This window comes from Squalius cephalus (assembly GCF_949319135.1).
Source record: "Squalius cephalus genome assembly, chromosome: 8".
Lineage (NCBI taxonomy): Eukaryota > Metazoa > Chordata > Actinopteri > Cypriniformes > Leuciscidae > Squalius > Squalius cephalus.
The window spans coordinates 18483424-18627602 of NC_137129.1; the positions used below are offsets into that span (position 1 = coordinate 18483424).

General features: G+C 40.0%; 1 protein-coding gene and 1 long non-coding RNA gene across 2 annotated transcripts; both read left to right on the forward strand.

The window, feature by feature from the left end:
• Positions 1-690: 690 nt before the first annotated feature.
• On the forward strand, positions 691-34528 carry foxo6b (forkhead box O6 b). The gene is made up of 2 exons (XM_079879212.1): positions 691-1469; positions 29550-34528. The coding sequence occupies exons 1-2, from the start codon at positions 1011-1013 to the stop codon at positions 31245-31247; spliced, it is 2157 nt and encodes a 718-aa protein (XP_079735338.1). The 5' UTR covers positions 691-1010; the 3' UTR covers positions 31248-34528.
• Positions 34529-51563: 17035 nt separating this feature from the next.
• On the forward strand, positions 51564-117487 carry LOC307162641. The gene is made up of 3 exons (XR_013821956.1): positions 51564-51595; positions 116605-116732; positions 117390-117487. It is a non-coding gene; the product is annotated as an uncharacterized lncRNA (long non-coding RNA).
• The last annotated feature ends 26692 nt before the right edge of the window (positions 117488-144179 follow it).

Below are 144179 nucleotides of genomic sequence, written 5' to 3' on the forward strand. Positions count from 1 at the left end.
AGTTGAAATATGATTAGCTATAAAAAAAAAGAAAGTAGTTCGTTTTAAAGAATAGGCTAAATGTTTTGACTTCACTTGCCATAAGAGATGGACGTGCAAGGAAATTCTCCAAATGTAAATCTTTCTAAAGAGGCATGAATGTTGTATGGTTGAAGATGCGCGTCCCCCGGATAAACCTGTTCTGGAGGGAGTGACTTGATTCAAGCGCCGTCCAATTATCTGATAGCAGCATTTATCCGCCGCTACAGCCCCGTCTAGTCATCCGAAAACAGGCGTGAACCGATGTGGAAGGAATGTTCGTCTGAATGTTTTATCTAACGAAAAGGAAAGAAAAAAGAAAACGTGTGGAGAAATTTATTATCGGGAAAAGACGCGGCTGAATTGTGCCGCTCCATTCACGCGTCGCGACCCTATTTTTAGGGCGCTCTCGCCGTGTCTACTATCAGTAATAGTGACTGCGCTCGCGTGAGAGACCGCTTACAAATCTGCAGAGAGAGAAAAAAGGGGACGGGAGAGCTCCAGACAAACGGAAACTGTGGCCAGACTCCAGAGGAAGTCAATTGATTTCGCCCTTCTTGATGAGATAGATTTACAAGCCTTGCCCAGCGTGTCTGTCAGACCGTCTGTCAAAGCAATCAACAGTTGGTGCGAGCGCGCGATTAAAGGGACTTTGCATGCACGAGACGCTTCAGTGATGGGTGTGTGATTTCAGCACCTCAGTCATATGGACACCCGCTTGCGTGTGACTGAATTGTTCAGTAATATGGAAGACAGACTGTTGCATATCGTGATGCATTGGATGCTTTTGCGTGTTTAGTACATTACAGCAGACTAGAGACACAAGAATGAGCAGTCTATCCACGGCTCCCGGTGCTTTTGCTTTTATTCACGTATTGCATTTGGTGTAAAAAGACTACAGACAGAGAGATAACACACAGTCCATCTTTACTGGATTTAAGGGTATATTGTTGTTTTCCCCTTGACCTTGCCTTTTGAGGCGCAAAAGCAGCATGTTAATGATGGAGAGCAGCGGGATAGACGCGCATCAGGTTGAACTGGACGCCGACTATGAGCCGCACTGCCGCCCGAGGTCGTGCACCTGGCCGCTGCCGTGTCCGGAGGAGGAGAGCCGAGCGCTGCCTGTGAAAGTGGAGCCGCGCAACGTGCCGGCGTGCCGGAGCGGAGGGGCGCCGACGGAGTTCAAGCATCCAGCCGGCGCCCCTGCCCCTATCGCGGCCGCCCCTGCGTGCATGTCCGGCGCCGCGCTGGATGTGGCCGGCCAGCTGCGCAAATCCAAGTCGTCGCGACGGAACGCGTGGGGCAACCAGTCATACGCGGATCTGATCACGCGTGCCATTGAGAGCACCCCCGAGAAAAGGCTCACCTTATCGCAAATCTATGACTGGATGGTGCGATTTGTGCCCTATTTCAAGGATAAAGGAGACAGCAATAGCTCTGCCGGCTGGAAGGTACAGTTCCCACCTGATCATATAAGTCATATGTAAGAATTGCATGTTATGCGCTCGTTATGTAGTTATCTCGCATTATACAAAAGGCTGTTCGCTTATGTCAGATTTGACACGTTGTGGTGAAGGGGAAATCTCTGCTTCTTTTGCAATAATCATGCATTTTAAACGTTTTCAGAGCATCGAGTAGAATGGGGAGGGAGCAGACGGAGTAGAGTTCAATGAGTTCATTGCTCTTACAATATTTAAATAAAAATGTATTTCTGTTTATGACGAAACAATGGCGTTTATGACGCATTAAGTTTGATTATGACGCCGTCATCGGGATGAGCTGGAGTGCGCGGGCCGAGCTTCATTTGTAAGGCAGGTCACCTGGGGGACACGCACGGGTCCGGTCAGCTTCCCCGCGCGTCGGCCACGCATGCACGCTAGCACGCCTGTCTGTCTGCTCTGAGATCTCCAGCACGCACCCTCCTCCTCCTCCTCTTCACCCCCTCCCTCTGCTGTCTCCTCTTCAGCTCTGACATCCATCCAAAAGACTATGGGAAATAAAATAGGCGGTGTAAAATTGTAATTAAAACATTACATAATCGAAAAGGGTTATTTAGTGAAGCAAATGCAACCGCATAATTGCACCACATTGGTTGGCAAAAGAATAAACCACGCTGAATGTTTCAGCTGTTCATTTTTATTTATTTTTTTATCATATGGTTGTGTCAAAGGTTTTAATTAGATCAGATTGGATATTCTGAACTATGCGCATGCTCTCACTATGTACATGCTTCATGCAGGGACCTCTGTCTGTCTGTCTGTCTCTCTTTTCCCCTCAGCACCAACATCTAACTTTGAAAATGATAGTCAGACACAGCTGAATTTGAATTCTGTTTCTCCCTGTGGTTTGTGGCTTTCTGGCAAACATTTTAGATCACCGAGATCATATCACAAAACATCCAAAGGAAGACAATTATGAAGTGACTTATTTCAAGCAATCATTGACTATTTATTGTAGATTTTGGCCTTTGAGAACAAAACCTTATAGATCACAGAATACAAAGCCAGAAGAACATCATACTTTTTGTTCTAGGGAACAGGAATATTTTAGAATTAATATTATATATAAATATATATTAAATATTTAAAATAATACATCAAAATATTGACAAAAAAATCATTATTAATGGTTTAAGAGGATGGCGTGCTTTTGTTTGAGTTCATCTCATCTTAGAATGTTTTTGTTTTTCAAAGTGTGTGCAATAGTTGATACACACAGGCCTTTTATTACATCATCAAAACAACAGTCTTTAATATCTCTAAATGGGATATTTACCTCATGCTAGATCCTTGTTTTCTCATTGGATACAGGGGACAAAGAGATGGGCTAAACTAATCTTAAGCCTATAGTTTTTAAACTGAAATTAAATCTGGTTTAATTCCTTTACGTCTTGTTTGTGCTGCCCAGGGATGCACAGCTGAATGACGCTCATATGTTCCCATAAGGCGAGAGATTTGATTGGCCGGCAGGAGATCAAAATGGAGAAAAACAACTTGATTCAATCAAAATAAGGTTGTGGAAAACAGACCATGCTCACACATGTTGGCCCCATAACAGTTGGCGTCGGATTTTAATGTGCATTTAATTCTGACACATGCGGACCGTACGCTCACACAAACAATAAACACAAATAGGTATAAAACATGAAAACAGATATTCAGAATGTAAAGCACTCTCATACATACATACATACATACATACATATATATATATATATATATATATATATATATATATATATATATATATATATATATATATATATATATGAAGAGTTCAGATGCAAAAGCCATCTGAAATTTTCTTCTAGAATGATCATTTTTATCAAGCTTGTATATTTAAGTTCAGTAATTTCACTTAAATGACAATTAATAGGTTATTTTCATTGCCATTCAAGGGAAATTGCTGAACTTAAATATACGAGCTTGATAAAAATGATCATTCTAGAAGAAAATTTCAGATGGCTTTTGCATCTGAACTCTTCATATATATATATATATATATATATATATATATGATAGATAGATAGATAGATAGATAGATAGATAGATAGATAGATAGATAGATAGATAGATAGATAGATAGATAGATAGATAGATAGATAGATAGATAGATAGATAGATAGATTATCCACCAGTGGCCAGTTGATGATGGAACATAGAAAGGTCACATACAGTCAGTGCCATTGAAAGCATTAATAGCTGTTGTGTAATCCTGCGTGTCTACACTGTGGCAGCCAGTTTCACGTCTCTGGCTCGGACATTGAGCCTCGCCATTTTTGGCATCAATTAGCTGCTATTATTAGTTCTGGGTTTCCTGTGACGGGTTGGATTATGGCTGTTGTACGGCGGACAAGAGGGCAGAGAAGAACACGCATGGCTCATTCCAATGACCATTGCTTGTGGTTCATGGAGGGATGCCTTGTTGGAGTGTTTTGCTTTTATGTTCACATTCTTTTAAAGTGTGTCTATGTGTCTGTGGTACAACATGAGGTTTTCAGATGAGCCCGGTGATGCAAAGCATCTTGTGTAATAGTACGGTAAGAGTGTGTCACATCCTGTTACAGACTGTTGAGATGCAGAAAATCACTAATCAGATTTTCTCATCCTTCCAAGTATTTATTGCGTTTATCTGAGATTTAATGCGATGGGAGCTCGCCGTTAATGCATGTGTGTCTACAGCAGTTTATAGGTTTTTCCAGACACGGTTAATATTTTGAAGATGTTGTCTGTATCTCTGTCAATACCCAGAGTAAAATTGTATACCTCAGTAGTTGCTTTTTCAAAGGTCAGGAGACTTAACAGAGATATCAGTCATATTTCATTTAAGTATCACTTTGTCTGAGTTTTCCTATAAAATTCCCAAGGAACAATAAAACTAGACAAAAACACACAATTGTTGACATACAGTAAGAGTTCAAATGAATGTGGATAGTGGCTCAGATCATTCAGTATGGGGGGATATTGATGAGAAACTTAATAGATCAGTTTGAGCCATTATTTGAGCCTTTATTGAAAAGCAGGAGAAGCAGAAGAGTAAAAGTCAGTAAACGTCTCAATTTCATCAATCACAATCCTTTCTTGGAGAATCAATTGAAGATATTAAGGAAGTCTCGTTTGTGATTTTTGTGTCGTATAGGTATCTATCTTTCTATCCGTCCATCCATCCATCCCTCCATCCATCCATCCATCCATCCATCCATCCATCTATGTGTGTGTGCGTGCGTGAAGGGACAGAAAAAAGGGAACAGAAGTTATATTTCTAAGTTAAAAGTAAAAAAAAAAAACATTGCTTTTATCTTAACTTTTTATTATAGCTCTATATCTTGTATTGAGCATTAAAGTGAGAGGAATAGGCATGTAAACTGTAGAATAGGTAATGAGCACACACAGAAAAGAAAGAGCGAGAAAGAGACGGAGAGACGTGAGCAACAGTGACAGTAATTTTGTAATAGTTGAGTGGGCTCTGTGAGCACCCCAGCTGTGGCAGCTCTGGCCAGCCTGGCATTGATGCAGGGCAGATCTCAGTGCCAGGCTATTTGGCCAGAGCTGCGGTTTAGTTGGATGCCCTCAGTTCTGGAGAAACACTGTCATTGTTACTCCCACAAAAACTGTGTAGAAGAAGTGACTGTAACACAGTTTGCAATAGCATCCAGAGAATGATTTGAGGAGCGTGGAATAGTAAAAACTCCACATTTACTGTGTGAAAGCTGGATTTTCTTAGACCAATAATGACAAAAATGCATGCAGTATAGTTGAAACATGACGTATTGAAATGAATTATAATAGCTATTAATAGAGGCTATTATTGGAGACAAGATCAGTGTTGTCAGGTCGAAGTATCTGGAAAAAAATCACAATGACTAGTCTTATCCTTAGAAGGCACACCTGATGCATATCACACACACACACACACACACACACACACACACACACACACACACACACACACACACACACACACACACACACACACACACACATGGTGTCGCAATAGAAAAGTATTGACTATAGCCATATGTAAAAGATAAATACTTCATACTTCATTTCCGTAATACTTCACAAAAGACAGTATCGTAAATGATTAAGTTTTCACATTATTTTGCACCATTATTTGAACAGGCTGCCACTGAGTTCTGCTTCAGTCTATTGTTTTGGTTGTATGATTTCCATCAAATTCACACACTTCTGCACATTACAACCACGACTGTGGCTTGTTGTTGTCCATGTTTGTCAGTTGGTTCTTAAGTCAGCCAGTATAAGCTTAAAGTAGATCAGACTCTAGGCCAATAGTCAAAATAATCAAAAATCATTTTAGTCAGTGAAAAGATCCTTTTATCTGCAAGGACTTGACTGCACCTGGCAATATCATGCGTTGGCACGTGCATTGTGGTGGAAATTAAATTTGAAATATGACTTAGGATGTTCTAATAAGTATTGGTTGGGTGAGCCAAGGAAATAAAAACTTTTAGTTGCTCTGTTGGTTTGATGTCATGTATTTGCTAGTGTACTCTTAAAAACGGCTAGCACGTCATACATCTTTCTCTTCAAGGAAAATGGACCAAACCGTTTATGGTGTATGCAAATCTTTGTCCAGTAACATGCTCTATAGGACAAGAATATCTGTTTCTTTAACTCTTGAATGCATGAATGTTTTGCCAATAATTATTACATATTCAGGTCTTTAGCGACCCTGATCTAACATGGATGAATCTCTACCTGTTGTGATAATATAAAACTCTCCTGATATTAGAGTAACAATTACAGGAGAATAAAATAAAGCATATTTTGTTACCTTTTGGAGCTTGGAAGGATCAGCTTGAGCAGATGATTTATATCATCACTGTTCTCATCAGAGCTAATTTCCCAGTACATTCAGCATGTAGCTCATATTCTCAATCTCAAACATATTCTCAAAACTATCATTTTTAACATCTTCAAAATCAATATTTTGATCGCTGACAGCTTCTTCACCAGATCCACCATCAAGAGACATTTACACTAATATTTGATTGCGTCCAGTACTAGCTCTGCAGTAAATCTCTGATCCATTTCAAGTTTTGCTGATGATACTTCCTATTCTTTTGTTTTCTGCCTGCGGTAACTATGAGTGAAACGTCACTCTTCATCATTGTGTATCAGACATTGCCACCTTGGGGAATAAAGGTAAATTGCACTTATTCAGTTATCAAATATTCAATTATTGTTGTAGAGAAAAAAAATATACTTACACTGTTGCACACCTTGGGTCGTTTTGTACCCCTACACAATTTTTACAAAAAATGAATGGGAAAACAGGCTTTCTTGTATAATTTTATTATTTGTTTTCTTGTTATTTTGTTTATAATGAAGTGATTAAGGAATACTAAGAAGGTTGATGTCTAACTTTAATAAATTAATGAGAAGGAGGGTAGTGGATAAAGACCGGAGGTATGCGTTGACATAATAAGTGAAAAATATGACATAAAGTCGACATAAAATAAAAATTCACTGTATCTATTTTGTAAATGCATGTTATGGATCTTATTGTGAATTATTCATTAACTATAGGTTTCGTTTAATTTTTTTGACCTCATAGTTTAAACAAATTGAATCTGCCGACTTCTCTCTGATGTATGCAGGACTTCTCTAATCATTTAGTCTGCCTATATCAAGCTCACGTTTTTCTGCCTCGCCTTTTGAAAGCCATGCCCACATCTTTAAATCCAACCAATAACTGATGGAAGTCCCCGTCCTACATTTTTGTTGTTGTTGTTGTTTTCATTGTTGCAACTTTAATACCACCTCTCACTGACTTGCAATAGGGACAATACCTCTGATATGTCATGTCGAAATCTCCTGTTTCAAAAGAGAATATGTAACACAGACTGATGTAAACTTCTGACTATATTATGTTTTGGAAAATTGGTGGTGAATTCGTATGAATTCATACAATCTCATTCGTACATTTTCATATGATCTGCTTACGGGCCACTGACGGTTATATTTAGGGATGGACCTTTTGTCCTGTACCCCTTTTTTGTGAATAAAATTGTACGAATTGATACGAATTCACCACCAATTTATCAAAACTTAAAATAGTTACGTTTTTGTTGCAATACGTCCACACAGAAAAACAACTTGCACTCATCAAGGCAATTCATGGGACCTTTAAAGTGCTTGTATTGGAATGTAACAATATTGGCAATTAACTTACCTAACCACAGGACATAACAATTAAAGGGGTCATATAATGGTACATGCACTTTTACAAGTTGATTGTACTGAAATGTGTGTTAGCAGTGCCTGTACATAACCATCATAAAATGATAAAAATCCATCCAGTGTTTTTTTTTAAATCTCCTTATATGTTTTCCCCTCTCTCAAATCAAGCCGTCCGGTCGGTCGGACGCCCCTCCCACGATTGTTGATTGACAGCAGCATTTCATCACAGACCCGCCCTCGCTCATGAGCGACCTGTCAATCATAGTCCGCGCGGACCGGCACGGTCATTGTTGATACGCTGGAGCACTGTCTATGAGCAGAATGGCGTCTAAGTGATTGTGGTGTTCTGTTCTTGGGTGTAATAAGGAACACAGCAGTCATTTTGATGTTCCTAAATCCGAACCGCTGAAGACGCAGTGGCTTAGTTTTGTTTTCGAAGGGAATATTCCCCACGATCAACGTCAATGCTTTCATGTTTGCGCGAATCATTTCACACACCAGACTGCTTTACAAACGAGGGTCAGTAAAGCTGGTTTTGCTAAGAAGCTGCTCCTGAAAAAAGGATCGGTACCAACTATTCGTGTTCCTGCTGCACCTCCAGAAGAAGAAGTGAGTGTAACGTTTTATTAACCTTTATGTTAATATTTATATTAATCTTTGCAAATCGCTTGCACACTTCACGATGAATGCGACTGTTTACATTCAGGGTACATTATGGCATGTTTTCTATGTATGACGTTCTCAATATAATTCATAATCCCACGTTTAAAATGAACAGCGCGTTATAGTTATTGTGTTATTGTGTTATTTCAAACGGTGTATTCATAGAACAGAGGGGCGGGGTGAGCAAAGCTCATTATCATTTAAAGACACATGCACTTAAACGGCGTGCTGAAAACAGAGCTGTTTTTGACCTGGTAAAATGAGTGTTTTCTTACAATACTAATGAGAATTTTTAATTAAAGTATATTACAAACTTTTAATTTAGAATCATATTAGCTTGTACAAAAATGGCATTATATGACCCCTTTAATATATATATATATATATATATATATATACGGTAACACTTTTTGTGTCCTTGTTACATGTACTTACCATAGTAATAACAGTAAATTATGCATAATTACATGCAACTAACCCTCATCCAAACCCTAATTCTACCCTAACCCTATGATTCAGTACTTAAAAATCTGTAACAATGACACCTTAAAATAAAGTGTAACCAAAAAAACACACACACACACACACATATATATATATATATATATTTTTTTTTATTACGTGTCATAATTGCATAAGAAGGTTATAATCTAACTGTTTGATGGTCCATACATATTATATATGTGATGTCTTGTACTAAGACATTATTTGTGCATTATTATATGCATGTTCTGGAATTGTTTATTTGCGTGTGTGAGAGACAGTCTGACGGGATTTCACGTCCAGGGGGGTGCAGCTCTCGTTAATAATTCAGATGAGGCTCGTTATCACGGCAGCACAGATCCTGCTCTGATTCCACCTTAATTAAAGCCATGAAGCTCTGCTCACACACACACACAGACACACACACACACACACACACACACATACACACACATACACATGCCCAGCCTCCACACACTCACACACATCCTCGAGTGTCACGTGGCTGCTCGCGCCTTTTCCGTTGTAGTTTCTGTGCTTTCAGAAAGATTATACAGTAATGTTGCTGCAGACCTTATATTGTAATCAGATTCCCTTGCATGATTTTTTCGCCTGGTGTTGCTGCCCATAGTGGTTTAGCATCAGAATCAAGTAAGACAGGCGCCTTCGTGACCTCTGACCCTGACCACAGTCTATTAGATAACTTCATGGAGCCTGTACACATTAAAGACAATTGACTCTGAAGCCTGGCATGTGCTGCTATTAGCAGGTGCTTACATATTTAATCAGATCTTCATAAGATTCCCCACCCCCCCACAGGAGCGCTGGGCAAACTGAGATTGATGAGCTGTAATGGGCGAGAGGAGAGCAGCCATGATTAATGCATGCGCAGAGGAAAGCCTGCCAGTGCGGCTCACTGGTGCACTCGAGATCCAGTCAGGCACTTTCAAGTGAATGAGTGACCATAGTCTCACAGAGCAAACTTTGACTATCGACATCAAATATGGTCCACACCACAGCTAATGTCATTTAGAGATGGATACATTTGAACCAATTATACCACAATTATGAACTTTAGATGAGGTAGACATTATTGATACAAAATGAGCCCATGGGATATCTGATCAAATTAAGAAATTTGCAGAAATTTGCAGAAATGTGGGTAGACCAACCTGACCTCACAGAAAAAATAAACTATTTTACAAGGTGGCAATTTCGCATGAATTTGAACGATGTGAATTGTACGAAAACTTAAAGCAGATTGTACGAAAATGCACAAATGAGAATTAATTTCTATGAATTAGTCACCAATTTGGCTTTTTTACAACAAAAAAGAACCATCACTGAACTTTCTTAAGCTGGACTGTGACACTATTTTCTTCTAGATCTGCTGTACAGCCGAAACAAGCTTTGTTGCATTATTTTCCTGTTATCACGGTAAAGCTGCTTTGAAACAATCTGTATTGTAAAAAGCGCTATATAAATAAAGGTGACTTGACCAATTCGGCCAAATAAAATAGTTACGAATAGTTATGAATAGTTACGAATAGTTTGTAAAATAGTTACAAATTGCTATCCGAGTGTTTTGTGTAGACTTACTGGCCTTTTCCAAGTATAATATTTCTAGAAAACGTTTGGGTCCTCAATGTAAAGCCATGTTCACACCAAGACGAATGTTCTGTGCGAAAATTTTGCGCGATAAACAATTTAATTGAAATAACGTCTGTTAATGTGTCTGTTCAGACTGACTCTGACATTCACAAGCTGTCAATGCAATATAATAGCTTTTTTTACGGAGAGGTGTTCTAATATAATTCCATCCCACTGCAAAGAAAATTGGCCAACCAAAAATATTTGCACTTTGGGTCACATGTCCAGAGCCTCTGCTGTTACATAACACTACAACTTGGTGGCGGTAACAAACAAAGTATTTTGCTAAGGCATTGAATAACAGAAGATGAATTTGGAACCATAATGTCTTTGTGCTTGTCTCTGTGACAAGTGGGTGTCAGAAAGGGTTGTTTTTTTAGGCATATTTCTGCTTTTCTAAAAATGAGGGTGAATATGCATATTCATTTACTTGGTCTGCCTTTTTTTTACACATTGATCTGAACAGACAAATGCATTGCGGAAATTGGTGTGAACAGGCCTAAGGTCTATATACATTTTCTTCATCTGTGTTATCGCTTGCCAGGTGAAAACTTATACAAATATTTTTCTGAGCTAAATTACATGAAGTATCATTCATGTCTGTAACACAAACAGTGTGAGGAAAGTGATGCTAACCCTAAAGCTTGTTGTTCAAATGAACAATCATGCAATAGTTTGCTTAATCAAATGTTAGATCCTGCCAGACAAACCAAGAAGTTGGATCCGCTCTCTTTACCAGATCCTGTCAGAAGATATCCGTTTTGTCTGGTATCCAAAAGCAGTTAACATAGAGAGGGGAAGAGCAGGAAGCAGGAGACAAAGTAAAAAAAAAAAAAAAAAGAGCAGCATTTATTGAATAATCTTATTTATGTAGCCTATTTATCAATGTTCAGCTGGACTTCATTCTACAGAATTTCGCTGGTCTCATTTAGAATTGGAAAGTTTGTTTAGAGCAATGTGGTTTGAAATCAAGGCGTCTTTTCTCTTTATGTTTCTCGAAGGTATTTCTAGTCATGGAAAGAAAATGCAAACTGTTTCTCTCTCTGCAATATTCACTTTCTGGCTCGTATATTTTATGTGCATAACTAAATGGTAGATAAGCGTGTGCGTCTGTGTGCGGAGGAATATTTTTATGAAGCAGACAGTGTATTTAGTTTGTCAGTTTGATGAAAATGGGTCAGGATGCAGGCCCAAGCGTTTAATATGCTGCCCGTGTCACTGCTAACTCTCAGACACGGCACATAGCCTGGAATGAACCCTTGTAGCACCTCTCCCCGTGTCTCGCTCGCTGCTCGACAGTCTCATCTCTATCAGTGTCTCTCTGGATTTTTTGGTTTCTCTGTCTTTTACACGCTTTTAATGATCTTTCATAATTTCTCTTTCTTTCTGAAAAATGTATGTCTTTTTATTATTATTTGGAACCTTTAGTCCTAAAGGATTCTAAAAGAATCGAACAATCGAAAATTCCAGTTGTCTTATTTTCAGAATATCAGTTTATCCACACTGGCTTTTGATGCTTTAGACACATTTCTCTGTGTGTGGGATACCTAGATGACCTACACATTTTTTATCCAAACTGTGTAATATACAACAGAGCACAGTGTGTGGAATACTGTATCCCACAATGGTAAAATCCACTGTTCTTTCTCTTGTCTTTGTTGACTGTCAGACATCTTCAAAAATTAAGATTTTTTTTTATAAAATGATGACTAAATGTGGTAAATTGTGACGAACGTCTTTTGTAAACCATACAGATCTGTATACACAGTAGTCACACAGTTCACCTTGGCTTTTACCCAAGATTATATCCTTCTGATAAGAAACAATTGTAAATGACTGAAAAAATTGAACAGTTCAACCCAGTTTTAGAGGATGCTTTAGGATTAGTTTCAAATTATGATAGAAGGAAGCTTGAGCATTTCACTTAAAGGGATAGTTTACCCAAAAATGAAAATTCTGACATCATTTTATACAGTCATTCAAACCCTGAATGACCTTCTTTCTTCTGCTGAACACAGATATTTTTGAAGAATGAAACAGTTTTGGTGACCACAGACTTCCATTATATGAAAAAACAACATCAACTGACATTTCTAAAAATATCTTCTTTTATGTTTCACAGAAGAAAGAAAGTCATATAGTGTTCAAATGAAAGGAGTGTGAGTATTTTTTGATTTATTTGATTTGATTTATTGGTTTATTTAAAAGGGGACAGTGCAATTTCATAAAACACATGAACAAACATGGTTAAAAAAGCCAGAATTAGCCAAAAGGCTATTTTTCATCTGTAGTCCCCTGGCCAAGATGTAAAAAAGCATTAAAATACGAACAAGAAAATACATTTACAAGTCTATGGCAAATTGACTACCATATAACTACAATATAAATTACACGGTAAAATAACTTAAGTTACACTGTACCTGTTACAATAATAAGACAAACAAAAAACACATTTTTAGAAAGGGTTTTGGGAGTAAGTGACAGAATTTTCATTTTTGGGTGAATTAAACATTTAAGGATTTATTTTTTTTAACTTCGGAATCGAGTGTTCATTTGAGGTTGTAATTTTCTCATTCTCTATGCTATAAGTGTGCAATAAGTTTGAATGAAATCTTTCTTTATGTTTCTTTCTAGCACTGTAACATACACATTCACACACTGTTTTAATTGGTTAAGTTATCATCCCTATTGATTTATAGCTTCACCCCAAATTTTGACTGCATCAAATCCTGGATTCCATTAGGCATCTTTATTGTTTTTGATGGCTTGCCATCGGACTCCATCAGTGTGTTAATAGTGACATTAATCTGCGTATTAACTAGTGCCAAGGAAAGAAGGATGGAAGAGAAAACCATGAGGGAATTAAAACGAGGGAAAAGGCTGTTGGAAGAGGGGTGGTAGAATTGAAATGAGACAGACATATACTTGAAACAGTCCTTTTTACTGTTTGAAATGATTTAAATCTATGTCAAAACCAGACAGATTTAGGAGGCTCTTTTCTTGAGCTGTGAATACCAAACTATTTCATTTGAGAACCTCACAATATGACATTTTTTTTTGTACAAAAAGAAAGTATACTTATCAAATATTGCCATGAAACATAAACAATAGCATCTTTAGCTATATATTCACACTCTATAGCTAAACGGCAATACAAATAATACTGTACAGTGTAGTCCAATTCACAAAAATATATATTTTTTTGAATAAATGGTAGTGGTTTTGTTCTTATAAAAATAGTATTTTATTAAAAAAAATATGAGAAGTCTCGTATGCTTATACCAAGGCTGCATTTGTTTATCAAAAATACAGTAAAACAGTAATATTGTGAAACATTATTACAATTTAAAATAACAGTCTTCTATTTGAATATATTTTAAAATGTAATTTATTCCTGTGATGGTAAAGCTGAATTTTCAGCATCATTACACCAGTCTTCAGTGTCACATGATCCTTCAGAAATCATTCTAATCTGCTGATTTGGTGCTTTAGAAACATTTCTTATTATTATCAGTGTTGAAAACTTGCAAATGCTAATAATAAAACATTTTTTTTTAATTAAAGCATTTATTGAAATATATATTTTTTGTAGCAATGTTTTGTGATTCTTTACTGTTGCTTTTAATCAATTCATTGCGTCCCTGCTAAACAAAAGTATTAATATCTTATATAGAAATAAATATAGAAAATTCACATACTCTGCTCAGTGTACATATTGCATATTGCAGCAATACTAAGATGTTAGTATGCTATTCGGAATGTAGCCAGTGAGAGCTATACAGAGGAAAAGACACAGAGAAACATTAAACCCTTAAAAACTGTGATTGAGAGACACTCAAAGACATAAACTGAAATGGGTTTGAGAATTGGATGGATATGTGGAGAGACGTCTGTGTGTTTGCAGCTGTAATTGCGTGACTGTGAACAGTGAGTTGGCCAGTTTGCGTTCTTCTTCTCTCAAGACAGATAATGAGAAGCCCAAAGCCTATGTTCAGAATGACACACTATTTCCACTCCTACTACAGTATATACCCGGATGACCTACTTCATTTACCGAAATGTGCAGTATATAAATATGCAGTACAATGTTTAGATTACTGTACGTGTGACCAATGTGAGTTCAGTGAGCCAGAAGTAATACAACAGCTGTGATTTAACTTAACTGATTTATTTTTTGATCATACAACAAAAGTTAATAATTTTTACACAAAGCTAATGCTTTATGACCCTAATGATTTTTAAATGTTTATGGCTGTATAGTGTGTACCGTTTCATAGAATATATATATTTTAAATATGAAGTGTATACTATGTAGTACGCAGTATGTTAGCGTTCCATTCTGAACACAGCCAGTCTCTCTCCTCCCGTCTCTGTTAATGATCTGCTCGGCCTGCAGAGCCGAATCTGAGCGATGCCCACCGACAGCGCCACTCAGGCGGAAAGACACACACACTCACACAAAGACATATAGAAGAGAGGAATAATGCAGTCAACATTTATCCAGAATATATGAATAAACCCACACTGACACGAAATCTCTCCATCACATGTGCAAGAGCAGACCTCACCACTTCAGCACATGTAGAGTTCAGACTCTCAGTGCATGCTAATGCTGCTAACACACTTGCATAATTGTGCCAGAAAACACACACAAAAATCCACAAATAGAGTACATAAATCAGCGTGAAGCAGTATAACACACTGATAATCGACATATGCTCATGCATAGTGTTGTTCCTGAGTGTTCTCACTGAAATAAGTGGAGGAGGTCAAAAGCGAGGTCATATTTTGTGTATTATTTCATATGGTCCACACCGCTTGGTATCACCTCACAGACTGCTTGAGAAGATCAGCGGTTTGTCATTATTATCATAAGGTTTTAGAACAGCTTTAGATTTAGAAAAGAACCGTCATGTACTCACCATCCTCATCATTTCAAACGCATATGATTGTTTTCTTCTGTAAAAGACAAGAGATGTTTATGTTCTTGCAATGAATTGAATGAGTACAAATGTCATTTGCGTTTTTGCATATTCAAATTTTGGTAACACCTTATTTTACAATGTCCTCGTTACACATATTGCATGTAGTTACTATAATAATAACTATAAATAATGCATAGTTACATGCAAGTAACCCTAAACCAAACATATCATATCATAACCTAATCCCTATAGTAAGTACATGTAGTTAATTAATATTACTCAGTACTTAAATGTATAATTACTCAAACAAGGACACCTTAAAATAAAGTGTAACCCAAAATTTGAATGCTCCACAAGGTTAGTTTTTATTGAATAATGATAATGCAGTAGTGTGTTGAATATGAATTTGATGAAGCTTTGGAGCAATTGTGTTTTGCTTTCTTTCATTGTAACATATTCAAAAGAAACATCCCAGTCAATTGCAACACCCATTACATAAAAAAATAAAGATACATTTGGATGATTTCTTGAGTGTATATAGGTGACATGTGTAATGTCATAGATTTTGAATTAAATATTTAAAATTTCATCATTATACTGTATGTATGGCAATTCTGACAATAAATGGTGACAATAAATATTTCACCTATAGGTCTTTAGGAGACGTATATTAAGTGATATGCGAGTGTGTATGCATGTGAGGGTGTTGAATATTCTCAGTATGTGTGTGAGTATAGACTTCATCTTTTTAATGAAGTTCTCCGTTAAGTCTCCCAAAGACTTCACATTCCTCATACCCCCTATACACACCCCCGAGCACACACACAACCAAATGACCCCTCCCCCCCGTCGCAACACACACGCTCACGCACACAAACACTTAAAACACACATTCCAAGCATCCTCATTAGCAATTCATGAGCTGAGTCTCATTAGACACTAAGTTTTAGCGCGGGCCTCTGAAGTCGATGGCTAGAGCTGTTATTAATATTTCATATGTCTTCCCATTGAGGAGCTAAAAAAAAAGAGAAGTTGCTTCGCTTCGGCTACAAAGTCGCTCAAGCTCTCCTCTTTTACCAATCTTCCTCTATTTTCCCTCCTTTTTCCCCTTCGTTAGACTGCTTTTATGGACTGCCTCTTTCTTCGCCGCTCCATATCTCCGCCCCTCTCTTCAGTGCACAGACCCTAACTCAAACTGACTTAATTGGGCTGTCTTTGTTCGAAGAAATGTGGACCTACCTTACGTTTTCCCATAGATTCAGACCAAAGAAAGAGACTAAACCCAGAGGAAAGAAATTAGATCACTAATGAGATCTCTTTGATATCTCAAAAGTAATCTCAGATGTGTCTCCTGTAGACTTTCAGAAAAGATCTCTAAAATGTCTCAAAATTTTCTCATATTTTCCAAGATACCAAAGTCTGCAATTGAAAGTCTCAATATGAACTCATCAAATGATCTGAGCTTCTATTCAAATGCATTGTATAGCTCTATATTTGTAGTTAATGTTGAAAATATATCTCATTTGTGTCTATTAGTCTATGAGACTTGAACTTGTAAATTAAAGATATCTGAGAAATCAAAGCTGAAGTGTGTTTTTGGATGTTGTATATAAGCATTGACTAACTTTAAGCAAGCCATCCATACAGGTGGATGATTTTCCTCAAAATAGGTCAGTGGAGCATTCAAAACATTGCTCTGTGTGTTTGAGAATCCTGACCAGGGCTGCATTTCCAAGCCATAGCATTGCAAGCCAAAGTTGATCATAGAAACCATTGGTAGAGTGGTCGCTTGATGTTTTTGGGAATGCAGCCTCGACACAGCAACACCGGCTCACCTATCGTGGACTGGGCAATCTGCTGTCCAACCAATGGCAGACAGGGTAATGTATTTGAAAACAATTGCTATTTTTGCATTCGGTAGAATGATTGAAGATGGAATGATGGAAAGCTAATGGGAAGAAGTAATAAGCAGACACACAGCAGAGTGCTCTTCATGTAGAATTAGAGAGACAGCTAATATGGGAGAATCCCAAGTGAATCCTATGACCCCTATAAAGAGGTTGGGGGAACAGAGGGGATCAGGCATGGCAGACACATTGTGCTCTGGAAATAATGCATGCATGAACAAGTCAATAATGGCCGTGTCTCGAAATGTATGCATAAACAAATGAACGAATATGTGCGTGTTTGTCCATGTGGAAGGCCAGACTCCCGTTCTCGACAGACGCCACATTCCTTGTGAATGAGAAACAGACCCGGACAGAGGGATGAGAGTCAGAGAGATGTCTTTAACAGCCTGATTCGACCGTCTCTGAGTGAATTCCGAGAGCCCCCTCCTTCCGAAACCAACTTTATTCCCACTTTATCTGTGGGAGAATATGTGCCAATGCTTCTCTGTCTCTCATTTAAACAGAGCTGTTATGAGAGCCGTAATCGAACCAAAAAACCCCACAAAGGCAGACGAGCAAGGAAGTATGGAACCAATTGTGATCTAAAAGCAGTCAAAAAAAATTCAGATTCAGCTTTCTCTCCTCATTTGACCCTCTTCTCCAAAGCTTGATCAATATATCATCTCCTTTTCTCTTCGTCTTCCCACGTTTTCTGTCACTGTCTCGTTTCAGGATGTTGTCTCCACAGCAGCACCGCTGCGTTTTACAGGGGTGTTGATTTGTTGCGATGTTGTTTCTTGCGTCTCCCCTGAATATGTTGTTTAATGAATCTTTTGCGCAGTGCAGCATAATTAATTTGTATTCTTTCAAGTCTTTTATCAGACACACCTGTTATGACACGTCGCTTATATCAGGTGACTTGATAAATGGGAGCTGTGATGTGCCGTAGCGTTTAATGAGGAAACACGGAATTCAGTTTCAGAAAGTTCCCAAAAGCCAGGCGAGTTTTATGTTAGTTTAACGAGCGAGGCCAGGTCGCTTGACGACACAGTGCATGCTGGGAGGTGGCGTTCAGCACGCTGGAGTGTTCGCTTTGAACAATTAGAGGTAGTTTTGCGGCCATCTTGTGCAGTCGCTGGCGGACTAGCACAATAGGACGCGGTGCGGTAAGCCGCCGAGCCGTTTCATGGGAAAGAGCGCCTGAAAATGGTGCTCCGGAAGGCGTCCTCGCTCAGTCTCTTTACAAGCGCCCCTTTTATTTTCCCTCTTTCGAACTCTATCAATTTTCCCAGCACATTCTCTCCTCTGGTTTTGTGGTTTGTCTGCCACCCCTCCTCCATTGCTACCCTGCTTGCTGTGCTCTTTATAAAGTCTTTCTCTTTCAACATCATACCCATAACCCCTTTTACACCCCCAACACACCCTCACACGCACTCCGACTCTCCTACATTCAATTCCCTGTCTTCCTTTCTTTCTTTCTCTGCCTACTATGGTCAGGTCTCATGGGGAAAGACAGTTGGCAGGAAGCAGGCTTGCTGCCATAGCAACAGGATCACTCCCTCTCCCACAGGTCTCCTTAGCAACCGGTAGCTTGGCATTGTTGTAATGAGCGGACCCTATGTGCCAGGCTAACAGAGCACAAGTGTGTGTGTGTGTGTGTGTGTTTGTGCGTGTGTGTGTGTGCATGTGTGCACATGCATGTACGTAACCGAGCACATATTTATGTGCTATGTCCCCAAAATGTTTTTGGGGAGTTAATACTGAGCACCAAATCTGTTTTGTGTATTTTTGTCCTTTGACACGTAATTGAGTATTAAAGGATACATCTTAAATGCATTAATGTAGCAGGTTTTAATTAACAATCATGTGACCAGGTGCTTCCCAATCTGTTTGGGGTTTGATTAAAGCGATCAGCTCATTCCACGCCCTGCAACCGAAATAATCGATGCGTGACTTAATTAATGATTTACTAATTAATTGTGCATGCTCTGCCTGGAACAGAGGATGACTTTGTCAGTCATAGTTGTTCATGCTTGTGTTTTTGCTTGCGGAGAAAGCGACAACACAAAAGACTTCAAAAAATGTGAATCAGTAGCCTACTTTTTTCCCCCCTATACATTAACTCACTGTTATTTACCTTTTTAGTCGAGTCAAAAAACGAATTATTTAATTTTTGTGTTATTCTAATGTAGCTCTTTTACTTATGCACCAAGGCCAAAAATCTGCATTTTTATCTTATATTTTCAGTAAAACATTTTAAAAATCTTAAAATTAAATACAATTACTATAATCCAGATTATAATATTAATACATTTTTCAAACTTTTTTTATATTTTAAGTATAAAAAAAAATTGGTTAGATTTGTGCTTAAAACAAGAAAGAAAAAACATTGCCAACAGGGTAAGCAAAGTAAGTCTTCAAATCTTACGCAATTTTTGCTTCTCATGTGAATTTATCTTGCTTTAAGGATGTTTTGATCATTTTAATGGAAAACAAGACACAAATACTAACTAATAAAATAACTATATATAGTGTCTAAATGATTGAAAATGATTTTATGTTGTTTTTATCTCAGCAAAGCTTATACCACAACAAGAAGTGTGCATCTGTGCATAAGACCCAGGTGTAAGACGTTTCTTCTGAGTCTGTGCGATCTCCCACAGGTGTCTGTACTCTCCACCTGTTGTGTGAAAGCTTAGCTAGGGACCGTCATCATTTCAGGCTGACGCTGCTCTTAGCGCTGCCCCAGTCTGGGCTGTGTGCCACGCGACGACCGGGCAAACGTATGCCAGGGGGCGGCTGTGCTATGCCGTGCCCCTGCTACGCAATGGCGAAGAACTGGCTTTTGTGCCCCGAAGGTCTGGTCAGCTCTGGCATGCAGGGCGGATTTTCCGATCCCCTGCACCGCTCTCAGATGCTCCTTAATCTGCCTGCTCTATTTTTAAACCTCCCTCCCCTCTTTTTGCTCTATCTGTCCATCCTTCACTTCCTCCTACTCTCCCTCCCTCCCTCAGGCTCTCCCCGTTCCCAGGGAACTTGGCCCGGCTCGCCCAGCAGCTCCAATTAGAGCTCGGTCCTAGGGGATGGAGCACACTAGCTGGCTGCTCCCACCTACAGGCCCCCAGGGGCCCCGGCTCATTTTCCGTGCCCAGTCTACCTCTCTCAGGTTAGGCTAAAGCTCCAGACGCAGTCCCTCCCTCCTTCCCACCCTGGTCCCTCTGGTGAGCGGGCATTCCACAGGGAAGCAAGCGGTGAGAGAGGCCTTCTGTCGCGTTGGCTGTAATGATGACAATGCTCTGTTTTTTAGGTAATTTAGGTAATTTGTTGATTTGAAGACAAAACATTAAATGTTCAGCCAAAAAGTAAAATTCTGTTATTTACTCACACTTATGCTATCCGTTTTTCCATGGAACACCAATGAAGGATTTTTGAAGGATTGTTACAAAGCTCTTTTCCATATCAGAACATTGTGTAGAAAACAGTGATCATGTCGGAAAATCTCTACTGCAGCTTTCAAGTAGCATGCAACTTTCCACATATTTAAACTGGCTCATCACTATCAGTTTTGACATGCAAAGAACCAGTGGGGTTTTAGGAATAAAGATATATATCATATACAGGGTTTGAAATTAACACCTGCCAAATGCGGGTAAAAATCTACTGTGGCGGGTAACACTGTCAAATCATTAGCCAATTTGGTGGTTTACTTATTATGTTTACTTTCTTTGCTGGGGAAGTTCGTGAAAGCCAAATCTGCACAGATTTTTTCATCATGTTATATTAAATACAGCGTATTCCACAAAATCTGCACATATCTGGCTTACGTGAACATACACACGTCACTGCACAATAAATGACGGCACGCTTGTTCATTTTCACTGAAGCAATAGCGAAGATTAAAAAGCATTTGGTTAACAGAAAAGACATTGTTATTTTTTAACATCCTATAATTTTTTATGTTCTTTGTACTGTTTTGATCTGTCCACCTAAAATACATTTTTGGTGATGAGGATGAAAGAGGAAGGGATGAGATGGCAAAATGACAGAATTTTGTTTGAATAAGAAAGAAATGTATTAAATCCAAATTTTATAATATATATATATATATATATATATAAAAACATTTTTGCTAGTAGAAGTTCTGAATGGCCGGTAACTTAAAAATTTAGTAGCCATATTGGCCAGTGAGTGAAAAAGTTCATTTCAAACCCTGATCATATATATCAAAAGATTCTAAATGTTGCATGTCAGTCATATGGAGACCTTTAATGGTGTTTTCTAACAGCTGTTAATGGAACAACATGTGGGCACCGAAATAAAGATTCACATTTTTGGGTGAACTAAGAGAACAGCACAAGCACTCTCAAATTAAAACATAAAATACATTCTGTATTAACCAGAAATAATGTTGTTAGCATCATTTCCATATATTAGGACTGTTATTAGTCACATTACGCACACCTTTCTCTGCTCTTCACCATTTCCATTAATCGCCTGTGAGTTCTTTCTTTTCCCCCAAACAGCCGAGCACCGCCCGTGACATCACTCACAGGAAGTGCATCTTTAGCGTTGGCTAATTTCCATCGATTGCCTCCAGACAGGCTTAGCAGACGCGCCCTGTTCCCACACAGAACTCTCATTTTAAGTCTCCTCGCCTGCAGGAGTCCTCTCTCGCTCTCTCCCGCTCGCACAATGAATGCAGTCAGCGCTTTTATCTCCTACCCCACTTGTGCTTATTATCAAATAAATGCGAGGCAGAGAGATACCCATTGACAGTAGCATGCATAATGACTGCTGGCTGTGTGAAATGGATTAATAAATAATGGGTGAACGCGGCTGAAAACAGCTTTTCCAGTCCTGCGAGCGCACAAGAATGCTCGACAGAACAATCCCCCAACACACGAGCCGTGCGTTCCGAACCGCGTCGAATAGAACACTGGGCAGAATGTAAAACAGAACACTGCCTTGAATACTCGGAGGAGTCTGCTCAGTAAATTAGAACGCTTCTTAAAATGAGAAACAGATCGCTTGGCAAATGCTACATGGAATAGTTCGCTAAAACTTTGAGGAAGATAGCATCTTAAGCATTGTCTTTTCTTTTGACTGAAATGTAGGCACTACCGTAACTGTGGCCTTTTGTTCGGCTCAGAAATTGAGTGAAATCTTAGGCACTTAGTGATTTATGGGACCTTGAAAAATGAACTGTGATCCTTCTAAATCTCATTCATTGCCCATAGTGAAGTTGATCCTAGGGCCCTAATCCAAGGCATACATCAATGAATAGTGAACTGAAACACAGTATCATAGCATCATTTGATGAAAGCTCTTTTTTGGATCCACTTTGAATGGATCATACTGTGGGTATTCATCAGTGAGTGCTTTTGGGAGATTATCTGACTAGGGATCTTACTTTTTCAGATTTGTTTATATGACATCTTTGTTCACCCTCTTTTAAAACTTTTTATTTTTGGCTTTAACACTTATATTACTCTTGTATTGACTTAATTTTTTCTCTCTGGATACAAACACAATTTCTCTCAGATTTTTTCCAAGGCTTTGTGTGTAAATCCAACCACTAACAAACCACTGTGTTAATGTAAGTGTTCTCTAACCATCTCTTTCTCGCTGTATGATATTTTGTTTTTGGTGTGTCAGGGCAATTGTTAAGGCTAAACTTTCCATGTAAAAGCAGCATTTTTTTTTTATGACTTGTCGTGGGCAGATGTGCCTAACACGAAAACAAGAGGGCAGAGGCGACCAATGGCGCCAGGCGGTCAAATATGTAATGATCTCGGCTCATAAACCTCAATTTAACAAAAAACATAAAAAAAAGGATTCTTAAATTGCGAACAATGTCAAATAGTTGCCCCTTTCTAAAAATAGGGTACAAAGTAATGCTTGAAACTCTAAAAAAATGAGTCAGTTGTTTTATTTTCTGTTATAAATATTCCAGAATGAGTTACACAGTTACAAGTAACAAGTTATTTTAAGCTCAATGTTGGTTTGTTGTTATTAATGAACCAAAGTTTACCCTATCTGCGTGTAACCGGTGGCTCGTGACACTCAGTGTGATGTGCAGCCAGTGACACCAGTTATGAAACTTTGACTCTTCGTTGTGTGCTTTGTGGTTGTTGGAAATCAGACACGGGACAGCAGGCAGCAGTTTCGCTGGATCTTTTAATCCCAATAATTAACACAAATAAAAGTAGCCTCTTTTAATGAATTGCCTTTGTTCTCTCTCTTGAATGCAGTTAACAATGCAAAAGGGCAAAATAGGATCATGAAACTTAAATTGAGTATCCTACAGAAAATTACAATAAACAAGAAAATACAACAGAGAAAACATACCTGATAATTAACACAAATAAAAGCAGCCTCTTTGAGTAAATTGCCCTTGTTCTCACTATAAAAAATATATATATATTATGTATCATCACCATGTGCTTTCGCTTCCAAACTCAAAAAGGGTAAAATGACAAAAACAGGTAGTAAAATAACATTATGCACATGAATTGGAATGACAATATAGACATAAAAGCAATCATTTTAATAAAGATTAAATAAGATTATCAGAAACCTACCTCTTCAATGCAGTTAACAAAGAAAAAGGGAAGAGGAGGAGACAGAACAGGAAATTATGTTGGTTCGTGACAATTTAAGGGGAAATCACACATTTCAATCAGGCAGGTATATCAGGTATATCTAAAATAACATTTCTGTGTGAATTCTAAAAAAACAATACATGTATTTAACAGTATAGTTTTTATACATGTTACATGTGGAATGAGCCAGTTCTTTAAGGAAGCATCAATTATGTAATGAAACTTTCAATTTGATCTCAATGCCAATTATTACACCCTTCATCACTCTTTCTCTACACACCTCCTGCCCGGCCAACATATGATCCCTTCAATCCCTGTTACTTTGTTGCGTTCCAGGGGTTATAGTCAGCTAAGGGGCCGCCAGATTTAACCAGGATTAGCCCTAGATTTCTCTGGATTATGCAGGCTGGAGTGGGATTAAACCTGATTGCCAGATGTTTCCGGTTTGCCGGGCATATTTGAAAGTGTCTGTATATCATGTTATGTGTGAATGTATAGTGAGTTTGTGTTTGAACATTTCCACCACTAAATTCTGTTTGGAAGTTCAGCCTTCATTTGTGTATATGACGCTTGTGATTCGTGGAGGTCACTGTCGGCCACTAGTAGACATTACTTGACTGTATCAGGTGGCAGTGAGCTTCCCTGTCTGCATTTGTAGTTGTTGTAGTTGTTACAATTTGTTGCATTGCCAACATGCTTGTTGCTCACTTTATATTGCTAATTATCATTTACAATGAATGACTTCCGAGCTTTATTGTCACTACAAGTCTCTGTAAACTAAGTGCCTTGTTGTGACAATAAGTGTGAACCAGAATACACCTGATGTTGAGGCATCACTAACCAGCTTACACTGTTATACCTCACGTTTCGTAGAGGGGTCGTCATTTCTGCAGCATACCACTGGGACATTTTGTAAGCTTTGGTAAGAAAGTATCATCTGAGTTAATTGTTGCAGATGTGACAGTGTGCAGAATAGTTGCAGAGAGTGTGTTTGTGTGTCTCAGAGAGAAAAAGCAGGTCATAAGCAGACGGCTACTTGGCTGGCCAGCAAATGACTCAGAGGCAGAAGAGCTTGAAGGTGTCCAGGTCAAATTCCCAACCACAGATCTGCTATTTATAACGCTCACCACAGGCCACACCACCACAGTAATTGTGACTTCATGAATAATCTGCTTTCATCAAACACCCGATGCTCTACCTCTTCCCCAATTTTAATGGAGCCACTAAGGGCAAAGAGTGGATCGTTTCACAGAGTAAACGACAACGCTTGGCCTTTCAAGCCTGAGAGTTGTCATGTTTAAAAAATGCAAGCTTTCTACAACAAGCTCATGTGTAGACGGCTGTTTGGTGAGCTGATCTGTGGAGTGGCGGGGTGCTGGTAGCTACTGTGAAGTCATGCAGCTTATAGTTGACTTGCTAATCACTGTTCCTCTGAGACAGCTCAAGCGACGGTGTGACTGCTTATGATTGAAGCTCTCTTGCGAGTTGGGCGAGTCGTCTGACTGTCAGAGATGAAAGGCTGTTTGCAGTTTACCTGCAGCATCAAACGGCATCTGCCTCTCTCTTCCCTGCTTCTCGCACATAGCTCCTCTCTTCCCGTTTCCACAGTAGTCATGGTTACCCCTGCAACAGAGCGTGCTTTGCCGGAGCTGTCAGGGGCGTCGCGCTCAGATCACCTCGCACAGGTCGTTTCGGCACGCAGTTCCCACTCGTGACACCGTGCTTCAATTTGGCTTTGATTAAGTCGGCCCAGGAAGCATCTGGCTCTTTCACCAGCACGGGGGCTCGTGTAATTTGGCAGAATAACCGATGGAGAATAAAGCCCCTTCCTGGGGGGTGAGGGGACGTAAATACATCTTGCTTATCCAATTTCTCACCGCTCTGAAAGGGAGCGGCGCAAAAAGCAGCAAATCTGCCACTGGTGTTGGGAGAAGAATTAGCCCCTCAGGTGTGAGGTGACACTGAAACAGCACGCTCTCCAAGATTAGACTGCTTTACAGTCGATATCCAGCTGTAGTGTAAATTTTGCCAAGGTAATTGGCTCTTTTCAGCGACTGATATCTGACCACTCATGTGAGCGGTAATGGTTCTCAGAATCACTACGGAAAACAAGAGGCTGCTTTCCGTAAGGGGTGCGATGGGGGATTATGGAGTATAGATGGGCTGATAGACGCACTTGAAGCGTAATTATATTGTGGATGACTGAGGGACAGGAAGTAGATATATTTTGTCTTATTTGAATTTTTTTTTCTTCAGTCAGAGCAGGTGAATGAAATTAGTGGTGTGATTTGTTGCGGGATGGAGAGCGAGTGAAAAGAGAGTGATAAACAGATGCGGGACACAGGGAAAGAGATGAATGAGTGTGAGAACGAGGGAATTTGAGTGAAGTAGGGTGTGAAAAGGCTATGTTGCTTTAAGAGGGATATATGGTGTGTGTTTGTAAGGAGTGAAGCTCGCACTACATTTCTGTTGTGTGTACACATGTCAACACATTACATGGATTGCAGGTAATGTTGAGAATTTGATGGACAGATTATGGTTTTCCTGCTAAAGGAAGAGAAATTGAGAACTGAGTTCTCTGAATGATGCTTTCCAGACCCATTGTCAGGGATGGAAGATTATCCTGGGACCCATTCATTAGCCTATTTATTGCATCTGGGGAAAGGGGGTCAACCATAAATATTGTCCCAGGTCCCATGAATTTTAGGCATGGCCATGGTGTGAGCACAAGGGTGCTGTGACAAGAGCATGCAACATGGAGAAGCAGAAGAGGGATTTGGCCCTGTTGCTTTTTTCAGGGATAGGTAGGAACATGCTGTTCCAGTCTTTTCTGAGTATTGATGCTTTACTGTCTCAGAGTTGTTGGCCTCATTCTTTTTGTATGTCTTTCTTACTTTATGATGTCCTGTAAGCCTATAGTGCATCATTCTCTCCAGCTAATCAAAAAATAGCTATTTTCAAAGGAATCCATTCCAACCTCAGTAGAAACATAATCAATAAAAACGTTTGATTGCAACAGAATTTTGTAACACGTAAACATTATTTAATAAATATCTTTGAATTCTGCTATTCATGTGTAAAGGTAGTGGATAACATAGAGTGCAATCTTTACTCTGAAATAATGAAGCTTTAAGGTATGGGAGACCTTGCTATGTTGTGAATATATGAAATGCATGAATAGACATGATGCACAGCGGAATGTTTTGAGCATTTGCTGTGACTTTTTGTAAATGTGACTGACTTCGTTTACAATATTGCACAGCCTTGAGCGTCTTATTGGTTTATTAAACTGCATAATAAAATTAAGTCCACATAATTTCATTAAAATTGTATTTATTAAATCCAGAAGACATGTCATAACTGAGATTAATAAAGGGCTTCTGTAAGTTCTATGCAGTAATATACACAAAAGCTATGTGAACAAGTGTTTCATCATAGTTGCTATATTGCACTGCTGGAACAATGTATTGACCAATTCATCCGAGACAGTAACTATCATTTACATTCTTGACTCCATTGTTGTTGTACACCAAATAAAAAGATGCATTTCTCTGCTGCATCTGTATCACTAAAGTCTTTCTCTCTCTCTGGTTTTTGTTTCCTTTGTCTGGTGCTTCTCCAGGATCGCTAGTGTGCCAAAATCACGCCTCGTTCTCGCTTTCTCGTCTCACTCTCTGGCTTTCCCTCATATTTCCCCAAGACTGCAATCGATAGAGGCGTCTGTGATCAGGTTGCCACGTGTGATTCATTTGGGTAACCTTGACTACGGTTTGATGTGCGTGTGGACTTGGCTTGGCTAGCTGCAGCGTGAGTCAGAGAAAGCGTGTGCCGTGCAGGAGCTGGTCTGCTTACAGTATTGATTTGCCTGAGCAGCCAAGAGGGGTTTCACCTCTTCCTGCAATGAGTTTTTATAGGAACTTGCATAATTCTTGTGAGAATACCTGTTGATTTGAACAATGCTTTTGAATACACCTTAAAAAAAAAAAAAAAAAAAAAAAAAAAAACTTATATAGCCTAACATTAAGATTTCTTAGAATAATATTTTTAATACACCATAGTTCAGGGGTCTTCAGCAGTGGGGATGTCCAATTACTGTTTAATTTGTGCAAAAAGTGTAAATATATGCATTAAACAATGATTCTGTACATTGTCAATGATTACTTTGGCTCTGCAATGTATGTATCATAATAAATAGGGATGCACCGCTACCACTTTTTCCAGAACGAGGTAGATACCGATACTTTCATTTTTTTGCTACTCACCGATACCAATACCGATACCTGTATGTTCACAGCATTTGTGAATTTTAAATATATTAAGTAGAGAAACCAGCAAAATATGAATTATATTTGTTGATTTAATTTGTTTAGCAAAAATATATTTCCTTCAGTTATTTTCTAATTATGCATGTTAAAATGTATTGTACAAGCCTTTGTTACTTTCACTGTTCATTCTATTGCTCTATCATATTTTATCTGATAGCATAGCACATATTTAATAGCACAGCGCATATTTAGAGCTGTTTCAGCAGGGCTTAATGCTAAAAGTTTTTTTTCTACTGGTTTGGTTCTGATTGGGTAAGTGGTTCAAATGTTTAGATACCAGTGATACATCACAATTCTCTATTACAATTTTGATACTACAGAAAAAAAACAACTAATTAATGTAGAATTGTTCATTTAAAACATTATTAAAGACAAGTAAACAGTCAATGACAAAACAAGAACAAATCATCCAATTACAATTAGCACAAATAAAATAAACTGAAAACAGGTACAAATGAAATAAACAGTGCTTTTCAGGTTTTCAGGTATAGGTTTAACAGCAGTTTTCAGGTACAGATTTTTTTTAAAAGTAATCAAATGTAAAATAACACAGCATAGTCTTCACTGTATATATTAAATATAGACAAATCTTTATTAAAGTTACAAAAGTAATTTAGTCAAGAGCAGTGAGTGATTTATTTGTCCTTTGTTGTTTGATTAACATTAAAAACACTGCTGTCCCTTTATGACTGAATGCATGGATCCAATATACTGTTACGAGTTTTATATTTCTGTTTACATTCACATTCTAAGGGATGTACCCTCGGCAAGCATGCGTGTCTGTGCCGCTGCACGCTCAATCCACTCAGTGTTTCGTTTATCAGCTCGTGCACAGCAGCTATATAGGAGTACATATTTAATTTGTTTAACATTCTATTAATTCAATACATTTAATTCATAAACATCCTTCTCTGATATATCCATTCTGCTCTCTGTTTGCTTCTGCACTGCACTGTATATGCTGCATGGTATCAGGGCATTTGAATGAGTATGAGTACTAGTACACAAGCGCAGTATCGGGGTGCATTCCTATTATAAAGTATGTAAATATATGGTGCAGTATGTTATTATAGGTCAGGCCTAAAATGTAACACAACATTTCATTAGTTTATAAAATATATAACAGAGGCTCCCTGCTCAGTCTCTCTTATCTACCAGGGGGCATTAGCCTAAAAAAAGGGTGTTTAAATATCGTAATTTTCTACATAAGTTTAAGACACACAATACTAACAATCCTCAATTCAAAATCACTAATGCCTCAATCTTATTTCTTCCTGTTTTATATCTACAGAACTCCATCAGACACAACCTCTCCCTACATACTCGCTTCATCCGTGTTCAAAATGAGGGAACAGGAAAAAGTTCCTGGTGGATGCTTAACCCAGAGGGTGGAAAAATGGGTAAAGGACCCCGCAGACGAGCTGTTTCCATGGACAACGGAACTAAGTACCTGAAGAGCCGAGGCCGAGTCAGCAAGAAGAGAGCGGGAGCTATGGGAATGGGCAGAGAGCTTGGAGGACCTGGAATACAAGGATCGCCGGAACATGGAAGCCCAGCGGGTAAGGGAGTAATGGGAGTTGGGGGTGAAGAGTTTGATGCCTGGACAGACCTCCACTCCAGAACAAGTTCCTCTGCTTCAACATTAAGTGGATGCTTGTCTCCTATTCTGGCTGAGACAGAACCTGATGAACCAGAGGAAGGAGGACTATCCTGCTCTGCCTCCCCACGACTCTACCCTAGCCCCACCAGCACAAGATCTCCAGCCCTGGGAACAGGTGGACATTGTCCATCTGTCGAGCTCCCGCACCTAGCTGATCTAACTGGAGCCATCAGCTTGGAAGAGGGCTACTCTCAGCCTCTACCGCTAAAGCGCAATGGCTATCACTATGGCCCTGGACCCAAAGGAGAGACCTCCTACTGTGGAACAGTCTATGGCCAACCATCCATGGGCATGCTTAGGCATCATACGCCTATGCAGACGATTCAGGAAAACAAGCCTACCAGCTTCCAGCGTGCCCTTAGGGCATACTCAGAGAACAATGCCCTTGAAAGTCTACTCGCTGGAGGGCCACAATACTGTGGTAAGGACATGGTTGTGGGGCAAGGAGGAGCGTCCCATTCACTTATGTCACAATCTAACAGCGCTGTGCACTCTCACGGCCACAATCAGAGCCACAATCACAGCCAGAATCACAATCATAATCCAGAGCATGGCCACAATCGCAATTCCAGTCAAAGCCTACACAATGGCCATGGAGTAACTCACGAGCAAAACCCAAGCCATCATCATAATCCCAATCAAGCTCATAATAAGCATCACCCAGGTCTTGACTACAATCACCACAAACACCACCGTGGCCATGACTATGTTCAATCTCATGACCACAAACTCAATGCTAGTCCCAATCCCACCCACTTGCACAATCACCTGCAACACAGCAACTCCAGACAGCCAGACCTTTCTCCCAGGGTGAACAATGACATGTTGCAACCCTACAACCACAAATCACCCAGCCTTTATGGGTCACGAGCTCACCTCCCTTCCACTGCCCTGCCTCCTAACCCTGCCAGTGTCTTGGATGTACCCCAAGACCCCTGCCGCTTGGCTTCAGCCCCCCATCCTCGCCATCAGTCCTACCCAGGTTCCCACCTCCATCAGGGCATGACAGAACCCTGGCAGGGGTATTACCACCACACTTCACAGAATCCTAATTACCATGGCAACCACCAAGCTAACCATCACCAGGATCCTCACAACCGGTTGCAGTCTGAGCTGGAAATGGATGTGCACCAGAGCAGTCTTGATTGCGATGTTGAATCCATCCTCCTGAATGACTTCATGGACTCAACAGAAGGAATGGACTTTAACTTCGATGGGTCGCTATCACAGGGTGTTGGCATGGGAATGGGTTTGGGAATGGGGATGGGAATGGGGGTTTTTGCAGGACCTCAACAATCACACAACAGCCAGAGTTGGGTGCCTGGGTGAACTGTGGGGGCATTGAGAACCTACATATAGGCAAACATTCAACCATACAGCCTTCTGAAGGGCAGCAGGTCAAGTTGGGAACTCGAATGAACAAATTGACCAAGATTCCCTTTTGGTGATGTCAGATTCTGGAATTATCCCCTACCCATCCTCTTAAAATGCCCCCGCCCCAACTCCATTTACCCTGCTGTGGAATAATGTCATAGCACCCTAACAGTCCTTTCTGTGGTTCATGTCCTTCAGTTTGTGCTCAATTCATCACTTTGAAGCACTTTACATCGCCATCCATTCCAATGCTGTAACGGCCACCCTGCGACCTGGGAGGAATCACATTGTCCGCTGGCCTGGGTTTAATGTATGCAAACGACTTTGTTATCCTTCCTGAACAAAAAAGTAAATAAATAATTAAGCGTTGGTGTTGTTTTACTAAACATGAGTACAGGATTGAGCAGTTGCTATAGCTGTCTGAGTGTCTGTGCTGTCATTTGTGCATTTGTCAATGTTTGCGGGTGTATGAGCGTCTGAGTGTGGAGCAGCTTTTCATTGGTAAATGTACGCACCTCCTCCCAAGGAGGTCTATTGGATGTCCCTTTATTGTGGGCCAGGACAGTCATCCATCAGACACACTCTATTGATATTCAGCATATCCTTTTTAATCTCCAAAGTAATGCACCAGCTATGCATCATTGTTGCAAATAGAATGTGATGCTTGGAGTGCGCAGGGCTGTTTTTCCCCCGGACACACAACGGCTTAATGTGTTTTGGCGAAAGTGATGATTAAAGTCACTCTGAAGTAAGTGGGGGGCCGGGGGAGGGGGTATTAGAAAGAGGTAGGGAGGGCAGAGATAGAGAGATAAAGGGGGAAAAGGAGAAATGCAAATATTATCACTATGCCCCCTTCCTCTCCATTCTGTGAATTTATAAAGCTTTCCCTGTAATGAAATAAGGAACGATCCAACACTACCGCACATCCTGTGCAGAGCTCTTTCCTGGTTTACCTCGGCCTAGCTACTCTGTGGCAGCCTTTCTCTGTCTTCGGCCAATGCATTGGCTTTATTTTGGCAACAATAGCATTCTTTATTATCTGTCTGCAGTGTTGCACTTGGTAATCAATGATGATTGATCAAAATTGAATCTTTGTCAACCCTCATTAACTGTGTTAATTTAATACAGAGCTGAAATTTGGAAATTTATCCTTAATGAATTAAAGCTTGCCTAACTTGACTAAGTAACTATTTGATGGTAGTGCTACCTCAAGGTTGCAGAAAGAATCTGGTTTGAGGTCATAACTTTACAGAATGACAATTCCACCATCTTCCAGAGCTTTTGTGTCCTACACTAGTGAACTGCATGCTGATTAATTCAGTCAGCAAAGCAAAAAATGGGTGCTATCTTCTCTTTGCAGACTTCCTCTATCATATTGCCCTTATCCAGTGATCTCCAGACTCAAGTAATTAAGTGCAAGTGTGTATTTTCTCATTCTGAATGTAATGTAACACCAAGGATTCATAGGGAAAGACTCTAATTATACCATGGCTTGGTGAGGTTGAAGGAAACATATGTGGCACATTTATGCATACATTGATGATCCAAGTTCCAATATCCTATAATGGCCACTAGATAGGGGTGGACAAAGTAATGGAAACACCACATGGAATAGGACCAGTATGAATATAGCTACAAAGGAGAGTCTATTAATTTGATTGCCAATTACAAAACATGTCAGGTATAAAAGAGGTCTGCCAGTTTGCACTTTGATATGAGACATTTCGAAGCAACGTGAGACAACTAACAGGCTTTCAAAGCTGAATAGTCCGTACGTAAATTGCTGATGCATCCATGTCAAAAATTGCTAAATTATTTTGTTTTGTCAAGGGAGTCAGGATCAAAAATAATGATAGCATATGCCAAACATAGTAAAACTGCATTCGCAAAGACAAACAGAGGTCGCAAGTCAGAGCTCTCTGAGGATAGAAAACGTACAAAGTACAGCATCACAAATTGAAGGCTATATGAAACAGTACCTCTCTGACAAAGTCTCCACAATAGGCATTTTCTCGAATTAGACTAAGCACTGTTCACACTGCAGTGTTTCATAATTACAGGATTATAATTGCTCCATGCACACTACTAAACAAATTCAAAAGTGGTTTCATGGCTGCTAGGATAAAGTCCCTCTCCATGGCCAATCACCAAATCAGAACATTCTTGAATTTATAAAGTTCTGGAGCACAAAGAGTAGATTCCACCTCCTTCATTATTAAACAATTGGAGAAGTCTTTTCCTTTAGAACTCCAACAAGTACTGAAATTGTGGAAGAACTCTTATTATGTCTTCGATATTTATATTGTGTTTAGTGTTTCAGGTTATTTTGTCCACTCTTTGTCTCTTTATTTGCTTTTGTCTACCATTATTGATGTTGCGTACTGCCAGGTGCTTTCTCCACAGATACATGACTTGGATGCAGCTTTTTGTTCTGCTTAAATTTTGATGAGGAAAAACATACATGGAGAGAGAAATAGAGAGGGCGGTTAAGAAAGATAAAGGAAGCTGACAGAGAGTGAGTTGAAAAGGACGGCACTAGGTTGCTTGAAAGAAAAAGATAGAGATGGTGTGTGTGTGCATGAGAGAGAGAGCCTGTCAGAGTAGCTTCCCTCAGCAGAGCTGTTTGAATCAGGCCAAATGTCAAGTGGCTCTCTACAGTGTTTCTCACACAGCCCGATCAGATAGCCATCCGTCTTTCTCACTGTCTCTCTTTTCTGCCAAGGACAATGAGCCCTGTCTTTATCCGCTTTCATTCCCATCTTTATGTTCTTTTCGAGGTGGCCAGGAATCTGTTGTTATCCAACTGTGATTTTGATTGCTGGCCCACGTCTGCTTCAGTGCTCAGCTTCATATGTGTGTGAGAGTGTGTATGTGTGTGTGTGTGTGTGTGTGTGTGTGTGTGTGTGGAGCACAGTGACGTACCTGATATGATATGAAAATGAATTGAAATTGTGCCCTGGTATTTACAATGCCTGGCTATTCATAATATAATATGCACAGTTTATATTTATTGGATATAAAGTTGGGCTTGTGGATGACGGTATGGAGCTCCTGTATCTCATTTATCTATATTACAAGATCATGATTCTATTACAGTTCATTTCTGTTTCATGCTGTACAAAAATCTGTATTGAGAAAATTGTATAATATTTTTTGACAAGCAAATATCAGTTTTATTTCTTTTTTTAAATGATGTATCTGCTCATCTTGTGGCCTGTAAAATAAAACAAAAGAGAACTTGGAAAAACCTGAATGCCTTTTTCTGCCTGAATGTGTAAAGAATCATTAGTAAGAAAAGAAAAATCACAAATGAGAATTTTTTAATGTCTCAGTTGTTTATTTTAGACAACAATGCACTTAAGGTCTGTGAACTGGAAGTTGTGACCGACTTTTCACTAGTGTGACATTTTCGAGTGAAACTGAATGAGAATAAATAGAGGGCGGGGCTTGATTTTAGTGTACCTCCTCATCATAATCTGGTTCACAGCAGACTGACAATTGGAGAGGAGTGGTTGAGGGTGTTCTGCCCAAGCTAATTTTTAGATTTTGACTAAGGATTACAACGACAAAAGAAACTTCACCACGGGTAATCTGCTAACAAAGTAAATAGGATTTCATGTGGACATCAAATGGAGATTTTTTCCTTTCAAGTTTTAGAAGAGATCTGAACAAAGTCTCAAACTGTGCTTAGATTTGCCAAGTCTTCGAAAGTCTTCGATTTCAATATGAACCACATGGGTTTTGCACCTACATTAATTTATGTCTCTCTAATTATTATCTTTATTATCCATTTATCTCTATTTTATCCCTGTACTCTTACTCTATGTCAACAAATTTCTCATTGATAATTATTTTATTATTATTATTATTTAGGCGAAAAAAGTAATTTTAGAGAGACATCTGAGGCAAAGTAGATATTAGAGAAAACATAATTGAGAATTCAATTAAGTCTCCTGAACTATAAGAGCAATAACATTTTTCCTCTGGGATGCAGTGGAGGTCAGTGAGAATTATGCTCATTCTGCGTGTTTCCATGTGTGTCATGGGAATTGAATACGGTTACAACACAAAATGTTACATACATAAAACACAAATATTGTGGAGAAAAATACAGTTAATTACATTTAATTACACATAATTGTTTATATTGATACTTTTCAGTACAGAATAAAATATACATTTATTTAGAATTTACATTGTTCATTTACTCTGCCCTCATGAAATTTAGTTTTTGGGACACAAAGGATACATGTAATGTTGCCTTAGAATTTGGCTAAAATGACATAGGCCTAATTATGCTGCCTATACCTTTTGGAACAGCCTTCATTGGAAGCACATTTATGATGTAGGCAGTTCACTAGGTTTTGAAACAGAATGTGTATGCCATAATGTAAAAGTGCATTAATTAGTATGCGTGTGTGTGTGTGTGTGTGTGTGTGTGTGTGTGTGTGTGTGTGTGTGTGTGTGTGTGTGTGTGTGTGTGATAAGGCTCGTTAACACCCCTGATGCTATTCCACAGCTGTCCTTGTCCCTATGGAAGCATTCTCACTGAGGGAATGCCGGCATCTGCAGTGCCATACTGTTCCACATCTTTCTCTGAGATTCACACACACACACACACACACACACACACACACACATTGCTGCTCGTCTAATTGACTCCGCTCATCTCTGGCTCTGCCTCGCCTCCACAGGCGACCGTGCGTGAGCGAGAAACGGACAGCTGAGTCGTGAGAGAAACAGAGAGAAAAGAGAGACAAGAGAGAGGGAAACGGTTCTGGAAACACATGCTCTCTCTGAACATGACTCCTCCCCTCTGCCATTGGGAAAATGATAACCATAAAAACAGATTATTTTAATTTAACTTTAAAGGAATAGTTTACCTATGAAAATTCTCTCATAATGTATTTAGATCGTTAACCTCTTGTTGTTTCAAACCTGTTTGACTCAAAAGCTCCAAATCAAGCTGACTATACACTATGCACTCATACTATGCACTATGTAGGCTACTCTACCATCTTGTGTATAAATGTTGTAAGGTTATTTTGTCATTTAACATCAGCCCCTCCCTCTCTGGTTTGTAAGAAAAGCTGTGACATTTGAGTGCATGACATGTCCAACATTCCACACTTTGTTTTTCGGGTAATTAAGTGCATCATCTAGGTATTTATTATGGTGGCCGAGAGAGCTCAACGCGCTGCAACTGAAGAAAATACATGCAAATAGAGAAACACCCGCAAATTAAGAAAACATCTTCATCAGTTTCACAACACACGTGTGCTCCAAATACTCCAAATACACAACCAAATACAGAAACTCACTGCAGCAGATAGCACAGACCACAACGTAAATGTTTCCAGGGGACCACAAATAGCAAAGAACCTGGCTGGGACATGCTTATAGCTCAAAGTCTACTTTATTTTATTTTATATTGTTATTAATATTTAATTTTTTTGCTAAACATACAGAGATGACATGTTTATGACATACAACTTTGTATATAATATACAAAATGTATTAGCAATATGTTCAATGCCATCAGAAAAGAACAATGAGCTGAAAACTAAACTAAATAAATAAATAAAAAGATAGAGAAAAACAGAGGGAAAGATATGAATCTGTACATCAGTTACATTGTACAAATGTTGTCATGTTATGTTTAAATAAGTTTCATAAGAAATGTTAGGGAATACAGGGTCCAAATATGAGACGGCAAGTTTTAAAGTTGAGACACCCACACACAGATATATAAGGCAAATCTTAAAAACTTTTTTGCAACAGTTATGCTAACAGCAATAGTAAGATATTTCTGGTAATTACAGCTATTCAGCTGATGGACACCTGCTGCGTTGTCATGGGAACATCCCAGGTAAAAATAATGAGGAAATTACGTCGTCTTTTGTTGCTTCCTTCATCAAGTGCATTCCAAACGGCTACATAATGACACACAAGTGCCCTGCTCACTCCAAAGTTCCCACTTCAAGGGCTCTGCCCTTTGAAGGGAGTAGGACATAGGGTCTTCACGAGCAATAAGCACGTCCCAGCTGGGTCCGTCACTTATTGGGGTCCCCTGGAAACATTTCCGTTGTGGTCTTTGCTATTTGGAGCGCGTTTCTGTATTTGGTAGTGTTGTGAACTTTTGCAGCGAGTTTCTATTTGGTTGTGTTGTGAGTATTTGGAGCACACATGTGTTGTGAAACTGATGAAAATGGTTTCTTAATTTGTGTGTGTTTTTCTATTTGCATCTGTTTTCTTCAGTTGCCGCGCGTTGAGCTCTCTCGGCCACCGTCTGTCAAGCTTCAAAAAGGACTACAAAACCACTATCAAAAAGCTTTAGTAGGCCAGATGACTTGTCCCAAAATCATGCCATAACTTTGTGTGAAAAACAACTGGAATTTACAGTTTCTTTCAAATGATCTTCCCCTCTACTGAAGCTCTGAATGTGTGTACATTTTTAGATTCAAAACTAATTTTGATGTCATTTAAATTTGAGAATTGCTGCAGAAGGGGATGACAAACTTTCTCTTTTTTTTCCTCACATAAAGGCCTCTGAACACTCAAAATATTATTCAAGATCAGAATAAGCTACTTTTATGATGATTTATGAATTATTATGTTTTTCTGTTGTTATTTTTTTATTGGAGTTTGAAAGGCTAAAGTGAGTATGAGCTATTGTATGAAAAATGAATGTGTGTAGATTCTTCAAAAATTCTCCTTTTGTGTTCCAAAGAAGAAAAAAAAAAAAAATTCACACAGCATACGATTTTGAAACAAAATGAAGGTGAGAAAATAGCGATGGCTTTTTTCATTTTAAGTGAACTTATCCTTTAAAACCACGACCCTACATTGGACAAGCGGCTTGGAGACTGGATGGATAATTCTGTACACCATTCCAAATATCAGGTCAATTTAATATCTGAATATGTGCATGAAACCAAAAATTAGCAATGTGCCCAATCTTACATGTGTGGCACTATTACAGGCCTCTGTCTCCACGTATCAAGAGCACCCATTAACGTCAGACAATAGAAGCTTCCGGATTCACGGGTCCTTTTCATCCCTGAGAGCAGGATTTGTCAAAGCAGCATGTGTTATTGAACCTGGGTTTCTCACCATGCTCAATGCAAATGAGAACAGCCTGATTTATTCCCAGTGTTTGATGGATTTATTCTGACAGAGGAAGTGACAGCTCTGTGACAGCCAAGCCCCCCCAACCCTTTTCTATTTCAATTCTTATTCTATAATGCATTCTATTCTGAAATTCTTTCTCAGCTCTCGGGGCTTTTTCTCAGCATTGTGTTGTAGAAAGGGCTGCATTATTCATGATCATATATTCATTGTCATTTCATATACTACCTCTGATTTGCATTCAACTCCATCCTCATACTCACTGATAACTGCGGATACTTTGTAAATTCTGTGAGGAATAGGCTGATATGTATTTTCAATTACTTTATGTTCATGATGTACAGACCATGACGTTATATGGACTTGTTAAAATAGTGTTTAATATGGCATGGCACATAAGCCTAGAAATATATTTGACCGTTGTTTTAATTCTGAAGCGGCGTTCAGACCGGCAGTGTTTTGTAGAGGCAAAGCAACCAGAAGTCATTCATTTTTAATGAGAGTTGGTGATTTGGAGCAACTAGCAACAAAGTCCAGCAGTTTAACTTTATGTAAATGAGGAATGTAGGAAGCATGAAGTACAATGACACACAACAAAGCGACCGGAAATCATTCTTTTCCATTGGGAGTTGGTGATTTGACATTACAAATGACAAAGATCACTGTTGACGCAACTTTGGGCTCCAGTTCATACATATGTGAATGCGGGAGACTGGAAACGCAAGCTCATACAGAACATTTTGCATGTATGAAAGTTGTCAATTCGTATATGAGATGTCATGTGACCAAAACAAGATCTAAACATCACAGATTAGCCTCGTGGCTGAAACCAAAGAACTTGCCGGACAGGAGAGTAGATGAACAGTATACTTCCACATTTTGAATGAATTGTTATTTGTGATTATTATTTATTAAAAATCCAAAGAAGTTTTGCATTCTCGAAGACAAGAGTTGACCCGTGGTTTGAAAGGATAGTTCACCCAAAAATGACAATACTGTTATCATTTACTCACCCTCATACAGTGTCAAACCCTTCATTTTCAGAACATAAATGGAGATCATTTTAATATTCTGTCATCATTTTTTTGTCCATTCATTGAAAGTCCACAAAAACAAAATAGTCAATCTTCAAAAAGTTCATCAGACATCACCGTAATCTGTATATGATGAACTGATTTAATTTAGGCTTTTATTCATGTATAAACATGTATCAACGAACGTACATAAATTAGAGCACAAACAATAGGGTAAACAGAATCTCATGCATAACTGGCGCACAAGAAAAAATTGTGGAATCTCAAACATGCAAGAACAACCTCATTGGTTTGTTACCAAATCTGTGGAATTGTGTTTGCTTGATCACTGATTTATAAACAATGTAGAATTTCAAAGAGTCTGGCTAATGGCTATATCAGCTTTTTAATAAAATAGACCAGATGAGTAGCTGAGAGCGGTAAATGCTCAACTATACTCTTACACAGCAAATACACCTATCCTCAGGCCTGCAGAGGACATCAATGCTGAACTCCTGCTCTTCCTGTAGGCCGCTGGACTGTCTGCTATGATAATGATGGTGATGGGTTGAAGGTGATAATAACTGTTGTCTGCATGAATTCTCCTGGGTCGTGCTATGATGGATAACATCGGAGGTGTTTCGTAACATGCCGGACGTGGGTGGAGGTCATCCTTGCTGCACTGATATTGCTATGTGGGATAAAAAAAAAAATCATAATATATTCATGCGGTTGCCTTAACTAGTCCAGAACGAAAACTTTTTTTTTGGTATCAGTCTGGCGATTCAGAATAGCTGTCGTGAGGGGTGTGTGGTCCCCCGCTGGCTGGGGTCCCGGCTGTTTGAAGCACATCGGCCGCAGCGCTGGTTTTGATCAGCGCTGGATCTGCGAGATCAGAAAGTGGATCAGGAGCTCCCAGGGGACAGTCATTTACACGTGCCTCCTACTGAGGGGAGAACACGCAATTATACATTGGTTAAGATGCTAATGCTCAACGGTGCCCCTCCCAACACACACACACTCATTCACAAAGGCCATTTTTTTTGAGCCCACACTTCTCATGGCTTCAGCTTTATGCATTGAACTTAACATGATAGAGTCACTAACCAATCTTGTCTTTGCAAAGTTACTGTGAAACAGTGGGTTAATGTATGTATGTATGTATGTATGTATGTATGTATGTATGTGTGTATTTATTTATTTAAAAGATGGACATTTTTTTCATGACAATAAAATAGTGTTTGGCAGTTTTGCTATGTTCCTGGGTCCTTTGCACTTCTATAATATCAACAACAATAATAATAAATGGCCAATTATTAAAATAATATTCCAGGTGTATTCCCCCCCCCCCCCCCTCTTTTTTTTTCTTTCTCTAAATATTTCAAATGGTATAATTTTAAGGGTTTAAATGATATACAGTTTATAGGGTTTAACTTCTTTCCATTCTGTTTGTCTTTGTACTACCCTTTTAACTAACTCTAGGCAGTTCCTTAAAGTCATCATCCTCCAACAATTTACATCATTTTTGGAGGAAAAACAACAGTCCATATTAGTAATAATAAGCAATGGATTTGATGAATTCTGCGATGTTGTCTTCTCATTGTGTAAATATCCAAGCTGTAATTATAGGTCATTTCTGAAAAATATTTCTGAAAGTGTTATACCATTATATAAAACATTTGCCTTAGAAAACAATCTTGTTTTTAAATGATACAGATTTTGATTTTGACAAATTAGTTTGTTCATATTTTGTCTCCAATACCTAATGCATTTACTTTGCTCTTTATTTGGTTGTACTTTTTGAGAAAATATAGACATGAAGTTCATCCACCCTTAAAGCCCCAACTGCTCCAATTTACAGCAACAGATATTGTAACAGAATAATTCATATTTAATAATTTATTATGTGTTTTAAGAAAAAAACAAGCTTCTGCTTTTAAACCTCTGGTACAATTTATTTTTCAATGGTAATGGATAGAATACCAGTAGTGCTGCCCATAGAATTCATATACCCTTTCACTCCCATCATAAGGTTTGGAAGAGCCAGGACATTTTTTTATATTACTCCGATTGAATTCGTCTGAAAGAAGAATGTCATATACACCTAGGATGGCTTCAGGGTGAGTAAATCATGGGCTAATTTTCATTTTTGGGTGAATTATCCCTTTAAATAAAATCAGATCATTTAGATGACACCAAACAAAGCACATGTTTTAGTGTTTAGCTCCATATTTTCAGTGTTTTACCGGTGCCCCTGGATATACTGTATAACTCAGCCTCCAACAGACAGACACACATCCACTCTCAGCAGCTAATAATGAGCTGTAATGGATGCCGGAACCACTGAAGCTCACTGGATCACTGGTCCTGTTCAAGACTCATTTACTGAGATGACACAGCAGCCATAGGCTGAGCTGAGGAATGAGTCAGATGATCTGTCAATCACAGATCATGTGACTACTGACTGACTGCCCATTAGTGTCCATCACTGTGTCTGCATGCGCTCATCACATCAGAAATTGTGTGTCTTACACTGTGTATATGTGTGAATGTGTGAGCCTGCTTGAATTGATAGTGTTATTAATGATTTACATTTTAACACTCCCATCAATCACAGCGTGTGAAGCCATGTGTGAAAGTGCAAGTCACACCCTCCTTTTTTTCAGGCATGTCTGTCGGTGTACTTGAGAGAATTTCCTTGCAGGCCTCTTTTCATAACCATTGTTTATTACCTTGCAGATAATTATATGTGGGTAATTCTTAGGAATAATTTTGCCTGGTAATTATCATATTTTTTTGTATTAATAATAATAATTACTAATAAAAACATTATTGGCACTGTTATTAATAAAACAGCATCAGTGCTGTAAATTGAGGGTACCATGAATTGTTTTTATAAATACTTTTTGTTAAACTGGTTAAAACTATCTCTTCACATCCTAATAGCAATCAATAATAGAAGTGGTCTACATATTAAAACATATATTTTAGGTGGAAGTCTCAGGGCCGAATGCAATGATATAATGTCCTACCTGCCAGACAATATGTTTTTCCATACCTCCGCGCACCCTGCTCGCGCAGATATTACACATCATCAGAGCATTCCGTAAGTACAGAGTTGTGGACAGACAGTCACTGAGCGCCACAAACAAACAGAAGCCACCTTTTACATTTCCTCCTGAACCAAAACATCGAGCTTTTGCTGCATTCACGCAATGTCATAACCGTAATTCCAAGATGGCAACCTGTGACATTCAACCCATAGTTGATATACAGTTTATATATAAGCTCACATATATAAGCGCACACATTGCAGAATCTGGAAAATGTTAATTATTTTAACAAAATAAGAGTGATTGTGTAAAATGCATGTTATTTTTTATTTAGTACTGTCCTCAGATATTTTACATACAAGATTTTTTTACATAGTCCACAAAACCCCCAAAATTGCTGAATTTATAAAATTGACCCTGTTAAAAAATGTATATATTTGATTCTTAATAATGTGTGTCGTTACCTGGATGATCCACGGCTGTTTTTTGTTTTTGTTTTGATGGATGTTCATGAGTCCCTTGTTTGTGCTGAAAAGTTAAACTGCCTAATGTTCTTAAAAAAATCCTCCAGATCCTGCAAAATCTTTGGTTTTCCAGCATGTTTTACATTTTTGAACCCTTTCCAGCAGTGACTGCATGATTTTGAGATCCATCTCTCACACTGAGGACAAATGAGGGACTCATGCGCAGCTATTACAGAAGTTTCAAACATTCACTGATGCTCCAGAAAGGAAACACGATGCATTAAGAATCTGGGGTGAAAACTTTTGAACAGGATGAATGTGTAAATGTTTCTTATTTTGTTTAAAGATCATATTTTTTTCATTTAGTACTAGAAGCGATAGAAGATACTTATATGTTTCCCAGAAGACAAATTAAGCAAAGCTGAATTTTCAGCATCATTACTCCAGTGTTCAGTGCCAAAAATCATTCTTATGAGCTGATCTGCAGCTTTTTTTTATTATTATTATCAATGCAGCTGAATACTTTTGTGTTTTTTCCCCCCATAATTCTTGGATTCTTTCTTTAAAACAAAATCTTATTAACCACACACTTTTAAATTGTATATATAATATGTATTGAGTCATTACTAGTGTGTTACCATGACCTTTTCTTTAGAATACTGATCCAAATAATTACTAATTCCTTTAGAAGGATGTAGTAACACTTGAGTCATTACTATCCAATACTTCTCAAAACACTCCAAAGCTTACAATGACTCCAGTCATTAGAGAGTTATCATGCTATTCACTTTAGAATACTGTTTCAAATAATCTTCACTTTAGAATTAATTATACATTATGCATTCTTTAAATTAATAATGAACCTGTATATAGTAGGTTTTGGTAGTTACTCACAGTGCACTTACCAAAGACAGTACTGGGTAATATCAGGTAACTACATGGGTTAAGGTTAGGTTTAGGGGTAGTACAGTTATTACCCAGTTAATGCAATTACTATAATAAGTACATTATACTTAAGTACAAGTACTGTATTATACTATACCGAGGTATGAAAAAAACAGTATTGATTAGCTAATAGTGAACTACCAAACAACTGAGCACTACTTACTAATTCATTAATCAAAGTTTCTTGTTAGTTAATAGTAGTTACTAGAATGTTAATAGTGTGTTACAAATTTTTTTCCGGTGTAGTTATTCATTCACGACGGAACAGTATTCTAAAGTGTTACCAAATGAAATGATGATGAAAGGGGAAATGCAAAAAGGCTGATAATTCATTAAACAATAAGCATGAATCACTGTATAATACGGTTCAATTTTTTAATAATTTAAACATTTGGATTTTAGAATACTTTTACTGCAGGTGAATTTTTTATATCTTGTTAATTTCAAAGTTATTGTATTATGTATCAAGTTAATTTCATTAGTTACTATATTACAAACAAACATGAATTAACAATGAACAGTATATTTATAAATTAACATTAATGTAGATTAATAAATGTCGTAAGTTGTTCATTGTTAGCTCATGATACCTTATGTGTTAACTAATGTTAATGAATTGAAATTTGTAAATTGCTTCTAACAAAATTAATAAATGTGTGTTTTTACATGTTGAATTCAGTTGAACATTATGCCGTTTAGAAGACACTTGCTCGGATAGCATTATTGTTGTGTCTTACATCAAATTTGCAACTTTCTAATGTTTTGTTGTGGAGTAAAAGAGGTTTTCATAAAAAGCAATCGATCATACCATAATCAGCTGTTCACCATGTCTTTTTATATTTTCCTTTCCCCCAGTTCTCAGCATTATCATATCACTGCCAGGTTTCATTCATGGTCCAACTCACTGAGAGAGAGAGATGGAAGGAAGGAAGAGAGAGAGAGAGAGAGAGAGAGAGAGAGAGAGAGAGAGAGAGAGAGAGAGAGAGAGAGAGACGTCTAAAAAGGTGTCATAGACATCTCATTACATTTTCATGTGCCACTAACTGCCCCGTATCCAGCGGCAGGTCACGTGAGAAGAGGCGCAGTATCATCCATGATTTAGGGAACTGTTTTGCTAGAGGCAGACGCCTGTGCTCACGCTCCTGAACGTTAATTAATTTCCCACTCGTCACTTCACACTTCCTTCCCTGCAGCCATCTTCCTCTGCTCTGTTCCAGGTAGCATCTTGTGTGCCTGGGATTAATTCCGAATGCTTTTATATTGACAGGTCAGATCCAACAAAAGTCTGGGGGCTCTTAATTGCCTTGTTAGGGCTTCAGAAAGCTAGTCTAAAGATGAGGAAGTAATCCCTGGCCAGTCCATATGTTTGATGGTGCAAAACGATTTAGAGTGACTTTTCTTTATTCTTGAAAAACTGCATACATACGTGTACAGATTTTAATGTTACACAATGATGCAGAAGAAAATGTGACTTTTCTTTCACAGTTCAGGAGTTATGTTTCATTTAAGGGGTTAAGGGATTAGTTGAGTCGAAATGAAAATGTATTGAATGAAAAATCGTTTACTAACCCTTCCGATGCTGTTTAAATTCCTTTCTTTCATAGAATACAAAAGGAATGCTGACTCTGCTGTGACACAAATTATACTGATGCTGTGATTTACAAAAAACCGACAACGATAAAAGGAATCTATATGACTTGTATGCTATATAAACGTATTCAGAAGTCATATAGTATGACAGCTTTGTGTGAAGAACAGATCCAAATGTAATTGTAGCTCTAGTTTAGGATTTCTTTTTTAATGTTTCAATGTTTACAGTATATGTGGTTAAAAGCCTAAATTCAATCTGTTCATCATACAAAGCGGTCAAGTCTCTTCAGAAAATTTGGAATAAACTAAACCACTCAATTCATATGGATTAGTTTTACGATCTCTTTATGAACTTTTTGAAGAGTCAAAGTGGTAGTTGTGTGGACTGTCAATGGAGGTACAAAAATATCTCAGATCTCATTAAAATTAATTATCCTTATTTGTGTTCCGAAGATGAACAAAAGTCTTACGGGTTTTGAAAGACATGAGGGAGAGTAAATGACAGAATACAGAATACATTTTTTTGAAAGGATGTAACCTTTTAAAGTCCCCATGAAATCAAAATGTAATTTTATTTAGTTTTAGTTTGAATATGTTAGCCTTAAGGTTATATATAAGTTAGTGTGCTTCAAAACAACGACAAAATTCACATTTAGAAAATATAAGCGTTCAACACTCACAGTCTCTCACTTCCGCCAATATGGATCACGGATTAAAAAAAAAAGAATAGATGACGGAAATTTCTGTTAATGGATGGGAAAGATTTAACATGGATTTAGGACAATTATAATGCAGGATTTTACATTTACATTTACATTTATTCATTTAGCTGACGCTTTTATCCAAAGCGACTTACAATTGCTATATATGTCAGAGGTCGCACGCCTCTGGAGCAACTAGGGGTTAAGTGTCTTGCTCAGGGACACATTGGTGTCTCACAGTGGATTCGAACCCGGGTCTCTCACACCAAAGGCATGTGTCTTATCCATTGCGCCACACCACCACCAATTTTGAAATGGGCACTTCTCATCCAGCCTAACCATACCTAACTTCAGTGTGCGAAGTTAGGTATGGTTGGGTTCATATCTGGTCTTTATATGGAACACTTAAATATACATAGAAATTATTATTATTTATTATTATTTATATTATAACTATCATTATTATTGTGAAAAATTACACTAATTCCTTTTACTATATATCTGTTGATGTTTGTTTGGAAAATAAGGTAAACAATGGTTGACAACAAGTAAGACAATTATTATTATATGTATTAGTTATTCATTTTCACTTTTTTTCAAAGCGACATATGAGAGAGTTGTAAAATGAAAATGGATAGTATTTGATAAAATATTTGAATATTTACAGGTTGGCAAATCTAAGGACAGTTTGAGAGATTGCTGAGATTTTGTCTGAAACGACATGTATGAGATTACTGGGGTCTTTTTCTCAGGAGAAACCTCTGAGAAATAAAAACAGAAGTCAACATGAAATCAGAAAAATGGTGCACATCTTTATCTTGCCATTCTTTCATCAAAATGTAATAACTTGTACCACCTCCGAAACAACATTCCTGTTTGGCTTCCTAACTCCCACTTTCACAATCCAATCCTTTCTGACTAGAAAACTCAAATCAAAGGCTACATTTTTCTCATTATTGACTATTTTATTAGTAAGTAAATGCCATCTCTTTCTAAGAGAAACATTTGAGCTAATAAAGAGATAATTTGTATTTTTTCTCCTCTATGAGGAGGTGCTTATACGTATACCATTCATGATGCATTGGAAATTAAAAGCTGCCTTTCTTGTGCAAGATATCACAGAGACATGAACAGACATGCACATGCGGTGCCCTGCGGGAGGTTTGAGGAGACGGTAGAATCAGACCCCCCACTAGCTGGAGGGGTTGAGAGAGAGAGAGAGAGAGAGAGAGAGAGAGAGAGAGAGAGAGAGAGAGAGAGAGAGAGAGAGAGAGAGAGAGAGAGAGAGAGAGAGAGAGAGAGAGGGGAGGGGGGGAATGAGGGAGGTGTATCCACACCTCCACTCATCTGCCACGCTACATCAGTTACTTAGGCTTTGAGTCTACAAGGTCCCAGGACCACATCCCCACAACGTCAGCAAATTCAACTTATGGATGGACCCTACACACACATTAGAGGGCTAACACAACATACTTAAAGGGATAGTTCACCCAGAAATGAAAATTCTGTCATAATTTACTCACCCTCAAGCTGTTCTAAACCTGTTTCTGTTAAACCGTTTCTGGTCCCCATTGACCTCCATAGTATATTTTATTCATAATATGGAAGTCAGTATAGGGACCAGCAACTGTTTGGTTACCCACATTCTTCGAAATATCTAATTTTGTGTTAAACAGAACAAAGGAACTCATACAGGTTTAGAACAGCTTGAGGGTGAGTAAATGATGACAGAAATGTCATTTTTGGGTGAACTATCCCTTTAAGGTAGTGTATAGGGATTTACATATCTGTTACTTTAAAGGACAAAGTAAATTGTGACAAAGTTGATTAACAGACAAAATTGACCTAAGAGTATGACAAAACCTTTTACAACCCCCCCCCCCCCCCCAATATAATTCTTAAGTAAATGATTCATAAGTAAATTAAATAAATAAATATGTAAAGGGAAAGTATGTTTATTTATTTTTTTATGTTATATGCATTATGTAAGATGCAAATAGGTTATTCATAAATTGATTTCTAACTGAAGTAGGCTACAAATACTGTCTCTATGTAGTGTGCAGCACAACAGTTTGAGGTCGGTAAGATTTTTTCATGTTTTTGAAAGAAGTCTTTTATGCTCATCAAAGCTGCATTTGTTTGATCAAAAATAGAAATAGTATTTTTTTATTTTATTTATTTTATTACAATTTAGGATAACTGTTTTCTATTTGAATATAGTCTATGTAAAAAAAAAAAAAATTCCTGTGATGGCAAAGCTGAATTTTCAGCATCATTACTCCAGTCTTCAGTGTCACATGATCCTTCAGAAATCCTTCTAATATCCTGATTCGCTGCTCGAGAACATTTCTTATTATTACCAATGTCAGAAACAGCTGTGCTGCTTAATATTTTTATGCAAACAGTTATCCATTTTTTTCTGGCTTCTTTGATGAATGAGTATTTAACAAATATTGCATCTATTTCGCTTCATAAAGTACGCAAATAGCATGCGAGCGTCACTACGGGAAGTAGAAAGTGTCCAACGTCACGTCTCCATTTTCAAATCCTCACGAGTGGTAAATCTCCCAAACGAGTTATCTAGCTGCTGAAGTCGAACACACATTTTAAGCATCTGAACAAAGCAACATCTGCTCAATTTTGTGAGTTAGGGGCGTGACCATCTACGAACTGGCAAAGGTGAGTGAGAGGGAGTGTTTAGGAAACTTGTTTGAAAATAGTCGTTATTATTTAGTGTTGCAAAAATACTCCAATTGACCTTTCATTCCTCATAGTAGTAAAGTTAGAGCTAGTTTGTAATTGTTATTATCTCTAAATAATTGTAATAATAATAATAATATTCAAAGTCAAAAACATAGAGGGCCCTATCTTGCACCCAGCGCAATTGACTTAGTACACCGACGCATGTATCATTCCTATTTTGCACCCGCGCAAAGCGCGTTTTTTCCTCCACAGAAGCACGTCGCTAAACTAGGGAATGAACTTGCGCTCCCTGGGCGGTTCAGCGCAAAAAAGGAGGCGTGTTCCAGCGCAAACGTTCCTTCATGCTATTTTGCAGGTTTAGAAAACAGTTGCGCCACTAACCAGGAAAAAATGGTTTAAAGTCAGTGGCGCGTTGCGCATGTTATTCATATGCTATTTTAAGGGCGTATGCTTGGCCATAATCAATGTAGCGTGTGCACAACGCGCATACACTTTGATTCTCTCATCTACACAGAAGCAGCAGTTTTCATTTTTGCAAATCATACATTATTACGATAGATAGATAGATAGATAGATAGATAGATAGATAGATAGATAGATAGATAGATAGACAATTTATTATAAAAGCATACATCTAGCTTACACAGTTACCCAAATTATCATACGCCTTTTTAACCGAATGGGTGGGTTTCTCCATCCCCAACGTCCCTGACGAGAGCGTTGCTCTCCTCGGCTGTGAACCGCTCCTCGCGTGCGTCTGGCAAATCCGCCGTTATAATAGGAATCCGCTTTAGAACAAGCGCGCCTGCTCTTAAAGGGAATGTGAGATGACGCTCTGATTGGTTTATTTCACGTTACGCCCAAACCACACCTATGAATAATGAAGCTACTTCAGACCAACCCATTTTAGATTTGCGCCTGGCGCAAGAGTCATTTATCCCGCCGGGAAAATAGCAACAGCGCCAAGACCCGCCCACAAAGTTACTTGCGCTTTGCGCTTTGACACTTGCGTTTCAGATCGTTAAAATAGGGCCCTAAAAGTCTTTATCCTCAGGTTGATAATTATCTTGGGTAGCCTAAATGCGTGTTTGTGTTCTAGAAAAAAAAAGTCACATTCAGTGGTCTCGGTTCGGTTGCCATCATGCATATGAAGAAAAATAATTTTTGATTTGCTTGTGTGTGTGTGTGTGTGTGTGTGTGTTAATGAGGATTTGTGGTGTTTTGTGTGGTGAAATTTGCATGTTTGTGTGTGTTAGTGGGTGGGCGAGGAGGTGTGTAAGAGTGTGTGAAGAGAGCTGAGGTTTCAGGCCTCCTCTGAATTCACACACAGCATACAAATACATTCAATTAAAGGCAGTCTATGAATTCTGAATCTGAATGGAAGCTGACTTTTAATTATCCTGTCGTTTATCTGTATGTGTGTGATCTGTCTGTGTGTGGGACAGTGTGTGTTTTGTCTTTGTTGTGTGTACTCTCTTCTGGTGCTGTGATCGCCTCTGATGAGCCCTGGGCTGAATAATTGATTGGCGGCTCTGAAAGTTTGATGCTTTTGCCTGCAGGCGGGATTAACCTGCAGTCTGTCTGTCACACACACATAGTAGACGCCGACCCGGTGCTCATCTACAGAAGCTATATCTACACCCTGTGGCCCTCATTGAGAATGCACCTGCTGTTCACAAACTGATGTTTTATCATTTATTTAAACATTTTCATCCAGAGTCTCGACTGAATATCTTTTTCCGTTGCTTTAGTTCAGTCAAATTCATTTGACATTACTTAAGTTCGGCAACATACAGTGGGCTCAAAATTATTTAGACACTTAAGTGACAACTTAAAATGAATTTCATTGAATTGGACACAAAATACCACAGCAAGTGTCATCTGTGGTCAAATGCCATTAGAGCTAACTTCACTTTTTGCAATGACTTTTAATCAGCTGGTGTTTTGGTGATTTTTAGGTGTTTTAACAGAGCAACCACAAGTTTAGAGAATCACATTAACTATGCCATTGATAAAAATAACACTTTAGCATACAGTTCACCCAAAAATTAAAATTGTGTCATAATTTACTCGCCCTCAAGTTGTTCCAAACCTGTATGAGTTTCTTTCCTCTGTTTAACACAAAAGATGATATTTTGAAGAATGTTGGTAACCAGACAGTTGCCGGCACCCAATGACTTCCATAGTGGTGGAGGGTGGGTTGGGGGAATACTGTAAAAGTCAATGGCTGGTTACCAACATTCTACAAAATATATTTTGTGTTCAACAAGAAAGAAACTCATACAGTTTGGGAAAAATTTGAGGGTGAGTAAATGTCAGCATTTTCATTTTTGGGTGAACTATCCCTTTAATACAGAAATAATATACTTTAAAAGAATAGACTTAAGACGCAAGTTTTTTTTTTATCCAATTAAGTAGGTCTTTAGTACATCTTTATTTGTAATCTCATAATTACATTGAATATGGTTGAAGTGTACTGCCGATTGTCCTGACAAGCATTTATGGTAAATTAAAACATATTGGAATGTCATCTCTATGATACTAATATATTTGTCATTACCAGTGTTGGGGAGTAACTAGTTACATGTGAATGAAAGTCTTATCTTGTTGCAGGGAGTGAAGAGAAGTGGCTGGTGGGCTGAAGACTGGCAGACAATGACACACAGAAGACTGAAGATGACGACGACGAGACAGTTTGATGCACAGGTAAGTTTTCCACAAGTTGAGTTTATGTTTGGGCCCTACTTACGCTACAAACCATCATTATGGAGTAGCACAGATTACACAAAATTTAAATATGCTTTGAGGTTCCTAGAACAATTAATATGCAACATGCCTATAGTCAAAGTTTAGTGGTAGGCTAATATTAAATAGTCATTATAATACAATATAATGCAGGATGTGCTCTCTCAGTTGAGAGAAGGTCAAAACTCCAATAAAGTCGGAGGATATTAAGGCCCGGATATCATTTTCATTTTCATTTTCATACTTAATTTTCCGTGCTCCGCTCTGTCTTTCAAAAAAGGTATACTTCTTCAACACAAGTGTACATTCAGTACAATGAAGCACACTTCTTTTTCACAAGGGGGGAAATTAACCACTAAAGTTTCACAACTAAAATAATTACGAATAATATTATTTCAAACCAATTATTTTCAAGTGTTTTGTTGTAAAATTGTGTTTGTGATTTTTATTTATTTATTTTTAATTTTATATATATATATATATATATATATATATATATATATATATATATATATATATATATATAGTTATAAAGTGTTATAAAATATCAGTAGAAAATGAAAAGGGTACTGGTAATTTTCTTCCACTACATCAGGGGTGCCCAACCCTGCTCTTGCCGATCGACTGTCCTGCACAGTTTATCTCCAACCCTAATCAAACACACCTGAAGCAACCAATTAACATCTTCAGGATCGCTTGAAAATTAAAGGCAGTTGTGTTTGATTAGGGTTGGAGATGAACTGTGCAGGACAGTCAATCGGCAGGAGCAGGATTGGGCACCCCTGCACTACATTATTCATTAATTTTACAATTACAGTATACATTTATTTTAAAAAACAATTTCCTTCAATGCAATCCTTCATATTAACACTATTTTATACTATTTTTATGGAGTTTTCTTCATCTTAAATGATGTTGTCTCTTTAGCTGAAGCCATTTGTGTGCAGATAATTTAAAAAAATGGTAAAGCTGGGATATTGTAAAATATTTTAACAAATACATTTGTCACAAAATTATGGTTCTTATTTTGTAGTGTACATAACTAGGCTACTTTATCAAAAGTGTATTGACTGAATTGTTTAAAATTATTTGTTTGTATCTTGACAAGAGCTCTGACTGATGTGAACATTTTATTTCACATGCATACATAGTTATTGTAAACTGTCCTTGAAATATGTCTGACTTTAATTCTGCTTGCTAGTTCTCTTTCTTTTTTTTTGTTTCCTTTTCTTCTTGCCATTTATTCCGTCCCCCATCCTGACCTCATTCTGCCCATCGACCTTTCTGCTGCTTTAACTGCCCTCACTGTAACATTTGCCAATGTGTTTTGAAAAGTTTCTCTCTCCTTCTGTGTATTTGTCACTTCACTGATGTACGTCTGCTGATTTATTCATGATATGACACTTAATATTATTCACAATGAGAGGAGTCTGCATTCCAGAGTATCCTTTGGGCTGTGTGTGTGTTTGTGTGTGTATGTACTTGTTTAATCTACATTGTGAGGAAATGTCCCCATAAGGATAGTAAAACCTGAAATCACCTACATTGTGGGGACCATCCAGGGAGGGATTCCCCACGAGGGAAATGGGTTAATAAACATACTAAAATTATGCTTATTTGAAAATGTAAAAATGCAAAAAGGTTTCTGTGATGGGTAGGTTTAGGGATAGAATATACAGTTTGTACAGTATAAAAACCATTACACTTACGGAGAGTCTCCACAAAGGTAGCGAAACCAAGTATGTTTGTGTGTTGTGGTTCAGGTAAACCTCACACGATGGGGACAATATGTCCCCATAAAGATGGCAATATCTGAAATCCTTGTCCTTGTGGGGACATTTTTTGGTTATTAATTATGAGTAGTGATGTTTTTTTTTGAAAATCTAAAAATGCAAAAAATTGTCTGTGATAGTTAGGTTTTTGGGGTAAGGTTAGGTGATAAAATCATTACGCGCTTGCATATACTGGCATCAGGCTGTTGGTTTGTATCGGAAAATAGGTGAAATTTAAGTCCCCACAAATGACACATTTAAAAGTTTTTTTTCCTTGAAAAGAAAAAAATTCTTCATGCCTTAGAGGTAAACTGTGTAGGAATTTCTCTCATCTAGCAGTGAAATTGTATTTTGCATTCAAACGAATAGTGCTCTCTAGCGCCCCGCTTTTTCAAATGCGTGTTGCAGCTACGGCCGTTATGTACCAAGAAGCTATGACAACATGTCTTCCAATAGCACTTCATTGAGTTTAACTATGTTCTACTGTTATGCTGCCTATGTAATGAATTACACAACCAAGCAATGAAAAAAAGCTTGTAATTTAGACCATAACATTGACTTGCCTGTCGAGAAGAAAGCATAACATTGACTTGCCTGTCGAGAAGAAAACTGGTAACTTCAGCGTCCCTTTCAAAGTCTTTCTCCTTCATTAGCTCTTTCCACCTGGGAAAAACTATCTCGATATATTCGGCAGTCACGTTTCCTTTTAAATGATTTTTTTTTGCTTTTTTGGCGACGAGGATTCCTTCTCCTGTGTCTCGGCATAAGTATGATCCTGCATTATGAAGTACCGTGCAGTGCAGCCTTTCAAATTTGCCGGGCAGTGACAAGCGCCTCTCACTGTTTCAGCTGGTTTCAGTCACGTGATGCGTGTGTTGTGGAAACGTGTTGAGATAGGCTAGTGCTTTTTGTCCCTCTCTGCTATTATAGTTTTTCAACATGGCGGAACGACATGGAAGCCTCCTTGGACTTACCCGTCCAATGTAATAAAGATAATAAATTCTTTGCTCACGAGGATAAGTCAGATCATTGGCAGAGGTCATTTTACACCAATGAGGACATATTTTTTTAGTCTGTCTGGTTCACTGCAGTTTTAAGGAGAAAGGACTCAACAATGGTGTTGAATTATGAATTTGTATATGGTTTGTCTTAAAGCATATTAAAAACGCCACATAGACATATAAACAACATTTAAATGCTTGATTTTTACCACTGGGAGACTTTATGACATTGAATATGAATCAAGTTTAGATTGAGGTGACAATATTTCTGGAGAAAAGTCACAATTTTTAGCACTTTACAATAATTAAGGATGTCAACACAGTAGTTAACATGAAAAAACAATGTTCAGTAATGAAGATTAATAAATGCTAATATACAGTGCCCTCCACAATTAATGGCACCCCTGGTAAATATGATCAAAACTGGCTGTAAAAAATAAATCTGCATCGTTTATCCTTTTGATCTTTCATTCAAAAAATGTGCAAAATTCTAACCTTTCATTGAAGTAAAAGAATTGAAAGTGGGGGGAAATCACATTATGAAATAAATGTTTTTCTCCAAAACACGTTGGCCACAATTATTGGCACCCCTAAAATTTTTTACGAGTAAAATATCTCTGAAGTATATTCCCATTAATATTTACATTTTTTAGTACACCAGGGTGACTAGGAACATGAAACTGTTCAGCTATGACTTTGTGTTTCACAGGAGTTTAAATATGAGGAAACACAAAGGCCAAATCCCCTTAATCATCCATCACAATGAGTAAAACCCACAGAATATAGTTCTGATGCGCAGCAAAAGATTGTTGACCATCACAAAATAGAAAGTGGCTGTAAGACAATAGCTAAAGAATTGAAAATCCCCATTTTGACCATCAGGGCAATAATTAAGAAGTTCCAATCAACTAAAGATGTTACGAATCTGCCAGGAAGAGGGTGTGTGTCTATTCTGTCTTAATGCACGGCGAGGAGGAGAGTTTGAGTGGCCAAAGACTCTTCAAGGATCACAGATGGAGAATTGCAGAGATTAGTTGAGTCTTAGGGGTCAGAAAGCCAAAAAAAAAAAAACCTAAAAAAAACCCTACATCCCCACATGTTGTTTGGGAGGGTTTCAAGAAAAATCCTCCTCGCTCATCCAAAAACAAACTCCAGCATATTCAGTTGTCAGACACGACTGGAACTTCAAACGGCACAGGGTTCTGTGGTCAGATGAGACTAAAAAAAGAGCTTTTTGCCAGCAAACACGCTAGATGGGTGTAACGAGGTATGTTGTTACGGGAAGAAGGAGGCGGGAACCGGCGAACATTTAAAGACTTTTAATGACAAAAATAAAACAAATACAAAATGAAAGTAAAAGCCAGCAGCCCCTCACGGACGACTGCTGGCAACACAGAACATCAAATAAAACACAGGCCTGTTCCTCTCTCCCTCTTCACTGTCGTCGCTCCTCCTTTATGCTTCCGCCCCTCCGTGAGAGATGCGAGACCGGTGCGTCGCGCACGTGTCGCTCATTATCAATCACGCCACCGGCCTCGCGCCGTCCTCCCACGGCCCTCGACCTCGTCGTGCTCGCCACAATGGGTTTGGTGCACACAAGGATAAAAAGTACCCCATGTGTACAATTTAATATACCATTGGATCTTTAATGTTGTGGGCATATTTTTCTGCTGGAGGTCCTGGACTTCTTGTTCAGATACATGGCATTGTGGATTCTATCAAATATCAACAGATAAAAAATCAAAACCTGACGCCTTCTGCTAGAAATCTTATAATGGGCTGTGGTTGGATCTTCCATCAGGACAACGATCCAAAACAAACATCAAAATCAACACAAAAATGTATTGTGGAGCACAAAATGAAGCTTCGGCCATGACCGTCCCAGTCCCCTGACCTGATGAGTGGAGTGAACTGAAGAGAAGAAGCACAAACATGGATCTGGGAATCTGAAGGATCTGGAGAGATTCTGTATGGAGGAATGGTCTCTTATCTCTTGTCAGATGTTCTCCTAACTCATCAGGCATTATAGGAGAAGACTCAGAGCTGGTATCTTGTCAAAAGGAGATTGCAAAAAGTATTTAATAAAAGGGTGCCAATAATTGTGGCCAACGTGTTTTGGAGAAAAACATTTATTTTATAATGTGATTTCCCCCCCACATTCAATTATTTTACTTAAATGAAAGGTTAGAATTTTGCAATTTTTTTTAATGAAAGATAGATCAAAAGGATAAACAATGCAGATTTATTTTTTACAGCCAGTTTTGATCATATTTACCAGGGGTGCCATTAATTGTGGAGGGCACTGTAGATGCTAATAAAAAGTAATGTTGATGTAAAATTAAAAGGATACATTACAACAAAAGAACAATGAACATTATCCACTTTTTCTGTGACATTTTTCTCCAGCTTTACTCCTGGTTTTCCACTCATTGGTGAGGAAAAACCCCACACTGAGAGACTTGAGCAAGAAATCCACTGACACGCTGACTTAAATTATTTACCAAAATTTAAATTTTATTTTTTAAATAAATTTGAAGCAAGGTTATATTGTCATTTACTAAAGCTAAAATAAAACAAAACAAAAGCATTTTCCTACTTGAAAGAAAATAAATGTCCATTGAAATACAATAAAATATATTTTATTTCGGCTCGTTGCCTAGCAACATTTCTCACTTTTGCTTAGTTCAAGTTGAAGTACTAAAACTAAAACTAAAAAACTAATAAATTAAAACACAGATTATTTTTATTCTTGACTCACAAAATCTCACATCTGTGCATTGACTAGTAGATTTGTAGCATTTGAGGAGAAGGAGTTACAGAATGTGCACCAAGCACATGTGAACAAATATGTATGAATTGTGTCAATGAATCAGTCATGACCGTTAGCATGTTTAAAGGGAGCACTGCCACTGTGATATGAACACACACACATCAAAGTCTGGCTGAATTTAAACACCTCGCTTTCCTTTCACATGGGCATGAGTGTGTTTGTATGTGGGTTTGTGTGTTATAGTAAGAGAACCTGTGTGGGTGGATGGGTGCTTTTCTGAAGTGTTTTATGTTTAATTGAGCGGGCACTAAATGCAGCATTGATGTGCATGTGACAGCAAGTGTTAGTTTACATGTGCATATGGATGTAGCGATACTGTTTGTGTGGGAGAAACAGTTTTAAGAGTCAGTTTTAACTCTAAACAGAATTAGCGTGACCCCCATGTATCCATTTTGAGGTCAAGCTAAGACAACACACCGACCAATCAGAGTCCTCCTCCAAACGTGTCTTTCTTCATTTATGTTTCTTGTTTTAGACTTGCATCATTACTACAATTAGTCTATACTGCTTTTAGTATATTAAAAACAGAACTGACATGCTGTACAAACAGCCTTCTTATTAGAACAAAATGTGTTGCTGAGAACCTGAATACAAAAGTACAAAGCCCCACACATGCCATGGAAGAAAAATAGACATTGTTATAGATATAAAAGATGTTGTTGACACAAATTAAGAATTCACTCTCAGAACTTATTAATTCTTGACCATTTTTATTAATTCTTTCCCAGTTTTAGTTAAAGGGATACTTCAGGATTTAGCATTAAGCTTCGTGTCAGTAGAAAACCTGTAGTATTTTCGAATTACCATGCTTTCCTCCCTCATATCCCCCTGAGACGAGAGATTTATGTATTTTTTGTCTGGAAAAAATCCTCCGATGACGCAAAAATCGTCATTTTGCATCTTCGGAGGATTTTTTGGTCAGAGGCTAAAAACTACAGCCAGTAGAAGGAGCTTTTCCACATGTTTTCAACCCGCCCATAGAGGATGCGATCTCACTCACAGAATGTACAAATAGTGTAAGCCATCTTTTATTTGGAAGCTAAGCTAATGGGTTCTTATTCTGTGGAGAAAGCTGAGTAGTAGGGGTTACCATACATCCTCTTTTTCCCGGACATGTCCGGCCATCGAGATCGTCCAAAATGTCCGGGATTCAGCTTTTGCTTTCTGCAGTCGCCATTCATTGTTTACATGCACAGCTTTTGTTTCAATCTAACTGAATTAATTCCGATTGGTGAATCTGAATGTAGTGTTTACATGAACGCTAAACAAGTGATCGGTTGATGTGCGTTTTACCATTGTTAAGAAAATTCCCGCTCCTCCGTGAGAGATACGAGACCGGTGCGTCTCACAGGTGTCGCTCATCAGTAATCACTCCACCGGCCTCGCGCCGTTCTCCCGCGGTCCTCAGCCTCGTCCTGCTCGCCACAGTAAACATAATGAATGGTGACTGTAGAACGCAGTCGATTGTCGAGTTCACGCGCATAGGTTATCACGCGCGTGAACTCGACAATCGACTACTGTGGACTTCGACCGAAAACAGGAAGAAAATACAGGTATGTGCGCTGGCTGAAATAACATCACTTTTATTCATATCTTTCACATCTACTGCAGTCAGATTCACCCGTGTTAACTCTAAAGGAATCACTCACAATGGCTGGGCACTTGCAATGACACATCAAGGATGTTAAGAGGCTAAAAGCAGGTTTAAAACTTGCCCCATTGAAGTCAACAGGGTGCAAATTTTAAAAAGAGGATAACACGGTGTAGGCAACACCGATTTTTGTCGTTGTTCTCTGTACTGACAGCACTCCAAATTTACAAAAAAATGAGCTCAATGTTAAAATTGACCGGAGTTCTCCTTTAAGATAATCTTTTCTTCCCTATTATGACGCATTTCTGTATGAAACAGCTTCTCGGATGAGAATAAAAATGTATGGCAGATTGTTGTCATTTTCTGTTATTGCCCAGCCATTTCGCCAGTGCACACGTCATCAGAGAAGAGATTGTTAATGTTAACCCTTAAATGCATGAGTGTTTCGCCAATCATTATTACATATTCAATTTCTGCTGTAACTATGAGTGAAACGTCACTTCATCATTGTGTATCAGACATTGCCTCTTTGTGGAATAAAGGTGAATTTCACTTATTCAGTCATCAAAGATTCAATTATTGTTGTGCAGAAAAAAAATATATAATCGTGATAAATATAATCGTAAAAAAATAATCGTGCCTATGATCTTCATTAATGGCCATAAAATCTTGTTCTATTTCCTCGCATTTCATGTGGATGTTTTGAAAAATTTTCATGCTGCTTTTTGCAAACAATGATATGGTCTGTCACACTCCAAAAAAAAAAAAAAAAAAAGCACCAGCACCACATAAGTATTATAAAAAAAAAAAAAGTCAATGATATATGTTATATTCCAAGTCTTCTGAAGCCATACGATAGCTGTATGGGAGGAAACAGACCAAAATGTAAGTAATTATTCAATGAAACTCCCTTTGCTGTTGTATCATCATTATGATATATTGTATGAGTAAACGATGACACCATTTTCATTTTTGGGTGAACTTGGTGTGAAAATGTTCTCCTGCTATCTGAGTTAGAATTGCATGTTGACCTTGCAAAACTGTATTTGAACTCGTCTGCTACACTTACTGTCAGCAGGATTAACAGTCAGATTCAATAGAATATTTAGAGAATTTTTGGGTGCAAAATAAGAAAGATCATCTGTTATTGACTGAGACAACTGTCATGCCCTCATCATCAATCATGCCACTAAACTGGCATGTGGTAACAATTTATTCTCTACAATGTAGCCTCTAAAGTCAAATTTCCACAATCAAAACAATGGAATGGGACAAAACAGACGGACCAAAAGGACAAGAGAAAACAAGACACCCTGCCCAGAAGGAAACTAGAAGACCGTATAGGGGCAGAGGAAGCTAAAGCCAGAGACTTTGTGTGTGTGTATATGTGTGTGTACTGTATATCAGAAATAGTTTGAGAAGGACTGAGAGTGTGTGAGGAGATGCGAGGCTTCGCCCTCTGTGTGTGTTTTGATGTTGATGTTGAGCATGCACAGAGAAAGAGTGAGAGAAACGCTTGCCTTTTAATGTTATGCAACTTTGAAGACTGTGCGTTTGAAGTTATGCATGAGTTGGACTCATTTCCAGCCCTTCCTGATTTTTTCCCCCCTTTTTTGTTTTGTTTCTCATTCCTTCGATTTCTTTCGGGGGCCTTTTACTGAGCCTTATAAGTACAGCGTTTGAAGTGTAGTCGTTTTTTCAAGGATATCTGCCTATGTGCCTGTTCTCGTAATGGTCTGATTCCTGTTCATAACTTAATTGTGTCTCTATAACAATTTTTTTTTCTTCTTTCACACATCCAGCATTTCATAGCTCTCTTTTTCTTGCTTTTACCAATGCCAGCGGTTTATAAAATAATATGTTTACAATCTTTAAAGCTGGTGTGTCTAATTTTTTTTGTTAATATTAAAATATGTCCCCCTATTTCAGCTTAATTTACAGAGACAACTATATCTAAAACTTTGGTGGGTTGTGCCTCTGTGGCTCTTTCAAAACATTGCTGTGTTTGTTTGACCAGCCCTAGATCTGCTCAACATTGACTTAATGGCTCTGAATTAGCTGTGAGACTGTCTGCTTGTCCAACCAATGGAAGATGTTCATTCAAGAAACCTGTTTGAAAACGGCAATAAGTGGTAAAGCAAAGCAAATTAGCAGCAATTCGGGTGCAGCAATTGCTTGAATGGTGGGTTCATTATTATTCTTAATGAAAAACACAACAACAAAACAGTACAATGACAAATTTGCATAAATAGGCGCTTTTACATTTTGCTTAACGAAATGATTTCTGTCAGGACCACTATCGTCAAATATGATTGGCAATTGCATACATTTATGATTGGTGGTATGGTTCTGTTCTGGGCAAGAACTCCCTGTGCATCCATGCAGCCTAGCATGGATAAGAGCAGGGAGAGCAGCAATAACCCCCCCTTAGGGTAAACAGAACATAACTAACATGAATGTATTGCAGATATCATTAATTCAAGATTTTAAAGTACAACATAATTCGAGAATTAATTCTGATTCAAAGGGAGTCAGAATGCCATACTGACTGACTGATGAGAGGAGGAACTGGGGATGGAGGAGGGTAATTAGCTCCTGAGAAACGGGATAGCTGCTGATAATACTGAAGGAGCTTATATATGTATACAGTGATAGGCGTCGTTTTCTATAGGTAGACGTGGATCAGCTGAGTGTCAGCTGATGTGAGCTTGACTAACGTGACCTGCCAGAACTGACGCTACGCTTAATTTTTATTGCTAGGAAAAAATGGAAAAAGTGGGTTTGGGGGGAGGGGTGGTGGGCAAGTGATGTAACCGGTGTTGGGGCGCCGACAATCACAGCAAGCCTAATGCGATACATACAGTAATTTCACAAACAGCAAGAAAGTGATTAAGTGCTACCCCATCCTCTCTCTCAAAATGCACACATGGCTTCACATCACCACATCGTCTGTACAAGCGACCTGCATGCTGCAACACAAGACTTTCACTCTTGTTTTGGGACAGAATTTTCACTTGCCAAATCGGGCCAGAGTTGCATCGTTACTTAAGTTCATAATATGCACGACTTGTCAATTTAAACATTCAAGTGATTTTAAAGCATTCAGTAGTACTTGCTTGCTCTCTGAGAGACAATTTTTCTGTTCACTCATACCCAGAGTGCACACACATAAAGCTGCCTTTTTCATAAAGTGCTTTTTCACAGATTATTGCACAAACAGTCAGAAACGCACACAATTGTCAAATGCCCGTCTTGGCGAGTACTCACATAAACACAGTCAGTGAAGTCTTGATGTGAACGTAAAAAATCGAGAGAGAAAAAACTGAATGCGTATCAGAATTTTGGATCCATGCGCAGATCAGTAGTATGTTCCTGTACAACCGGAGGCTGCAGTTTCAGGATCTTAGTTCTAGGACCGCAGTTCCAGAACCCTAGTTTTTTTGTGACAGCGCCACCTACAGAACTGGATGATATAGCGGTGGCTGCAGTTTCAGGACCGAAGTTCTAGGGCTCAGATGGTTTAGTTTGTACATAGTATCAAGATCCACCTATTATCTTAAGTCTTGTTGGAAAGAAAAAAAAAACTATTCTTGGGGCCTTATGTGAATTCTTTTAACAAATAAGATTATGGAATAGAAAAGCTCCTGCAGCAAGTGGATTAGAGCAACACGTAGCATCAAGTTACATGACACAATTTAAAAGATTAATATTACACTTTTACTTAAAGCTCACTTTAAATTACCATCGAGTATTTGTATCATATTCCGGTCGCGGTTTAAAATGGTTTTAAGTAAAAAAAAGATGTTAAAATATGTTATATTTTGCATTTTATATGCAGATAATGGCTACACCTTGCTTAGCAATACTGTAAACACTCTTTATTCATATGAAAATACCCCAAATTGCATGAAAATCACACACAAACCACATATACTCGAAATTGTGAATTTATTAGCTTCTTGTTTCAGGTGCAGAGATGCGTCTTTAGCTGTGTTATCACGGAGGTCAGAATGAGGAAGTATACACAGGACCGCGTCATGCAGAAGGACAGGATTATGGTCACGTTGAACCATGTGAGATGATCAGGAAAATCAGGAAGAGGAGAGACAGAGCTCGCTGTGTTTGCTGTTTGAGCTCTTCAGATCGCATAATTCAGTGGGAAATGAATAGAAATGTTATTCTGTATGACGAAATATTTTACAAACAAATAAAATATGCGCACCATTGGACTAAGAGCCCTGGCGGATGCTGTATATTGCATGTATGTGAACAAATAAACCGGAGAAGATGTGAATGACTGCTTTATGAGTGATGATTTCTATTCAAAATAACGAACGTTACAGATGAATAATTTTGCACTCCTGTCATAAATTAAGAAATGAATGTAAATGCAAACCAGTTTTATGTAACGAATGGCTTTAATCAAAATGACCTAGACATCAGAAAACCTTCCCCCTCTCCCGTTGTCATCGGCCCTAAAACCAGTTCTCTTCAAAGGCTATCACCTCGGCTCCACTGAACGATCTGAGCAAGAGTCTGTGTCTGCCACCCTCAAAGACAACACCGGAGACACTAACCATTTGGTTAAAGACTATAGAGACAAACTCCAATACACAAAGGGCATTTACTCCATTCATATCCACAAACTTTCCCAAATGTTTATAGTATTTATCCTGTGTGTTATGCATGTCCCTATGTTTTATTAGCCTAGTTATGATTCTTTAGTTATGTTAGAGTAACTTCCAATGTTGATATCCAAAGATGATGCATCACTTCAAATCCCCTCTTTCTTAGTATCAAAATAATCCCCTTTTGATTTTATAATCAATGGTGTACAACATGTTTTGATAAATTGCATCATAAATATTTGTACGATACTTTTGTGTAAAGACTGCACAAATTCTCCATGCCAGCATGAACATGCAAATGGAGATAAGATGGAACAAAGACTTTCTCCAGGTCATCTTAGATTGGTCACCTCAACAAATGGGTGTGAACTGATAGGACCTTTAAGAGTATCTGATTAGTTCAGATCTTGGCTCAATCTCTTTGAGACAACATTCTCCTGTCTTCTTCCGGCAACTTCATCGTCAAGTTAACTTCTTTGGATTCAACGCAGACCACCCCAAGAACCCAAACGAACGCTTCAGTGCACTCCTGACAAAATCATCAAGAATCTCCTGCATCTGGACTTGTTCAGCAACCAAAGTCAATGCAAGTACCTGTTCGCAGCCTTTAGATGCATTTCTAAGTTATTGTGCCCCTTCAAGGTGACCCTGATTCTCTGATGTTTCTCGTAGGTTGTGGTTAACTGATTGTAATCTTGCCATTCTCTTTTCTTCTCTCTCTCTCTTTCTTCACTTTTCTTTACTTTCTTGATTTTGTATACAATCTTTGCTTAGTTTAGTTGTGTGTGTAGCCTACCCTAGTTTCGTTTATTAAACCATTATATCGACGCTTTATTGTCTTTGTTTGCCACATATCGAAGTCACTTAAACATCTTGATATAGCGATATCTATGCTATTACCCTGCTAGAACTTTATTTACATTAGTTGGAAAAGGTTATCCTTTCTTGGCCAGGAAGATAATATATTTCCTAGAATTAATAATTGATTATGCTTTCTATTCGTTGGATGAACTGATTAAATAATTGTACTATTAATTCTGCTACAGTCAATTTAAAAATAACTAAAATATTTATGATTAATTATAACCCGTTAAAATTAATTATAAATATAAATATATATTTTAAACTGTAACTTATTACATTTATCATAAACAGTGGTCAAATATCTTAAATCTTTCTAATGATGCTCAGTTTGTCCAGATCAAGTAAGAGTGTGATGTTTTAACGAGTAATGAATGTTGAACAACAATAATCTGGGGCCGTCTGTGATCTTTGCCATGAAAGGGGTTAAATTAGTGTTTTTGGTGATCCAGTTCGGTAGGTGGCGCTGTCATAAAAAACTAGGGTCCTGGAATTGCGGTCCTAGAACTGCGGTCCTGAAACTGCAGCCTCTGGTTGTGCAGGTATACCCTTCTCGTGCAGATGGGAGTTTTACTCAAAAATGTTCTGAGGGCAGAAAGGAAAATGATTGGTTTACAGCTTCAGCCAATGAAACGGAAGCAAAGGGCGGGGTCAAGACGATTGAACGTGCGTAGGGAATAGTTGGAATACAAGACAGCTATGTTCGTGGGAAAACACATTTATTGCAAGGTAAGTGGATTTACTATAATATTTTGTTAAAATTCAACATCCTCTAACGTTATTGTAACCGTAATTACCTAACATTAAAAATGCACAGAACTAATAATCATCGTCTACATATCTTATTGTATGCAGTTTGATTTGACTGTTTCATCAGTTGACCGCAGCAAAGCTGCTTATGTGGTAACTGGTGTAAAACATGCTTTTCCAATGCTACTTCGCTGTCTGTGAAATTGATGCGACAATTTTTGACTCATTCAAATCTCCGAGACATTTCAACCGTCAAAATGATACATCTCCCGCCCTAGCTCTGCTCTCAGGGCAGGAGTACTCAATAAATTCAAATCGCTGTTATTTTAGATTTTAGTGTATTACGCGCTGCTCTCAGGGCAGGAGTACTCAATAGATTCAAATCACTGTTATTTTAGTGTAGCCCATTACGCGCTGCTCTCAGGGCAGGAGTACTCAATAGATTCAAATCACTGTTATTTTTAGTGTATTTCACGCTGCTCTCAGGGCAGGAGTACTCAATAGATTAAAATCTCTGTTATTTTTTTACTGTATCACGTGCTGCTCTCAGGGCAGTAATGCTCAATATAGGTTTAAATCGCTGTAATTTTAGTGTATTATGCGCTGCTCTCAGGGCAGTTATACTCAATATAGGCTTAAATAGCCGTTTCCTTTCAGTCGCTCACATTCAACGTAGTCGTACTTTATGACTGATTGGGATCACGCTTAGGGAGCTTGCCATCTTCGAGTATTGTTAAAACGAGCCAATGCACATTGGCGTGCGTGAATTGCATGAAGTGGATCCCTCACTCCTCATTCACACCGCAACCTGTGGAGCTCCCCGAGGAACGCGCTGGTCCCCCTGTAGTTGACCGACCAGCTGTTTCGTTTGGGGCCCCTCCAGAGGACAGGATGTCCATCGCAGCATTGGAGGGAGAGCTGGGATCTGGAGATAACAACTCAGGTCCGCTGCCTCCCTCTGGAAGACCAACACTTCCCGAGCCAGACCAAGAGATGGCAGCTATGCTCAAAAGGCCCGCCGAGTTGGTAGGGCTCGTCTGGAATCCTCCATCGTGTCCCGAACCGTCTCGGTTGGATGATTGGTTTCTCGGGGTGGGCCGGGCCGCCGCCCCAGTACCTTTCTTCCCTGAAGTGCATTATGAGCTTACTAGGTCGTGGACGGCACCTTTCTCTGCCAGAAACTGCCTCAGTAGTTCCTCCTCACTACCCTAGATGGAGGAGTGGCGAAGGGTTACAAGGCCATCCCTCCAGTGGAGTGGTCTGTCGCGATGCAACCTCCTGGAAGGGATATCCTTGTCTCTCCTCTAAGACCTGTAAGTTATCGTCCGTCCTTACGGGCAAGGCTTACAAAGCCTGTGGGCAAGCCACTTCTTCTCTGCATGCCATGGCATTGCTTCAGGTTCACCAGGCCCAAGCACTCATTAATATGTACGAGGGTAGCCCAGACCGTGAGCTCCGAACTGCTACCGACCTCGCCTTCCGGGGCACGGAGGTTGCAGCTCGCGCAATCAGTCTGGCGATGTCCACCTTAGTGATCCAGGAGCGCCATCTCTGGCTCAACCTGAACCTTGGGTGCAGTTTGAGGACCTGGTCATCCCTTCTCATGCTCTCTCTGCCGCCATGTAGAGACAGGTAAGTGTTGCACTATACACTCAGACCCCATTTCAGGCCGCCTTCGGGACTTCCGAGCCAGGTCCCTGTTCTCTACCTCGCTGCCTCACTCTGAGTATGTCTGTGGTACCCGTGGTCCCCCTGCGTCGGCCCGTAGTTGCCCGTACTTCATTGTACTCAAGTATGGTGAGTTACGGCCATCTTGGATCTGTGTCTCTTGATTTGGGCCCTTTTTTCAAGCTTCCGTTCAAGTCACAAACACAGAAACGCTCCTGGGGCATGTGGCAGATGCAGCCGCATATAACCGGCTTCCTCCATATGAAGACTGCTTCAGCACTGGCTTCATGACCGAGTCCCTAGGTGGCCATGGCAGAGCAGCACGCTCCGTATGCCAAACACCTGGCCTGCCGCTAAATTCTCAGCCGTGTTTAGACCTTTTGCTTCTCTGGGCCAGACGCTCCTAGAACAAGTCTACATAACACCAACTGAGGGGCCACGTATAATGGGCATGCAGTAACGGGGGTCTGGGCGAAACTCCCACTGCATTGGCATCCATTGCCTCGAGCTGTTAGCAGTTCCCTTGCCTGATGCCGCTGCTTAGCAAGCCTGCACTGCTCAGTACAGTGACCATTGCTCATACGCTTCCCTCGCATGTCACAACTCGCCCGCCACCTTCTCCTATGGAGTCAGAAGCTTCTGAAGTCGCTTCTTCCACTTTAAATTCCAGACTGCTCAATTGTGCTGCCCACGAGGCTTCATGACAGCCTGTAGCCGAGGAGAGTGGAGACTCCATCCCTAGGCGGTTCAGTTGTTTTGGGATCACTTTGGGGCCGCAGTTACATCTGTTGCCTCTCCGAACTCGTCCCCTTGCCAGTAGTTTACTCCCTGAAACACAGAGACACTGGCATACAGCTGACCCTGGGGCCTATGCAAAATGCGTTTCCCCAGCGAACCTTCTTGCACAAAATTGTGCTAAGTCAGGAAGGAGAAGGAGCAGGTCTCTTAGCCTCCGCCTTGCGCCCCCTATACCTTCCTGGGACTTATCTCTGGTGCTACTGCTCTCAGAGACCTCCACTTGAGTCACTGCAGGCAGCTGAGTTAAAAATCCTGTTTTTAAAAAAACAGTTCTCCTGCTTACTTGCTTCTATCAAGAAGGTAGGGGACCTGCACACATTTTCGGTCAACGAATCGTGCCTGGATTTCGGGCCGGCCAACTCTCACAAAATCCTGAGACCCTGACCTGGATATCTCTCCCTTAAGACGGGACCAGGTGGTGAGCCTGCAAGCGCTGCCCCGGAGAAGGCAGACCCACCCTGGCTTTTCTCTGTTCCTTCCGCCTTGCAGTTATTCAGGACAGAATGCAAAGTCTCAGGACCTCATCCAGCTCTTGTCTGTTATGGAAACCAGCAGACGGGAAGGCTGTTTCCATGCAACAGGCTATTTCCTGTTGCCATCATCTTGGTGTGATTTTCCCAATGTGCACCGTGCCCTCCTGTGTAGTGAGCTCCTCCAAAGAGAGACTGTAGCTCCTTCCTGGGCGTTGACACAGAGTGCCTCACTGACAGATCTTTTAGAGCTGCGGGCTTGGCGACACCAGCACACAAGCTGGTTGCTTTCCGTGGGCTCCCTTCACATGAAGCCACTGTTAGCCCGGTTTGTAGTGTCGGCTTGCTGCGCCATTCCCCTCCTATGGACTGGATACGTGCGCCATTTTTCTCTAGTGGAGTTCTCCTTTAGCCGAACCCTGTTGAGTCCTCCACACCCCTTCGGCGTTGGACGTGGTGGAGCGTCCGATGCTAGGCCTACCACTCGTATGCACTGGTGGAACTTGTGCCAGGCTGGGTCCATATGTTGCGATCCCATATGTGTATTCTTCCATGGTACGGCTCCTCTGCCGAGCCCGTGTCTTCCCTTGGCATAACGTGCTCTGCCGTCACTGACCGGTTGCGTCTCCCCCTGTTATTGGCTGGAGCAACCTCAGTGATATTCCATATGTTGTACTGCCTGGTAATTCACTCAGTCCATATGTCTTGTTCTCCACATGTTACCTCCTTGCGGGCTGGATGTGGCTTCCGCAGCGTATGCCTTCCAACGAAAGGTAACGCTTTCCCAGTGGTCTTGTGGAACAGTAGTGACTAGCAGATATCACCATGAAACTTTCCCAGTTGATTACCTACATTAGGATGAGAAAAAAAATGTATGACAAGTTTTACAAGAGTATTGGATAAAGCCAGATTAAAAATTATTTTTTCATTGTGTTCACATATTAGATGGTTAAAAAATTACAGAGGGATTTATGGATATCTACCTTTGTTGTCCTGTAAATCAGAATATACTGTCAATAGCCAGCGGTGCATGTGATGACAGGGTGCCGGCAGCGATCGCGGAGCAGCATGTTGATTAAGAACGCCAACTTTTGTTGAATTTATGAGAAATCTATAGACGCAAACAGACAAAGTGTAGTAAAATAAAGACCTAAATGTGTTTTTTGGACTTTTTTTCACCACAAGTCTGAAAGAAGACATGTTGTTGAAGACAAATATCCAAAAATCTCAAAATTGACCAGTAAAAAAAAAAAACGATGTTTTTGCCTGCCGTGTCTCGCCTTAATATGCGGGAGGATCAGGAGCTTTTGTCTAGGCACTGGAAGGTGGCAGCACTAGTGCCGTTTTAATAGGGATCCCAATCAGTCGTAACGTACGATTACATCAAACGTGAGCGACTGAAAGGGAACGTCTCGGTTACTGAAGGAGGGAACAGAGACGTAGTCCCGTCGCCACTTTTAGTGGACCACCGCTGACCCTGGGCTCCGCACTGCTCATCAGCGAAAAACAACTGGTGCGTGCATCTGCTTCCATGTTTATACCCGCGCTGAGGGGCGGAGTGCGAGATGCAATTCACGCACACCAATGTGCATTGGCTCATTTTAACAATACTCGAAGATGACAGGCTCTCTAAGCATGATTCCAATCAGTCGTAACATACGACTATGTCTTAGTTCCATCCTTCAGGGAACAAGAGTTACATACGTAACCGAGGCGTTATTTTTAGTGTATTGTATAGGTTATAAAGCATTTTAGGTTTCTTCTCATCCTGTTAGTGCTTATTACTTTGAGAAAACCAATGAAAAAAAAACCCTGAGAAAATATTTACAGATTGTACAGTATACCAAATATAATGTTATATGAATCATTTGTTAAATATGGTCAGAAAAATCTAGAGAGAGGGTTGGAAATTTAAGTCTGTGTGGAAAAGAGTAAGATATTTATTAAAGATATTTGAAAATGAACACAGACATTTGCATTTACTGTTCCAACTCCTCTCTTTCCTACCCCAAGGACCTTTTGGAATTCCTAAAGGCAGAGGTGTTGATAGTGCTCAAAGCCTGCAGGTCAAAATGTGTGTACATTCTGAGGTCTATGAATTGTCACACCTTTAGTACAATGGGGGAAATTGTAATTATCTGATTGGTCTCACATCTGGGTTACAGACACATGGTCGAGGAACGGATCAAAGAAGATTGTAACAGTTGCTCTGGCCCTTTTTATTCTCTGTCTCTTTCTTTGTCTCTTACTCTCTACTCTCTCTTACCCTCTCCCTCCCTCCCTCCCATCTCTCAGGTAACATTTTACATACTGTATACAGTGAGGAAAATAAGTATTTGAACACCCTGCTATTTTGCAAGTTCTCCCACTTGGAAATCATGGAGGGGTCCGGAATTGTCATCGTAGGTGCATGTCCACTGTGAGAGACATAATCAAAAAAAAAAAAAATCCAGAAATCACAATGTATGATTTTTTAACTATTTATTTGTATGATACAGCTGCAAATAAGTATTTAAACACCTGTCTATCAGCTAGAATTCTGACCCTCAAAGATCTGTTAGTCTGCCTTTAAAATGTCCACCTCCACTCCATTTATTATCCTAAATTAGATGCACCTGTTTGAGGTCGTTAGCTGCATAAAGACACCTGTCCACCCCATACAATCAGTAAGAATCCAACTACTAACATGGCCAAGACCAAAGAGCTGTCCAAAGACACTAGAGACAAAATTGTACACCTCCACAAGGCTGGAAAGGGCTACGGGGAAATTGCCAAGCAGCTTGGTGAAAAAAGGTCCACTGTTGGAGCAATCATTAGAAAATGGAAGAAGCTAAACATGACTGTCAATCTCCCTCGGACTGGGGCTCCATGCAAGATCTCACCTCGTGGGGTCTCAATGATCCTAAGAAAGGTGAGAAATCAGCCCAGAACTACACGGGAGGAGCTGGTCAATGACCTGAAAAGAGCTGGGACCACCGTTTCCAAGGTTACTGTTGGTAATACACTAAGACGTCATGGTTTGAAATCATGCATGGCACGGAAGGTTCCCCTGCTTAAACCAGCACATGTCAAGGCCCGTCTTAAGTTTGCCAATGACCATTTGGATGATCCAGAGGAGTCATGGGAGAAAGTCATGTGGTCAGATGAGACCAAAATAGAACTTTTTGGTCATAATTCCACTAAACGTGTTTGGAGGAAGAAGAATGATGAGTACCATCCCAAGAACACCATCCCTACTGTGAAGCATGGGGGTGGTAGCATCATGCTTTGGGGGTGTTTTTCTGCACATGGGACAGGGCGACTGCACTGTATTAGGGAGAGGATGACCGGGGCCATGTATTGCGAGATTTTGGGGAACAACCTCCTTCCCTCAGTTAGAGCATTGAAGATGGGTCGAGGCTGGGTCTTCCAACATGACAATGACCCGAAGCACACAGCCAGGATAACCAAGGAGTGGCTCTGTAAGAAGCATATCAAGGTTCTGGCGTGGCCTAGCCAGTCTCCAGACCTAAACCCAATAGAGAATCTTTGGAGGGAGCTCAAACTCCGTGTTTCTCAGCGACAGCCCAGAAACCTGACTGATCTAGAGAAGATCTGTGTGGAGGAGTGGGCCAAAATCCCTCCTGCAGTGTGTGCAAACCTGGTGAAAAACTACAGGAAACGTTTGACCTCTGTAATTGCAAACAAAGGCTACTGTACCAAATATTAACATTGATTTTCTCAGGTGTTCAAATACTTATTTGCAGCTGTATCATACAAATAAATAGTTAAAAAATCATACATTGTGATTTCTGGATTTTTTTTTTTAGATTATGTCTCTCACAGTGGACATGCACCTACGATGACAATTTCAGAGCCCTCCATGATTTCTAAGTGGGAGAACTTGCAAAATAGCAGGGTGTTCAAATACTTATTTTCCTCACTGTATGATGGGTAAAATTAATGGTAGAAGTTTTTATCATCACATCTATTTTGTACCATAACCATATATTGTCATTAAACCCTTTCAATTACTGATAGCTGATAACTTTCCTACTGATAACGTTTCTTTAATAATTCAGCAGTCCTGCAGCCTGAACCCCTGTAGGAAATCCATCCTTACAAAAGTATGGAATTTTGAAATGGAAAATGCGTAGGAACCCTGTTTTTACCTTGCTGTTACTTTCCTTTCATTTAATGACTGTTGTACAGATGAAAGAAACAAAATGAACAAAATGAAAGAAACAAATGTTCATTGTAAATAATCAGTTATTATATTTTTATTGAACTGTCTTTTGGTCCAATATTAAAATAAAATGATCAATTGAAGTATAATTATGACTTTCCTTTTTTATAGTATTCCAAAACATTTCCAGTGAATTAAATTTATAAAACACAGAAACATATCACAAATGTATCATTAAAATGTATCATTAAACTGCTGTACTTTTAACTAGTTCATACCATCATTCTTAGAGGTTTTTAATTGCTCTCATTTTTTTTCTTTTAGACAGGTGTCGTTGAACTTGAATGTGCTCCCCATTAAAACAAGCCCAAGGCCATGGGTCACCTGGCTAAATGTCTGTCAGTTCCTCCTTAAATTCTCCACAAGTGTAAGTCTTCCTACAAATGAATTACATAAAGATTTTAGTTTCAATGTACACTGATAGTAATAAAAAACAAAAACATAAAATGTATTTAACCTGCAGGCTTCAGTTTTGGATATTGAACAGTGAACATCTTCATTTTCAAAACTTATTTCCTGGACTACTTTCTTTTGTGGAGTAAACTTGGTGCAATGAACATTAATTGAACCTTATTTTAAAGTGTTACCAATGTAGCAGTGTAAACAAATAGAATTACTAAAGATCCTTAAGCTAAAAGACATTTATGACGCCCTAAAAAAAGTCATACAACAATGAACCTATTGATTACTCCTGCCCTGAGAACAGTGCGTAATACCCTAAAATAACAGTGATTTTAACCTATTGAGTACTCCTGCCCTATTGAGTACTCCTGCCCTGAGAGCAGCGCGTAATACACTAAAAATAACAGTGATTTGAATCTATTGAGTACTCCTGCCCTGAGAGCAGTGCGTAATACCCTAAAATAACAGCGATTTGAATCTATTGAGTACTCTGCCCTGAGAGCAGCGTGTAATACACTAAAAATAACAGCAATTTGAATCGCTGTCGTATTACGCTGGACTACTGCCCAGTGCCCTGCGTAATACACTAAGATAACAGCGATTTGAATCTATTGAGTACTCCTGCCCTGAGAGCAGTGCGTAATACACTAAAATAACAGCGATTTGAATCTATTGAGTACTCCTGCCCTGAGAGCAGCACGTAATACCCTAAAATCTAAAATAACAGCGATTTGAATCTATTGAGTACTCCTGCCCTGAAAGCAGCGCGTAACACACTAAAAATAACAGTGATTTGACAGAGCTAGGGCGGGAGATGTATCATTTTGACCGTTGAAATGCCGCGGAGATTTGAACGAGTTCTGTTGTTGCATATATCAATTTCACAGACAGCGAGGTAGCATTGGAAAAGCATGTTTTTCACCAGTTACCCCATAAGCAGCTTTGCTGTTGTCGACTGATGAAACAGTCGAATCAAAATGCATACAATACGATATTTAGACGATGATTATTAGTTTTGTCTGGACCACTATCGTCGAATACGATTGACAATTAGCATACAGTTTGGATTGGCGGTATGGTTCTGTTCTGGGCAAGAACTCCCTGCGCATCCATGCAGCCTAGCATGGATAAGAGCAGTGAGAGCAGCAATAACAAAACAAAACCATATGCCAATATCCCCCAAACCCAAACTGACAGCGCAAATCTGGATGCCTTTTTTTTTTTTTTTTTAAGTACCTGAAAAGCTTGAATAACAGCACGTTACCAACAATACCGGAAAGCCTTAAAGATGAACTGAACTGAAAATTTGAGTAAAGGTGATATAACAGATGTATTTTATTTATTCTCATTGGTACAATTATTAAAATGGCAGAATTTGTTAAAAGGGATAAAATGGTATGTTGAAAATGTTGTTGTTGTTACACGGGCGCCGCCATGTTGGATTTCAGCATTCCGCTACGTCACTGGCATGGTAAGTTACTCTGTTGCTAACCAACACAAGCAGAGCAGCCATAGCATGTACATAGTCTGAGGCTAGCTGACATGGCTGAGGAAACAGAAACCAACAGGTCTATGGGGGGTTCATACTGTATTGCCCCTGGCTGTTATGAATTGTATAGGGCTAAGGCAGCTGGGGTTAAGATACATTTTCACAGGCTACCGTTGACAAGGAAACCAGGCTTTATAGACAAAACTGTTCAACAAAACTGAGACTGACACACTCACCATTCATTGAAATTGAGTCACAAAACCAAGCTAGATACCAAACGATCCAACCTAGGTAAAGGGCTAGCAGCTAAACACGTTGGAAGCACTTTTGTCAAACTCCACAAGCTAGCCACCACTCCGACCATACAAACTGTATAAATAAATCATGACTCCGACGATATCACAGATCGATAATAATGCGTTTACTAGCAACTAACTAAACCACAGCAGGTCTGTAACCAAAATCCAATGTCCCTCTCAACTCACCCTGAAGCTAGCTGATGTTCATCGTGTCAGGAAACATTGTTGATGCAGGGAGTTCAATTCGCAGAACTAACGTTAGCTGCTAGGTCCATAGTAAGAGGTATCTGTGCAGTAACCGGCCGTGCAGTATTTTGATTTTAACATTTTGCGTGCAGCTAACTTAACAAGCGATCCCATTGGATGAATTCGTCCAATCACATTTGCCATTTATCTGCCTCGACTTTCTAAAACGCACAGTACCTCAACCATGTTTTAGTATTTTTCTCTAAATGCACACGACATATATAAGCAGTCTCTATTTACTAAAATGCATAATGTGCTTGTATACAATAAATGAGAGTGCATGACAGGCCACAGCCCTCCAACCTCCCACCACATTTTCCTCTTATAACACCATGAACCACTATTGCTCCATTAATAATTGACTATGTACATTGCAAATACAATCTGTATCACACCTGCATTACTTTTATTTTGTGTAATTTACAACGTAACAGCGTTGCATGCTCGTAGTTTCTTTTGCACTTGATCAGTGAGGCGATTCAGCGCGCGCTGCTGCATTTGCGCGTGCAATTGAAGAGTGTGTGCTACGAGAACAGGATAACGACTGACAGGACAAGAAAGTCAGTTTTTCTGAGGTGAAAAACTTTATTTCAGTGTACACTTATGTCACTGCCTGGTAGTTCCTATTGTGCTGGGTTTTCTGAAGTAGTCATGATTCGCCTCTCATAACATAACATGCTCTAAACACGCACACAGAGTGGAAAAGGAGGAGCGGGGGCGCGGGGAGCAAGGATCAAAAATGTGAACTATATCGATATATGCGATATGGTCTAATTCCATATCGCATTTCAAAAATAAATGTTCCAGGTTGACCTCTCTGCAACAGATCGATTCCGGTGCACTATCCATGCTCCGGCAGCGCAGCACCCACACCGGTCACTTCCCCCCAAACGATCCTGTACTGTAGGTGGAGCCTGAAACTGATCGTCCTCCTTGTGGTGGTAGTCAGGTACTACTGGCCTGTCCCTCACAGGCTCAAACGCGTAACCAAAATGACTCATTTTCGTGTGTATAGGACCTACAGCTGCAGCTGCCTATATACCTTCGCAGGTCCTACTGTACCATTCCAGTGACGTCATCAGAATTGCCAGCGTTCTTATACTAACAAACGCAATTTTTTTGTTGCTTTTAAAAAAAGCTGATTTTTTTTTTTTTTTTTTTATTAGTGTAATTTACTTTTAATTGTCATAAACAACACGTTATCAATGTTGATTCTTTCAGTTCAGTTCATCTTTAAGCAACAAGTATGTTGCCCTTACATGGATGTCCTAAACGAGTATGTTGCTAATACCCGTGTGAAGAAGTGACCTTCTTCACCTCTGCAAGCGGCAGCACTGGCACACATCACACACACACACACACACATACACGCAACAACCACACACACTTTTCTCACTTGTTGATGCCGCTATTGGAGAAGCGGGTGCACACGCGATCCCGATAGCACTTAGTCATTCATCCACATTCCACACTTCCCTTCTGTTATTTCTTCCGGACATATCATGCATTTTCATTATTTATTTGTTTTATGTATTAAATCGTCTGTTATATGTAGGCGTAAAACAGTTGCTGGGAGCTGCGCCGGCAAACTCGAGCTCAGGTAGGGCGAGCGGTTATGACGTCATCGGACTATGCCGCGCCGGCGCAGTGGACCGGAACCCAGTGAAACCATGTGGTGTCTAAATGGGGGGTACCCAAGTTTTAGGATAAAAGACAAACCGTAATTTAAGTTATGGTTGTCTTGTTTATTATGTTATTATGTTTATTGAAATTAGTTGGCATAAAGTTTGTTTGTTATAAGGTGGTGTTATTTGTCAATTTGAATGTAGAAGACATTGTCACCTTATGGCAAGTACCTGTTAATGGTGGTCCCTGAAAAAAATGGGCGGAGTCTGGCCTTTAGTAGCCAGACTCCAGAACAGGACTTGTTTTACCAAGTCGAGCAACGGACTACTGCAGAGTCGTGAGCTATTATCATTTTGTATATTGTGGATACGTGGGAGTTTGAGTATATATTCGGCAAGTTTAATCTCTTTGTTTTATTTTTGTTGTTTTGTTACTTTGTTTTACGGGACGGTACACTTGTGTGTATATATATATATATATATATATATATATATATATATATATATATATATATATATATATATATATATATATATATTCACTGGATTATTCGACTTTGGGCACTTGTAAATAAATCCATCATACTCTGAAGAGTGCTACGGGTTGAGCTATCATTTTTATTTTTCCGGACTGTAACACGTCCGCAGTAGACTCGAGGTGACACAGTTGGGCCTGCCAAGGGTCTACTGCATCACATTTGGTGGCAGCGGTGGGATGGCTACCCGTAGGAGAGTGTCAAAAGGGAGAAGGCCTGGTTTGCGCTCCCAAGGAAAGGCCGCTGTTAAAGAGGATGTGGCCTGGGACACACTGGAGATGTCATCGGAGGATGAATCTCAGGAGGGGTCAGTGGAGCTCCCAAGGGCCCTCAGCAAGCCAGGTCCATCTCAGTCCAGTAGAGGTATTCCATCAGCGTCCGGTGAGGGGATGGTCATGAAAGAGTTTCTCGGCGCACAACGGCTAAGGAAGGAGAGGTATCTGTTGGAGCTCCGTGGGTTAAAATAATCCATTCTGCAGATGGTACGGCCTGTACCACTGACTCCGAGTGGCACCAGGAGCATGAGGATTGAACTCCCAACACCAGCGCCAAGGAGAGTATCCACGGACGCATCGTTACGACCTACCATCTCACCCAGAGCGCCTACTCAGCAGAGCCCGCCGATACGCCGAGCAGAGACACCGGTGCCGGTCCTACAGTCGGGGGACGACATCAAGATCTATCTGAGACGATTCGAGCGACTGGCCCGAACCTGGCAGTGGCCAAGAGAGGAGTGGAGCTGTCGGTTGGTGCCATTACTGACGGGAAAAGCGTTGGAGGCATACCTCGGTATGGATGAGGACCTCGCAGATGACTACGACCACCTGAAGGATGTGCTGCTGCAAAAATTCAACATCTCAGCCGAGACCTACCGCCAGCGGTTCCGGGCAGCAACGGTACCAGAAGGTGAATCGCCGACAGAAACATACCACCATCTGCAAATTCCACCGATGGGTGCGTCCTGATCTACATTCCAAGGAGGAGATCGGAGAGCTAGTCATATTGGAACAGCTGCTTTGAGTACTGCCTTACGACAGCCGTACCTGGGTTAAAGAGCATGAGCCGGACTCAGGACTAGCAGCCGCGAAGTTAGCCCAGCAGTACACGAATGTGCATCGCATGAGCCTGCGCCCGCAACCATTTAAAGGTAAAGCACGTTATACACACACTGATAAGCCTCAAGAGGCTCCACAGGAACATAAGACCATAATACCACAGAAACTGATCTACTTCTCATGTCAGTAGCCGGGACACAAAGCTGCTGTGTGCCCGGTGCGTAAAGCAAAGCTGACAGGGTTTTGCTTTGCTCCTAGAGAAGAGGACACTGAAATTGACTCTGTTGGGGTTGGGCAATGTAACAACATGCTTTTGGACATTACAGTGAATGGACGTTCTTTAAAAGCAATGCTGGACACTGGTAGCTCACTTTCACTAATCAAGTCATGTCATGTTTCAAATGTTGACTATGCTAATACCACTGACGTACAATGTGTTCATGGTGATGTAAAGCGGTATCCCAAAACAGAAGTGTTAGTGGGGGTACAAGAACAAATGTATCTCTTGAATGTAGCAGTGGTTGCTTCTTTGCCGGTAGACATGATTTTGGGGAGAGATCTCCCAATTTTAAGTGAATTGTTCAATGAAAAGGGAAACCAGGACATTGAGGTTGTGAATGTCGTCACCTGTTGGTTCATTTCCTGTAATGACAAGGGCCCAAGCCAAAGCAGGTCTTCAGCCTCTGCCAGACTTGCATAGTAGTCTGCTGCAGGGCGGGACCAAAGGCCCGAAAAAGACACGTCGACAACGGCGATTGTTGAAATACCTGGGTACTCCAGTCTCCAAATTCTCCACGGAGGGGCTCGAGGTTCATGGCTGGCAAGTCCCAGAAAACATTGCTGTCTTACAAATAGGGCTGAAACGATTAGTCGACAAAAAAACGTTAAAAAAGTCGAAGTTAAAAAATTGTCGACAAAATATCTTGTTGTCGAGTAGTCGTTTGATCTCACGTGACCTAATGCAAGGGCCTGCAATATTGCGATTTGACCGCTACGGCGCTGTAGCGCTAGAGTGTAATGCAGCCGTTACAAATGCTATTGCGGTAGAAGAAAACACAGCGCGAATTATGACGGAGTGCAAACGAATCCGAACTAGCAAGGTGTGTGAAAGTTTCACAAAACTTCAAACCAAGAATGCCGTCGTGTGCAATACATGCAAGGCGGAACTTGCTTTTCACGGGAGCACAACATGCATGTTAAAGCACTTAAATAAGGAAACAAGAGGAGCTGGTGAGTGGTGAATGTTCTCCAGCTGGAGCTAAATAACTAGCAGTAAATCTCTTTATTAGAGAATGCAATACTACTAATAAAAGCAATAATATAAACAATAATAATATAATTACAGTAATGTGATGATTTATTTTTGCATAGAATAAAGCTTGATCGAGCTTAGGAGTCAGAGCTGTTTTTATTATTGTAACACTATTAGGTATTACAGTCTTATCACTTGCCTGTATTTTGTTCCATATTCATGAGGACTTACAAAAGGAGATGGTATGAAGAATATCATGTCAGTTACTTTTTCATACTGTAAATTAAAAGGTGAATGAGAATGTCTCTGTCAGCTCAATTGTCATGTCAATTTTTATTTTATTTTATTCTTATAATAATTGTTTGCAGATTAAGTTTGTCTGTAATGCAGCTGATTCATTTTTTTTTTTTTTTTTTTTTTTATATTTAAAGAAAACAGAATATTGAAACAATGCTTAGAGAGCATTTGTGTGTGATTTGAGTTGGACAGAAATCTGAAAACTTAAAGAGAATGACCTGTTTACTTGGCTCAAAGTTCATTAAAACAACCATTTCAAAACCTGAAGTGATTTTCTTTTTTATATATTATAGTTAGAATATGTATAACTCAGTGTTTTAACTAATTGAAAAAGCTGAATAATCTTTCCAAACTTATTGATTAGTCGGCGAAATAATCGATGATTAGTCGATTAATCGTTCTAATAATCGTTAGATTAATCGATTATCAAAATAATTGTTTGTTGCAGCCCTACTTACAAAGGGAAGATGAAACATTAAAACCTTTGTTTGTTAAAGCTGAAGGGCAGGTGAAGTCTAAAGTGTCTGATGAAGAATATGTTATTCGTGATGGTGTATTGTATGTGCAATCTGCTGATGTTTTACGTGTGGTAGTACCTCTGGCTTGTCGACACCTTGTTTTACATTTAGCACACACAATTCCATGGGCAGGACATCTAGCACAACAGAAGACATACACACGCATTAGTTCACGCTTCTACTGGCCTACCATGTACACTGACGTTCAGACATAATGCACTACATGTTCCGCATGTCAGAAGACCAGTGGTGTGCGTCAGCGGGGTAAGGCCCCATTACACCCGTTACCCATCATATCCACCCCTTTCCGCCGAATTACCATGGATATTGTGGGACCACTAGAAAAGAGCAGTGCGGGACACAGATATATTTTAGTCATCTGCGACTATACCACACGCTACCCAGAAGCTTTCCCACTCCGCACCATCACCACACCAAAGGTTGTCCATGCTCTCATGCAGCTGTTTTCAAGGGTAGGCATCCCAGACGAGATCCTCACGGACCAGGGAACGAACTTCACTTCCTACCTGATGAGACAACTGCATCAGCAACTGGGCATCACAGCGTTGAGAACCAGTTCATATCACCCACAGACGGATGGGCTAGTTGAACCGTTTAATCAGACGCTGAAGGGCATGCTGCAGAAGTTCGTCGCAGACACTGGCCGTGACTGGGACAAATGGCTCCCCTTCGTCCTCTTCACATACAGAGAGGTACCTCAGGCTTCAACTGGGTTTTCACCCTTCGAACTCCTGTATGGCTGGCAAGTCCAAGGACCACTGGACATCTTGAAAAAGGCCTGGACGAAGTCAACAGCAGACACTGAGGAGAGAAGCATTGGAGATGAGGGAGATGAGGGACCAGCTAGAGACGTACAGAGAGCAAGCAAGGGAAAATCTTCAAGAAGCCCAGGTGGTGCAGAAACGGTGGTACGACCAACAGGCTAGACTGCATCAGTTCCAACCAGGACAGAAAGTGCTGCTGTTATTACCCACCTTGGCGACCAAGTTACTCGCCAAGTGGCAGGGGCCGTATACCATCGTGAGGAAGATGGGGCCAGTAACTTATGAGGTTCATCACCCTGACAAAAGAAGATCTCACCAGAAGTACCATGTAAATCTGTTGAAAGAATGGAAAGAGGCACCCACTGAGACACCTGGGACATGCTGATGATAAGGAAGCTGGAGGATGAAGAGGAAGATGAGCTCACTATAGAGGTGAGACCTCAGAGACATCCTGCAACAATGAAGTTGGAACATCTAGATGAATCCCAAAGGGTTGAGATACAAGACCTCCTGGATCACATCACACCATCTATCTGACAGATACAACCCCCTCACGACAGCGACCCTATCGAATACCTGAAAAACTTACCAAGCCCTTGAAAGAGGAAATCGAGATGATGAAGCAGCTGGGAGTAATAGAAGCTTCTAACAGTGAATGGAGTAGCCCTCTCGTCATTGTCTCGAAAAAAGATGGATCCTTGCGTGTCTGTGTCGACTTCCGTAAGTTAAATGCCCAATCAAAGTTTGATGCCTACCCGATGCCGAGAATTGATGATCTGCTGGAGCGGATATGACAGGCCCGGTACTTAACCACCCTGGACCTGTGTAAGGGATACTGGCAGGTGCCTCTTGATCCGAACTCCAAACCTTACACCGCATTCAGGACACCGGTAGGACTATTTCAGTTTACAGTTCTACCCTTTGGGCTGCACGGGGCACCTGCTACCTTCCAGCGACTAATGGATCAAGTTCTCCAGGGCTGTGAAGAGTGGTCTGCTGCATATTTGGACGATGTAGTGATCTACAGCAACACTTGGGCAGACCACCTGGAACATCTACGATAGACTCTGGGGAAGATCCAAGCAGCAGGCCTGTCATTGAATGTGGCGAAGTGCGAGTGGGTTAGGCAAGAGACCATTTACCTGGGATACTATCTGGGCAATGGTGAACTGCGACCTCAGGTGTGCAAAGTGGAAGCGATTCAGCGCAGTCCCCTACCTAGGACAAAAAAGGAGGTGAGATCCTTCCTGGGCCTAGTGGGCTGGTATCGCAGATTCATCCCTGACTTTGCTACGATTGCTACACCACTGACGGATTTGTTGACCAAAACAGGGAAGAACCCTGTTGTATGGACTGGGGCCTGTGAGGAGGCATTCAACACCCTTAAAGAGAGGATGTGTTCCAGCCCAGTCCTACAAAGCCCAAACTTCGATCAGCGGTTCCTGGTGCAAGTCGACGCTTCGGAGAAGGGAATTGGAGCGGTACTAGCCCAGGGTACGGCAGGAGAGGAAAAGCCAGTAGTGTTCCTGAGCAGGAAACTATTGCCCAGAGAAACCAGGTATTCCACAATTGAAAAAGAGTGTCTCGCGTTCAAGTGGTCCCTGGAAGCTCTCTGATACTACGTCCTGGGGAGAGAATTCGATTTGGAGACGGACCATCGGGCACTGACCTGGATCCACTCAATGAGGGATCACAATGCCAGAATCATGAGGTGGTACCTGTCTCTCCAGCCATACACCTTTAAGATAAGACATTGCCCCGGGAGGAAGAACCTTGTGGCTGACTACCTGTCCAGGTTCCCGGACAGTGTGCGGCTAGGAGAGGGGGAAAATAATGTGAAGAAGTGACCTTCTTCACCGCTGCAAGCGGCAGCACTGGCACACATCACACACACACATACATGCAACAACCACACACACTTTTCTCACTTGTTGATGCCGCTTTTGGAGAAGCGGGTGCACACGCGATCCCGATAGCACTTAGTCATTCTTCCACATTCCACATTCCACACTTCCCTTCTGTTATTTCTTCTGGACACTTCATGCATTTTCATAATTTATTTGTTTTATGTATTAAATCGTCTGTTATATGTTGGCGTAAAACGGTTGCCGGGAGCTGCGCCGGCAAACTCGAGCTCAGGTAGGGCAAGCGGTTATGACGTCATCGGACTATGCCGCGCCGGCGCAGTGGACTGGAACCCGGTGAAACCATGTGGTGTCTAAATGGGGGGGTACCCAAGTTTTAGGATAAAAGACACACCGTAATTTAAGTTATGGTTGTCTTGTTTATTATGTTATAATGTTTATTGAAATTAGTTGGTATAAAGTTTGTTTGTTATAAGATGGAGTTATTTGTCAATTTAAATGTGGAAGACATTGCCACCTTATGACAAGTACCTGTTAATGGTGGTCCCCGAGAAAAGGGGTGGAGTCTGGCCTTTAAAAGGTGGAGTCTGGCCTTTAAAAGCAGTAGCCAGACTCCAGAACAGGACTTGTTTTACCAAGTCGAGCAATGGACTACTGCAGATTGTGAGCTATTATCATTTTGTATATTGTGGATATGTGGGAGTTTGAGTATATATTCGGCAAGTTTAATCTCTTTTGTTTTATTTTTGTTGTTTTGTTACTTTGTTTTATGGGACGGTACACTTGTGTGTGTGTATATATATATATTCACTGGATTATTCGACTTTGGGCACTTGTAAATAAATCCATCATACTCTGAAGAGTGCTTAATAACATCATTTAATGCAACAAGTGTGACGTTGATACTTGGATATATTTAGGCACAAATATGTAGGTTTGAATAAATTCCAATCACTAGACAAGTTATTTGTTGACGTGTACTGCGTACACTGTCACCTGTCAATGTTGCCATAACCTTGTTATACTTGGTTGTAGTTTACTTCTGTAGAAACCAAGAAAATATGAGTTTTTTATTTTTTTTTTATTTTACACAATACCCCCACCACGACTGAGGCTGATAGAATGGTTACATTCTGATGTTAGCGGCATATGTTGAGCACTTACAATTTTACAATTGTATGTGATCTATTGGGGGAAGCTTACACCCCTAGCGGAAGCAAAATCTGATACAACAGACATGTTGTATAATCGCGGAACTATTGCTAAAACTAGTGTAGGGGAAGCATGACAGCATATTGCTGATACCTGATAAGCTTAGCACAGCCATGTTCCAAAAAACGACTGGGCAAAATAACCTTAAAAGTAAAACAACCATGTTTCTAACAGCAACTAACAGCTTTTAAAGCAAGCAGTTTTCAATAGCCACTAGATAGCCTTTAGAACAAGCAGTGTTTCAATAACATAGTGTTTTATATATATGTATATATATATATATATATATACACACAGCTTATATATACAATAATGTTGAATTTCAGCCTATAAAAATGCTAGCCCTTAAAAAACAATGCATTAAAATGCAAGCACGGTATACAAAACACTATAGCTTTAAGAACGCCATGTTTCCAAGAACTAGATAGACCAAGCATGTCCGATAACACTGAAGTGACTCAACTGAATAGTGACTGTTTACTATGTCTTTTTTAGAGCTGTGCCACAGCAGAAATTATTCCGTTTGCACCATGAACTGTTCATTCTTATCACCGCAAGCTGCTTGAATCTGTGCTGCATAGTGCTAAAAGCACAGCGTATATGGCAAGCCGTTTTAGCTTAAATTGTACCCAGCGTTACTCGTCGTAATTGCATTTTTACTAGTAAGAATTCAATTAGAGAGCTCTACAATTCAATTCTTACTAGTAGCAATTACAATTAGAGAGCTCTGTAATTGTAATTCTTACTAGTAATAATTGAATTAGAGAGCTCTCTAATTGTAATTGCTACTAGTAAGAATTGAATTGTAGAGCTCTCTAATTGAATTCTTACTAGTAAAAATGCAATTACGACGAGTAACGCTGGGTACAATTTAAGCTAAAATGGCTTGCCATACAGCATGTGCAATGCAATCAATTGCCAATGACAACAGATAGTAACGCACATAGCCAATATGATCGCAAAAGCATTTTAATGAAAACGACTAAGTTAGATAAGCCCAAGCCACACGTATAGCATTAGCAATAACAAAGCAGTGCGTGCTTACCGTTTTGAATATCAATCCTGCTAAACACTTTCTTTATTCCACTCCTCTCGTGTTAATATTGAAACATTGGCCAAGGAACACTCAGGTAAGATGATGTAACATTAGAACAGCCTTCTGTCTGTACCGGTTTGACTTTGCTCGCTGTTTTGCTATTCTCGTGCACTGACTCGTTCACTAAGGAACACACTGAGGAAACTTAGTCGGCCGACGCACAAAAACTGGCCGACGCACAAAAACAGTTGGCTTGGTGTGTTCCAGGCTTAATAGTCAACATAATGCTGGGGAATCTGTAAAATGAACTGCAGCAGTGCTAAAATTACATCATAAAATTACAACACTCGAATAAATGTACGAGTTAAACTCACTGAGACTGTCGACAGTATCTTTTCCATGCATAATTTTATTATATCGATGTATGTGGTTACAGTCAAATCAAATAAAACAGTGAAATCGCCCTCAAACTCTTCTGTCTTGCCTGTACTGGAGACGGTGATGTGTGCTCCACTGAAAGTCTTCTTTCCTATTGGTTGTTGCTCGCGAAAATCGCTTATTTGCATAAAGTTGAAATTTCTGAACTTTTGTCGCGTGTCATGCTTGACACGCCCACATTTTGTCGCCAATGGTCACTGTCGCTCGTGTCGCCGGAAGTCGCCAGCGCTCCATTGAAATGAATGGGATCGTGTTGCTTTGTTGCTGCGTGTCGCTGGCGGTGTGAACGGGGCTTAACGTGACCTGCCAGAACTGACGCTACGCTTGATTTATGTGCATTTTTAAGGTTCACTAATTATCTTAGTAAAAGTTAGAGGATGTTGAATTTTAACAAAATACAATAGTAAATTCACTTACCAAATGTGTTCTCCCACGAACATTGCTGTCTTGCATTACAACTATTCCCCCCTCTGCACTAGTGATGTTACATTTGACACTGAAGCTTCAAAGCGCGTATCAAGTATGCAGTGCAATTTCTCATGAAGCCCCGTGCCGGAGAGCATATTGTTTTCAGAGAAACACGTGATCAATGAAAAACAAAGCCTCAAATTCTTTCCAGTGAATGCTTCACTTTGCATGTCGGAATGTTTGAACCCAGACCGCTACTCTACAGGTTTTTGGAAGTTTATGTCCATTTAAATTTTTTTTTTTTTGTAATATATATATATATATATATATATATATATATACTGTATATATATATATATTAGTGGTGGGCCGTTATCGGCGTTAACGTGCTGCGTTAACGCGAGACTCTTATCACGCGATAAAAAGAAATATCGCCGTTAATCTATTCTCAAAGTTGGGTGGGAGCGTTGGGAGCTGGCTCTATACTACACAAGCTATGATGACGCAATCTACCCGCGGCCGCGAGGTACACCGGCTGCAACGCATCATATTTGTCGTCATCTTAAGTAAACACGGCTGAAAGTGAAAGCTGGTGAAAAAGATCGGTGCAACATCCATTATTTGGACTTGGTTTGGATTTAAGCCGTCCGACGAGCAGCAGCAAACTATATAGACAGAGTGTGTGGGGTAACAGTTCGGTAAGTTAACACACGACTAATCCGTTCTACCACCTCAAATTCAAAACGAAACATGATATCACTGAATACCAGCGCGCGCGTATTATTCCCAATATATCTTAGTGGTGTAGCACATAATCTCTATCTGCGCCCGATTTTAAGAATCGTTGTTGTGTTTCTTTTTAACTGAAAAGACATCAGTTAGACAATATTCTAATGTTAAATTTGGGGTTTCATAAGCTCCAAGCCATAATAAACATTAGACCTACTTAAGTCTCTGCAGCTAGTGTACTTAAATTGTATTTATCTGCAAAATGATGTTGTATACTTACAGTTTTGCACAATATATGTTCTCAAAACTACATACACCCTTTAAAAAAAAAAAAAAAAAAAACATTTAGCAGTTGTTTAGCAGGGTCTGTGTAACCTGTTCTGAAATGGTTTTATTATAATATATCGTTATCGCAAGAGGCTGCAATGTATATCACAATATGAATTTTAGGCCATATCGCCCATCCCTAATTGATAGCCTATAGTAGTTGATAATAACATAGGCCTACCTAATGTTGCCTACGGACGGTAACAGTACAGTAGTAACCTTTTACAGTCTATGAGTAGAACAGCTTTCTCAAGCAGTTTGTGATGCATTTTGGAAACAGGAGATGAGCCCCTGGTCTAATGCGCCACCTGGCTTGAGAAACCCGTTCTCAAAGACTTACTTTTATAGTCATTATTTGGGTAGCACACATATTCTGAATGCCTTCGTCAGAATTCAAATGAGCCATTTTAATCTAGATTAATTTCAAAATTAATCTAGATTAATCTAGATTAAAAAAAATAATCTATGCCCACCTCTAATATATATATATATATATATATATATATATATATATATATATATATATATATATATAAGCCTACAGCCTATGATACATGATCATATATTCTGACACATAAACAGCATAGAAACCATAAAATAATTAGACCATTTACTTGCATCAAGCAACTCTGTTAGTATTTTTATTTCTGTATAGTATTAATATAATTGTTACATTTATTTTATTGCCACACTTTAATATGTGAATTATATTATCAGAAAACTGAATATTTAGCGTTGCCAGGCTTTTATTTGTGCTTAATAGATAAAACAACGGCGCTGCACACTCAGCTGCTCATAAACATGGCTGCTATAAATTTGACCTGCCACAAGATGGCGCTGTATTCAACACTCTTTGTGCTTTAAATCTTTTCCCGAAACATTCAGGGGAAAGCCTCAGTGCTTCATGAGGCTTCATTTGCCCATCCCTACTCTGCACGTTCAAATGTCTTAACCCTCTGGGGACCAAAAACGCGCCCGCGCGTTTTGCTCGTTTTTTTTTTTAGCAATGAAAAATAAACACTAAATGCTCTGTTAATTTTGATCTTTCATTTTTGTGTAATACATCAATCGATCCTGTTCAGTTTCTATTTTTTTTCTGTATACTCACAATAAAAATAAAGTGTTTTGCTTTTTGACAAATAAAGAAAAATTAACATGATGCGATTTCTGCCTTCTCTCTGTCAGTAAACTCCCATTTGAAACGCGTTTGAAAATGATCTATAACTCCGCGAAAATTCAGTCAAACAGGCAAACAGACCCACGGGCATAAAGCTTGAGATCGCATCTTTTAAATGAAGTAATTTATATAAAAAACAAATATTCTCAGCTTCTGTAATCTGTATAAAAAGAGAGTGACTCCAGTCGAGCTCATTACGAGATCATTCAAAAGTAATGTGACCACTCCCCGGAGAGCGCGTGCTATTCAAACGCAAATTCTGAGAACCATTTCAGACCTGTGAAACGCCCACATCAGCTGTAAACAAAGCGCGTCGCGAGTGAGGCATAATATAGCGTACCATATAGAGAAAAGATTCCTCAGAACAGTGCTGATATGATAGGAGCAATATCTCCAGATATGAGGAGCAGATCCCGCTGAGGAGTGAGGTAGGCTGTTTTCTTTTCTCAATGTTGATGTGGAATAACGTTATGGAATAACGTTAGTGTAGGCCTATGTAAAACGCAAAAAGATGAATCGCATTTCTATAATATGACTCGCCTTTCTGTGAGATGAATGAAGGGTACATATTTGTAAAGACTGTTTAGCCTAAATAGGAATCGCGCGTCTGTGTGTGAAAGAATAAACTGCTTTGCTATAGCCTACTGAGATGAGTAAAAATCGACTGGAATATGTTGAAATAAAATGTATTTGTATAAGCAACGTATTAAACTGCAAATTAGCATTTATATGCCCTAATATTTCACAAAAACAATGTTACAGTCAGGCAAAGTATGAAAGACAACATTTTGTTGACTATTTGGGTGCAGTTTTTAGGCTACTGTAGAATATACTGCCACATCAAATAAGCTTTTGTTTAGCAATTTCTGCTCATATCTAACGTTATATATATATATATATATATATATATATATATATATATATATATATATATATAAATAAAATACTATTTTTGTCAAAAATAAAGTCATAGACTAAGATGTTAGATGTTCCAATGTTGGCTATATTCAAACTAATGAATACATATGATAAAATGTAGGCCTATAATCTTTTTTTTTTTTTTTTTACAAAGAAAGAGTACACTTGAAATATTGTTGAAATTGTAATTATTGTTGTAATTGTAACATTTTTAATAAAATAGCAAAACATATTTACAAGAGAGATGTAAGCGAAATCTTAAATGGTCAATATAAGTCTAAATACATCTTTTGTCCTTGCATTGTGGCTCAGTCAGTGTCACACCTGAATGAATGGCTCATTAGGCAGAGTCATTATGCAGAGTGGGTGGGACATTGTAATCTAAGGTGTAAACTACTCCTCCTTCACGCCCCCCCTCGCATATTGGCTTTCCAAGCAAAACCTGTTTTACACCATTTAAATCAATGTATTTTTTTTTTTGTGAACGATAAAGCAAGACTAATTTCACATCATTTTGAAGCTAGAACTCAAAGGGACAACATCCATTAGTCAAAAGTCTTGTGGACACATATTTAATATGTGTTTTGTGGTCTTAATTCAGCAACTTTCATTTTTTATTTTTTCCAATAACCACGCATAAACATTATTCTCTTAAAAATACAAACATCTACATACACGTTGCTCGCATATTATGGTAGCCCTGTTTGTGCTATATAGAGTGAATTTACACCTTAGCCATTAACATGTTTATAAATAACTGAAAAAAGCACAAATGTCAAGGCATGTTAGAACATCTCAAGGACCCCAAAAACAGCTTGGTCCCCAGAGGGTTAACCCCTTGACCCTTTGCTTCAGTTTCATTGGTTGAAGCTGTAAACCAGTCATTTTCCTTTCTGCCCTCAGAACATTTTTGAGTAAGGCCCTGTCCCAAATGGCACACTTTATATGCACTTTCGGTCTTGTGGACTTACAATGGCTGCTGCGTGCACGTGTCCGTTAAGTCCGTGAGACCGTAGGGTGTCCCATTTGTCATTTTAGGCCTCAGAGGGGTGCTCGTGAGCGCCCCCTTTGCGGTCGATATGTGCCCTCGATGCGCATTGATGCGGGCTCCGCAGCAGACTTCTTCCCGACAGTCAAAGCGGCGTTACGTCACGAAAGTGCGGATTCGTAGGAGACCACGAGTGCTTAGGGTGCCATTTGGGACAGGGCCTAAGTAAAACTCCCATCTGCGATCCATGCATTAGCTCTTAAAGTGACAGCAGCCTATTATAACTGCTACAGTTTGTATCATTAATGTTAATCAAACAACAAAAGAAAGCGAAAATAATTAATCTGTATTTAATTTAAATAAAAGCATTCAATTTCTAAAGTATTCATGTACCTGAATACTGTTAGACCTACCTGAAAATCTTAAAGCACTCTTTATTTTATTTCATTTGTATTTTTATTTTATAGTGTTTGTGCTTCTTCTTGTAATTTTTTATTTGTTCTTGTTTACTTGTCTTTTTTTGTAAATTTAATTCAAGGTTGAAATCAAGCTTCCTTGTGCTGTGTGTAAACTCTTGCACAACAAAATTACCCTAATGTAAAAACACAAATACCTAGAATGAGCAAACATTCATAGGTGAGTCACTTAAACGTACAGTATGGAATTTTTTCTCCACTAGGGGTCGCTAACCTCTTTACAATAACAAAGGCGTAGTTTGATGACGCAACATTTGCTAAGAATTATGGATCTTGTCGTCAACGTCAAGCCGACCGATCTAATAATGTTTATGGATGACTGAATACATCGATGCTTTTATCATGACTGTGATATGAAGCAGGTCGGGATTGCTAAGAGACAGCTATCAGCTCCACACGCGACGCGAGTCCCGCGGATATAAAAGGAATATGGACATTTCATTCTACCGAACTACACGCAAGTGCAGAATTACAACTCACAGGTCAGTTTATTAGACAAATTAAACTTGTGAGGTAACGCAGCGCTGTTTCACTTGGTCTAACATTTCACTATCACACTAAACTGCATTTAAATGTGTTGAAATCTATGTGTTAGTTTGTCTGTATGAGACTAGCAGTAAGCTAGATCAACATTAGAATAACATAGATCATATTCTAACATTTTATCATTGTTGAACTATATAACATTGATTAGTTTTATGTAAATGTGCTCACCTGTTTAATAAAGTACATGTAGAAGCGGTCGAAGTCTCGGACGTGGAGCTCTCGTTTATATACTGTCTATGGGAGCTCTAGGCATCTCGAAAACACCGCGCTGATATTGATTCTCGTTTTAGTTCTCCTTTTTTATCCAAAGTCTGCTTGCCATGGTCCATAATGTTTGAACGAAACAACAACAGCGTGCAAATAGACATTGCGAACTACACAGTTGTCTGCGTCTGTCACTTTGGTTACTATCAGAGGGCTCTGCTCATAGCTCTGGTTACCATGGCAGTACGAGCGGAAACCAGAGACAACGCGGATATGACGCCATTGACTGCGACAAAACGGAAATAAAGAAACGTGTTGTGTCTTCGAATTAAATAAAAATTTCTCCTGGTTTGAAAGTTGTTGGAAACAGTCGGGATAATGTAAGTACACAACTAAAAAAAATATATAACATAGATATAGTGATTTTTGCTATTTTTAAAGCAAAAAAGTTACATATTGTGCCTTTAAGGGGGGCGAAAACAAGCTTCCATACTTGTGATGGTGAATCAGTTGAGTCAGTTTGTAGAATCAATTCAGTTTGCTCAGTTTTTTTATAAGAAAAAACTGTTTGTTTATAACCACATTTTGTGTAAGTTTCTGTTAGCCAGTAAATGTTTTTGAAGTGTTTAAAATGTTAAAAAAAAATACAGCTGTTTGATTATATAAAAAAATAAATAATACAATATAATAATTTTTGGCACAAAGCTGGCATACAGTAGGCAAAATACATTTGCAATTGCACACTTAAATAACGTATCTGTGCGCTCTGATTAGTTCACTGTTAAATCCTTCATCCTCTACTTACATAGCTAAGACAAGCCTGCATGCAATATAACAAATATGTGTAAGCAAACGACCCTCATTCATTTTAGAAAACTGGTAAACGGCTATTTGAGAAGTGTGATGTAGTCCCTGAAGAAAAAGTGTTTCTACAGTTAGGCCTGGTTTGAAACAGAAATTTCCAAAGTATGAGACCGTGGATGGATAGTAAAAAATTGCTCAAACTGTGTAAGTTCATAAGGCAAGGAACAGTTTCTTTTTTTTTTTTTTTTTTGTTTGGTGCGGCTTGTGACACAGAAATTGCACTCTTCACCTTTGGTATTAGGAATTAATGCATTTAATATTTGCTCAAATATCTATATATATATATATATATGTATATATATATCTAGTTCACATGGTCTATGCTCACATTTTCTCCACTCAAGCTTCCAGACCCTGTTCATGTTCCCTTATGTTCTGGTCCTCTGAAGTTGTGTATGCATATGTGTGTGTCAAGTTGGGAGAGGCTCTGTATGTGATAGGCACTTTTAATGAGCCCTATTAAATCAAGTGGCAGTTCCCCACAAGACAAAAAAGAGGGTTGCTTAGTATTTAATAGTTCCACCACAAGCTTACATAAGCCTTTTAATTCCGCCGCGCTCTCGCACTCACTTTTCCGGGCAGCAACAGGAGAGAAGTTTCCCTCGTTTCACGGAGAGGCACGCAACAGCAATTAGCAGCTCTCTGGAGTCTTAATTAGTCGACCCAAAGACGCGGGCAATCGAGGACCATGCTCACGTTGGTCAACAGCCAAACAAAAATAGATAAAGAAAAGAGTTGCAGCTCCAATTAATGGGCAACTTCAAATGATCTATGCAGGAATGTGTCAAGGACTTCACGTGCGAACCTAATGGGTGATATCAGAGCAGTGACAAGTCAACATGATAGACAGTGAAGACAGTCACTATGACTGCTGTAGTTACAAACATTGTGCCGCTGATTGTTATGGTGATGACAATTGCGCTACAGACGGTTGCGCTAATGACAATGTGTTGTCATGGAAACAGTAATGGTACTGACTGATTGTGAGATTGCTAGTGGTGAGGATGGGCGTAACCTGATCAGTATCTCTTTTTTTTTTGGTGTAGTTGTGTCTCTTGATCTTTTGAAACGTCAGACCTTAATGGTTAGCTGATTAGCATGGTCCAGTTAGCCGCTGTAACTACACCATTATGGGGGGAAAAAGTAAATTGATTCTGAAATAGTGTGTTGTGTGTAAAGTAGCGTCTTGATGAATTATGGAAATAAGGATTTTCCATCTGATATCTTTGACGCCACAGATCAGGATCAAACCTAGTGAAGAGTTTATAATTTTGTCATAAACCAGTCAATGTTGTCATGATGGTCATTTTTATGCATCTCCAAAGTAATAGAGTATTGCAGGATTGAGTCCTAAAACCAAAATCCCTTTCAAGGAAAGACTGTTCACTCGGCGGCCATATTTGCAATGCCTTTGGCCAGCTATTTCGGTCATCCAAGACCAAGTTCTGTCTATTTGAATGGGGAAATCCTGAAATCTCAAAAACTGCTTGTCAAACTCACATTTAAATAACATTTCAAATCAGCAAAAATATCTGAGATGAACTGTCCCATAAATGTTGTTTCTTATGCTCAAATAGCATTAAAAAAAGCTTATTTCAGGCAGAATCAGCCAATGTGCATGTGTGGTCCATTGGTTTTAAAACAACTAAAGCTTCTATCGACAGCTGCAGTGACACAATGACCAATGGGCGATTGGCTCTTTTATTTAGAAGGCAGGACTTTTTCCACCATATTACACGTTGCACATTCGCGCACCCATTCAGAGTAATATGAGTGCACCATCTTGGTATATCCCATTTGCTAAAACCCAGAAACACGTTTTCCAGAACATCTTTTTCCATCGCCCCAAAATCAATGTTTTTTTTCATTAAATGCCTGAAATAATTTCTGTGGTTTATACTAGGTCAAGATATCCTCACGTTTTATACGCCATAAATACAACACTATACAATAGTATATAGTAATACTTTAAAAAAAAAAAGCTTTTACATGTTATGAAAAAGGCAGTGGCTAAGAATAGACTAAATGGGACTACAGAGGTTATCGGGGACATTAAAAGTCATGCGAACAGGTGAACTCATCTTATTATTAGCCTCCTTATAATCGTGTTCTTTAAACAGACACTCAGTGCTAATTCGGACAGGCACAAAACAATAATGAAACCACTGGGCAGGGCTCGCCAATAAGGACTGCCCGATGGCTCGGGGCCAGTGTGAAAAACACTTAGGAGAGTGACAGTTCCATCATCTGTCAGGCCAGTGCTTTCCAAAAGTTTATAATTTTTGCATGTTTTTAAGGCTTGCCAATTTAATAATTCAAGCACAAATTCACACAAAAATGATGTCAACATGCCCATCTTGGCAAGTGTCATTGTAAACATAGTCGGATACTGTATCTCCTAAATGAATGTAAACAGTCGAGAAAGACAATGCATGTGTACAGTATTGAATCTGTGCATTAGGCATATGTATTAAGTGACAGTAGCCTAATTTTCTTGCTGCTGTAAAGTAAAAAACAACAAAAGACAAAATAAATCACTCACAGCTCTTGACTGAATAACTTTTGTAACTTTAATAAGTATTAAAGGAATAGTTCACTTTAAAATGAAAATTAGCCCATGATTTAATTTTTAAATATAAATATTTTTCTTACACAAAGAAAAATATTTCTTTAGCCGCGCGTCAATATGAAGGGTACTGTGCCGGTGTTCTATCAAATAATGCTACCTATCAGATTGTACGGTTATCTGCCTTTGTTTTACTGTCCATTCAAATTAAAATTAAAATTACGGTGTATCCTGTGTACTTTGTACAGCTGCCATCAGTCCCTCTAACTTCTGATGTCCTCAGAGCTTTATCCTGCACAAACGCGGTCAGAACATTTATTATGGTCTGAAATCGCTCCATCGACAAACGTGCGATATCGATCGCGAAGGATTATGCAGAGTTGACAGAAAAATGTTACACATGCTGTAGCAGATGAATACAACAAAGAACTAAAGCCCCGCCTCACCCAGTTCGGGTACCGGACCTGGTTGAAACACTCATGCATCTAGCTGGCAGAGTGCCAAAACTTCGCTGCGGTCGAGCCAATGCTGGACTAATATATCTATGGAGGTATTTTGTCATGTCAAATGTATTAATAATGCCATCAGAATGCAACCAAAGCACAGGATAGCAATAGGTAGATGGCTATAAATAATTGTAAATCATTCAAAATAAATGCCATGATCACTAGATTTTATATATGTTACTATAATGATTTTGTTAATGGTGATCAGTAACCAAATATTGATAATGTGGAAGTTACTGCCTTTTGCCTTGGCATAACTTCTCACTTTTTGCTGACAATACAAAGGCAGAGTACAGTAACTTTAAAATAGTGGTCAAAAGTCAAGTTTGAGCTCAAGATTTTTTATGTATATCATTTTCATTACTAAAACATCTATTTACCAGATTTCCAGTGTCCTACCTATAATTAATTTGGCAGGACAACTAAAAATCTTTAAAGTCATTTTTCTCAGTTCCACACTCTAGCGAGTTAAGGTCTTTTGCCTTTATAGGGAAGTGCTCCTTTAATCTTTATTTAATTTATACAGTGAAGATTATATGCAGAGTTATTTTACATTTGAAAACTACTGTTATGTATTACTGTTAGATTACTGTTATAATAAATAAATATATAAATTGGAAAAAATTGGGTCACACTGGTGTTGTATACTGGCAACCTCTACATTTCAGCTCAGCAGACAAGCCATGCTTCAACCTCTTGTTGGAGTTGTTGCATTAAAAAGATTATTATTACAGTTTTTCCCTTTTATGAAAATGTGTTTGTGTGTATTTATTTTGCATGTGTGTTTATACTTTGTCCTTGATTTCCTAGACCTTGGCGGACACAAGTAATATGTGTGCGCGCATGTGTGTGCGTAGCCACCATTCTCGGCTCTAAGTGACAGCACCCTCCCTTGTTGGTGCATCTCTGTCTCAAAGACTAATGGCATGAGGAGAATCAATTACCACCCCACGCTGGTGCGATGGCAGTCGGGGGGAGTGAGAGGAGGTGGGGGTCTGTGATGGGTGTAACATACTACACTGTCCTTACCACCTGCACACATACACCACTGCTAGTTTCATTTCAGACGTACTGGCCTAGAAGTCACACCTCACTGGAAGTTTGGCAATTAAGAGCCAAAGAAATGTCTGGCAGTTCCACCCAGGTGTATTTTGAAGGGGTATTTCTGGAATGTTTGCCCTTGAGAGGAAGAAAGAGCGTACGCTTACAAATACACTTACATACCTGACATATAAACATGCCCCTCCTCGTTCCGATGCAGTTCCGTCATCAGGCCTTGTGGGATGCTGCTCGCCTCAAAGGGCATTCCAAACCAACCACAGATACAGAAGGCACACCCTTGCATTACAAAGAGAGGCTTAAGTTTGCAATTAAAACCAAGAAAAACATAAGTAATTAGATTCAGTTGTTCATATATTTCCAAAAACATTTTTAACAATACAAAGCATTCTGAAGCTGTACAAACCCAAAGGTGACAATGACAAGGAAAGCATCCTAGATGTTACAATCTTAAGAGGAGCTAAGACGCCTCTTGGAAAGCCCATCGTCATGCTGTGACAAAATATGTGCACATGGGTGAGAAGACTTGGAGTGAGTCAAGTCCTGTCACCTGAGACCCTCAATTTGCACACCAAGCCAAACCAGTTTAAACATTTATCATTATCTGAAAATTATATGAACATGCAAACTTGTGAAATGCTAGCTACAAAATTAGCCTTAGCAGGTAGAAGGAGCGGAACATTTTTATGATGCATTGTTTCGGACTGCAAGAAGTTGCATATTATCACACAAAGGTGTGACATGTTAATACTGCATTAATGTATTTACACTGGAACACTGGCAACTAAGTATCATATGCTTGAATGCTGATTGCTGATTCGTATGCACAGCCATAAAAAAAAACAAAAAACAAAAAAAAACCAGGATGTTCACTGACTGCCATGACAAGAGGAAGGGTTGACTTGTGACTTGAGACTGAAATGCGAGAGCAAAGCAGTTTACATATTTGAATTTTCTAAAATGATTAGTACTAAACGCCAACTTTGATTTAATTATACATTCTGGAAACATTATGAAAATATTTACAAGAAAAAAATGGAGTAGATTTTACTTATAAAACGCTGAGAAACAAGAAATTACTAGTAAATGGAGAACATAGTTTTAAGTACAGGCTAAACACAATTCTTAGTGAGTAGAAATTCTCAAACAAAGTCTCCTTACTCTGTTTCAAAGAAATTGTACTTGTTTTGTAAAATTTGCTCAAATAATGCTTATATAAATAGGATATTTTTAAGGCTTATCTTTTTTGATGTCACAGACACACCAGGGCCGTTTCTCAATATGCGTTCTTGTCTGTACTTGTGGACTTGTGAAACTTCATCATTCGCTGCCCAAGTACTGTTCCAATTCAAAGTTCTAGCCAAGTCCAGTTCAAATCCCCAGCTCTGTTCTTGATCTGCCCCTTTTTTATCGAGGATGCATCAAGAGGTGACTTGTGCAGACTTGAGACAGCCAGGTATTCCAGAATTTATCCCACACCAATCAACAAGAGTCAATAGCGGAGGAGAAAACCTGGTTATTTAAAAAATAATACTGTTATTGTGTCAAGAAATGTGGTTTCAGGCAAGAATGTAGTTGTTTAAAGCTCAAATATTTATAAAGACAGCGCCTACTTGAAAATTTGATCTGCCATTTTCGGAGTTGTGCGATCCAGGCGCTCAGCGGTCATTAACCCCGTCTGGAACAGCCTTTCCTCGGCTAGTCTTCTGACGTTTGCCGCTGGCTCTGATAGTCTCTGTAGTGGTTAAACATGATATATAATTTGTCTTGTGTATATCTAACAGTTGATCTTTGGTCTCATGAATCTATAATTTGTTCCCTGGCAAATTGTTTTGGCTGAGTGAAGTTTCATAACTTATATCATAACTATTTTCTCATAACTATATTTTGGCTATTTAACTTTACCGTTGTAGCCTACTAGAGCGCTGACTTTGTATGTTTGACTGAATTGTTTGCTTTATTTCTTATCGTATAGTTTCTTATACCTTTTACTTATACTTTTATAATGGCTATTATTGATCATTAAAACTGACATTTTACAAAAAGAGACAGGGTTGTGTTTTATGACACATTTAATTTTATATCAGTAAAGATAATCAGAGTACATATATGCACACATTGCCTGAACCACTTATTAATATGTTTATTATTTTTAAAATGTAAACAAAAATAGGCACTGAAGCAGGGTTGTTTTTTATATTATTTTTTGTTATAAATATACATGCAGTGAAGATAATCTTGTGTGGCTATTATGTTTAAGATTTTTTAAATGAAAATGATAAGATGCAGAGTGGTGTTTTATAACATATTTCATTTTATTGTAGCCAAAATATACATGCAGTGATAACCGAAGTAGCCAGAGCAAGTGACACAATCAATTACGCTGCTGTACATGTGCAGATTTACGGACTAGCTCCATAAATTTACTCCGGATTTACTCCCTTCCTCGGGAGTTTGTTCTCCTGAGTTAAACTTGGCAGTCCGAACTACCAGGGACGCAGTTCGGAGACAATTTTTAAACTTTAAACTTCGGACTTGCGTAAGTCCGAACTTTGCATACTTGGTATTGAGAAACATCCCAGGCTTCTCCGTCCCACACACAGCGTACTTTCTCACCCAATTTCTGAATCACCTGCACCTGTTGCATCAGCACTGCAATTACCACTCACCATGGTTGTGTCCGGAAACGAATAAATGCTGCCTTCGGAGGACACATTCAAAGGTATGAAGCCAGGCATCAAGGCACATCCGAATCCAAAGTTAGTTTCACTTCCTGTCTCCTGAGATACCTTCATCTGATTTTTGAAGGCAGCTTCGCTGTCTTTGATATCCCACAATCCTGCGCTTTCTATTATGTGACAGTTGAGCTAGAAAAATAAAGATGGTGTCTAAAAGTTGCAGTTAGTGGTCAGTTTGTGTAAATGTATGTTTTTGACAAATGTTTTCTACTTTTGATGCCATTTCTAGCGAGAAATTACTATTGTAAAAATTAAATATTCGCTCAGTTTTCTCTAAAGCTCTCTCTATTTTGCAGTAGATCATTAAACCGTTACGCTGCCTCAAAAGTCTGTCTGAAATCATTTTGTAAGGTGCCTTAATGTGCAAACGCTGCCTGCAAAGTCATTGCCTGATACGGCAGCGAGGAAGTTTTCGGATGCAGCCTATATAAGCACACACATTCAGGAAACAGACTTCTTACCAGCTCTGCTCACCTTGGTGGTTGGCTCCAGCGATCTCCTTCGTTTGGAATACTCGCCTGTATACTCACCAATGGTCCTCCCTGCTTGTCTACGTCTCACCTGCTCCCCTGTGTGTTTGTATCCTCCGTTGTACTGGTAAAGGAAAGATAAACATGTTAATCATCCATCAACTAATCATAGAACTGTTTCACTTTTAATTTACTCATCTGCTTTGCTTATACCTGCACCTACCATTTCTGTCATTAAACACCTGCTGTTTGGTTCAACTAACTTCTCTGTTTCTGAGTCTGGTATCCTGACATTTGGATTTATGAATAATGTTTACTTGAAGTATTTAACATTTATTTGTGAAGTAATACAGTTTTTTTAATTGCTTACACACTTAAACTGGTACTTGAGGCACACAAAGCGAAACCATTCACTCATATATGTAATCTTCAGACCAAATCTGCTAAACTGCAAGCACATTACACTCATACAAAACAAACTTTTTGCAAAATGCTAAACACAGTTCTGTACATTAGACACATCATTCAAAAACTAAGTTAGTGTGTTTCATTTAGAAATCACTACCATTTAAATGCCACATTCATTTCCCGATTACCTACACCCAATGATCATGTGTGAACACACTTATAGATAAATTGATCACTTAGAAATCAAAAGTCAATGTTTTGAGAAACAAATACATTTTGACCCTTGCATTTATGTTTATTTTGTAAATATGGACTGGATATGCATACAAATCAAGTCACCTTTATTTCTGTGCACTTTACACAATACAGATTGTTTCAAAGCAGCTTCACAATAGTTACAAATTAAAATTCTGCTGTAAAGCAGCTCTAACTAGCCAATAGTGTCATCATACAGCTAAAACTTCAATTCAGTGTTAATTCAGTTCTGTTCAATTAAATTGTGCATACATATGTACAGTGTATCTGTGCACATACAATACATGTACCTGTGAGTGCAATGACAGACTCCTGTAAACTCCACTGCACACTGAACAAGCAAAAGACACAAGAGAAGAGTGGTGTAACGCTTTGCAGTTCTTTGTTCAATTTGAAATTTAATAATCAGAAATGAGAAAACGGCCCCTTTATTCGTTTTTTCGTTTTTTCAAAAAAACGAAAAAACGAGATTTCGGCTTGATTTTTCGTTTTTTGGTTCACAGGCAAAAAACGAATAAATGACTTCATAATTCGTTTTCCACATCTGGGCGGCCTGACACGCCCCCTTCCGCCGATTGGTCAAGCAAATCTGAGCATGTGACGTCATCAGTTGTCGCTCAGGTCAGGTCTGTTCAACAAAATAATAGTCCTCTACTATGGCTACAGATTCTTAAACTGTACAGGGCAGGTCCTATTGGGCTTTCTTCTGTGCAACTTTACACGTTTCACAGAAATCATTACATCAGAAATATTAATTATTAGTCTGCCACCAGCCTGTTTTATTTAGCTGTGTGTGGTGAAGCTGCGCTTGACAGCGCCGAGCGGGAGAGGCTCACTGACCAATGTCCAGTCAGCAGTCAGAACTTTTCTTTTAGACGCTCCGTTTTGCCACGGGATGGTGATTGCAAATACTGTAATGCCAATCGGCTGATGGTGAAATACATTTTTACTGAAACTGTAGGCTAATCGCCGCGACCCGTGAGAATGAGACAGATGATTGACAGGACGATAGCGGAGGCAATTAAAGGCGCAAGATAACTTCTGTTAACAAAAACATAAATAAAAAAAGTGTTTAACCATTTCATGCATGAATTATGATAACCTAAGTCAGGATTTTTTTCCTATGTGTTTTATTGCTCTTAGGGCATGGAAAACAAGATTTTATTTTTTATTTTTCATTTTACAAATTTTTCAAAGAGATTTTCAGATGTCCACTTGAATGGAGAGCATGCGTTTATGGTTTAAACTGAAGAGATATTGTATTAAATATAATACAATAATCAAACAGATAAAGTATGTGTATTTAACAAACTAATCAATTAAATTATATCAAATCATCTGAAAACTATAAAATATAGCCTATACAAAAATATATAAATGCAAAATATTGCAAAGGCAATTGAACTCCATACGTTTTCTATGCAGTATCCTGACATTTCATCTCTTTTTGAACGTGCTGTCAATTTCCACCAAGAAGAGTTCCAAAATGCTTTGAAAATGTTAATTGATCCTGTTCATCGAGTTCATGCTTAATAGTTTGCCTTACTGTCCTCTGAATTAACACAAAGTAGTTATTAGTAAAAATGGGGGAAACTGGATCAAGTTCCTGTGGAATCAATAAATGTTCTTGATGGCATGCATTGTTTCTCGTTTTTATTGTTTGATTATACAGCCAGAACTGGACTTCTGTTTGGGTTCCACCAGTAAGTGACATACTTTACACACATACACACACACACACACACACACACACACACACACACACACACACACACACACACACACACATATATATAGCCTATTTTTTTTTTTTCATGGTATAATTATGTAATCTGCTTATTGTGAGCCTAAATGAGTAAATTGGTATTCAATCATTATCAGGCTGACTTGCTTTTTTATATAGGCCTATTGAAAGTAGTGTTTCATGTTGTCACTTCACATTTAATGGCCGCTTAGAATGAAATTGCTATGCAAATTCACAGTGCCTCCTTTGAGCTGCATTAGACAGTGTGTAATGTACATCTAAAAATGCAGGGTCAGATGCTGCTTCTGTGCCACGTATACTGCAAAGCTGTGTGTTTGTTCATACAGAGTTCATCAGACAGCCTAAAGCCTCTTATGTTGTTGATTTATATTTTAAACAACAATTCGACATTTGCTCGCAATGTTTTTCTTACAAAAAACCTCATCATTCTGCAGGACAATTGTCTATTACAGTATACAACACGCTTTAAGAAAAGTTTATTTCCATCACACTGTAAAGTGTTTTTAAATATTACATATAGATATACCAAAGATTTTACGTTAATTACAGTTAGTAGGCCTACCATGGGAAGTAGGGGTGCTGAGCGTGGAGCATGAAGAAATTTGGTTGGGGATGAAAGTTCACACAAACAAAACCAAAAAACTGTGGTGTTTTGCCTATAGGCATACATATTACGTGTGTTTGTTTTTATTTATGCTGTATTATAAAATACCCATATTATAACAAATAAATAAAATATATTTGGAAATTGCCCTTTAAAACGAAGGGGTGCGTTTCCCGAAAGCATCGTTGGCCAACTATGGTCGCAAGTTCATCGCAATGTCCATTGAACTCTATTGGTAACGACGGAACTTGCGACCATAGTTGGCCAACGATGCTTTCGGGAAACGCACCACTGAGCGACAACTGATGACGTCACATGCTCAGATTTGCTTGACCAATCGGCGGAAGGGGGCGTGTCAGGCCGCCCAGATGTGGAAAACGAATTTTGAAGTCATTTATTCGTTTTTTGCCTGTGAACCAAAAAACGAAAAATCAAGCCGAAATCTTTTTTCAAAAAAACGAAAAAACGAATAAAGGGGCCGTTTTCTCATTTCTGATTATTAAATTTCAAATTGAACAAAGAACTGCAAAGCGTTACACGGACCGTGTGTGTGTGGCTAATCATTTAATTGTCTGTGTGTAGAGTTACTAAGCATTTTTAGAAGATTTAAAGTAGTTTTGTTAGTTAAATGATGTTTGCTTTTGCTAGAGATGTGTGACGTTTTGCAACTTGTGTGCGTGTTTTGTGTGTAGAGTTTTGAGAAATGGAGACAAATTGTGTAAGCAATTTAAAAAAAAATTGATAGTGTTAAAATATCTGATCATAAGCCATTGACACAACATTTATTATCAAATTGTACTTGTATGTCAGTTTTGTTTTTACATCAATTGATTAGATAACAAATTACATTTAACTTTGCCATTTTCATTCAAATTTGCAAATGTATTTGAGCAAAAAAACAAAACAAAACAAAAACTAGTTGAACTAAAGTAACGTCTCGGTTACGTATGTAACCCTCGTTCCCTGAGTAGGGAACGGAGACGTTACGTCGGATGACGACGAATGGGGTTTCGCTTAGAAATCCTATCATCTTCGAGTATATAAAACGAGCCAATGGCAAATAAATGCCATGGGTCTGCGGAATTTGCATAGCGTAACTCCGCCCCACGCAGGGGGTATATAAGGAAGTGCGCGAGCAACATGCAGATATGTCTTCGCTGAGGAGCCGAGACTGAACTCAGGCGTTCCAGCGGTACAGCGGAAGTGGCAGGGAGACGTAACGTCTCCGTTCCCTACTCAGGGAACGAGGGCTACATACGTAACCGAGACGTTCCCTTTCGTTGTCACTCCGAGTTACGTCGGATGACGACGAATGGGGTTCCCAGTGTAATCACGCCACCTCTCGACTGTCTTCCAGTGCCCTGCGTAAGTCTGAGCTCCCTGTCGTGAGACTAGCACGGACGAAGGAGTCCTACTTAACACAGGAATACCAAGGTACACTGGGAAGCATATCCAGTGGAAATATGCAATCATGCCCAACCCGAAGGGGGGGACTTAGAATACACATATGACCCCGAAGGGCTGCATACGGAGTAACACTGGGGTGTCCAGCCGCAGGTAGAATATTTCAACCCCAGGGGTGGCAAGGTGGCTTGCCAAGGGAAAGACACATGCTCAAGAGGCTTACAGTGGAATACACATGTGGGGGTCGCCCAGAGGGGGAACCATGCACATGGAGGCACCTAGCCAAGCGCGAAAGCTGCTCAGTTGCAAACTCTGGCGTTGACGTCGTCAGTGCTGGAGGAGACTCAGGGCTTACTAGGCTCACCTGAGGAAAATATCGCACGCATCCCGACCGTGGAGAGGAATGGCGAGCAAGCGAAGACACCTGAGCAGAATCTCTTACCGGCTAGTTGAAGCGAGTACATGAGAAGAAACTGGCTCCACTCGGAGATTGTAAAATCTCGCGAATGTGTTAGGTGTCGCCCAGCCTGCAGCTCTGCAGATGTCTGTTGTCTAGAGCCCAAGAGGATGCCACACTCCGGGTGGAGTGGGCCGTCACACCAAGGGGGCACGGTCGACCTTGCTGCTGGTATGCCAAAGCAATGGCGTCCACTATCCAGTGAGACAACCTTTGCTTGGAGAGAGCCTTTCCCTTCAGCTTCCCACCATGACAGACAAAGAGCTGGTCTGAGGTCCTGAAACACTGCGTTCTGTCAACGTAAGCACGGAGTGCGCGTACTGGACAGAGCAGTGCCAAGGCTGGGTCTGCCTCCTCCAAAGGCAGTGCTTGCAGGTTCACCACCTGGTCTCGAAAGGGTGTGGTGGGAACCTTGGGCACATATCCAGGCCGGGGTCTCAGGATCACGTGAGAGTTAGCCGGTCCGAATTCCAGGAACGCTTCGTCAACCGAAAATGCCTGCAGGTGCCCTACCCTCTTGATGGAGGCCAATGCAACCAGGAGCGCTGTCTTCATTGACAGGAACTTAAGCTCCACTGATTGCAGAGGCTCAAATGGAGCACTCTGCAGGGCAGTTAAAACCACTGAGAGGTCCCAAGAGGGTACGAGGGGAGGACGAGGAGGATTCAGTCTCCTGGCTCCCCTCAGGAACCTGACGATCAGGTCGTGCTTTCCTAAGGACTTACCATCAACTGCGTCGTGATGTGCGGCAATGGCGGCAACATACACTTTCAGGGTGGAGGGAGACAGCCTTCGCTCCAACCCTTCTTGCAGGAAGGAAAGCACGACACTGATGGGGCATTTCGTGGGTTCTAGATTTTTAGAAGAACACCAGTTGACGAAGAGGTTCCACTTCAACGCATAGGCATGTCTCGTGGACGATGCTCTAGCGGAAGTGATGGTAGCCACCACCGCTGGTGGTAGGATACTCAAACCTGCCTCATCCCGTCCAGGAGCCACACGAGGAGGTTCCAAAGATCGGGACGAGGGTGCCATAAGGTGCCCCGTCCCTGAGAAAGCAGGTCCTTCCTCAGAGGAATTGGCCAGGGAGGTGCTGTCGCAAGGAGTACTAGTTCTGAGAACCAGGTGCGGTTGGGCCAATACGGGGCAACCAAAATTACCTGCTCCTCGTCCTCCCTGATCTTGCGCAAGGTCTGCGCAAGAAGGCTCACTGGGGGAAACGCATACTTGCGGAGGCCCCGTGGCCAGCTGTGCGCCAGTGCATCCGTGCCGAGCGTGCCCTCGGTCAGGGAATAATACAGGTCGCAGTGGGACGAGTCGTGGGAGGCAAACAGGTCTACCTGTGCGTCCCCGAAATGATCCCAAATCAGCTGAACCGTCTGGGGATGGAGTCGCCAATCTCCAGCGAGAGGCCGAAGCCGAGACAGCTCATCGGCCGCCTGGTTCAGGTCTCCCGGGATATAAATGGCACGAAGCGACCTCAGATGCTTCTGACTCCATATGAGGAGGTGGCGGGCGAGTTGTGACATACGGCGGGAGCGCAGACCACCTTGACGGTTGATGTACGCTACAGTCGCGGTATTGTCCGATCGGACTAGTACGTGTTGACCCCTGAGCAACGCATGGAAGCGGTGCAGAGCAAGACGTACCGCCAACAACTCGAGGCAATTGACATGCCAGAGGCGCTGGGGTCCTGTCCAGGAGCCCGCGGCAGCATGTCCATTGCACATGGCGCCCCAGCCCGTGGTGGAGGCATCTGTTGATACAACAACATGCCTGGAAACTCGTTCCAAGGGCACTCCGGCCCGAAGAAAACTGAGGTTCGACCACGGGGTGAAGGTCTGACGGCAGGTCGGAGTCACTGGGACTCGGAGCGTGCCGTGATGCCATGCCCACCTCGGGACTCGATCGCGAAGCCAAAGCTGAAGTGGTCTCATATGAAGCAACCCGAGCGGCGTGACTGCGGCTGCGGATGCCATATGCCCCAGGAGCCTCTGAAATAGTTTCAGTGGAACCACACTCTTGCCCTCGAACTGACGAAGGCAAGTCAGCAGTGACTGCGCGCGCTCGCTCGTAAGCTGCGCGCACATGGCGACCGAGTCGATCTCCATACCGAGAAAAGAGATCCTCTGCACTGGGCAGAGTTTGCTCTTCTCCCAGTTGACCCGAAGGCCCAGACGAGCTAGGTGCCGGAGCACTAGGTCCCTGTGTTCGCAAACCTGATCTCGAGAGTGAGCTAGAATCAGCCAGTCGTCGAGATAGTTCAGGATGCGAACCCTGTGTTCCCGGAGGGGAACAAGGGCTGCCTCGACGACCTTCGTGAAGACGCGAGGAGACAGGGCTAGCCCGAAAGGGAGAACCGCGTACTGGTATGCCTGCCCCTCGAAAGCAAACCGTAGAAACGGTCTGTGTCGAGGAAGAATGGAGACATGGAAGTAGGCATCCTTCAGGTCGATCGCTGCAAACCAATCCTGCGGCCGTATGCACTCCGAAAATGCGTTTGGCCGTGAGCATCTTGAACGGCATCCTGTGAAGGGAGCGGTTCAAAACTCGCAAGTCGAGGATTGGTCGTAACCCACCGGATTTCTTCGGTACAATGAAGTAGGGGCTGTAAAAGCATTTCGGCTGGAGGGACAGTCTCGATCGCACCCTTCGCTAGTAAGGTAGTGACCTCCGCTCTCATAACCGGGGCATTGCCACCGACCATAGTGAAGCGGACTCCCCTGAAGCGGGGAGGAGACCACGCGAACTGAATCGCGTAGCCGAGCCTGATGGTCCTCTCGACCCAGCGGGACAGCCTGGGAAGCTCTAACCAGGCTTCCAGGAACTGTACCAGCGGGGTCATACGGACCACAGACGTACCCTCGGTGGTGCAGCGAGGCGGAATGACCGGCCCAGGCGTGGGTGGCATAGCGGCCCGGTGCGGGGGCACGGTCATTAGCCTGGCCGATGTGGTTAAAGAAATGTGGCCACTCTCATCCTCGCCACTCTCGTCCTCCTCTGTCGCCAGTTCCCTCCTCTGGCAGGACGCGTCCTGCCAGAGGAGGCCAGGGGAGGACCAGCGTCCCACTGGGGCGTGCTCTGGCAGGGAACTGGCGACAGAGGAGGACGAGAGTGGCGAGGACGAGAGTGGCGAGGCTCGTGAGCGGCGCGCACTGTCATCCGGACACTCTGTGTGCTCAGAGATGGGGGAGTGAGTTCTTTCTTTAACCACATTAGGGTGCTGCCCGTCGTGGGACGAGCAGCGGGGTGGGGAAAACCAAGGATTCTCCCCCGGCCCTCCACCGGGGGAAGGAGCGGCCCTGCTACCGTCTCCTGGGAAGAACTCAACGCCATCTCTGAGCAGCCCGTCTCAGGAGCGCCGCTTGGCCTGGCGTTTAGCGGGGCACGGGGCGGGAGAGGGCTGTGGCGCCTTCCTACGGCGTCCTCCACGACGCGACCCGGATGGAGGCTGCTGCTGGGGCCGTGCGGGAGGGGCGGGAGCCGTAGAAGGGCGCCCTTGGCGGCGAGCAGACTGAGGCACCTGTGCCGACGGCTGGGTGGAGGCAGCAGCTGGCCGTCGGGGCAGGACGTGTTTGAGAGCCTCAGTCTGCTTCTGGGCGGTCGAGAACTGCTGGGCAAAGTCCTCAACCACCCCGCCGAAGAGGCCAGCCTGGGATATGGGAGTGTCGAGGAAACGGGTTCGCTCGGCCTCACGCATATCGGCCAGGTTGAGCCACAGATGTCTCTCCTGGACCACGCAAGTGGACATCACCTGACCCAGGGAGCGTGCGGTCACCTTCGTCGCTCGGAGAGCAAGGTCGGTGGCGGCACGCAGCTCATCAAAGAGCCCTGGGTCAGTCCTCCCCTCGTGCAAGTCACGCAACATCTGGGCCTGGTAGACCTGGAGTGTCGCCATGGCATGCAGTGAGGAGGCCGCCAGCCCCGCAGCTCTATAGGCCTTCGCCACAAGGGTGGAGGAGAACCTACAGGCTTTGGAGGGGTGCTTTGGGTCACCGCGGGAAGAAGCACTCTGAGGACACAGTTGCATCGCAACAGATCGTTCAACCTGGGGAACCCCAGTGTACCCTTTGGCGGCCGCCTGATCGAGAGGAGGCAGGGCGGAGGAGGTCGCCGAGCGATCACGAGAAGACAATGGTGCCTTCCAGGACCTCGTGACCTCCTCATGCACATCCGGGAAGAAAGGCATTGGGGTCGCACGCTGACGAGGATCAGCGGCGGCACCCAAAAACCAATCGTCCAGCCGCGAGCGCACCGGACCAGGTGGCGGGGACCACTCAAGCCCAATGGCCGCGGCTGCCCGGGAAAGCATGACAGTCATCTCGGGATCAGACTCGGGCAATGCTGGCACACCCGAAGGTGGCAGCACAGCCGAATCCTCACTTCCCAAGGACTCTTGCCCACCCTGTGATGCAGCGATCGACATCGAATCTTCCTCTGGAGCGCCAAATGAGACCCGCGGCAAGTCAGAGGACTGTACTGTGGGCTCATTTGAAACACTCGCGGGTTGCACGGCGCTAGAGGACGGTGTGGAGCGTGGAATAGTCGGCGCTTTGTCCCACACCGTAATCCTCAGGTCACCCTGGCCACCAGCCGAAGTACTAGCTCTCGCGGAGCCCGTAGATCGGGGTGCGGATGAGGGGACTCTACCATGAAGGTCATTGAGTCTCGACCGTAACCGTGCGATGGGCATGTTCCCGCAATGGGAACATGACTCATCCACAAACGTTGCCTTAGCGTGCTCTAAGCCCAGACACACAAGACAGCGATTGTGCCCATCAGAGTCAGAAATGAATAGACCGCAACCAGAAGTGCACGGGCGAGGCATCTTTAAAAAGACGTGCCGCGTGCAAGCTCTTTTAGAAAGGAGATTTCTCCACAAATGCTGAAGCGACCAGGGAGAGAACACACAAACACTGGCAAATCACTGCACAGATAAGCAGGGAATGTGCACTCGCTGGAACTCGCTGTCACACCAACACTTGGAGAGAGGCTCGTCTCGAAGAGAATGAAGAGATGAACTCAGGATTGGCTGTGGAGTGAAGTACATCAACTTGGCTCCGAAGCGAAAACATATCTGCATGTTGCTCGCGCACTTCCTTATATACCCCCTGCGTGGGGCGGAGTTACGCTATGCAAATTCCGCAGACCCATGGCATTTCTTTGCCATTGGCTCGTTTTATATACTCGAAGATGATAGGATTTCTAAGCGAAACCCCATTCGTCGTCATCCGACATAACTCGGAGTGACAACGAAAGGGAACTAATTAATATTCGAATTTGTATTATGCCAGTTTGTCAGATTTATATGAATAATGTATGACGTCTGAATTCAAAAAGCACATTACACATAAAACCTAAAGTGTGATATTTGATTTTCATTACTCATTCTGTCTTTCAGTGCACATTTGTGGATCTAGGCTGGATGTGGTGATGAGGTTTATATAATATTGCAAAGAGACATGCTAACAATGTCATAATGTTATCAATAACAAAAGTAAGTAAAAACACCCAACATTTATATGTTAAAAATATCACATTAAGTATGTAGGATAAAAACATTATCACAATCTTTTCACAACTTTAAAATTTTGACAATGTAATTGTGCTAGCTGTGTACAGTATTTGTTGGACCTGTAAGCCGAATGCTGCTTTAACACTTGAGAGTGTGTGTTTTTGTGTGTTTGCGCGTGTGCGTGTGTGTGTGTGTGGTATTTTGGTTATGGGGACAAAATGAGGAAATGAGGAAAACAGCTTATAATAAGTGATGATAGTTTTTTTTTTTTTTTTTTTTTTTTAAATGCAGAAAACATTCTGTGATGGGGAGGTTTAGGGGTAGGGTATAGAATATATATTTTGTAAAGTCCCCATAAAACATGGAAACCCAATGCGTGTGTGTGTGTTTATGTGTGTGAGAAAGAGACTAGGAAAAACTCAGCTGAAAGATTTTCCTGTTTGAGAACTTCAAATGTTTTGGCTTTTGATGTGAAGCATAAAGCCTGTGGGTTTCAAATGTCTTTGCCACGCACACACACATACTCAGGAACACAGAAATCAAGTCTAAGAGGCTGAGCAAGGTGTCTCTCCCGTGATCTTAAAATGCAACTTTCAAAATATCCATCAAACAGATCAGAATCTTTCTCACACCCACCACATCAAAAAACACCTGATGAGAGGAAAGTGTGAGAAACACATGTAATGGGCAAGAGTTAAAGGGATAGTTCACCCTAAAATTATGTTTTATTAGCAAAGTTCTGGAGGAGCATATTCAGATAATCTACCCAATCAGTGCGAGAGGAGGCTTATAGAGCCGACTTACATATGTTCCACGACAGTTTTTCCAGAATCTCTCTTCCACCCCAACTGCTCACTCTCCATTATTCCTATCCCAGCCAAGGGTGGGGGTGATGGGTGCTCTGGGTTCTGGCCAAATCCCGAGCTCGGGGCCCTCTCCTAGACAGCATGCCAAATGAGCATATTTTATACTATACCTGATTATATGTAAGTGAGAATTTGTGAAATGAAAACGAAGTCGTAATTTACTCACCCTGGTGTTGTTCTAATGCTGTATGCCCTTCTTTCTTTTATGGACCACAAAATGAGAATAAAAAGTAAAAAAATGTCCCACTCGCACTCATTTTTCATTTTAGGATGAACTCACTTTAAGGTGGCCAGTTTTCTGCACTGAAAACCAGGCAGATTTCTAGTTCAGTAATCAATATATCTAATTGAAATTTCCAAAGATATTACCCCCTTTTTTTTTTACCATAGTAGGAATGAAATCATGTTCTGTCATAATACTAAATTACATTTAGTAGGCTGTTTAGAGTAATGTGCGGCCCTTTCGTTCCACTCAAATAGTGCTAATCAAAAGTAATGCTCATGTAATGGACTGAAATGTGTTTACAAAAAGTACAATTTTAGTTACATTATACAGATATTTTGAGCCTCTAATTATGTACGTTATGTACAGTTATAGAGAACAACCGTAACACTTTAGAATACAATCGAATGTGGTAGTTCATTGTAACAATATTAGCTCAAAGGGGAAATATTAATAATAATCCATAATTACCAATTATGATTAATTATTAATATTTGGGTCAGTTAATTAGATTAACTTTGAGGTAAGCTAAATTAATATTACAATCAATTAATCAGTTCCAACGAACTCTTTGATTATTCATTTATTCTAAGAAAAGTGTATCTTTCATGGTCACCGAAAAATAATTATTTCTTAGCATGTACTGTACAGCACTTAGAGCATGTAACAAGATCAAGATTGTAAAAGGGACTTTGTATGCAAGCAGAGAATCAGAAACCAAATCCATATTGTGCACAAGTTTTATTAATTGTTGAGCTATTACCTAACAAAAGCAGTTTATTCAGCATCATGGAGCCTCTCCTCCATTGACATAAAAAAAGTCCTCTTGTCTCCTTCCCTTTTTTCAGGTAAGGTTGTAGGCTTGCATTAAAGTAGCTTTGATTTGACATTGGCGGTCACTGCTGAGAATGGAGATGAAGATCGCAGAATAAAGTCTAGAATTTGGGTCTATTCCTTTGGATTACAGTGCACAAATAAAATTGATTACTTTTGTAAATTTACAATTTGTCTTGTTTAACATTATGTCATCCTTCAAAACGAATTTGCAGCAGAAGTCACAGAACAGTGAAATGTTATAATTTTATATCAAGTAGATGATAAACAAGGTCATTGATATGACAATTAAATACAATAGAATCAAGATATCAATGTCATGATTTTAATATTTATAAATAATGATTTGTACACATTTGTATGTCTGTAAAGTTGTTCATAAGTAAATAATTATGTTTTAGTGCTATCAACATATTGTACGTTTTAGTGTCTATGGAAATGTAAATGTGGTACATGTGGTACGCAAAATGCAGAGGAATACTTCTCATGAGGTCACGTTGGACAATCAGTACCCATACAGCCAAAGAAGCAGAAAAAGTCAAAGGACAGACAAAGACAAATAAATTAATGTAAACATCGGTATGGCATATACAAGGTGGAAAGATTGGATGATGGAGAAAATCCTGTGCAGTGATGGCCAAGTTGCTGCTGCTGCTTCTTTTTTTTCTCTTTTTTTTTTTGTACAGATACGTGAAGTAATTATTGTGTAGACTGTTCTCTAAAACTGACTAATATCAGTAATTAGCATAAAACTCAGAGCTGATGGTGCTGATCCACATATATAGTTGGCAATGCAGCGTCTAACACCATTGTGGTATCAGTATGAACTTAAAGTACACAAAGAACAGTGATGCTAACACTTAAGAACTATCAGAATCAGAATGAGCTTTATTCGCCAAGTGTGTGCAAACACGCAATGAATTTGTTGTGGTTTTTCAGGAGCTCTGGGTACATACTTGCATACATATATGCATTATATAAACTACTGAATACATCTTTAAAAAGCTTTACTAAAGCAGTGCTTGAAGTGCAACATAGGGTCTGAGGGTCCTGGCACATTATGAGAGCTGACGGTACACAATAATACTTCCTCGTACTGTGAATGGAATTCCAAGTTTTACGCACTGACTGGTTTTTAAAACTTCTACCTTATGGAAAATATATCCGCCTAAAGGTTTAGAATGACATTAAGGTGAGCAAATGATGACATAATGTTTCGGTGAACTATCTTGTTAAGCTGTCTTTAACCTAGAACATTCCTTAACCAAACAAATAAGCACCCAAAACACAAGAAGAGTAAAACCTTCAAAGTGTTTTCACTAAAAATAGTTGAAACACAGTTCATACACACACACACACACACACACACACACACACACACACACACACACATTGATTATGTGATGGACCTGTGTCTTTAGCATTGCTTGTGTTGACAGCGCTTGAAATACAAATGTTTTTGGTCATAATGTTTCTGCTTCTGAGGTTTGACAGACTTTCGGGAAGAGATAAGTGCCTTCTGACTGTCATGGCTCTGAGGTCAGTGTTTGAGACGCTGGTTTGAACCACAGTGCTTTACAAGATTTCAACTATGTGAGATGCTCCATACTCATCTCTGTGGAAGCCACCACAGTCTGGGTGGATCACTTCACACTTCACACACACACACACGTTGGGTTTTATGTTTTATGAGGACTTTTCAATGACATGATTTTTATACTGTACAAACTGTATATTCTATCCCCTAACCCTCCCCCTAAATCTACCCTTCACAGAAAACTTTATAGGCATTTTTTACATTTCCAAAAAAGTATGATTTATAAGCTGTTTTCATCATGGGGACCAAAAAATGTCTCCACAAGGACAAGGATTTTGGGCATTGCCATCTTTGTGGGATTTATCTGAACGCAACACATGACATGACACTGATACACTCATATTTAAAGTCATATAAAGTTTTTATAATTAATTTTTTTCAAAACTTATGTTAGTTGCTTTTTTTGTGCCAAAACATTAAACATTTTTTTTCATGTCCATTTTCCATCTCTCAGGATTAAACTGTCCGTAAGCTCTTAAATTGGAATGTAAAGTCATCACTAAAAGCTTAGTAACTACTAGCTAGTTTGTAACTAAATTTGTTCTTAATTTGGTTGCAGCTCTTTTTTAAGTGATCCATTGTCACATAATATGGCATTTACTTTCAATCCAATAATAGCATTCAAATTCATAAGCAGAGGTTGTGTTGAAACACTGCATTTTAGTTTATCCTGTTCAGGTTCATTCAAACTTATTTTTGCCTCACGTAACTAGCGGCAAAAATATATTTTTAAATTTAAATATGATACTTTAGCATGAAATAACATAAAAATGTGTTTTTATATGTAAATAACATTCAGAAACCATATTTAAATGAATGAAATTTTCATTTCTGAAGTCATTTGTTCATTTAATGTTCTCTGTCTTAAAATGTAAACAAATGTAAATGTAAAAGTTATGTGTTTCTAAGCCATTGAAATTTGTCAGGTAAAAGAGGAGCTGATTAATGCAATTCAGTCAATCTGCTGTTTTATTCCAACAGCATGTTTTATAGAATTTGTAGAGTTATGTTTCAACTAAGTTTAATGGTACAAATCAAACATGTTTTGTAGTAAGAAAATTTTAATTTAGTGCTCCTTTACGTCTCAAGACTCACAAATTAGGGTTGGGTATTGGTTAGGTTTTATCCGATACCAGTACCTACTCGGTATTTTTCAAACGGTTCCGGTGCTTAAACGGTTCTTGAAACGGTACTTAAGAAACCTAAACCGCACACACTTTATCAAAAAAATAATACCTCTGTGTGTGTGTGTGTGTGTGTGTGTGTGTGTGTGTGTGTGTGATTTTCTGAAAAAGATTTTCTGATTTCTGATTAAATGAAAAATTGTGCCCTTTAAAAGGCTACTGATGTAGCCGAAAACACTTGAGTTAAGATCAAAATTTTGTCTTCTCATATTATGACTTTTACAAAACAGAGAAATATCTGACACTGAGCAGAAATATTTAACACACACATAGCCATATAAATATACTTGATATTGATATACTTCATACTTGATATTCAAGATTTGCAGTTGGCATTAAAATACTAGACTTACCAGAAGAGGAACACTGGCAGCTGAACTTGAACTTTAGTCAAGCGTGTCAGAGGGTTTGGGTTCTAATCCGCATTCGTAGTTTTTTATTTATTTATTTATTTTTTAAACCGATTATGCTCATCAGTGGTTGTATATCAAGCAGGGACACTTTGTGTCCATTATATTTTGAGATTTCACCAGAACGAATAGATATGAGGCGCCGTCTAGGGCTTAAATCAAACTACATTCACGCACATATGAAACCCTTGCATACACATGTACTAGGTAGTCACACATACATGTATACTGCTGAATGCTCAAACTAATACATATGAAATGCGCAACTTCTAAAGTCGCTCACGCACACACACGCAAACTCTACACACACGAGACGCGCGGAACTCTCCGCGCACATACTCATCTGAGACGCGAGCACACACACACACACACACACACAAACTCTCCGCGCACATACTCATCTGAGACGCGAGCACGCACACACAAACTCTCCGCGCACATAATCATATAGACGGCGCCTCATAAATAAATCGATCTCCGCAACGTATTGAAGCGCGCGTCCGAGTGAAGTGCGGTGTGCGCGAGCCACGAGAAAACACTGTATCCGCGCCACTGATCGCAGCGGCAACGAGCACTTTGATCACTTGATTTAAAAAAACACATTTCAGCGCTAGATCTCTTATTTAACAAACGAACTAAATGAACGCTCTGCTGGTTAACTGATGTTTTATTATTGGATCATTCGTGCCGCGAGATGTTTTATAGGGGGCGGTAAAAAACGTCAGGCACCGAAATCAGGCACCGAAAGTTTCGTTCTTATTCGGTCTGGTTACTACCGTTTACGTCGGAACCGGTTCCCTATTGGAACCGAGTTTCGGTACCCAACCCTATCACAAATACATTAAGGTTCCCTTTGTAAAGGGTTTATAAAGGTGTTTGTTAATGACCGATAAGTCATATACAAATACATTATAAATTGTTGATAAGCAGTTACAACTGCATGAATAAAAATGGTGACTTTAATGCAATACCTGCCAAATAGTGAGTAATTTTTGACTGACATGTTAAAATGCTTAAGATATAACTCACACACAGCTGGTTTAACTGGCCCCTAGTGTTTAGAAATAATTAGTATCTATCCTACTTTCTCATTATAACCTCACCATGACTGCACGGGTTAAATTTCTGACCACTGCATCGGCATCATTGATGTGTAAATGTTTCAGGGTTTTGTCATCAGAAATCCAAGGATTTCAGAAGTCATTTTTGGCATTTAGTTTAATGGTCTTTTTGGACTGTGAAGGAAGTTTTAAGTTCTAAAAAAATTGTTTCATAGCACATCAATCTCTTTATTTCAAATGATCAAGCTATATGAGATCTCTCACAATTTAAGATATATAATCTAGAGACTATTGCCCAGAGTCAGAGAAGGAATCTCACCTTGTCGGAACACATCATTGAGCGTGTTTACATGCAAGTTCCTAACCCTATTATGCTTAATAAGCAGACAATGCATGTGGTCAAAACGTGTTTACATGGTTTCCTTTATCTCAGTTAGGTCATAGACAGCTTAGGCATACACTGATCAACACAGCTAGATTTTTGCTCCTCACCCCGATTTCGCCCGGAGTGTAAACACATAAATCTGCTTTCTGTTGGCTTTTTTTTTATTGTGCATGTGTGATGCATAACAGGGAAATTGATTTAAGAGCATCTTGTAAAAAAAAAAGTCTTGTAAATTTGCATTGCATTGCCGGGTTATTGGTTTGCATGTAAACCGGGACACCAGGTTAATTCATTAAACTAATTTTTGGGAGTTATCAGCATATCAGTGTGTATATAAACATGCTCAATCTCACTTTCTTTTTTCCTCTTTCTCCCAGCCTTTCCTGACAGCCAGCACTACACAAAACCACACTGGATGGCAGACAGAACCATGGTGGCCAGAGAACCAGCCAAACCTCTCTGCCGGAGTTTCCCGGGGTTAGGGAAACTTTTTTTCTTCAGAACTGTGCGTAAGATCTAACCCACGTTTGTGAATTCCAAATCGAGTGTATTCTGTTTTGTCTTAATGATAAGGATTGAGAAATTACACCCAGTTTACTTATGGGCTACACTTCTGATTGTACAAGCTCTCTGTGGCATTGCTTAATGCGTCTACGCATGTGGTTGAAGTAAGACTAATCACTAAGTTTCTGTCTACGCGTGTGCATGTGTGTTTGCAAGCGAGCGGTCGGACCCCGCCCTGAGGGACAGACATTGCACTGCACTGCATCCATCATAAAGTTTTTTTCAAGATTTTTAAAGAAGCAATTTTAATATGCATGTGCTGTATGTGAGAGTTTATTGGGAATGCATGTGTCTTTGTGCGTGTCGGAGTGTGCTGTAGGACCCACCCAGGGGACAACAAAGCAGCACCTCGTTTCACATGAAAAGCTGGAGGCTCACAGGGAAGTGTGTGTGTGTGTGTGTGTGTGCGTGCGTGTACTGTCTCCCTCTATCTTTCTCCTCTCTCTACCCCCTACACCAACAACCCTTCCAAATAAATAAGAATTTTTGATTACAGTAACAAGCCCATAAATTATGCAGGCCAGCAGCCGATGAAGAGCGTTTGAAAGACGGCCTGTTTTAACCTTTTCCTTCCACACTCGGTCTGTCTCTCTCTCAGGGCCGGGAAAAGATGCAAGTATGAGCCGGGGGGAAGCGTGTATGGAAGCAGAGGAAGCGATGGTGAGAACAAATTAAAGAAGGCCACTCAGGATAGATAAAGAGAGAAGATGTTATATTTCAGGAATGGGTCAAGTAGTAAGTCTATTAGTAAGGCTGACTATTATATCTTGATTTTTTTATTCAAATTTTGTGCAAGAAAATTTGTCCAACTGGATGATGTTCTTAAAATCAGCTCTAATTCAAAGCCTGAATCAGTGCTTACTTAAAGGACGTTCTCATATTTCTGTAAATATTTAGTTTTATAGAATTTGTAGAGTTATGTTTCAACTAAGTTTAATGGTACAACTCAAACATGTTTAGTAGTAAGATAATTAAGATAATTTTAATTTAGTGCTCCTTTACGTCGCAAGACTCACAAATACATTAAGGTTCCCTTTGTAAAGGGTTTATAAAGGTGTTTGTTAATGACCAATAAGTCATGTACAAATACATTATAAATCGTTGATAAGCAGTTACAACTGCATGAATAAAAATGGCGACTTTAATGCAATACCTGCCAAATAGTGAGTCATTTTTGACTGACATGTTAAAATGCTTAAGATATAACTCACACACAGCTGGTTTAACCAAAGTCTTTCCAAAGTCTTTCTTCTGCAAAGAATATTTTGAAAAATGTTGGTAACCAAACATGTCATTGTAAACTTTCAAAAAACACTGAGGTATTTCTCAAAATACCTCAATTTTATGTTTCACAAAAGAAAGTCAGTTTAGATAGATTAGGAATGAGCTTGAATAAATGATTGCATCATTTTCATTTAAGGGCGAACTATCCCTTCAAAACAGTCATTCTGACAAACCCACCCAGTAAAATATGAATGTCTGTAGTATTGCGTATCCCTTGTTCATTCACATCATAGCATTAAACCTTGTGTAAGTGTGCTTGAGGACAGTGTGTCCTTTATGTGACAGTAGCTGTCAAGAATTTCAGCTTTAATCGTAAGATGTAGATATGTTGTAGATATTAAAGCTGTATTCAGTAGATATGGTGCTAATTCAAAATGTTTTACATGTAAAGAAATAGCCTATATTGTGTTTTTGTCAGGGATGTGTTGGAGCCTTCAGTATTTTCCAACCTGAAACGTATGTCCCACGTGAATTGCGTAAATCTGAGAAAAAAATGGTTAGGGGTGTATCCTTATGACGGGTCACTAGCATGTTAGCCAATAGGGTTCAAAGCACCAAATGCGAGTTCTGAAGGTATATGCTATTTTTTGTGATAGCTTTCTAAGAAACAGACTGAAATTTAAGTCATTATTCACCTAAAATCTTCCATTTTCCTGTAGCTCCCAAATCTCATCCGTGCTTATTCGTGCAGTGAAAATTAAAAATTCGAAACAACATCATAAATATTGACCAAATGTTCATATTTTGGGTGAACTATTCCTATAACTGTAATCACAATTTATGTATGTGAACATAAATGCCTCTCATACAGTATACAAAGAAACTTAAATCACAGACACTGCTGGGAGAATCAGACTCTAAGCACGGCAGTATCATAACCCCGCTTGCTAATTCATGTCTGTGTAACATGATATACATCTTACCACCCCTCCCCCTTTACAGAAACACACAAATGAAGACACCACACACCCAAGCATTTTCACACACACTAAGACACTTGAGGCAATTTGGCGCCTTCTCGAACCCCATTTGCCAGTACAAAGAGGCATTGTTAGTTAGTAATGTTAATGAGCTCAATATGCCCTCAACTGGAATGTGTGAAAGCAGAGGCCCAGGCTCTCTGTGTGTGTGCCCTCATTCCCACATTTTTAAAGGAGTTGCCACCCCCTCACTCACTCTCTGAACATGACTGGCATACAGACAGTCGGCGGAGGGGGCTGTCAGTGGAACGCAGGCTATAGCATGTGTTTGTGATGGTCATGCACATGGGCATACATACATCAAGTACACCACCTCCAATCACTGATGTTCCATGGAACTTAAACACACTTAAGTACTGTATATGGTCAGTTCATCAGATACTTTAAGTCTACTTTTTATGTACTTCTCAGAAATACACTGGATGGCCCGTTTTCACTGTTGCTCTGCGGTTTCCCATCTGCCTGAGTGAACTGCATTTGTAGCTCTGTATAGCTTTGTTTTTAAACTCTGTTTTCTATCTTTCCTGCCATTTATATTGCTTAAATGGTTGTAATTAAAGAATGCTTTGGAGTATAGACGTAAAATTGGTCTTGTTTTAAAGAAGACATTTGGCAGATTTTTGTTGAAGTGAAATAAATTAAGAAAGTGAAACAAAAAAAAAGTTATATAAGTTTGTGTTTATGAAAATGTACAATTTAAAAAATTTAATTATTCATATTTTATATAAAATATATATTTTTAAAACCTGGCCGACTCTAAAACTGCTAGAAAATCAAAGCCAAAAATCTGAATAAGTTGTGTTTCAAATTTTAGGTTGATATCTCAAAAAATGAGCTTTCAGTGAGATTTTGTTTGGGCGCAGTACCAAACATTTTCACTAGGTGACAACCAGACTCCATTACTGCCCATATAAGGGCGCCTTCATTTCCATATGCGTTATTAAAAACATATTAATATATTTTTTTCTAAAATAATTGAATGGATGATATCTTTTGAACTCTTGGCATGAAAACAAACTGAGGTTTCATCCATTCTTTCATGATTTTTCATGTTCATTGCTATTTCAAAATAAAGGTCTGAACACGCCTTATAAATATGAAAATATTCTTGTTGCAAATTGATAAATTACAGCTCCTCTCTAATTTATTTTGGAAATCATTCACCAAATATGAAAACTAGAGTTTGTAAGCTTTCAAATGATATATAGTTTGTCAAGATTAGTTTATGTTTATTATAGGATATTACTGTTTTAAATATGTAATGATTTTGGGCCCACCGGTGGGCCGGTGACACTTAAGAGGTTAATCTAATTTAATCATTACTATCTGATATTATCTAATATTGACTTTCACATTGATCTGACATCGCTGGCTTTAATCTAAAAAGCCATCGCTAGCATTTCGCTAGCCTGTTAACCTGCCATCCGTGCTTGTCGACTTTGGCTTTTGGCTTGCTTAGTTGGGGACACTTAATATTCAACAAAAATATTGATCTTCCTGCATTGACACCATTATATGAGAACTGAACTGAGCTGGACGATGACATCACTGTTTTCTCCAGAGCGGCTGTATAGATAAATGAACAAAATGAATAACTTTTTTACACCAGAAATTAACCTTCACTGAATTACTTAAGCTGGACTGTGACACTAATTTCTTCTAGATCTGCTGAACAGCAGAAACAGACTGTGTTGCATTATATTCCTGTTATCACTTTAAAGAGGCTTTGAAACAATCTGTATTGTAAAAAGCGCTATATACATAAAGGCGACTTGACTTGACTTTATATACCTTTCAATTGCACTTAAGTATACTTGATTTATACTGGCAGAAAAATTCTATATTTGGCCGATACTTGTACTCAATATTTTGATAAAAAAATATTTTTAAAAGTATAATTATGTATTTTAAGTATTCTTGGCTTGTAGTTGTGTTTACTCTTTTGATTCAGTATTTTTTTCACTTAGTTTTGCATACTTATAACATCTTATAAACTTTATGAACATTGTTTGAAAATATTGATAGGCTATATAAAGAAAACAGATGTTGCTAATTCTTAGTGTCTGAATTTTTGTGTAGGCTGGTAGTATACATAATTTACTTCAAATTTACTTTACTCTTTCCCCGCCATTGACTGAATTTTCCGACTATCCATGTTTTTGCTGTTATACGGTATATTACACATCTTCTGAAACAAAAAAATGTGGTAACATATTTCATTCCTTAATATTTATTATGCCACCAACAAAACGCATAATGTGTATCTTAACTGAACGTTATTGCATGAACAACCAGTCAGCAACATACAGTCACAGGTGTAAGTCTAACGTACATAACTATAAACCTGTTTTATGAGGTGCCATTTTCGAACTGATTTCGAATTGTGATCTTTACAAAGATTCATTTATTTAGATTCAGGTTTATTTTTATAATAATAATAATAATAATAATAAATCATAAAGGTCCACCCCTAAACATCAGTGGAGCGTTAGCAGGTCACATGAAAACATTAACAAATTCATACAAATTAGCTACCAATTAGTCAAATGTAAAATAGTTACTAATTGCCAGAGTGTGTTAGTTAGGAACCAACTCATTTGAGCAATTTATTCAGGAATCCGACTTTACTGGTTGCACTGTAAATTTTTGATTCACTAAACCAGCTCATAAGAGTCATTCATAAGTATTACATGAATGCACTGTCAGAATATTTTAGTACAGTATTCTGTCAGCAACAATATACAAATGCATGTGCGAGTGTAACGTTCTGTAACGTATAGTCCACTGAAGGCAAGCAGAGTTGAAGTGAACCCAAATGCAGTTTTATTTAAAAATGGTGACGGAGCAACCAGAATCAAATGATGACTTCACTTGAACTTAACATGACTTGACTAGAACAGACTTGGATATGAACCATAAACAAACTTGACAAACTCATCGACAGAGGGGTTACAAGAAACAAAGCTAGACCCAGAACAAAGGAATATGAGGGCTATAAATACACATGGGCTGAATCCGAAATCGCCCCATACCCTCAAATAGGGCATTATTTGAGGGGACAGCCATTTGTAGTGGTATCCGATACCATAGTTGACGTTATCGAGTGCACTCATTCTATCCCACATTGCACCGCAATAATAAGTTGATGTGCACCTGATGTACACTCAACGGCTGTCAGAATTCACTCACTCGTTTTCATTCTCTCCTTCAAGTGAACTGTATTTGTGGACTAATGTAGAGGATAGGGATTGAGGGTTTAGGGGGCGATTTCGGATTCAGCCATGGAGTAAACACATAACGCATGAGAGGAATCAAACAACAAGCCAATGACGATCAGAATAGAGAAACACATGACTAGAATAAATCTATAAGATTTATCATTTATGTTTATGTTTTACTTGAAGAAGCGCTGCACAGACAGATTGGTGTATGACATCAAAGTACCACGAGAGTGATTAGAGAGCAGACTCTTCATAATTTTTGCATCGCTCTAGCGGTACTTTGATTTCATACACCAATCGGTATGTGCAGCGCCGCTTTAAGTCGAACAAGCCTAATAACAAAACACATTGAGCAAAGATGCACATGACATGATCACATGAGGCATGGGAAACACGACATAACCAGGAACATGACATAACTAGGAACATACATATGACAATTACAAAATAAAATTAAACCTAAATGTGACATTTAGGTCACACAGCAAAAATGTCATTTCAAGTCCAGTATTTTTTTCTAAATAAGATCCAGATTTTGCTTCCAAATGTCAAACAACAACAACAACAACAAACACAATTAATGTACAATCAATTTACAAACCTTTTGAAGCGTGGTGTATTCTTCTGGTGTATTAGATTTTCAATGGAGGGAAAGGAATCTCTTAGCTTTCAATAAAAATGTATCCATGTGTTTCAAAGATTAATGAAAGTCTTATGGTTTTGAAGCGATGGGTGAGTAAATGATGACAGGCTTTTCTTTTTTTTTTTTTTGGGTGAACTAACCCTTAAAGCAGTTAATCAGATGAAGGTGTCATGAAAGCCAACATTGCTGTTACCAATTTAGTTTGGCTCTGTAGTGGCTAAACAAGTGACAAACATGGGCTGCGTCCGAAAACGGATAAATGCTGCCTTGGCAGGATGCATTCCAAGGTTGGAAGGCATCAAGGCACGTCCGAATGCAATGTTAGTTTCACTTCCTGTCTCCTGAGATAACTTAATCTGATCGATTTTCGAAGGCAGCATTGATGTATCCTTCGCTGTCTTTGATATCCCACAATCCTGTGCTTTCTATTGTGACAGTTGAGCTAGACAAATAAAGATGGCGTCTGAAAGATTGCGGCTGGTCATCAGTTTGTGTGTAAATGTACATTTCTGATCAACGTTTTCCACTTATGATGTCATTTAGCGAGAAATATATAGCATATATATAAAATATTCACTTAGTTTCCACCAAAGCTCTCTCTATTTTGAAGTAGATCATTAAACCCTTAGGCTGCCTCAGAAGTCTGTCCGAAATCAGTTTCGTGAGGTACCTTCGTGTGCAGACGCTGTCAGCAAAGTCATTGCCTGATAGGGCAGCGAGGCAAAAAGTCAGGTTAAGTGTAAGATCTGCTGAAAAGAAAAGTACTCTCAGAAAGGAATCAGGTGCAGCATAATGCAGGTGAACTAAATTAATTACTAAACCATCTCCTGCATTCTGAATTACTCAAAAGTAGTCTGAACATCCTCAGACTTTATTTAAACTATTCTGTCACACAGGGTTGGTGACAATTTTCCAAAGAATCCAATATCTTTCATTGCTGCCCACTCTATTTGCCACAAGTTAAACTCTTTTTTTTTTTTTTTTTCTTTACAATTTCCTTCTATTCTTGTGCATGCGGCTTTATTTCTTCCCTGCAATGCTCTATGGCCCCAAAAATAATCCAAAAAAAGTCTCTAGTTATGAAAGAATTTCTCTGTTCAAAGGGAATATCTGAAACCCTGAGCACTCAGTTCCGTCTGGCTTTGGTTTTAACTTTACGAGCGATCTTTCGTTCTGGTTTGGTCTTGTTTTCCTCTCCGAAACTTTCTCTCTCTACCCACTCTCTGTTTTCCAGCAGACACCCCTAGCCATTAAACCATTTTTTTTGCTCTGTTCGGCCAATTTATGTTGGTTAATTTAGCGTAAAACGAGGCAGCGGCCGAGGCAGTGGTAGCGGTGGAGGCCTTGTGCTAGATTCTGCGAGATGAGCGTCGTGTGTCTCGCGCTGTGCTGGGCCGCGGGTGGTCCGAGCACGGCAATCATCACACGCTGCATCAGCGGGAGACTGGACATCAGCACACACAGACACACACTCATGGGAGTTGGACGTTTGGAGAAAAACTGAGATTTTAAGAAAAAGTAATAATTACAGTGTGCAGGATTGAATCTTAATGTACATGTTTGTAATGTTGCTGTAGATTCATCATGTGATTGTTGAAATTACATGGCTATTATTTATATATCTTATTTATCCCCCTGTGCTGTGTTGTACCTTAATTTGAATGAATTATTTGCAGGTTGCCAGTCAGTCATTACTGTAAAATAAACACTAACTTGAAGAGGATGGTTTTGTATCACTCTAAAGGCTGTTCATTTTGTATTATTTTGCATTATTTGCTAGCTGACTGTACATTATAGCACATACATGGCTACTTAATAAATAAACACACTTGAAACATTATTTTAAGTTTAAATTAGAATATCAATATCTGCATAATACAACGCTTTATCAACATTTCTTAATTACGATAACAATAATTGTTACCTGCACTTAGTAAATACCTCACATAGCCAATTATTACTGTACTGCTGCTACCAATGCAAAAATCACCTAATACTTCTACTGATTCTATCACTTACATTAATATTATTGTATTGTGTGTATATATATATTCCCTGACCCCCAAACCCCACTGTTTTTTGGTACTTATTTTTTTTAGGTTTTCCAAAGAGCCATGCAGTAAGTTACTATATGCATAAAATGTAAAATCACACTGGCTGGCAACGAGAATCGTTCCTCCACAGACACACAAGGGTCATTGTGTGTAGCTGGGGGCCACGGCTGGCACACAGCTGGGCACCTCATTTCCATTGGCTCCGCAACAGCCCTCACAAAGGGCCCGCGGAAACGAAAGTGCACACATATGCGTATGTATGTGTGGTCAAAAATAAACTGTCACATTTACCCAAGAGTGTGTTTGCCAGCATGCACTAGAAGTCTCCTCAGAGGTCAGGAAATCATGGTCCACTCACAAAATATTCAGCATCAAATTGACTGTAATTCCTTTGATCAGCATCACCAATCAGAACCACAATTATTAGATCCTCAGAGTCTTCAAAGAGCGCTCTAACACACTTAAACAGATGAAGAGCAAGTCAAGCAAGTGTTCTGCTCTTCCTTGAAGAGACTTCACAAGTTCACAAGTGGTCGTGTGAATTTCAAGCCGAACTTGAATTCACATTAACACTTCATACAGATGAGATTCAACCTTCATCATGAAATGGTCATTTTATTCCATGTTTCATTTATATGATTGTGTTTCTGAATCGCAGTTGCTACTCTTGTTTGCAAAGTGCATTTGGAAAAATATGGCAAGTGAAGTCCTTATGGTCTCTGGACCCTCTCCTCTTCACAAAGAGCTATATCAATTAATGCCAGTGGGAAAGACTCACGCCAAGTGCCAAGAGTCTTAATGGAGACATGTGTAAGTCATTACCACAAACACATTGAGAGGGAAGCAGAGGGAGATGGAGGGTGGGCTATGTGTGGTGAGCTCATGCAAGCATTGCTTATTTCAGAACTTACACGCAGAACCTGCAGGAGAAGAAGCAGTAATGTAGAGTGACAGTAGATCTGGGCCTTAGAGTGCAGTGTGACCTTATTAATCTCCAGTCAAGATCAAGCCCACCTTCTGTGCCAGCATGTCCTATATCTGCAGTCTGTAAAGAGACCACTGGCCATACTGACACGCTGTAGTAGAGGGTTTGTGTGACCCAGTGGTAAGTCTTTTTGGACATGGTACAATGGTATTTCTATGGTTTTTGTGAACATATATATATATATATATATATATATATATATATATATATATATGGGAATAAAACAAAATAATAATTGTGAGAAAGAGATCACGAATACAACTCTTGTCTAATGTATAAAAGCCTTTTTCCACCTCAGTAAAAACTTCTTCTTTTTTTTTTTTTTTTTTAAGGGATGTAATAATAACTATCAGGTTATTTATATGAACTTAACAGCCAGTGGTTGCTATGCATTTCATTGTATGGATAAGACACACTGTGATATTTTGTATCACAATATAAAAGTACAACTTTTAAATGACATTTGGATTGATGATCACTGACTTTTCAGTTTAAAGCAAATGATCTGCAGAAGGTGTGACTCGATTGGACTGACCTAATTTATACAATGTGTGAATGTGTGATTGCTGTCAAAGCATTTTATATAAACACATTAAAGGCACACTATGCAGTTTCCGTTTTTCTCAAACAGCAACCCCTAGAGTCGCTGTGGAGTACTTGTATTTAACGTTACTGTCGTAAATACCACTCACGCAGAGCCGTCTCTGCAATCTTCCGACTTTGCTTTCTTCGTTTTCTTCGTCGACTCTGCCATGATTCACATCTGAAATGCGTGCAAGTGTCTTCCATAGAGGCTGCTTCATATGTTGTTGATGTATGTGACGTCGCGCCGTAAAGCAAGTCGTGATTCTCATGAGATTTGTCGGGGCGCCACCTCTCAAACTTGAATTGCTGGTTTTGCCAGCGGCAAAATTCTGTTAAGGGGCCCTCCTACCTGACCCATGAGCCATGTAAACCATTTGCCATTGCCACACAGTCACACCTGACACCCCAGTGCTCCCACTCATTTAACTAGTACTAATGAAAATGTAATACCTGATATCAGAAATAGACATTGTTACTATAGAAAAAGTACATTCTTAATATCAAGAAATCACATTTTAAATAGTACAAATTTAATTATTGATATCAAAAATGCATCCTGTGAATGAATAAAAGCTAAAATGGCTTGTCATAGCATATCACTGTGTTTTAAATGAGAAAAGCAATATTTTTTTTTTTTTTTTTTTTTTTTTTTACAGTGAGAACAGTGTATGTATATACAGTGAAACATCAAATTGGATCTCAACGGAACAACAGTTGAATTGTTTAAATTTCTGAATAGAAATGTATGTTTGTGTACATATGCTCTATATAGCTAATGACATATTAGCATTAATAACATTAACAATATAACAAAAAACAAAAAAAAACTATTCAAGGCAAATAAAACAAAAACAAAATAATTAACAAAAAAAAAAAGATACCACTGTCACCATTCCGACTACTTATGATAGCGATAGTAACAATAATAAAAATGATAATATCAATAATTACTACCATTATTTCCACCAGCATCATAATATACAATAAATAACTAAATGTAGTAGCAAATAATTACCGCTATTATCCAGTCGTGTTGTGTTTTGTCACGTCTCCGCCCTGCTACCCACAGCCTGTAGGATGTGCCCAGAACGTGCCGCCCATCAACAAGGGAAGATACCGCAGAGCCCAGAACACCCCAAGTACCCTGGCAACTCCCACCATCGCAGACAAGCCGCTATCGCCAGATTGCCAACCCTGGCCTAGTTAATGTGACAATGTTCCTAATCTAATATGTTGCATTAAAATGAGACATGATAAAAGCAATACTTGATACTTGATGGTTATTATTTACTGAGGGATGTGCATCCATATTGACCAGTATGCCCAGCCAATCAACATTTTAAATGCAATATAGCCTGTACATCAATAGTCAATGTCAATGTCAATACATTGCGTTCCATCTTGCTTTATTGCAGAGTTGTAACTAAACTGACTTGGAGACTAGATAATCATTGTCTTGTTTTAAAAATAAGTATGTGCGCTGTGGTGGATTTTTAATGAATAAAATAGTAAACTGTATATCAAACTAATATTAACTCTAACATCTAACCTTACTACCCTTTTTAGGCTTAACAAAACTAACACTTTAAAACACAATGTACTAAAACGTTCTGTCCTGTGTTTTTGAATGTTGTATTTTGCGTTGCCATACCCCTTTTACTTTGGTTGTATGAGTGTAAAAATAACAAATATGAGAAATGAAACCAGACAGATGACTAGGTTAGAACCTTGTGATTAACAATGAAGTAATCATTAAAAAAAAGTTTGCTTTACCTAGTAACAGAAGGGTTTGCCTATGAAAACCAATCAAATTGTGGGGAAATTATGTAATGCAGCATGACATTTTTGCCATACCTCCTTATTCTATAAAAACTGTTGTATTCTTTTAGCTGGTGGGATTCTCAATGGAATTTGTCTGAGATCCTCCGGCCTTGCTTCTTCTTGGGAGAGATTCTCTGAGAATTGCTTGAGTACTCTTCCGGCCGTGATTAAAGCATTTAAAGGACATTTGCTGAAGTCTGTTTGTCGATCATTGCTGCGCAGCAAGAAAGCTAGTTAGGGAAGCAAGTTATTTAGGTACAGTAGACTATATATTAAACGTCGATTGGAGACGTTAGGGAACGTTGACTGGAGACGACCCAGGGAACGTCGATTGGAGACGACCCAGGTAGACTATATAGGGAATGTCGACTGGAGACGACCCAGGGAACGTCGATTGGAGACGATCCAGGTAGACTTAGAGTAGGAAGGGAAAATCGATTGGAGACGACCCAGTGAACGTCGATTGGAGACGACCCAGATAGTTAGGTTTAGGGAAAAATCTACGACAGCGCCTATAATGAGGAGTGCCATCACGCCCATATTGTAAGGGCGCGTTTCATTTCGTGCACGCGCATATGAACGCGCAATGCGGTTATCTTTTCCGAGGTGCAGTTTATAAACAAACACCATTGCCCTTGTCGTTTATCAAACGTAATGAATAGTTGTAGGCTATTTCACTCTCACTTTTTTTTTTTTCTTTTCAGGCACAGAGTCACAGAACAAAGCCCTGGAAGTGGCCGGTGTTGTAAGCAAGACACAGAAAGACCAAAATATGCACTGGCCAGCTGGGTTAGCAAGAAAGACAGACTAGAGATAGATGCACATCAACTTAACGTTACTGTTCTTTGCTGACATCAAACTTGGAGAGGAGAGAACACAAGTCTACCTGATTGATGTTCCCGCAATTCACTCTCATGGTGTGTTTTTTTCTCTCTCTTTTCGTGACCAGAAGGACAGTTCCGCTTAATTTTCTTATCGATGTTGTAAACTTTGATTGACATGCTTTGATACGAGGGGGAGGCGGGGCCTTGAGTAATTAAACTTGCATAGTGTGCGTATAGGGCTGATCGACTCTGTCGAGGAGGGAGAGAAACATTAATTTGTGGGTTGAAAAGCTATTAAATCTACAGGGATATATTTTAGTTTATGCAGTTCGCTATAGATTTGATTTGCTAGCTCTGACTACTAGTAATAGTACACGCTCTGACCATCCAATCAAAGGACGTGAAAATGCAGACGTTATTGTAGGCTACGCCTGCTAGATGGCCCCGGTGCAGTCAAATCGAAATCTGATTGGCTGATTAAATCTGACTGATTATCTGATTGGTTAAAGCAACAGTTTCATTACCATTCATTTTAAGCTACAGGTGCCGCACTATTGATTCTGAAGGCCTCAAGGCAGATTTCTTTGACACTGACAACACATGATGGCTGAAATATGATTGGATAAAAGCTCTAACATAAATATACACGACTGGAAGCAGCGAAACCAAGAGAAAAGCCATTTCCATTAATGGAAAAAATATATTAAAGCACAAGTCAGTGATTCTGATCCTGACATTCCACCACTGGTATACTGATCAGTATACTGATATATAGTGATATATACACTTTAACGATCTACTGGTTAAAGGGATTTTTTTTTTTACTTGTAAAACTGCATTTTCCAAAATATAGGCGAAAATCTTACACTAAACCATGTCAAATTATCCATGTTATCCCCATGAATGAAATTTGGAAATGTGGGTCTGAATTTTACATAAAAAACGTCTCAGGTTACGACTGTAACCATAGTTCCCTGAGAAAGGGAACGAGACGATGCGTCGATAACGCTTTGGGAACGCCCCCGGCGTGAATGCGTCTGAAGCATCTATGTCAACTAGTCCAATGGAATGAATGAAATGCGCGTCACGGGCGGGTGACGTCATGACCAGGAAGCTATAAAAGCGCATCCGGTGAAACCGGCTTTAGCTTCGAAATTTGCCGAAGCAAGTCGATCACAGGAATGCAGGAAGTATGGCAGGGCGACGCATCGTCTCGTTCCCTTTCTCAGGGAACTATGGTTACAGTCGTAACCTGAGACGTTCCCTTTCGAGGGAACTCGCGATGCGTCGATAACGCTTTGGGAACGAGAATACCCAAACCGCCAGAATTCCAAATGCCTGAGTGTAAGCCTGTTGTATTTTTTCCAAAAAACCTACACTAAGCACTGAGCACCTGAGACCCTGGGGCAGCATCCAGGTCCAGGCTATAAAATCTGACAAATGTGAGCGGAGAGGACCAACCCGCCGCATCACAAACGTCTTGGAGGGACACTCCAGATATTAAGGCCTTAGAGGCCACCATACTTCTAGTGGAATGAGCTCTGACCGCCAAAGGACAGGGCTGGCCAGAGGACTCATAGGCAAGAGAAATAGCCTCGACTATCCACTTACTAACTGTCTGCTTAGAAGCCAGACAACCTCTCTTGGATGATCCAAAACAGACAAACAATTGATCGGACTTCCTCCATGGAGAAGACCGATGAACATAAGTATCCAATGCTCGCACTGGACACAACAAGTTCAGCTTTTCCTGGCCCGGAGAAGTAAAAGGTGGAGGACAGAAAGCCTGAAGCACAATAGGCCTCGGAATAATGGTTGGCACCTTAGGGACATAACCCTGTTTAGGATACAAGAATGCCTTGACCATTCCCGGTGCGAATTCAAGGCAGGTGGGAGAAACCGAAAGGGCCTGAAGATCTCCGACTCTCTTGAGGGACGAAATGGCTAGAAGAAAAATAGTCTTGAAAGTCAGAAATTTCTCTGAGACCGACTCTAAGGGCTCAAACGGAGCCCCAGATAGGCCCTCCAGTACCAACGCCAAGTCCCAAGCCGGCATCCTAGTGCGTGTTACAGGCCTTAGCCTCAGGGTGCCACGAAGGAAACGCGTAATCAGGGGGTCTCGACCCAACGATACACCACCCACCGGGACGTGGAAGGCCGCAATGGCTGCCACGTATACTTTTAAGGTGGATGGACATAAACCTGACGCAAAGCGATCCTGCAGAAACTCCAGTACTGTGTTTACTGAACAGTTAACCGGGTCCCACTGACGCTGGTGACACCAAGTAGTGAAGACTCTCCATTTCAAAGAGTACAATTTCCTCGTAGCGGGAGCTCTGGAGCTTAGAATGGTCTCAACAACCTCGGTTGAAAGACCACTCTCTATGAGTTGGGCCCCCTCAGAGGCCAAACCCAAAGTTTCCAAATCTCTGGTCGGGGGTGGAATATTGTGCCCCCGGCCTGAGACAGAAGGTCTCTCCTGATCGGTAACTCCAAGGGAGGACCGTCTAGTAGATGAATCAGGTCCGCAAACCAGATTCGACTTGGCCAACGTGGTGCTACTAGCAATAGGCTTATTCCGTGCTGACGAACTCTCTCCAGAACTCCTGGGAGCAGAGCAACAGGGGGAAAGGCGTACAGACGTAGCCTCGGCCACGTCTGCACCATAGCATCCAGCCCCAGGGGGGCTGGGTGGGTAAGGGAGAACCAGAGTGGACAGTGCGTCGTATGCTGAGACGCGAACAGATCCACTTCGGCCTTGCCGTAAAACTCCCATATCTTCTCCACCACCTCGGGGTGAAGTCTCCAGTCCCCTGGCCTCAGCTCCTGCCTCGACAGGACGTCTGCTCCGATATTCTGGCCCCCTGGAATATACACTGCCCTCAGAGAGAGTATTTTCTCCAGGGACCATAGGAGGATCTGGTGTGCCAACTTGCATAGTGGGCGCGAACGCAGACCCCCCTGACGATTTATATAAGAGACCACCGATGTGTTGTCCGTCCGGACAAGCACATGGTGATCCCTCAGGTCTGGGAGGAAATGTCTCAACGCGTTGAAAACGGCCATCATCTCCAGGCAATTTATGTGCCAGGAGAGATGATGACTCCTCCACAGACCCTGAGCTGAGCGGCCTTCCATTACCGCTCCCCAGCCGGTGAGGGAAGCATCTGTCGAGATAGCAACTCGATGGCAAAGAGCTCCCAACACCGGACCCTGGGACAGGAACCAATGTTTCTTCCATATAACCAAGGCGCGGAGACACCGCCGCGTGATCTTGATCATACGAAGTGGGTTTCCCCTCGGGGAGAACCCTCTGGTCCTGAGCCACCACTGCAAAGGTCTCATGTACAGCAGGCCAAAAGGTATCACGTTGGACGCCGCTGCCATGAGCCCTAACAGTCTCTCGAACTGCTTCTCAGTGCGTGACTGACCTAGCTTTAGCTCTTTTATGGCTGTTAGGATAGCAGCTACACGAACGGGCGATAGATTGGCTCGCATCGTGACTGAATCCCATACCACACCCAGAAAAGTGGTCCTCTGTAATGGAGATAGTACACTCTTCTTGGCGTTGAGCCTCAACCCCAATTTCCGCATATGTGCGAGGACGACATCTCGATGCCGAACCGCTAACTGTTCTGATTCCGCTAGAACCAGCCAGTCGTCTATGTAATTCAGAATACGTATGCCCTGCAGCCTGAGCGGGGCCAGAGCTGCATCTACGCACTTCGTGAATGTGCGGGGTGATAAAGCTAGACCGAATGGAAGAACCCGATACTGGTATTCTTTGCCCCCAAAAGAAAACCTCAGGAACTTCCTGTGCTGAGGGAGGATGGAGACATGGAAGTAAGCGTCTTTCATATCTATTGTGACAAACCAGTCCTCGGATCTGAGTCACGATCTGTTTGAGTGTCAGCATCTTGAACTTGAGTTTTTGAACTGTACGATTCAACAGACGAAGATCTAAAATGGGACGCAACCCCCCATCCTTTTTTGGAACGATGAAATAACGGCTGTAAAAACCCGATTCTCTGTCGGGTAGAAACACCTGCTCTATCGCTTCTTTTGCTAAAAGAGCTTTCACCTCTTGCTCCATCACCAGAGCCTGCTCGGGATGCACCAACGTGGGCAACACCCCGTTGTAGCGTGGAGGACGAGAACCAAACTGGATTCTGTATCCTTTCTCTACTATATGCAGTACCCATTGAGAAATATTCGGCAGTTTCTTCCACTCTGTCAGAAAATCTACTAAGGGAACCAGCCTCTCGAGGCTGGCCTCTGGTGTAATTGAGACACTCGGCCCGGGGGCCTGAAACATATCGGCAGGAACCACCCGAACTGAATGTTTTTGAACCCCCCTCAGAAGGTTCATATCTGACGCAATGTCGAGTTGACATTGCACCAGACGATCGCTGGGAACCACTGCGCCCCGAGACCAAGGGTGCGGGGTTGGCAGAATGGCTCCCTGAGGACACCGAGGTGGAGCGGACACCGTATGCTGAGGTGTGATCCGCTCCACCCCGGGTGGGGCTGCCCTCATGGGTCTGACTCCATAGGAGTCAGGACCTTTTCTTTTGAGCCGAAGCCTTCTTAGCCTGAAGGACGGTCCTCAGATCCGGCTTCTGCTTTGAAGGCTTCGGCTGAGAGTGCTGCGTCTGTTTCCAGTGTTTTTGTGGCGGAGCACGAGACGCAACACTCTCTTTCTGTTGTGCTCTGTATGAGGAGCTTGACGGCTGGGACTGCTCACGCCCAGCAGCCCCAGGGGGTTGGACACGGCGAGGGAGAAATTTTTTAAATGTCTCTGACTGTTTCTTAGCCTCCTGGAATCTTTCCACAACCGAATTAACAGCCTCACCAAAGAGACCAGAGGGATCAATAGGTGCATCTAACAGAAAAGCACGATCTTTTTCTTTTATTTCTGCCAGATTTAACCAAAGATGCCTCTCAGTGGCTACAAGGGCTGCCATAGACCGCCCAATTGCTCTGGCGGTCTCCTTAGTAGCCCTGAGAGACAAATCAGTGGCCCGACGAAGTTCTCGAACCTCATCGGGCCCCACCCCCTCGCTTCTGTCCAAATCCCCCAGCAGATCAGCCTGATAAGCCTGGAGCACTGCCATAGTGTGTAGACATGCTCCAGCCTGACCTGCTGCCGTATATGCTTTGCCCACGAGAGATGATGTAGTTTTCAGAGGCTTTGTGGGCAAAGCTGAGGCCTTCAGGGACGATGCTGAACCAGGCGACAGATAGCTCGCGAGCGTCTGTTCAGCCTGGGGCATCGACCCATAACCATATTCTCTCAGCCCCCTAATATCTGAATAAACGTGAACATGGGGACTATATAGACGAGAGGAATATGGTTTATTCCAAGATCTGGACAGCTCACTGTGCAGATCTGGAAAGAATGGAAGGCCTCGTGGTGGAAATGTTTTTACAGATGGAAGAAAACGCTCATCAAGTTTACTTTTAGGACGAGCGTCCACTTTCTCGGCTGGCCATTCAATATTTAATTTTTCAACAGCACGAGTGATAACATCCACCAACTCCTCATACGCTGGAGAAGAGGAATGTGAATCCTCTTCCCTTATAGTAGTGCTTTTGTTTTCACTATCAATGCTCATCACATCTAACTCCTCGGAGCTAGAGCAATGAAGCATTGGGCTCTCTCCCCGGGCGGAAGAAGCCGCAGCGCGGGCTTCCGACACCGGCGAGAGAGCGCTGGATCCCCCAGGACGGGAAGGAGATGAGGTCCTCGGACCCGTCTCCAACCCTTCTGAGAGATCCTTTTGCGATCCCCAGGAGTGCATTCTCCGTGCTGCCTCAGCAGCAGCGGGTCCTGTACCCTGAGGATCGCGAGGCTGGCCACTTTCCTCAAAAAGTGACAGCCGAGAGCGGAGCGTGCGGAGAGGGAGCCGCTCGCAATGCTGGCAATCAGCCCCCTCGAAAGCTGACACCGCATGCTCCACTCCCAAACAAATGACACAAAGCTTGTGTGTATCCCCACCCGTTAAATAACGCGGGCAAGGAGGAACACAGAGTTTGAACATTTGCTTTTCCATTTTCTCAAATACAGACAACAGTAAATAAGACAGACAGAGTTACACAGATCGCTTGCTGAGGCAACAGAAGCTAAAGCCGGTTTCACCGGATGCGCTTTTATAGCTTCCTGGTCATGACGTCACCCGCCCGTGACGCGCATTTCATTCATTCCATTGGACTAGTTGACATAGATGCTTCAGACGCATTCACGCCGGGGGCGTTCCCAAAGCGTTATCGACGCATCGCGAGTTCCCTCGAAAGGGAACATTTCACTTATAAAAACCTATTTAAAAAATATTTTTTCATTTATTTATATATGTTTTGTGGAGTAAAAATGTCCAAATGTGGAGTAAAAACATTAATAAACTAAGTAAAATTACATTTGTTAGAAAATATTTTGTTAGAATTTTTTTTTGCCTGGGGTCTCTGAGACCCCAAAGAGCCTGACTGTAAACCTCAAACGAACAGCACACATGGGTTAAAGTGGTGGAACATAGTGCAGAACAAAGTGCAGCCATAACAGGCATTGTGTGTCAAAAAGTTACATGAAAATAAATAAATACAAATAAACAGAATGAAGAAAAAAAATAATCTATATAACAAACAAAAACACAAATAACAAAAATAACAGCGCATACAGACAATTTATGAACAGTAGAGATGTCATGATTTATTAACATAATATACCCCATTTTCCCATGATATACTTGCAAGGCATTTGCCCACCGGCAACTATAGATGCCACTTGAACTTTTGACTAAGTATACAAAAAACTATAGATCTCTTGTAAGATTTGTTTTGTTTAGATGATTCTAGAGACCCTCATGATGTATATGTGTGTGTGTGTGTGTGTGTGTGTGTGTGTGTGTGTGTGTGTGTGTGTGTGTGTGTGTGGGTGTGTGTGTGTCAACAAAAAATACTTATTAGTAACAAGAAAATTACCTATTTTGGGGTGGGGTAGTAGGGGTAGGAAGTTGACAGCCTCATGTGACGGAAGTGAATACCTTTTTTTCTTCTTCTTGAAATCCTTTATTTGGTTGTTTGCTTGTATGTCATTGAGACATAAAACATGGATAACATCTAGAAAAATATTTACAAAAGGAAAATGACAACTATACACTGCGGCAGTTGCCGGTGGGCAAACCATTATTCTAAAATGTTACCAGTATGTTAAATCATAATGTTAATAAATATTTAAACATTTTAATTTCAGTCAAATTGAATAAATACTGGTTTTAAAAGTATACTAAAAGGTTTTTTTAAACAAGGGTCTACCATGTTTCCACCACAGTACTGGAATGACGACCCCTCTGCAAGTTCCTGTTTTGTTCTGTGTATGTGTTTTAATTGGTACTTCTTATATAGAAACCAAAAGCGAGGGAAAAATATCCCGTTCCCATCTGTGTAAGATTCCATGAATATATGCGACTGCGTGTCTGTTAGCTTGTGTGTGTAAATACACTTGTGTTTGTAGGTCTCAGGACACCCAGGGCCAAAACAATGGTAAGGCGTCGCACGTCACATTGCTCCTATTGTTCCCGGGTCCTCCTTTTCTCTCTAGCTCTCTCCTCCACACTCTCGTGTCTAGCCTTGGGAGTCTGTCTGACAACGGCAGCCTGTAATTGGACAGACACTGGATTCCTTAGTTGGGTGTGTGTGTGTGAGGGGTAGTGCAGCCCTTGTAGACACTTTGGAGCCGGTCACAGCACTGCGATTATAGTGGCAGGGGAGAACGCGGCTAGATGTCTCCCAGCAGCCCCGTCTGTAAATCATGTCACATACTAGTGAGTCTCTCCATCTCTGCCTCCAACCTTCCTTTAAGCCAACCCTCTGCTCCTCTCTTTTCACCCTGCACTTCCTGTCCCTCTGTGTCCTCCAACCACAGTCACTTTAGGCCAGTGTAGAAGCAAGAACAATAAGGAATAAAAGGAATAGTTCACACTAAAATTAAAATTGCCATAATTTACTAATGTCATTCCAATGCCATGAATGAGTACTGTGAATATAAAAGGAAGTTTTGAGGAATGTTCACAGTGTTCCATAGAAGGAAAGCAAAAAAAAAAAAAAAAAAAAAAAAAAAAACTGCACTAAAGCACCATAAATGTAGACTCTATGTCTATGATGATGTCTGTATGATGCATTTAATTCAAAACATATTTAATTAAGGCTTTTATTCACATAAAAACATTCATCAACGCACATACATAGAGCAGATCAAATATGATAATAGCTTGCTTGAAATGCAAGAACTAGCTAGGTTTGTGCTCATGTCACACAAGCATGTTTGCACTTCTGATTCTGAGAAATCTCCCACTAAAAATATGTAAATATTAAAAATATATTAATATGTGCTTCAGAACGTCTTGGATTTGGAACAAAATGAAGATGAGTAAATGATGATAGAATTGTCATTTTTAGTAAATTACCCTTTACTCCCTTTAATCAGTATTTTTCAGTATCATCAGTATCCCTCTTTGTCAGAAAAAAAATCTAACATCCTTAAAATAATCTACATTCTTTATTTGAACAATCAATATAATGCATTATTGAATAAATATTGAAAATATGAAGAATATATTGTGTTAATATTTTACAATATATTGAATAATACATAAGGAATTGCCACTTTTCATTTATTGAAAAATAAGTAATATTGTAATGTATGTAATTTTATGTTCAATAATATATATATATATTATAATAATATATATATATATATATATATATATATATATATATATATTTTATACATCTAATTTGCCACTTTAAATTGTCCAAAAATTCCAAAATCTTAATATTTGTTTTCAATAAACACTTTTTACCATAACACATATTTTCATATGAAATGTGTAACTAAAAAAAAAAAAAAAATGTATGAATGTGTTCAGCTTTATGTGAACCATTGTGTTAACTCATGAAAGAGAAATTAATTAATTGAGTGCTTCAAAAAAGCTATTACTTTTAAAAAATGTAGCGCAGTTTTTGTCTTGACTGAAAAATTGCCCATATATGGAAATGGGTTATGTAATATATTGCATTTTATTTACCAGTATTCACATATATATATTTTGGTTCATAAGGGAAGGGGTAAGAAAAATATATTTAATTCATCAAATTTTAATATCTTACAAAAAAGTAAATCAATCTTGTTTTACAGATGCTTGAATATTTTTCTGAAAACCAGACTATTTTGATGAATTACTAATGCAGAAAATGATTTTTTTGCAGTGTAAATTTGATTCACGGTTCAAAACACAGCGTTGGGATTAACATGCAACCAAAGGCAACACTGACATCATCAAACCTGGCATGAGACTTGGCATCTTCACACTTAATAAAGTCACATGGGTTTGGATTGACATAAGGATGAGTAAATTGTATTCATTTGAATGCACTATTCATTCAATAAAAGGGATACACCTGCAGTAGGCCGTTTAGGCGGTTATAACCCATTATGTGTTATTTTGAGCAACGTTTATGCTATTGTTTTTTTACAACTGATATGCCATCTGGCTAAATCTCACTATTATGCTTGAGATGTTTAGATTATTGATTCATTCATACACTTGCCAGTTACATGCACCAAAACTGTGTCAAGTCAGTTGACCTGACCGTCATGCGATGTTATGTAAGCATGTATAAAACAATAGTGCCAGTGTTGGCCACTGTTAGGAGCGAAGAGTTTACTTCACAGGACCTATTTAGCCTCTGAAACTAGCGTTAGATTGACAACCAGTGCTAATGCAAGAAAACAAGTCCGTTGCGGCCTGTTTCCACATGTTGTTGCGTGCATTTGTAGCCTGGGCACTAGTTCATTCCCGTCTTGTTAGCATGCCCAAAGTTCTTCTCCCCTCGCCAAGCATAAGGTCACCAGAGACCCGGCGCATGGCGCAGCGAGACGGGCGCATAGGACTGCCCGAAATTAGCATTCACCCTTTCCCCATGATCGCTAAATATTTCAACACTTCCAGCTGCTTGAAGTTAGAGCCCATCACTCAGGAGATGGAACTATAGAGAGAGGCAGAGAGAGTGAGACAGCCATCTTCCTGCGTGAGTGCTGCGCCTCATGTGTATCTCTTCACTTATTCATGTGTTTATTTATTATTTCATCGGCGGCGCTGCTCTCCCCCCACCCTCCTCCATCTTTGTCTGAGAAGAGATGTAGAGAGAGAGAGAGAGAGTAAAGAGAGAGCAGTCATTAATTCATTAAAGAAGCCCTTGCCTGCCTGTCTATCTCTTCTTCCCTTCCCTTCCTGTCTTTTTTTCTCTTCCTCTGTCAGTACCCCTCCTTCTTAACCCATTTCCTCTTCTTTCCCTCTTGCCTCTTTCCTTTACTATGTGTTCTGTTCTTTCATTGATATGGTTGACACCTTTTCTTGTTCCCTAAGCGTTTCCTGACTGCCTCTTTCTGTTTGTTGTTTTCTTTTTCTCACACCATTTATACATGGTATATTAAGATGCACCTCGGGTGATTCGATCGCAAGTGGTCAGGAGGTGTAAATGTGATCCAAAACATATCTGATCACTGAATCACATTCAGAGGAAGTCAGAAACGCTTGTGGCCACATTGCATTTCTAATGTAAATGCTAATGATGCAACAAAGACAGATGCCCTTTCTATTTCTGATAGCAAATGGATTCAGAACTTTCGCTTTGACACATTCAGTGTAGACAGTGTAGACTTGGTTCTATCCATTAAATGATAATTAGATTTTAAATTGTGGGAGTGGCACTCAAAAAAAAAAAAAAAGTTTTCAGTCAAGGGGCGGGGATTAACCAGATAAAATGATGGGGAAAGTAGCATATGTCACCAGAGAGAAGCCTGTCATATTCACTGGAAGTTAGTAAAGTAAAAAAAAAAAAAAAAAGCCAATTAAACATATACACAGATTAATTATTCACAATTTGATCTATAAGATACATTTACAAAATAGCTGTGAATCTGAAATAGATAATATGAATTACAGTAATAAAAATAATATAGGATGAATCTTCATTTCATACCGACTTTCAATGAACTTTGGAATGGAAAAAAAAATGTCAGGCAAGACATTTATATGCCAAGGTGGAATTTCTTTTAATGTGGCATAATAAGAGGTCCAACTCAGGTAAGTTTTGTCAGGATGTCTATATGACATGTAGATTTCTTGTTCTGTCAGTCTATGTAATTGTTGGACTGCATCCCATCTGATCGTTACATCTCCTCTAGGTAGAGCTGATTCAAGTATCTTACCGTATCCTCTCTCTCTCTATCAATTCCTACTGTCATTCCTGACCCTTTGAACTTGTTAACTTTTAAAACTTGAATATGATTTTATTGTAATTTAAAGCTGCAGACCGTAGCTTTTTTGGGTTAAAAATGATCCAAAATAAATTTTTGAGCAAGTACATAACCAGCCAGTGTTCAAAACTATCTGCTTGCCTTAGCTCGATTCAAAATGGTAAGCTTGTAATAATGTTTTTAATTCCAGTGGTAGAGGATGTTGGAGGTGGAGATTTATAGTCTTTTCTCATAGCACTTGATATAATTAAACTTATCAATTTGATGGCGGATCCAGAAAGGTTCAAACGACAATCACCAGTGACAACTGGAGATTCACCCGTTGTAAAACGCGAAAGACTTCGGACTTCAGAGAAAAAAAGAGACTGCAACCGGGCCCATGCGAAAACAAGGACAAATATCGGAAGGGCATTAAATGTAGTCACGCTATGCTGATGTTGTTAACATTAACAATTTGAGAACAAAGTATTATTTGCACGGTTTGACGTGATATGATAAGCGATCGTTAGATTTAATCGGCACGATTTACTGCAATGCTTTTTTCCCCTTAGTTGGTCAGAACAAAAGTGGATGTTACTTAATTGTTCAGATGACATTTTCCGGTGAAAATTCTTATGTTGGTCATACTTCCAAAAAGTAGAATCTGTGATTGCGAATGACAGTATCCACACCGGCGCGGTGACTGACAGCCGCACATTCTCCTCAAAACATTGGATTCATCCACATCAACGCACGTAGTACAAGTTGATAATTCCGCGAATAACTGCAATTGCAGATTTCAAAGACAGCACACCACACACGAACAGATTTTCAACCAGAGTCTCGACTGTGAACACAGGAAATCTCGCAAAATCTCACGAGACCTCAGAATAAGCATGGCGGACGATATGCAGGAAGAAATTGCGATGATAGTGTTTGGAAAGGTTTTACACAACATGTTGTCTAAACATTTGTCCTGTTGCCACAGATCAACAAGCTGATCCTCCATCTCTGCTGTCCACATCAATTTCACTTTGTGCTGCGCCATGACTGCGTTTGTTATGCTTCCGTCTTCCATCATCTCGCTTTCTGATTGGATATTGTTTCGTTTCACGTGATAATCTCCAGAGCGTGTGCGCGTTTGTCCTCGGGGTGCCCTCCACACATCAGGATTTCTGATCGTAAATATTAAACATAGTATATATTATAGTAATATTATGTTGAATATTTACGATTTGCGATCGAGGCAGCTCCGATGTTCTTCCGATCAGGTTCGGACACTCTTAACATACCTCACACCAAGGGAAAATCTGATAAGATAATCTGTAGAACCATCAAGATAATCGGGACATAGCTAGGATTGTCGGAAGGGGGGAAATCGGCCCAAAATCAGCCTGATTATCTTTTGGTGTGTACCCAGCATAAAGCAGACTTTCTAAAATAGGCTCTGGTCAGGCTATAATAGAGTATTTGTACACAAAGGGATAGTCCACCCCAAAATGAAAATTCTGTCATCATTTACTTACTCTCATGTGGTTTCAAACCCATAAGACTTTTGTTCATCTCCGAAACACAGCTGCCATTTACCCTGTATGTGTGTTGATGCATTTTTATATGTAAATAATCTAGGGCTGTCAGTAGATGACACCTTTATAGTAAACACCTTTATAGTAAAAGTAAGCATACAGCATTTATCTTGTTTAACACATTCATTTAGTCATCATTTGCTATATCCAGCAAAATAAACCAGATCAGATTGAAGGGATTCTCACAAAACTGTATTTTCTGCAAGCTTTTTTCAAGGTAAATTTAGGTGTCTTTCCAAAAGAGGGCACTTGGAGATTCCAAAAGTATGTCAAGAAAAATATTATCCTGAATGTGTGTGGAAACAACGTGAATGTTCTAAAATGTGTCTGCAGAAATACAATGTGCGATCAGTGCATCAAGGTCACACATGCGCGGTTTGTTTGCGCATCAATATAATGGACTAACGCATGCTTACTGTACAGCTCCTATATGTTACTGCAATCGTCTTTACCTTGATTGCAATCCTCATCCATCAAAACTTTACTAGCGAGAAACATAGTTTGCGTATATTCATTCCATACAGTGACAGCGAAACACACACTTGAATGAATAATTAATTGAAAAAGCAATGTGAGTTTGCCATCTCTCTGTCATCTCTGATGTAATCAGCCTGATTTTCTTTACATTAGCACCATTTTGGACTGATTATTTGAAAGAATTTGCTTACTAAATCATTGGACTGAACACTTAAGCGAATTTAAATGATCTGATCGCAAACAGATTAGTGAAATCAGGTTAAAGGGTTAAAATATAAATTTCCACCAACCAGAGTTACAGTTGCCATTGTAGATGCTAAGTGTGATACTCAGCTCTATATTTCTTCACGCCCTGACGAAACTTACCAATTCACAAAATTAACGGAATGCATAGCTGATATAAAAAATTGGATTACTAGTAATTTCCTACTACTTAATTCTGAAAAAAAACAGAGATTCTAATTATTGGACAAAAAAACTTCCTCACGTAATAATCTAGAATACTGTCTAACACTTGATGGCTGCTCTGCCAAGTCTTCGTGGTCGGTTAGGAACTTGGGTGTGCTCTTTGATACCAATCTTTCATTTGAAAGTCACGTGTCTAGTATCTGTAAAACCGCATTTTTCCATCTTAAAAATTATCTAAATTATATCATATGCTCTCATTGACAAATGCGGAACAATTAGTCCATGCGTTCATGACATCAAGGCTATATTATTGTAATGCTATAATGGGTGTTTGTCTTGCACGCTTAATAAACAAACTACAGCTAGTTCAAAACGCAGCAGCTCGAGTTCTTACCAGAACCAGGAAGTATGACCATATTAGCCCTGTTCTGTCAACAATGCATTGGCTCCCTATTAAACATCTTATACATTTTAAAATATTGCTGATTACTTACAAAGCACTAAATGGTTTAGCTCCGCAGTACTTGAGCGAGCTCTTAACGCATTATAGTCCTTCACGTCTATTGCGATCTCAAAATTCCATCCAGTTGATAATGCCTAGAATATCAAAATCGACTGCTGGCGGTAGATCCTTTTCCTATTTAGCACCAAAACTTTGGAACAGTCTTCCTAACATTGTCCGGGAAGCAGACACACTCTGTCAGTTCAAAGCTAGACTAAAAACACATCTCATTGACCTAGCATACACATAACACATTATAGACTTCTATAATTCAATGTTAGGCTGCATAGATTAGGTCAGCCGGAACCGAGAACACTTCCCATAAATCCTGATGTACTCGTTACGTCGTAAGAAGAATGGCGTCTACGCTAATATTAGTCTCTCTGTTTAACCCGAGGTTTACCGCAGTATACAAGCCATATCCAGATCTGATGAAGGACCTGCACCTGGACACGACGACAGCGCAGTCCTGAAGTGTCAACTAGTCTTTCCCCTGTGAAGGCCTCCCCCCTCCCTTTACCTCTCTACAGATAAAGCGGTGTCGGGATAATTCCGGTGTGCGTGGCTATGTGGAAGCAATAAAAATTCTGTATTATACATTTTAAGGCCAGATAAGTAGTTTGTTGAGGGTTGGTTTGTAGGGAAGGACTTCCTGCACGCATATATTCAAACTCGCATACCTATAGACTGAACTTGTAATACGCATGTGCACGTCATCAGCGTTC

Coding starts and splice junctions, on each gene's coding strand:
- foxo6b (XM_079879212.1), top strand. CDS start 1,011: ATGTTAATGATGGAGAGCAGCGGGATAGACGCGCATCAGGTTGAACTG. Junction 1,470..29,549: donor ATAGCTCTGCCGGCTGGAAG/GTACAGTTCCCA, acceptor TTATATCTACAG/AACTCCATCAGACACAACCT.